The sequence below is a fragment of the Dryobates pubescens genome, chromosome 6 (assembly GCF_014839835.1).
Source record: "Dryobates pubescens isolate bDryPub1 chromosome 6, bDryPub1.pri, whole genome shotgun sequence".
Classification (NCBI taxonomy): domain Eukaryota; kingdom Metazoa; phylum Chordata; class Aves; order Piciformes; family Picidae; genus Dryobates; species Dryobates pubescens.
This window is the reverse complement of record NC_071617.1, coordinates 12,179,008-12,322,773: the sequence shown is the minus strand read 5'-3', so window position 1 is coordinate 12,322,773 and position 143,766 is coordinate 12,179,008. Positions and strand designations below refer to the sequence as shown.

Genomic DNA, 143,766 nt, shown 5'->3' with positions numbered 1-143,766 from the left:
AACTTCTCAATGTTTTGCAACTTTGTGCATCCTCCAGGCAGCTTCACCCTCCTGTTTGGAGTGTGCATAACGATGCGTGGAGTTGCCATCTAAGTTGGGAATCCTTTGAATGAAAACATTTCTTAAACTGAAAGTACAAAGAACATCAGGTGAAAACTCTGCATGAGTGACTCATACTGACAAACTCTTTGATGCTTCAGGACTGAAGCTTTTGAAAACAATGCATTTGTATGAAGCAGCACCTAAGTGTTGATGTTAGAAAAGTTCTAATGTCTTTGAACACCAGAACGTTTTGCCAAAAGCCTCTGTGGTGATTCTACTGAGAACTCTTTACCTTATTATTCTGCAGCACCTTATTTGCTGTTTGACTGCTGCTTCCCATCCTGATGCTGGATGCAGCATTTAAATGGGATGGAGATCCTGGGAAGCACTTTGAAATAGCATTAGTACATGTGTAATCCTACTGACTGACTTCATCCTTGCACTCAAGTTTATCCCCCAGAAGTAGCAATACTAAGGTAAACAGCTGGTACCCTTGTGAAAGTGGTACCAGAGTACAGTCACACTGCTAGTTCTCACAGATTCATGTGCAGCTCTGAACTAAGTCTCTTGCATGAATAAGAGAGGTCCAGCAGATAGATGTACTGTAACAGCATGGATGAGGGGAACAGGAGTCTGTAACTCCCCCACTGGCAATTCCCAAGGGTACATGAAAGGATTACATGCAAATTCCATCCCCACTAAGGCTGCCCCCACCCTGTGCGGAAAAGTGGACAAAGTGGCTCACCACAACAATCTCCATACCAGAAGACTGTCCTGCTGGGACCCTCCCTTTCCCTTCCCCTACCTCAGAAGGTAAAGGCAGGAGAACAGGACTAACCACCTGGTCCAGGGGTGTAAAAAAAATCAACACAGACATTTTGAATGGGAAAATGCAATTCAAAGTACAATGAAGCACAGACCCCTTTTCTCGCAGTACCTGGCACCTCACAGGTTTGCCCTGTATTATACAAACAGACGGAGAATGGTCTTGCACTGCCGCCTGACATATTTTCCATGCAAAGAAAATGGACAATTTCAGTCTTAAGTGTTGGGAGCAATAACCTAGAACAATAAGAAGCTCTTGTGACCTGATGTGTTCCTTCTGTTTTTCAGGTAAAGGAGCCCCACAGCAAAGGAGACTCGCTGCTGAAGGCTGAACCCAGGCCCCTCTGGGGTGGTGAAGAGGCAGGTAAGGACAGAGTGCAGCAGGGTGGGCAGTGGGGCTGAGGCAGCACAGGGGTTGAGTGGGCAGAGCTCTCCGCTTCCAATGAGCCTTTATTCAGCAAGGAAGTGTTTTATCCTCAAGTCAAGCTTAAGTGAAGGATGCTTTTCATGTCAAAATGACATTGGCTCTTACCCACTCAGTGTTTGCTGGACAACAACAATAGCAGCAACAACAACACACTTGCATGCAGGACAGCCGCAGTGCACAATGTGTTGCACAAAGGCTCCTAAGGAATTACACCAGGCATAATGAGAAGAAACAAATCTGTTATAGCAGATCTGTTTAATAAGCTGTCAGCCACATTTTGGCATTGATCTGCTTTGTGAGCAGAGCTCTTCTTAACTACCAGTAAGAGTCCTGTGAATATGTTTAAGAGCAAAAGTGGCACTTGGTGACCCCTGATCTGTACACAGGGCACCAAGCATGTGAGCACTATGCACATGAACAGCCTCATTAGTTTTATCACAGACAGCACAGACTGAGTGAACAGAATATGTCAAGTTCACACACATTCTTCTTACTCTGTTGCCTTTCTCTCTTGGGGTTTTGCCTTTTTGAGGGGGGATTGGAAGGTGTGTGTTTTGTGCTCTGCCTTTACTTCTTTGTTTTGTCATAAGCTTAAAACTTGTTTACAAATGAAAAGTGTATGGGACTAATCTAGACTTTTGGTGCTGTGGTTGGATGACATGTCAGAACTGCATTTAAGCCAAGAAAAATGTGGCTACACAGTGCAAATTTCCCAGTAAACATAAACTGCTCCTAGCATGACAAGTACCTGTCGGATCCTGAAGCAGATTTCCCTTTAAATGTTTGGGGATTTTCTTCCTGCTATCTTTGCCATTTTTTGCAGCTGTCTCCATGGGAAATATCCTAGAAGCCTCTGTCCCCATTAGGAGGAAATCTTCCACTTCCTCACTTTGATTTTGAATGCTTAACACTCCTGGTTAATTCCCCTGACCTATAACCAGTCTTGGCTTCTATGCCTAGAGATTAAATGCTGATCTAGATGATAAACTTTAATGAAACAAGTTTAGAAATACATTTAATTACCCAAACACTCTCACTCCTTCTTGAGATCTGTCTGTGGTCTGTCAGGTTACCCTGACTCCTAAGCAACATTTGCTATAGCCATGATACTTTTTTACTACAATATGGGAGTCCACACAGGTTACCTCCACTGGTTTGAGCATCCTGAGCTGTGCTCTCTTCTGCCTGAATTGCAACAGGCCAGCAATCTGCTTTATCCCTCTGCCAGTTTCACATGCAGTCTAAGGGCTCTCAATGTCCCTCCTACTCGTTCCTGCCCTTTCTTCACTACCAGAAGTGATTGTCCTCTCATCTTTATAGACTTGGCTACACATGAAAACATATCTGGGAAATGATACAGTTAAAAAACAGTATTCATAGACTGTTTTGGGTCAGCAGGAACCTTGAAAGGTATTTAGGAGCCATTTCTTGGCAGTGATCATGGGATGGGGTGCTGTTCTTTTTCTTACCTAGGTTGATTAGGTGTCTGGACTACTTTCAGTTAAAGCAGAAAAAGTTATCATGGTTTAATAATCCAGGATTTAGTCCCAGGGTGGTTGAAGTTTAATGGCTCTTCTGCCATGACACAATAGACTTAAAAGTCTTCCTCAGTATGAGATTGCAGCAATTAGCAGAGTAGGGACACTTAGGATAACATCTTGAATCACCTTTGATTTTCAAACGTTTTCCAGTGGGACTACCTAAGAAGCATTAAAAAAAGACTTCTTCACCACCTCAGTTAGTGGAGCTTCTTTAAAATACAATTGCTTTCCCATAACAAATTTGGTAGCCAATTCTTAGGCATGTGTAAAAAACATCATTAGAAGGCTAAAGCAGTGTTTCTTTCCATGTTTCTACAACAGCAATCAAAGGTAATCTTGTTTGGCACCTGCATAATCCCCTCAACCAGGACAAAAGTAGTAGGCTTGCATTCTAATTACATACTGGCTTTTGATACTGCTTTGAAGCTTGAACTCTTGGGTTGTTTTGGGATGCAGAGTGAGCCTTATGATTGTGTTGTGTTTGCATGACAAAATTGGGTGTCCTTGGGAATGACTGCAAAATAATCAGAGAATGAAGAGCAAGAAAAGGCCAGGTCCCCACTAAACCCTTGACCCTCAGCACCACACCTCCATGGCTTTTTAATCCCTCCAGGGAAAGGGCACTCCACCACTGCCTTGGGCTGCCCCATCTCAGGGTGCAGGGAAGTAAGAAGCAAAAACAAAAAAAAACCAAACCTGCTCCCCCACCACCACTCTGCTTCATCTTCCCAAAGCAGCCCCTGCTGCCTCTACACCATCCTCCAGTCTGCCTAAACAGCTCCTGCTCCACCACCACCATTTTGCACCCATCCCAGAGCCTGGGGTAAGACCCTCAACCAGTCAATATAACACACAGAGGAGCTCAGCCCCAGTAAGGAGGCCCAACCAGCACCCGTGGATGATATTGGAGTAGTCATCAATCTTGGCCCTAACAACCGGGGGGCCACCAGGCCCCCCGGCCTTTGTTGTCACCACCACCATCACCCAGTGATGTGCACCATGGGCACTCACCAATGATGAGAGGAGGATCCTCAGCCCAGATGGGCTCAGCTTGGGGCTTCTGCCTTTCCTGGGGGGGATTAAAAAGGGGAGTGGGTGGGGAGGGCCAAGTGGCCACACCTGGGGTGGGAGGAGAGACTCAAACATAGCCCAGGTGCTCTGGGATTTGAGAGGGGAAAAAAAAAGGAAAATGAGGCAGGGGTTGAAGGGGATGGAGAGGTGGAAATGGAAACAAAGGCCAGCAACTTACAGTTTCCCCCACTGGATAATCTGAAGTTACTGTGCATTACATGAAGCAGGGGCACAGTAAAAAAGGACATTGGCATCCATTCTTTACAGGCAGCTCTACCTTCATCAGAGGTCCATCAGCTCTTAAATCATGGAGCAGAAATGCCCTCCCTGCATCACCGCAAATGCAACAGGCAAATCATAGAAGGTAGAAAACCATCCATAGAATGCTTTGCATTTCCACACACTCACTGAGCTCAAAGACACCTTGTTAGCAAGAAGCAGCCCCTACTCTTCTACATAATTTTTCTGAAAGCATTCTTGATAATTTTGGATCTGAAGTATTTATTAAACAATGGTCAGAGAGGTGTGATAATTAATGCCTCTAATTTGCAGCATGAGGCTTATAGCAGTCTTACCCATTCTTGCAACTTGATGATTAGCCTCATGGCAATTTAAGTTTCCTTCACATATTCCTACTTTCTTGACCTAGGAGACTGAGAACAATGTTTAGATACCTAATATTTGTGGTTGAAAAGAACATGAAAGACTGTGATGCAGATGGAATCTCTGAAATTAGAGAGCAAGAAGAACAAATTTACCATTGATATTTTTTTTGTTATTTTAAAATCTTGTAACTTTGGAACAGTGTCTGAACTTGTGATTTTGAATGCTTTAGGTTTGCAACATTGTTCACATTAGCAGCCATTTAATTTTCAGTCCTCTGTTTTTGTCTACTTAATTAACTACAGCATTTCACAACTGAGCTGGCAGTGCCAGTTGCCTATCCAGGATCCTGAGTTGCCAGCTCAGGATTACTGCAACCTGGCACTGAGCACTCACTTCTGCCACGCACAGCTCACACCACTGGGAAAGCAGCTTCCTCTGGCCCAAAATACTGCAGTTCAACAGCTCAGGTCTGTGGGATTTTTTTGACCTCCATACTGAACAGTGATTAATGATATTAATCACTGATAATAAAACCTGCTGTGTTTACTCAACCAGTTATTCAAAGTTAGTTGGGAACTTTCTCAGTCACTTTGTCTGCAGGCTACAAAACACAATATAAATACAATAAAAACAATAAGCCCAGACTGCTTTCTAAATACTATTTCTCATTATTACATCTAAAGCACCCTTTCAAACCAGCATTTCCACATTAGAATTATTACCATCACTGACATTCAACATTCATGAACTAACCTGCTTGCTCTCTTCTTTGCCTTCCTCTTTACACTCAAGACGGTGAACTTTAGGCTTTAGAGTTCACTTGGACCATTTATCACCATGAGAGCTAGAAACTCACTAGACAGTCAGATGGGCAGGCAGGCAGGAGAGCTTTTTATGAGACTGAGATGTCACAGTCTTTTGCATGTATTTGTACCTGCTGGGACTGACCTTCTGATGCTTAGCCCAAAGCTCTGCAGAATGCTCCTGCTAAGATATGATATAATTGTGCGCCTACCATGGTATTCACTCTGCAGACATCAGTGGTTACTCAAGAAGCAAACCATCAGGAGTCTTTTGGGTTTCCAGGCTTAATGCATTTGATAATGTTGGTAATTTAATGCTACACTCCAAAGCTAAAAGGCCCTTGAACAGAGCGAAGAGACTGATGTAGAAGGCTGAGGTGTAACTTCCATTTTTGAGAGTTTACCTACAGAACATATCCATGGGGAGATCTGCAGTGGGAATTCATAGACTGTCTCCCTCTGCATGAAACTATACGGTACCTCAAGGGAACAGCAGCCAGAGACAGAGCTGTAATAACTGGGGCATTTGCTGGGAATTCCCCCTAGGTTCTGCACTTTGTCTTGCAGCTCCGTTTTATACACTTCTGCAGGCTGTACAGCAAGCCATGATATGCAGCAAAACTGGAAACAGTCGATACAGCCAAAGAACACGCTGTGAAAAATCCAGACAAACCAAAAATCCAACATACCAAACAAACCCCACTTCGATGTAAGCTTCTCATGTATGCTCAAAGTCCTGAAGGAACAGTAAATGCCATTCTTTCTCCTTTCTCCTCCTTGAGAAGTCAAAAATAAAACCCCAACAACAAAACCTCTATGAGATCTGTTGCTTGCTGGACTGGCATAACACTATTTCACAGTCCAGTGTAGATTTTGAACCCAAGATCAGTCTCTGAAGTATTGTTGTTTGCATATTCTTGTTTGGGAGTGCCAGAAAGCTTTACTTTGCACTTTTAGAGTTCATATTGTAGACAACTGGATGAGTGCTCCCCATCTGGGAGTATGTAGCCTAGGATTCACTGCTCATTGCTGTCTGTGAGGACTGGAAGCAGAAATGTAATTCTCAACATACACCTGTGTTCAACATGCACAAGCACAACATTATCCCCTCTGCCCCCAAGAAAGCTCCCTGAGCTGACGTTCACCAGAGTGCAAGAGAGAATTTCCCTTTTGACCCAGTCCTTCTCCTCAGCCCTGTTCATGCCCCTCTCACCACTCTGTGCTCCAGCTGTGCTTCCAGGATGGAGCAATGAAGTCAGACAGGGCCTCTCTTCAAGGAAAGCATCGGTCTGATTCAGCAGATAGTGGAAAATAAGAATTTGGGTTTAAGACTGATTATCAGGTTGGTCATTTTTTCCCCCACATCAGCTGACCATCGCACTTGGCTAATTTTGTCCTCTCAATGCAACTGTTTTTCAAATTGATCTCCAAATCAGCTTTAGTAATTTTTTTGCCAACGTGTATCTATTTGAGAAAACTAAGGCTTTATTTCTCAAAACCTAACAATCTGGTAATTTGATTTCCCACTACACAAGTTTCAAAGATTACACTTTCAAGCCCACGACATCGCTCGGATTAATGAAACATCAGCTTTTGTTCTACTTTCCCCTCATCTTGTCCAAAAAAGCTCTTTTTTTTTTCCCCTGACACTAAAGCTAACTCAATTAAAAATGTGATGAAGCTACTCTAAGGCACAGCTTGAAGTTCAGCTTTACAATTTACAGAAGATAATTATTTCACATTTTATTTTCCCTTTAATATATTCATTTATATACTACAACATGGTAGCAGATCAAAGGTCTAATAGATCTTAATTGCAGTTAATATAAACATCTCTCCCTGTGTCATACTGAACTTGCACTGAAAAATAAATATAACAGTCTGGGTGGAAGAGACATGAAGTCATTCCAGATAAACCTGAAGTACAGCCTCACACCAATGTGCAGCCAGCGGTGTCAGGCAGGAAGCTGGGCTCCATGGTGGCTCCGACGGAAGGTCCGTGGTGACTGTTCAGTCTAAAGTTTTGGTGACAAATTGCCCTCCCAGTACATTTAGGTCTGAAGAATTTTTTCCCAACTACAAAATAAAATCATAGAATCGTAGAATAGAATCATAGAATGGTCCAGGCCAGAAGAGACCTCCAAAGGTCATCCTGTCCGATCTGCCCTGCAGTCAGCAGGGGCATCCTCAACTAGATCAGGTTGCCCAGGGCCTCGTCGAGCCTCACCTTGAGTATCTCCAGGGAAGGGGCCTCAACCACCTCCCTGGGCAACCTGTTCCAGTGTTCCACCACCCTCATAGTGAAGAACTTCTTCCTGATATACAATATAAATCTGCTCTTCTCTAGTTTGAAGCCATTGCCCCTTGTCCTATCTAAACAGTCTCTCTCCATCCTTCCTGTAGGACCCCTTCAGGTACTGGAAGGCTGCTATTAGGTCTGTCCAGAGCCTCCTCTTCCCCAGGCTGAACAACCCCAGCTCCCTCAGCCTGTCTTCATAGCAGAGGTGCTCCAACCCCCTGATTAGTTTCATAGCCCTCCTCTGGACCCTCTCCATCAGGTCCATGTTCTTCCTGTATTGAGGGCTCCAAACCTGTACAGAGTACTCCGGGTGAGATCTCACCAGAGCAAAGTGGCAGAATCACCTCTCTGGATCTGCTGGCAATGCATCTTTTGATACAGCCCAGGATGTGATTTGACTTCTGGGCTGCAAGTACACACTGCCTGCTCATGTCCAGCTTCTCATTCATCAGCACCCTCAAGTCCTTTTCCACAGGGCTGCTTTCTATCACCTCATCCCCCAGTGTGTACTGATAGTAAGGATTGTTCCAGCCCTCACTATCAATACAGACTGAGGGATCTCACCTAAGACCTCTGCAAAGGGGGTGGTGGTGTCACAACTTGTCATTCTGATTTTTTGTGACAATGAATGGAAGAACAGCTTCTGTTCTTCTCAACTGCAAGAAAACTGCTCTCTGAGGAGGAGAAGAATCAGCCCCTCTTTGTGTTCTTATCTCTCCCCTGACTACGGAGGAAGGCTAACTGAGCTGGGTTTAACATCTTCACCGGAGACTAGTGGAGATTCTTCAATACCCCTCTACTTCTTTCCATCCTTGTTCCAAGCATTATGCTACTGTCTTCAGAGTCCCACTTTCTTGTACACCCCCCACACTCATAGCACAGATTAAAGTATTGGTTTGATTGATTGGTTGTTTATTTGGTTTGGGTTTGGGTTTGTTCTGTTTTGAAATAATTTGTTTCTTGCTCTGTTGAGCTATAAATATGGTGCCTAACATACCATAGAATATGGTGAAGAAGGGCAGTATCAAATCAGCCAAGCCAGTGTCCTGGTGAGCTTTCTTCCAGAGTGTGGTGGTAGATGAGACTTCTAGAGGTAATGTAGTGTGGGGAATGAAGGTAAGGGACAACAAGAGAATAGAAAAGAGGCCACCAGAGAAAACAGCAGAGTGATGGGAAGGCAACAAATCCATTGACCTTCCATGTTCCAGAAGGATATACAGATCCAGTCTTTTCTCTTGCCCTAACATTTCCTTCACCACCCTATATTTTCAAGGCAATATCCAAACTGTAGCTTTAGTCTGTTTGAGGTCCTGTTTCCAAAGCAGTGAGCCTCACCTTGGCTGTCAAGACCTCATGGAAAGCCCCTTTAGCTGGAGTCTTGCCAGTGAAAAGAACTCCAAGCCTTATAGAAGAGTGCTAATATTTTAAAAGAGCAGTACAAGGGGCATCGGCCACAACCCTTTTGTGCAGCTACGCAGCTCAGCAATAAATCACACAGCAGCCTGGGTTGTTGCATGATTAATAGATAAAAGCTGTAGGAAAATCAGGATTCTTCTGGTTGTCCATTTGGATTGCTTGGCTCCTGCCCAAGAACTACTGCTATGCATTTAGAAAAAAAAAAGAAAAGGTCACAGAAAAAGGAAAATATTTGATTACTATAATTTTCTGTATTTCTTGCTGTTGTTTCTAAAAGTCACCTGCAAATTGGGAATGTGCCCATCTTGTTATTTTACAAGACTAAAATTCTTTTCTAATGCTAGTGAAAGATATTATACTTTTCTGCAATATATTTTGCAAGAGAAATCTGTGTGACCACACATCTCCAAGAGTGAGGTTTGTCCAGGAAGGGTACCATGCAAGTGGCATTTCCAGATTCATCACACAACAGAAGTGGGTCCCATAATGGAACAGCCTGACTGAGGAGACATTTAATTATTTTCACAATGATGTAAATATCCTGAGGTAAACATGCTTTAGAAGGGAGCAGGACTAACTAAGGCTTGCAATGCATTAAAGCCCTAATTACCTTTCAAGGCCCCAGGCAGAGAGATGGCTCTACCCAGACTGATTGCCTTAGGAAAGAAAGGAAAGTTTCCTTAAAGAAACATACTACTTTCCCAGCTTCTGCACAGAAAATGAAAGGCTTCTGTTCTTATGGAGAAGAAACTATGTTTTACAGTTTTTCATGAAAAATGTGAGCAATGACCAGAGTCCACAGCTGTAGTACAGCATCAAACCCCTTCACACTTCTCAGGCACCAGAAGAGTAAGAGGTGTGATCCCAGACACTGGTATGAAAAAGGATTCATTTTAAATTATGTCAAAAATCATGATGCTCCTTGATACCCTCCATAGTCTCAAGGAGATACTTCTGTCTGCTTTGTCACTGTACATTTCAGAAGGCAATTTGTGAATATCAGCTCAGTGGCTAGGGAAATTAATTCAAAACCTTTTATTATAATCAGACTTTAATATGTTGGAATGAAATTGCTTAGTTTACCTGAGGTACACTATCATTTTCATTTAGCCTATCACATCATTCAAACAGCACTGTCTGGAGATAATTACTGGGAAGACAATCTCTTATCTACCTAAAACACAGCAGCATAAACTCATTTACTGCAAATTAAAACAGATGGGAAATTGCTGTTGCCTTTAATACAGCTGCACACACACAAACAACAACAAAAAAAGTCTGCAAGTATGTTAAAAGTGATTGTAGCAAATGCAAGATTGTGGCTTACAACATATGTCCTAAACAAAGTATTTCAAGCATCCTAGTAAAAATAAGTTTATGTATTCATCAGAAGGAAACTGTAAAAGACATAACCTCTCCAGAGAAAGCATTGCATGCCTGTGGACAGCCCCAGGGGGAAACAAAAAAAGATAGATACAAATGACACAAGTGAACAAAATTTCATCAGAATAACTTGAAGAAAAGTCATAATTATTGAGACACTAAATAATTTTTATTCTGGAATCACATTATGTGGTTACAAATCATCCCAACAAGGAGAGTACTTGCACTGGTTTGTAGACTTGAGAATATGCTTTCTAATGCAGGGTGACCTACAATGCTGTTAGCTATCCTTCCAGGACTACTTGAGAATCAAACTGTAGTTCAGGAGGAGCCTGACTGGGGGATAGACATATTTCACCATCTGAACAAACTTTTTTCCTCTTAAGCCTGTTGTTACCTGACAGATGTATCAGAACTGCAATGCAGTTTTAAGCAAAAATCACAGTTTCTGCTCTGCTGGCCACATTTGCTGGACTCTCAGCATTGCACTCTGCTTCCACATCTTCTAGTACCCACAAGAACATAGTTTTGAAAGGCAGTGAAAACTGAAAGACACTCTCTGCATGAAATACATTCAGTTTAAAGCAAGGTTTAGAGGTATTCACAAGGGCAGCCTGTTCCAGAGAGGTTGTGGAGTCTCTTTCTCTGGAGACATTCCAAACCTGTCTGGATGCGTTCCTGTGTGACCTATTCTAGGTGATCCTGCCCTGGCAGGGGGGTTCACCTGTATAATCTTTCGAGGTCCCTTCCAACCCATAATGTTCTGTGACTCTGTGATTTCATTTCTGCCAGAATAACCAGAACTGTTCTGTTGGTTTATATTATCCTTCCCTTTAAAAAAATAACAGAAAAAAAAACCAATTTAAAAATCACAGAATCAACCAGGTTTGAAGAGACCTCCAAGATCATCAAGTCCAGCTGATCACCTAACCCTAACTAATCAACTAGGCCATGGCACTAAGTGCCCTATGGGAAAGGTTGTCCCACCTCAAGGACAGACTATAGCCAGCACTGGTGCAGGTCAAGTGGCTTTGTCTGGTTGAGGCTTGGAAACATGCAGGGGCAGGGTTTCCTCCAACTCTCAAGGCTGCACTGCTGCACAAGAGCCTCTTGTTTCCTAATGTCCCAGCTGCCACTGTCCCCTCTTCCACATTCTGTTACCACCAAAAGTGTTTGGCTCTGGTGTCATTGGTGTTCCTCATCATGAAGTCAGAGGCTGCTGGTCAACTGCTTTTGGCCTCCTCTTCACCAGATTATACAAGCCCAGCTCTGCAGCCTGTCCTAAGTGGTTCTGTGCACTTGATCCCTGACCATCCTGGTAGCCCTCCACTCTAGCCTTCTCCATTTATTTGACATCCTTCTTGAAGTGGGTAGCCAAAATTGTGCAGTTTTCCAGATTCTGTTTGACTCTACACTATGAAATCAAAACATGATTCACCTGAAATAATTTTGAAGATTACTTTGAATTCTTGATGTTCCTCTGAAGGTTACAAAGCTGACGGTGTTGCTTTCAAAGTGCTGGCTTCAACTGGAAGTAGCTAAGAAGGAAGAAAGTCCTGAGGGAGAAAAGAAAGTGAAATGCAGGAACAGAAAGGAGTGGTGGAAAGGATGGAAAGAAGACAGAGGAAAAACAAGGGTGTAGAAGATGAGCAAGGAAGCAGTGCAGAAAATTATGTCCTGCCATTTTTGTTAGACAAATTATGATCTACTTAGCAAATGGGGATGGGTCATGTTTGAAATTATTTAAGCTAACAAGTTTTATTCTCTGGAAAGGGGAAAGCCGATGGCAAAAAACCCCCTTCAACTAATTGCCTTACTCAACATCTTACTGAGTATGGTGCTCAGGATTTTTACCATGACAACTCCTGAAACATAGTTTTCATTTATTTCAGTTCATTTATAACACTGCAGGAGCATTACATTCCTGTCTTGGAGGGGGAGGTCCAAAATATCCTCTGTCAGGGATTTGGTCTCAGCTTTCTGTGCTGCCCACACACACCAGCATATTGAGTCTTGCCTCTGCCTCACAGCTGACCAAAGAATGCCTGAATAAGGAAAATCAAATCTGGAATTTCAATCAGTTCTCCTGGAAATGCTATTTGAAGTCTTCCAAAACAATGGATAAATTGTCCATACAAGGACTTCCTCTAAAAATTACTTCATTGCACTGAGGGCAGTACACTACCCTCCCCACAACTCTGCAAGGATCTGACTAACAATTTGCTCAAGAGCTAATGCATAAGCAGAAATTTACACAAGAAAATCTGTCATTTTTTTTGGACTTGGCTTCTGAAGAAAACAAAAAAAAATCAGTTGTGTGACAAAACCAAAGCAGAGAACAGCCCTGACATCACAAAGATTGGCAGTGTACTCCAGATCAGCCAATGCTTACAGAAAGATGAGGACTGATGATCTTTGAGGTCTCTTCCAACCTTGGTGATTCTGTGATTCTGTGACTAAACTTCTCTCTTGTCACATCCATGAATGGTAAACAAGTGACTTGCCAGGCAGAGTCAGAAAGGGTTTTCATGGTGTTCACACCTTGCTGCCTTCTATACTTCCCTGGATTTGTTGTAACATGGATACAGGGACTTTATCTAGGAGTTTTTTGAGTCAAAAGAGAACTGTTTCTCACCAGAAGAGACAGCATGGAAAAAAGCCTTTATCTTTCTAGAAATCAGAGCATTGCTTGTGGTTCTTGCAGCCCAGAACAGCTCTACAACCCTGCAGCTTCAGCAGGATGTTGCGTTGTACGCAACCTGCCTTCAGCTGTTGTGCTGTGTTGCTATGTGCTCATTCTGACAGCTGCTGTGTTTCACTACAAATTCATGCCTGCCTTTCACACTGCAGTGAAGTGATACCTACTTGCAGGGCAAGATTCCAGTTTGCTATGGAAATATCCCCAAAACAAGTGAAAATACTACCCAAACAGATGCTTTGTACCTATTTCCTGATCAGTCACACAATACTTCCTCTTTCTATATGGAGTTCCCCACACACTCCCACATCACTTCCTTTTTGGTTTTTTCTTTTCCTTTTTTCCTGTTTTTTTTTCTTTTCTTTTTTTTTTTTTCTCTAGCAGTCTAAACATTTTGTGTTATGAAAAGAATTCAGCAGTTCCACATTTCTTGTAAGCTGGCCTCACAGAAATGTTGGCAATGCTGAGCCATGCTCATGAATGATGGCATACAGCCTGGAAGCCTGTTTTTCTTCCTCCAGAGCCAAATGGAAGTAAAAAGTGACTTTGAAATCTATTTAAGGAGCATCTGGGAAAAATGATAAGGACTGATGAAAGAGGACTTTTTACAAGTTAATAGCTGTAATATATTGATAAAATAAGTTTTAATCAGTTTAGCATTCTTAAATTGCTTTAGGAGCCTTCGAGTTGATACTTTGGTCCAACTAAAGATCTACATGCCCTAGGATCTCATCTCCAGTAATGGTGTCAGACACTTCACAGAGATGGTGTGGCAGTTCTAGTAGTCCACTAAATGTCAGCCAATAATCTGAAAAATAGTCACAATTTTTTCCCCCAGGTGATCAATCAAGCAAAAGAAACAGAAATAAGAGTAATTATATTCTCAACAACTATTGCAAGAGGGATATGGACATGCTGGAATGTGTCCAGAGAAGGGCCACGAGGATGATCAGAGGGCTGGAGCACCTCTCCTATGAGGACAGACTGAAAGAGTTGGGGCTGTTCAGTCTGGAGAAAAGAAGGCTCCGAGGTGACCTAATTGTGGCCTTCCAGTATCTGAAGGGGGCCTACAAGAAGGCTGGGGAGGGACTTCTCAGGATATCAGGTAGTGATAGGACTAGGGGGAATGGAATGAAGCTGGAGGTGGGGAGATTCAGGCTGGACGTGAGGAGGAAGTTCTTCACCGTGAGAGTGGCGAAGCCCTGGAATGGGTTGTCCAGGGAGGTGGTTGAGGCCCTGTCACTGGAGGTGTTTAAGACAAGGCTGGGTAAGGCTCTGGCTGGCCTGATCTAGTGTGAGGTGTCCCTGCCCATGACAGGGGGGTTGGAACTACATGATCCTTGTGGTCCCTTCCAACCCTGACTGACTCTATGATTCTAATGCAATCTTGAAAAAGGCAAGTAAGTGAACACTCAAAACAGCTTCACTATATTTGCTTGTGAACTTTAACCTTATAACTGGGTTGTACAAGGTGGTCCATGGAGAAGTTTTCCAAAAATCTGAGTAATCTCTGAACTAATAGGATTTGAGAAATGCTGTTTAATGGGAAGGAAGGCACAAGACACTAAAAAATGCTCAAAGACCTTTATTTCCTATGCTCCCAGCCACAAACAGGCTTATACAACAAAGCAGGACTTCATGTCTCAGGCTCATAATATTCTTCACTATTTAAAACCACCACATCTGAGAGTAACAATGTGTATAAATTACAAACGCTCATTACACTAATGAATTAATGTTGGTTCTCACAGTTTCTAACATCACAACAGCCTCCTTCCACAAGAACAAGTCACATTTTCCTATTAAGCTGTCTTTAACAAATGTGTTCACTAGTGTTCACAGACTGAAAGACTCACAGAACAGCTTGGAAGGGACCTTAAAGGTCATCTAGTGCCAACCCCTCCATCATGGACAGCAACAGATCCCACTGGACCAGGTTGCTCAAAGACTCATCCAGTCTGGTCTTAAACACTTCCAAGGATGAAGTGTTCACAGCTTCTCCAGGCAACTCATTCCAGTGTCCACCTTCAGAGTAAAGAATTTGACATGTAATTATGTTCCAGCAAGCACAAATGCATACACAGAAGTCCTTTTCTATTGTTCTATGACTCATCTCACACAGGCAGAGTTTACTAGTTGTGCTTGCAGCACCTAAAGACAAATACACTTGAAACAGCCAGGGTGAGTGCTTGAGCTTCAATGATGACAAGCCATTAGTGTGACCTGAGACTAAATGAAAGAGTTTTAAGTTCTGTGTATGCTGCTCAAATTAGAAAAGTTAAACAAAACAGAATGGAAAAGATATATTAAATGAAGAAGCATGATCACAGTGATGAATATATATGTGTAATACTAGATGAGAAAAACATGGTCTGTAAATATACTCGAGTGCCACCTCCAAAGCTGAGTGTACTTCATTACCACATCACTATCCATTCTGAAACAGGTATAGTGAGATCAAAAAAGGATATGGATACAGAGTTACTACTCAGCTGACTGGCACATGCAGCTCACTGTGTACTGTATACTTTCATGTCTCAAACTTTGGTGCACACAGATTTCTTCCTTCCTGAGAAATCCCCTTCATTTCTCAGCTCCTTGTCTGCCTATACGTCACTTCTGTAAAGAGCACTAAGAATCTCAACATTGCAGAACAGGTCAAAACTAGAGGGTTACTTGCAAACTTCATGGAACTTGGGAGAAGACAGCGGTAGATTTTGATTGAGAGTCCAACAGCTGTGATTTAAACCACTGTTTTGAGCTAGTCAGTCTGGGTCAGTCACTAAATGAGCCTTGTGAGAAGTAGTCTCTGTGGCCAATGAGTTGAGCATGGAAGTGAAAGCCATGAGCCCTACAAAATGTTTATTCTATTTCAGGCTTATCATATGACAATGACCCAAGTCATCCAACTTCCCCATATTTTCATTGTTTAAAATGTCACTGTTCAGATTCTCCACTGTGAGGGTTTATAGAGCTCTGGATAGAAATACATAGAAGTGAAAATCATCACTAAGTGAAAATCATGAATAACAGCAACACAATTCCCTATAACTGCAGAGAAGTTCCCAGTGCTTTGCAAGTGACTAAAGCTGCCATTGTCAGCTACGTTGTGCCTTTCTGTATGTAAACTCTGTATTTACCTTCAGTGGTTCATTTGTCTGCACAAGTGGTACAACACCAAGGCCAAAAGTCTTGTTTTCAATCATCTGTCTCACTGGGCAGTACTCTGCTTAACCTCTTTACACTTCAGTTTCTTCACCTGGAACTTTACCTGTATTGCTAAAGAACTCCACTGTCAACAAAGCCCCAAACTGCTTAGTAATGTTTCCTATATTGCAGCAGGCTGAGACATATTTGCAACATGTCAAAAGATCAATGCATCATATTCAGCTAGGCAAAGAGGTGTTGCATTCATCTCACTGCAGCTATAGAAATTAGTGTCAAGCTGAGAACTATGTATCAGTCACACTACATTTGACAGCAATTCAATATGCTAGATTTGCTCTTCCCACTCCTGTTTGCAAATATTTTCTGAAAGAAACCACAGTGTTACAAGGTGCTGCAGGGATGTGTTACAGAAATATCAGCAACTACTTGGAGCAAGGCACACTTCCAAAGCTCTATTCTCTTTTTTGGGAGGCTAAACGACTATGCAGCCAATGTGTGTACTATACTTACTGTTCTAAGTGGGCTGGAATACATCTGCCTCCTGATTCAGCTGTGCCAGATGAAGAGGCTGTGTCCAGGTGCTCATCACCTGGCTAACTAATGTGAGTTAGTGGGAGCTCCCACATGGAGATCTGCCAGCTGCTCCAAGGGTTGGCAACACCCACCATGTGGGTGCTGATGAGCAGCTGCAGATGCACTGAGGTGAGGAAGCTGTTGCAGAAGGCTGGAAAGGTCATATACTCACAATCTGTGGTCTGTTACACGATTCTGCATGGGTAGGTGTCTGTGCTTGTCAAAACCTCCTGATTCTTATCCTTGAATGAAAGTGTTGAGATAGTCAAGCTTGAGTTAAGAGGAAGAGACAAGAAACATAAGAGCTGAAGTCATTGGACCTGATAGGCACAGCAGCAAATGCAAGCCTGTGTTAGGCAGATGGGCAGGCTAGATGTTCTAGCAGCTCCTTTTGGTCCTGAAGTGTAGTAAATTTATGGCCAAAACATTTGAGTTTGGCTACCCAAAGTTAAGCTCTTCTTTGTGGAATCACATAAAGGATTTACAAAAAATGTAAAGTAAATGAAACCCATATTAAAGGTTGCCAATTCACTTCAGGGCTTAAGATGTTAAAAACTTCAGATTAATTTGAATACTACAAAGATTCACAGTGCAGTGAATGACTGAGCAGGCTTGAAAATGGCATCTGGAAGTGAAAAAAAATAATAAATTAATGCTGCAGACATTTGTGGATTTTTCTTTCTGTGTCTGCCTGTGAAACAGCTGTGGGACTTTTTTTGCCTTACAGTAATATTATTTGTGGTGATTGGATGGTGGCAGGCTGGATGCTACCAGCTGCCAGTTCAGTGTGGATAGCTGTATTTCCTTCCCTTCTTAACAAATCTGGATTTAGGCCCTTTCTTGAGTCACAACCTTTTAGATGCCAGTGTTCCCATGTCCCACATTTTTCACTGATTGGTAGCTCCTGCTGGGAAGGGAACGAGGACTGTAGTGATTTCAGATACCTACACAGGATTCCACCAAGGTACAGCAGATGCCTGCAATGCCTGCTCTGACTCTTGCCATCCTGTGTGTTTACAACACATGTAATTATGTGAGTGAAGCTAGGAAATATGCAATACATACTGCGGTACACTAATCTTAATCCAGTTATTAGAATGAGAGAAATTTAACTTTGCATTTAATTTTTGGTCCTGCTAGAGACTTCCCTCAGATGAGACACATTGTCTGTCCTGTGGTTTAATTCCCACTTTCAGAAAATGGAACAAATCATAGAATCGTAGAATCAATAAGGTTGGAGAAGACCTCAAAGGTCATGTCCAAACCATGGCTTCAAGTGCCACATCCAATCCCTTTTTGAACACCTTCAGGGATGGTGACTCCACCACCTCCCTGGGCAGCCCATTCCAATGGCTAACAACTCTCTCAGTGAAGAACTTTCTTCTCATCTCGAGCCTAAACTTCCCCTGGTGCAGCTTGAGACTGTGTCCTCTTGTTCTGGTGCTGGTTGCATGGGAGAAGAGACCAACCCCCTCCTGGCTACAACTTCCCTTCAGGTAGTTGTAGAGAGCATTCATATACATTCATATCTCTCCAAGATGATATCAGGCATAGTGAAAGGCAGGGTAACATCAGCTAATTTCAAGAAAGCTGGCATATCTTGTCTACACAACACAATACAGACCCACACAGGGCTACCAGCTGGAAGCCAAGATATATAATTCATCCTTGAGGAGTGCTATGGAGCATTATATCAAGTCTTCTTCCAGGTCCATAGCTAGACTAGACTGAGTCAGGTCAGGAATATCTGCTTGTCATGTATGGTACTTAAACTTGCCTTGAAACTTTATCTTTTTCTATGGGTTTTGGATCCAAATTTCTTCAGCTAAACAGCAGACACTGACTGACTTAGGCTACGGATGCACTGAGTGGGTGCTTATTTGTCTCTTCTGATCAAGGAAGTTGCCTTTAGTGACTATATGCCTAACTCAAATGACAAAACTTAAGGAAAAATACCTCCATTTTGGATGAGTTAAGTAGGGCAAGATTAACACTTCTTCTCTCAGTCTCTCACCTACACTTGTCTACCATTAGAAATACTGTAATAACCCCATTGAAAGCAATGGACCTACATAACTGTGACAAATATATCCTAAAATCACAGGTCATTGGAGAGAAATCCCTACAGAAAAAGCCCTGTTTATTATGCATGTTTTGCATCCTTTTTCCCAGGAAGGTTCTTACACTTCCTGAAAGAAAATCCCCCACTCTACCAGGCCTTTATTTTCATATCTAATCCATTTCCAAGAATCCAAGTTGCTTCTTTGAGTTAGCAGCCAGATGAGCCTCTCTCTAGCAAAAATTCCTCTTTGACTAATTTGCTCACTATTTACAGCATTTAGTGCCTTAACTCCAAGGTTGCTGGAGGGCTTACAGGCTTAAAGAGATCTTTCTTTTAAGATAATGAACAAGAATGGTGATGATGGGGGGTTTGTATATACATAAAAGGCATTGAGATAGCATGGTAGCAAACACCTCGTAGAACACTAGATGAAGAGATAAGGGAAGCAGAGAGATGATCTGGTAGCTAGGTTAGATCAGCTATTGTATTTTAGCACTTATGTTAAACAAGAAACTTGTTCAGATTGTGTCCTTGATAGAAAATGCCTCAATCCCTCTCTGCTATTATCTTTCAAAAGCTGCAGTTTTGGAAGGAAAATCTGAGTGTCAGAGTCAGTGGACACCACATGCTACCAGTATTCATTCTGGAGCACATACCAGCTCCCCTCATTAGGCTGCCTTGTGACCAAAGCAGACCAACGGGCCAAATTCATAGTATCACTAAGAATCCTTCATTTTTCTCGCAAGTTCTTTTTTTGTAATTGCTTTTCCATCTTAGGTTTTCACCTCCCTTACTATAGTAGCATTATTTAGCTCTGATAAAACCCAACTCTGTGCAGTCACAGCACATTCGATTCACGACAACAATGAATTCAAGTATCTGGCTCCATGAGTACTCTAAACTAGAAAGGCTACACAACATTGCAAGGATTTATACCAGTTGGGGGGTGGGGGAGAAGAGACACCCTCAGAGTAAGGCATACAAATGTGCTGCTTCTGCAGTCACCCCTCTGCTACAGGCTGAAACACCTGCAACATTTGCTCCTAGCATTGCAGTGACAACAGCTCCATTAGAGTCAAATCACTGTGCTAGAATTAAAATGGAAGTTAGAGCATCATTTATCAGCTATTTTAACCAGAGGTCAGTACCTCTAAAGGATGCTGTAATTTTCCACTGTTTTCTACAAGGACAGGAATTACTTTTTTCTCAGTACATCCCTGCACCACTCTGTGATCCTGTGAGTGTAATCCCTTGGCACTAAAGCCTCTTATTGACAATGCAGTAAACCTGCTCTGTAAGCATCAGAAAAGGGAAATAAAAGATGTTCCAAATTAGTGTTTGGCAAAATATGACACTCGAATCAATTAAGATGTTTCCAAACCAACAGGGACTTCAGTCAATAAACCTCCTGTCAGAACAACGTCTAGCAGACCTGATAACAGCATTCAAAAGCTCCTGATTTGAAATCCCTGTTGGGATTGTTATTAAAGCTGTTATTCAGTTCCTTATCTATTTGCTGCTACTTGTAGACATCACTTGTGAGGGCAGTCTGAAGGTTTTGACTGGAAGTTTTGGCTTTTACGCATAAAACTTAATCACAAGGTCAGAGCTAAGAATTTGTTTGTTGGGGATTTATAGGGGGGAAATAACAGACTTTTGAGACTCTGCTTCAGAAGACAGATGCTGCTAGAAGTGCCAATGCCTTTTGCATCTGGGGGGCTATGTCAATCTTGCAGTCCAAGGCTTGAATTCCATCTTTGTTTAATTAACCCAAAGTCAAATATTGCTGAAAATACTTGCAGAAGTTGGGGAAGCTTCTTTCCAGAGTCAGTCAAGTAATTCTAGAAACAGTTCAATCTGCTGCATCCTAAGGTCTTGAATCACCAAGATAAGTAAGCAGGGATTAATTCATTCAGCAATGAATTAATTGCCAAACTGAAGTTTGGAAGCAGAGAATGTAATTCCTGAAGGATGGAGGCACTGAATTACATTCATAAATCTTCCTCCACAGTGGACACTGAGGACCAAGACAGAATTAGAGGAAAAGAGCTCACAAATTCTGGTTACTATGTGGACTGGGGTGTGTGTGTGTTTTGCAGGGGGTGGTACCCATACTGAGAAGCCAGAATGTCATGCCTACTCTGTCCTAGATCACCCACTGTTCCAGATGAACCCGTGTGTTTGCATCTCTGTCAGCAGGGCCCTGTTTTGGGTGCTGGCACGGTGAAACCCTTGATGAGCATCTGTTTACTTTGTGCTGCTATAGCACAGAACACAGTCATCTGACAGAGTCAAGTAATTAACATCAGGCTACAAATCAAATCAGTTCTTTTTCTTCTTGTCAGTAAACAGCAGATTCTGGGGTTTTGTGAGCTGCTTAAACTGTGTGACTAAAAACTCATTAAGTGCAATATGAGACTATCAGAAAGAAGGTACGGGCCCAAGGTCCATGTAGGTCTCACTGGGTTACCAGCCACACCTGGTAAGGTGTGGTTAAGGGAAAGGGCAAGAACAGGTAATTATTCAGTGATTTGCCCCCAAAACAACCCTCCCAGGAATTTGTGGTCCAGGAACATTCCAAATCAGACACACCACCTTTGTAGTCAAGTGGTTTTTTTGTTGTTGGGTTTTTGTTTGGTTTGGGGTTTTTTTGTTTGGTTTGGGGTTTGTTTTGTTTGTTTTGTTTAGTTTTTCTTTTGCTTTGCTTTTCTTTTTTTCCTATTACTTTGCCTAGCCATTCTTGAACCCCACCATAGATTAGGTGTGCACACATCTTGGGACAAGGAGTTCTAAAACGTTTAATACAGTTTATGTGCCCCATTCATTTTTATTTTCAGTAGCCACCTTCTACTTTATTTTTATTCATTTTCAGTGCTAGTTTTTTGATTCTTCTTCTGGGTTTACCTTTTAGATGTACACTCTTAGCCCACAGACTATACAAATTTGTGATGGAAATCCTTGCAGTTTATTGAGATTTTCACAATGTCTGATACTTTTCTGCAAGAATTGGCTTTCAAATAAGGGGATCTTTGCTTTGGGTGCCTTCTCCTTTTTCATGTTCTCTCACCTGTTGAGGTGTTCACTTCTATCATTGTGGAGAAAAGTTGTAAATCATAGAACCATTGAATAATTTGGATTGGAAGGGACCTTTAAAGGTCTAGTCCAGGTTGCTCAAGGCGCCATCCAACCTGACCTGGAATGTTTCTGGGGATGGAGCTTCAACTACTTCTCTGGACAGTGTTTCACCAGCCTCATTGTAAAAATATTTCTTCATCTAGTCCAAACCTACCTTCTTTTGCAGAGTCTTAAAATAGTTTAGGCTGGAAAAGATAACTTTAAGATCATTGAGTTAAAAACCATTACTTCTTGTCCTGCCATAGCACGCCTTGCAAAAAACTGCCCCCATCTTTCTTAAGTACTGAAAAGCCACTCTGAGGTCTCCCCGGAGCTCTCTCTTCTCCGTGTTTAACAACCCCAACTCTCTTTCTTCAAAGGAGAGGTGCTCCAGCTTCCATCAGTTTTGTAGTCTTCCTCTGGACTCATTCCAACTGCTTTAGGACACGCAGGCATTTAAGGCAAACCTCGGACTTTTGAGAAGACAGTTCATGAGTTTAAAGCGCCGCATGAGTTATAACCCATCCAATGGAAGGAATTGCCTTCCGCATGAGAAACGTCCGTACCGCGAAGCGCCCGCCGCCGGGCCCGAAGACGACACCTCCGGCACGGAGGCGGCCACGGGAGCCGGCAGGTGGATGCCGGAGGGAGGACAGGAGGGACAGTGGCCGCCCGCAGCGGGGCGCGGCCGGGGGTGTGCGGCGCCGGGCCGGGCCGTGGCGGGCGGCGGGGTAGCGGAGCAGTGCGGGTGGGGGCGCCGCCGGGGCGCTGCCGGCGGAAGGCAGTGGGTGCCAGGTCGGAGCGGCGTGCCGGTCCCACCCCGGCGCTATCCGGCCGGCGTTGAAGCCCGGCCGGTAGCCGCAGCCTTCCGACCCCCGCGGGTAGAGGCAACCCGGCAGCCCCCCCAGCCCCCGCCCCGTCTGTGCCCGGCCCGTCCTAGAGCCTTTTGAGAAGGGGTGTGCTGAACCCGCGCCGTGGGTGCGCGGCCGCTTGCACTGTGCCCTTGCGGGGCGGGGGGAGCGTGGGCAGGTCCTTCCGTGGGGCAGGGTTAGCTGCTGCCGGCAGGTCGATTAGGTCCTGAGTGGCCCCCCTCCCTCCCCCCACCCCTCCCCCCGCCGTTTTCCGCGTGTGTGTGCGTGCTGATTACAGTAATTTTGAGGGCGATGTTGCAACGGGGCAGAGTGTGCGGGGCGGCCCGTGTTGAACTTTATAACGCCGCTGCATGTCAGCCGTCCTCGACACTACGTCCATAAACGGGTCAGCGGGAGCGGCGGCCGCCCTCGCCGCCTCCCTCCTGCCTGCGGGCTGCCCGGCCAGGAAGGGGAGTTATTTGGGATTACGGCGACGGCCGGCAGCTCAGTTACACCCTCATCGCCGCGGCGCTGAGCCCGCGGCCTCGGCAGGGAGCGAGATGAGGGGCAAAGAGGAGAAGTCGTCGCTGAAAGGTGGGTTCAGCAATCTGCTGGCGGGAGACCCTGTTGCTGCCAGAAAAAAAAACGCCCCGCGGGGAAGGAGCCCCTCCAACAGCGTGGCTGTAGCGCCGCAGGGCACTGGCGGATGCGAGGGGCTGCATGCGGGTTACAGCAGGGCCCGTTTGGCACAGAAAAGGGCCAGGTGACTTTGGAAGAGCAGCGGAACCCTTGCCAGAAGACCACTGTAAAGCGGGGGCGAGGGCTAGGGCGATGGTGTCGCCGGTCAGCGTAGGGGAATCGGCAGGCAACGGTGGAGCCACGCTCGGGCTGCGCCGTGGGCGCTTGCAGGCTGCGTGGGGGCTCGCGGCAGGAGGAGGAGGAGGGAGGTGGGTTGCAGCCCGTGGCAGGTTGTGCAGAAACAGCGGGGGAGACTCTGCAGGAGCTTGCCTGGGGGCTGGGAGATGCTTGCCTGTACCCACAGCTACTAGGAGCGTGTCAGAACGGCAGCGCCGCCAGCCCGGCGGCGGGCGCCGCATCCTGGAACCCGGAGCGAGATGTCTGGGGAGCAGCGAGCAGGGGACGGGATCCCCGGTTGCCCTCAAAACTGCGTGCCTCGAGTAGTTTTTAACAGCAGCATTCTGAAAGCAGTTCAGAGAAGGCAGATGAGACTTGCTAGTCCTATTTCAATCCAATTTTTTTAAACATTTATTTTTGGGGGGTCGTTTATTACGGTTTGGGGTTTTTTTTGGTGTCGTTTTCAATTTATTAAGGAGGCAGTTTTGCTTTGCAACAGTGAGGAAAGTAGTAACCGGGAGAAACTAGAGCCCTGCCAAGCGCAGCCAGCTTTTCCCTCGCTGCTCCCGCCGCCCTTTCCTTTCCTGGCGCCGGCTCCCTTTCACTCCCCCCGCACTGTGGCGGCGGGGCCGAGCAGGGTTCCCCGCCGCTCCGGGAAGGACACAGGCTGCTCGGTGCAGACACGAGTGGAGCCTGCAAGCATCCCTCTTTGCTCGATCGCTGTAAAGCCTTTGCTTTGCAGCGCTTTTTAAAACCTGTGCCAATCTCGTGGAGCCTCCATTCGGGTCATCCGTCTCGCTGCTCAGGGTGAGCTGCAGGCTTTGACGGCTGCTGTGCGGGGCGTTTGCCATCACCTCCCACCCCCAGGCAGACGGAGCAGGCAGCTGCCAAGGCATGCCGCCCAGCGGCCCCCTGTGGTGGCGGAGGGAGGCAGCAGCTGCAAGTGCAGAGAGGGATGAGGGAGGGAAAAATGTAAAAAAGGCTGCGGGCTGGGGGAGGACGGGGGCACGTTGCAGCTGGTGTGGTTGGCCACAGCCCAGCGCCCTGCGCTCCGGCAGCGAGCCGAAATGCTTGCCTGAGTGACGCCCCGTCGGGTGGAAAGTTCCACCGGCGTGCAGGAGCCCGGCAGTCCGTGGCCGCGCCTTCCCCTGCGAGGGCTGCAACGGCGGAGAACGAAAAGGAAGGAGGCCGTCATACCTTTGACTGTGCCTGCCAGCGCCCCATGGGAGGGGGTTCTCTGCATCTTTTCACCTTGTGTGTCGTGCCTGCACCGGCGCTCCGCTGGCGCGGCCGCACGGAAGCAGCTGAGCCATTAAGTCCCGGGTACACGGTGTCCCAAATGACCGTGCATAGTGGAATCAAAAACTGAGGAGCAGGCTGGTTTTGCGCTCTCCTCCAGCTTTAGGGGACTTGGATTTCTCCCCCCGCCCCCGGTTTCAAGTTTGCTCATTAAAAGGACTTCCCCCCCTCCCCCCCCCCCTTCCCTTTGTGTACTGTCCCGGCCAAGACCAGGGCAGTGCACAGAAGGGAAATTTATTTGTTATATTGAAAAACGGGCAGGAAATCTTGTTCTCCTGAGTCACTGCGGCTCCTTCAAGGAAACGCCAGCGTCCCTTATCACCGCTCATCCGGGGCGGCGGGGCCCGGCAGCGGACGCGGGCTGCGGTGGGGAAAGGAGGGGCAGTTTAGGAAGAGGTGCTCGTCCAGGACAGAGAGAGATTTCAGTTTTATATGACCACACAAAAATATGAAGGGCCAGAATAGAAGAGGGACAGCGAGAAACAGGGCTGTGGAAGGTTGATGTGGAGAAAAACGAGAGAACAAAAGTCTGATGGATTTGTTAGTGGATGCCCTGCACGATAGGGATGCTTGCGGGGTGGGGGTGGGGGGAGGCGGGGGTGTTCTCCCGGGATTCTGCCTGGAGGTACGGCAACGGCAACGACCAAGCCTTGCTCGTCCTGTCCCCTCCCGACGCCTTCGTAGGCGGCCACCCGCCCAGGCCGTCGGGGAGGGGGGTCGAGTGTTAGCGCCCCGCCCCGGTCCCGCCCATCATAGCCGCCACTTAAGCTCCGTCGGATGCTTCGCAGAGGCAGAGCGTTTCTGTGAGGCGGTGGTGGTGCAGGCTCTTTATTTATTACCAACTTCGCTCGAAAATGACCGTGAAAGCAGCTGAGGCGTCTGGTTCTACCTTGACTTATTCAAAGATGAGGGGAATGGTGGCTATCCTTATCGGTGAGCGACAGAGGGGCTTCTTCGATGATGCTCGGGAGGCTGTGATTTTTCTGGCAGTATGGCTTAATGATTTTATATCTCCTTTCCCTGTCTTTTTACGTTATAGCTTTCATGAAGCAGAGAAGAATGGGACTGAACGACTTTATTCAGAAGATAGCCACCAACTCGTATGCATGCAAGCAGTAAGTATCAGAAATTATGCCCACATCTCAGTTACAATTAGAAAAAAGGCAAAACAAACAAACCAAAAAACAGTGAGGTTTGTTTACTGCAATGCCTCTGGCGTGACTGTTACGGAAGAGTTAATTGATCTTCTTGAGGTATTACTCATTTGGCAACAGTTCCTGTGAGGTGGGTTTGGGAGAAATGAGTCAGTTGGGATTTCTAGGCACCCATCCCTATTTTGAACTGTACTTGCAGCATAAGTACATTTCTTTGCATTACAACATTTACTTTATCTGTATTAATTTACTCCTTAAGTCGAATAGATTGTTTCATTTGCCTTCTGGAACAGCCCAAACTAAAACTCATCTTCTGTGTTACGTGCGTGCCCTCTGGTGGAAAGATCTGCCTGATGCATCTGGTAGCTCTTCTAATCGTGCATATTCTTATCCTTGCAGCCCTGAAGTTCAGTCTATCTTGAAAATCTCCCAGCCTCAAGAGCCTGAACTTATGAATGCTAATCCTTCTCCACCGGTAAGTAGATTTTCCTCACTGAAGAATTTTTAGAACAGGCAGTAATAGATGTGGAGCAAAATTGGAATGATGAGTGTTACTTCAGTTCAGCTTGTAGCATGCTGATGTAACTGGGAAAAAAAGAGTAATCCAGTTAGAGTGGAACTTTTTCTTTTGCTGACATCGAGAAGTTAAAAAAAGATCAATCACTAAAACTTTATTAGCTGTTACTTTCTTAGGGGATGTGGCTAAGACCTCAACCAGAACTTTTGAGTAAGCTATGACTGTTACATCCTTCTTAGGCAGTACATAAGCATTTAAGCTATGTGGTAGAGATGAATATTAAATTTTTAGTCTTGAGTGCTAATCTCCCTTTTTTCAGGGTCATTTTATTTATATGTGTATTTTTTTAAAGACATTGTTGAGATTCTTGTTACCAAACTTTTAATAATCGCATTTTGTGTCTATTTTTCTAGCCCAGTCCTTCGCAGCAGATCAATCTTGGTCCATCATCCAACCCACATGCCAAACCATCTGACTTCCATTTCTTAAAAGTGATTGGAAAAGGCAGTTTTGGGAAGGTAAACTTAATTTTTTGTTTCTTGTTGTAATTTATTTGTTCTTCAGTTCTTGTATGTCATGTCCAAGAGTCAGGTTAGTATTGGCTTTGGTAAATGGTGGCAATTTAAATGGACCACAGCACCTCCTGCTGCCCAGTGCCAGGCTTCCTGCGTAGTTGTGGGGTGAGGGAGCAGGGTGCTGTGTTTGAAAGAGCCAGGGAGTCTGGTACATTGGTGCTGGGAAGAACATATGCTTTGGTTTTGGAAGAGAAACGTAAAAACTTCAGGCTAGATCAATCTGCAGGAGTGGTAATAACAGCACTGGGCTTGCACATTGAGCCAGAGGGATGTAGTTAACAGAAAGTTATCTCAGCAGCCAACATAAAGGCTTGTTTTCACTTGTGTTTACAAGTTGTTCTGTATTTCACTATTGCTCAGCTTTGGGATTTTACTCTATTTCAGGTTCTTCTGGCACGGCATAAGGCAGAAGAGCAGTTCTATGCTGTTAAAGTTCTGCAGAAAAAAGCAATCTTGAAGAAGAAAGAGGTAAGCTGCTTCTTCACAATGCCATTGTCACATCCATCAAATGTATTTTTACTACTGTGCAAGTGTACTAAACATTGATTTCTTATGTTTTCAGGAGAAGCACATTATGTCAGAGCGCAATGTCCTACTGAAGAATGTGAAACACCCCTTCCTGGTTGGGCTTCACTTTTCCTTCCAAACTGCAGACAAATTGTATTTTGTTCTAGACTACATCAATGGTGGAGAGGTAAGCAGCAAGAAAATGAAATAGTATTTCCTATCATGTGCGTGGCGGTAGGGTAGACATTTTTCACCCTTCCTTTTAAATATAAAAGAATTATAAGGGGGAAAGTCAGGGGGGAAGAGTTAGTAGATTGGATGTTTACAGCCTGCCAAGTTTTGAAGTACCAAAGGTTCATTAGGCCATTTCCTGCTATTGTTCTCCCTGGCTATATATGTTGAGTCTAATTAAGTGCATTGTTAACGGGCTTTGGCGCCATGTACACAACTTTGTTCTCTGTTCTCTCTGTCTCCTGTAGTTGTTCTACCATCTCCAGAGGGAGCGTTGCTTCCTGGAGCCGAGAGCCCGGTTTTACGCTGCTGAAATTGCCAGTGCGCTGGGCTACTTGCACTCCCTGAACATTGTCTATCGGTAAGCAGCCTCCTTCAGTTTGTCAGACCAAACAAACCACATGCTTTGTTTGAATAGACATTGAAAAATTGATCTCATTTGGAGCTCGGCATTGCTTGTAATTGGGTTTGTTTTGGTAACTTAGTGAAGTTCTGCAAACATCTGCATCTACACTGTTCTCATTGTAGCTCCTCTAATGACATCTTGTCTTCTTTCATCTCCTCCTACAGTGACTTGAAGCCAGAGAATATCCTGCTTGATTCGCAGGGCCACATTGTCTTGACTGACTTCGGACTCTGCAAAGAAAACATAGAGCACAATGGCACAACCTCCACCTTCTGCGGCACACCAGAGGTACGACCAGTCAGCCTACCTCTCACAGAGCAGCAGCAAGTGCTGACCTGTCAGTGAAAACCAGCATCTCCTGTGTATATTTTATGTCTGGTTAGAAAAGCAGGGAAGGGGGCATTATGGATCCTGGAATACCAGGCTGCCAGTGAGGACATGTAGAACACATAGAGCGTGAGAGTACATCTCTCGAGCCTTCTCCTTCTGTAAACAGCTTGTAGCTTTCTGGTAGCTTAGATATTGCTAGAATTCAGTAAGGTGCTCAAAAATCGGGAGGCTTTCCTGATTATAATGATCACTTTGGCTAAAAAGGTTCTGTTCCTTCTCTTACACAGTATCTTGCTCCTGAAGTTCTTCACAAGCAGCCCTATGACCGGACTGTGGACTGGTGGTGCCTTGGAGCAGTCCTGTATGAGATGCTGTATGGCCTGGTAAGCAACAAATCCTTCATGACAGATCAAACTAGCTTGTGCATCCTTTCCCCACAAGAAACCCCATCCCTGCCTGCCAGTCCCATTAACCTGGGTCTGCTCTTCCCACAGCCACCCTTCTACAGCAGGAACACAGCTGAAATGTACGACAACATCTTGAACAAACCTTTACAGCTGAAGCCAAATATTACCAACTCGGCTAGACATCTCCTGGAAGGCCTTTTGCAGAAGGACAGGACAAAGAGGCTTGGTGCCAAGGAGGACTTTGTAAGTGCAAATCATCCAGTGCCTGTAGGCAGCACAGGAGGATGACTAAGCCATACTGTTTACATTAGCTTGGGTCTGAATTAATCGATTTTTCTCTCTGTAACAGATGGAGATTAAGAATCACATCTTCTTCTCCCCAATTAACTGGGATGATCTCATTAATAAGAAGATTACACCCCCTTTTAACCCAAATGTGGTATGTATCTCTTCTAATTATAGAATGTCTCTTGTCTCTGTGGGGTGCCCAGGAGCTGAGGAAACCTGGCTGGATGGCTGTGTTTGGGGAACACATCTTTTCCTTCCCCAGTGGTTGTCCAGGCAAGGTTAAAAATAAGCTGTAGCTGAATTTTTGCTGATGAACAATCTAAATTTAACTGGGTTTTTTTTTTTGCATCTTACAGGCTTTGTTTGCCTGGCTATTTAAAAATAATCCCCATTATCCCCCTTTTATGAAAGGGGAAGGTAATGTTTAGAAAGCAAGTAGCTTCCCAAGTGTGGCTTATTGGATACTAACATCTGAAGGGAAGGATCTGGTCGTAGAGGTTGTTCTCTTTCACTTTCTGAGCATTTTCTAAGCTAAATTTAATAACCAGGCCAGAGATCAAAGTCCCCCTCTCCCCCTGCAAATTGCTGCATGGCAGAGTGGTGGTGTGTTTGGTTTCTGTTCCATGAGCTTAGTTGGAGGGTAATGTATTAAATTGAATCATCTTGCTTTTAGTGAGATCATATGCACCAGAATGCACAAGAAGGTCAAACTAAAAGACATTGATGCTCAGCACAAGGCTGCTTGTCCCCATTTTGAATTGAAACTTTGTACTCATAAAACATTTTGGTCTAAGAGTTGCATCTTTTCTTCTCTTTCTGCAGAGTGGCCCCAGTGACCTGCGACACTTCGATCCAGAGTTTACCGATGAGCCAGTCCCCAACTCCATCGGACAGTCCCCAGACAGCATTCTCATCACCGCCAGCGTCAAAGAAGCCGCTGAGGCTTTCTTGGGCTTCTCCTATGCCCCACCCGTGGACTCTTTCCTGTGAACGTTTTTCTTTATCTTTTTAAATAATAATAACAGCAACAACTATTGTTTTTATTTTTGTTTGGCCTTCTGGTGGAACTGCCAGTTGACCGGTCATCTTGAAAGAAAATTTGCACATTTCCACCATGGCAGCTTTGCAGCCTTAATTTCAACTACACTGTTTGCTGGAAGCTATTTTTGAAGAGCACATCAATCTCTAAATGAGCTTTACAGGCTTTTCATTTCATTTGTTCTTCCCCCAAAGTGGTGCTGTCTCCTTGGGAAAGCAAAACAAGAGGGACCGCTGCCACAGAGCTGCTGTGGCAAGATCGTAGGAGTAAGAACAAGCCGGTTTGAAATCGTGCTCCGAAAAGCCTTGCCTGAAGATCTGTCTGAACGTGATAAGGATATTATGAAATGTGCCTTTTTTCTGATGAGGTCTTGTGAGCGCCAAAGCTTTCCTTGTTGCAGATTGTGTTTCTCAGTTCATTTATGTGGGTTTACTATGTGAACAAATGGTATGCGTGTGGTCTGCGTACTACAGATGGACTTAGTTGAAAGCATCAGTGTGACACTTGCAGGATACCACAATGTGGGGCATTGTTTGTTTCTTCCATATTTGGAAGATAAATTAAGTGTAATTTTGAAATTTCTTTTGTAAATCTATACAGTCAACTGAAATTATTGAAATGGGCTCACAATTACTTGTATCCAAATGCTTGAAGAAAGCATTGCTGCTATGAAAAAGATTTCTATTTTTAGAAAGAGGTTTTTATGGACCAAAATGCCCCAGCTGCAGTCAGTCAAAGCTGTTGGTTTATTTTTTTTTTTCCTCTTCTTTTTGTTTTCTTTCCTTTTTCTCCATTTTTTTTTTTTTCAGTTTAAAAGATGTCATCTGTAAAATGGGCATTATTTATGGGTTTGGGGTTTGTGGATTTTTTTTTTCATTCCCGATTGTATGTATTGTAAAGAAGATCTGTACATTGAGTTGTAACTCTAGATGTATATTTAAACTTACAGACTTACTTGTAATGTATACCATCATTGTAATGTAATATAATTAACATGGTTACATGTATCATATTATTTTTGTGACCAAACCCAGTGGTTTGCAGTAAAATCCTGAAAAATACTTCCATAAACTCGTCTTTTTTTTTTTTTTTTAATTTTTATTTCAAAACAAAGATTTTTCTCTCTGAAAAATTGTAGCCAGCTTTGAGAAACAAAAGTTTAGGCTGATTGACAGCTCAGATTTTTTTTCTTCAGTTACCTGTGTAATTTTGCTGAGATGTGTGATGATTATTCTGTCAAACTGCAGCTTGGCAAAACACTTGGTCTTCCAACTGTGGGTGTTGGAGTGGGTGTGCGTTAACGTGAGTGCTCTGATGCATAAATGTTCACACTTCTCAAAACGAGTGAAGGCGCTGCTCTCTAGTGTGGACAAAGCATAACTACAGTTAAGCTGTTCTAAGGCTATGCTGCAGGCATATGCTAAAAGCAGGTTTTCTAGCAGTGGTGGAAGCTCCCTACACAAGGCAGTCCATCCTGGCGCATCAAATGTTGATGCTATGACCTGGGGGAGTTTAATGTACCCTGAGTCTACCACTGTGCTAAAATCTGTACTGGGGAGGTGCATGTCACTAACTGGATGAGGTAATCCTGACTATTCATCTAAAACACAGCTTTTGGATACGGATTTTTATTACTAAGTACTAGTGGGTGGCCTGCAAGAATGCCAAGAATGAAGAATTAACCACTTCTGGAGTGACCCCATGCAATTTCTAAACAGTGATGAATGGGTTCATTTTAGGAGGGGCTAGGAGTCTGCACCTTATTTACAGCTCTCAGCCACTGGTTACTGTAGTTGGTGGAATCATTTGAGCAGTTGCTGAGAACAGCCTGGGCACTGTGGTTGTCCAGGCCACTGTGATAACAGCAGCACAAGCACAGTGCTCATAAGGTTGATAGTTCTGTTTCCAACATAAAAGCATGCAAGTAACTGCATCTTTTATTACCCATTGGATGCAGGAATTAAATAACAATAAAAAGCTGCATGGCTTCAGCTATCAACTGGGAGACTACACTCAGAACTGAAAATGCTAATGTATGCCAAGAAACCTCCTTCCTTTTAGATCATGTTAGTATAATGAGAGAGAGGCAGTCACTTCCCCCTCAAACTCCTAACAGTCTCAAATTCATGTTCAGTAACTCTTTGAATACTGTACTGACGGGCCTTGCAAACTCTTCCAGTGTTACAACGTGCCTGAAACACCTTTTGTGTTGATCACTTGTAGGCTACAGATGTTGAACTATATAGTACTAACTTGCTGCTATAGAAAATGGAACTGCACTTGCTAAGCACCCAAGTTTTATCTTTGCCCCACATTTCCCAGGCGTTAGCAAGGTGCTATGTGCAGATATGTGAGCAGAGAGCTGCAGCCCTAGGGTGACAAAACATTAAATACTATCTATCGTTTGGGGAAAAACCAAAAACGCCCCAATGCAATCATACGAAGTATGGAACTTCAGTGACGCAGAAGTGTACATTTGGTGCCTTTCGTCTTTGCTACATGTAGGTTACTACTGTGGTTTACTTTTAAAAGACAATGCCTGATTGTAATTTTAACTGTTCTACCATGCATAGGCTCATTATGCGGCTGCTGCTTTGTGCAGAAGTCTGCAACTGCTAGCAATGAATATTCAACACATGCTGCCTCAGTCTTTTAGTGGAGAAAAGGTGAAAAGTGTCCATGTTTTTAGTCTCCCTTAATTTGATACCCTGAAGTCATGTCTGAAAGGAGGGCGCCCACAGCAGTCAGCTGGGTTTTTTTCAGTTTGCTTGCTTGTTGGTTTTTTAAAACAGAATTCCTTGTCTTGAATTTCCTTAAGAGAAAATTCTCTGAACTAAGAAGCCAAGGGCTAGGACTTCTGAATACATAGAATACATAGAATAAACAAACCAGGTTGGAAGAGACCTTCAAGATCATCGCGTCCAACCCATCAACCAATCCAACACCACCCAAACAACTAACCCACGGCACCAAGCACCCCATCAAGTCTTCTCCTGAAAACCTCCAATGATGGCGACTCCACCACCTCCCCAGGCAGCCCATTCCAATGTGCAATCACTCTTTCTGTATAGAACTTTTTCCTAACATCTAGCCTGAACCTCCCCTGGCGCAGCCTGAGACTGTGTCCTCTTGTTCTGGTACTGGCCGCCTGGGAGAAGAGACCAACATCCGTCTGTCTACAACCTCCCTTCAGGTAGTTGTAGAGAGTAATAAGGTCACCCCTGAGTCTCCTTTTCTCCAGGCTAAACAACCTCAGCTCCCTCAGCCTCTCCTCATAGGGCTTATGTTCCAAACCCCTCACCAACTTTGTTGCTCTTCTCTGGACTCGTTCCAGCAAGTCAACCTCCTTCCTAAACTGAGGGGCCCAGAACTGGACACAGTACTCGAGGTGCGGCCTAACCTGTGCAGTGTACAGGGGCAGAATGGCCTCCCTGCTCCTGCTGGAAATCCCCATTGACACAGGTGTTATCTGTTATTTTGACTGAGAGTTAAACCACTGGTTTCATTTCACCCCTTTATAGAATGGAAGCAATCATCCAAAATTTCTGTTGGTGGTAGTGTTGTAACTGCCATCAGTTTGGCTAGCTTTACTTATCAGAATGGTTGACCCAATGATATTTAAAAGAGGCATGATATTTTATAAGGTGAGTATCCCTGGGCTCTCATATGCCCCTTGGATGGTGTGTGTTGATGACACACACACACACAAACATTCAAATACATAAATTCAGACATCTCATGTAGTTTAGTTTGTGTTGCTTATCTCTGCATGCCATGAGACACACACCATTTCATGAACCTTATGAAGAGAAGTTAAGCTTGTTAGTGACAGTATTTTTGTTGTGCTCCTTCTGTAGTCAGCAGGCAGTTACTTCTGGAGGGCGGCCTGGATCTGAAGTAGTGATCAGGAGACTTGAAGGGGTGCTTGGTGCCATGGCTTAGTCATTTAGGTGGGTTGGATTGGTTGAGGGGTTGGATACAATGATCTTGAAGGTTTCTTCCAACCTGGTTGTTTGATTATTATTATTATTATTATTATTATTATTATTATTATTATTATTATTATTATTAATTATTGAGGGAGATGACTGTTTCTTCTCTGAAAGGTTTGAAAAAGCAATGTGTCTTCTGTACACTTCTCATAAACTGTCTGTAAAAAATAATGAAGAAAAGCAAGACTCTTCTACAGCCTTGCACCCCCACTGAGAAGTTTCTATAGACAGGGGGGGGGGGGGGGGGAGGGGGAAGGAAGGAGATTTGTCAGAAAAAAACTTTGGGTGGTGGTCCTAATTGGACATTTTACTTGGGGTATCTAAAGTTAGGATAGATGAAGCCTGGCCCACCTGGACTCGTCTAAGGGGAACGGAATATTCCACATCATTATTCTCCTATCAGCTCTGCAGATGTTTATGTGATACCATGTGGCCGTAGTTAGCCCAGTAGAGCTACTAAGATGGATTGTAGCAAAGAAGATTTCTGGGACTCCTCATATTTACAGCTTCTTATATAAAGACCAACATACAAAGATGATGGGGATAAAAATTTCCATGATGGTTGGAACTGTCTATGGAAAGTTTCTGCAGAAATGCTTCCAAAAACACTTTCCAAAAAAATGAGGGCTAAAAAAAAATAGTTTACTGTTTGAAAATGTTGAAGAATTAATACAGATATGAATTGCATTTCTGTTTTAAATTAGAGACAATTTGGCCAGTGTCAGGTAAAGTTTTCAAAGATCATTCTCTTTGAAAGACTGAACATCAGTAGTTCGTGGGTTTCCAGTACAGGTATGGGCACTGCATGTATGTAATCACACGTTTCTCTTGGGTCACTTGTGGTTGCCTGAGTGAGTTTTCCAACTCTGGATGTTTGCAAACCCTGGAAAGAGCAGGGAGACTGCTCCATCTGTTGGAATAACAGAAAAGAATGATCTGCGTGGCGACAGAGCAGGTAAAGCATGGAGAGCCTGGCCTGTGCTGCGCTGGCCTCGGGCCTTTGCCCTGACGTTAAAGAGCTGGAGAAGGTCCCAGAAGATGTTACCATCGCGCCTGGGTGGTGTCAGCCTGGACCAAGGGTGACACCCTGTGGCCACCACCGTGAAGCACCGATCTCCCAGCTCCAGCTTCTCCTTGCAGGCGTCACCTCCCGGTGGCAGCGGCGTCTTCTTTCCTTAAGCTGTGCAGGCCTTGGTAAGCCCACGCAAACCCTTCCTGACAGGTGCAAGCTCCTCTGTAACACCCCTCTCTGGATCCACCTGCCTTTGAGATGCACCCAGTTAATGTGACAACTTTCTTCCTGTCAGTTTTTCGATGCACAGATTGTTGACTGCTACAAAAAAGCAATGTTCACTTGCTGCGCCACTCTGTCCTCTGACAAGCAGGAATAAGCAGCACTGGATAAGCAGTAGCAGGCAAGAGCCACTTTGCACCATGTCCTTGAACTCCTTCAGTAGTGCTGTATTTGGGAAGATTGAGCTGTTTAGTAAATGGTCCTCTGTTTATTTTGGCCTGTTTATTCAGTAAGGTCCTGCAGGAGGAGGTGAGGAACTTGGTACTCTATGAATGATCTCTCACATGTGGATGAAAAGAAGATATCCCACAGTTCAGGCTATCTTTCATGAATGCAGTATGTGAAGCACACAAATAAGTGGTTTATGGGATAAGGTCTAAGCCTACTCATAAACATCCTTCCTTCTGCACTTTATACTTCCCAGTGTTGTCTAGTGGTTTGATACAGAGATTTTCTTTGGTGGTATAGGAAATATCTGTATCTTTATTTATGTAAGGATGCAATCTTCATTATAGTATGCCAGACAGTGGAGTAGAGATCTAGTGCAGAGTCCTGTGTGTATTAAAAACTGTAAGTCAACCAGTCACCATTTTTGCTCTTCTGGGGGAAATCAACTCATTAGAGCAGATAAATGCACACTACTACAATACAGCTGTGCAGTTAATGTCTGCACAGATCAAAAGTATATGCCTTGAAGAGAAGTTTCCTGCTAAGCACTGTGATGTGTCAGTTCAGTTATACACGTTAAAACCCACCTTTGTATGGATTTGAACAGAAGTGATACATGCCATATGACTGCAGTTAGTGCCTGACTGACTATTCCACTTGCTTCTTATAAGTGATGACCAGACAGCAAGTTATGGGACATGCTTTACTGAAGAAAGTTGAAGAGAGTCTCAGCTATGACATACATTTCCAGATTTGAGTCTGAAGTTTCTCTGTGCTCCAGTTCACTCAGCCTGGGAGATCGGATCACAGGCACAGCCCTAACTAGACAACATCCTTAAACTCAAGAAACATAGGTTGGTGGTGTGGGTACAAGCAATTCCAGCCATCATGTTTCTTGTAAGTTATAATTTACTGTGCTGTTTTGCATGATAAATATGAAGACTTGGACTAAACCTTGTAAGAACCATTTCTGCTTAGCAATTATCCAAGTACTATTTTATTCAACAATTTTATTAATCAATAAAATTCTTTTCAACTACTTTATTCCTCAATTATAAATGTGGAATATCACCAATGTATGTCGATCCACACTTCAGTAAACAATCTATGGCTAAGTTAATGAAATTGTATTGCTTTACATATATGGGTCAGCCCAGAGTCAGCCACCCAGTCTCCCTTTGCAGTGACTTTACTGTTTACGGAGAGAAACAGGTACCCAGGGAGATGAACTGATCTCACTGTGTCTTTAGCAGAGATGGTGGTTCCTCTTGAAGGGATGATCTCTTTCCATTGTCTATAAAGGGAGTTTTCACTGATTATTAAATACAGTTGGTTCAAGGAGATTCATACACACCCCCAAGTGATCATTCAGCATGTGCATAAGTTTGCTTAACGCAGATGTGTATTTAGCAGAACACATTACAGGCACATGGGATTGACATCAAAAGGATGTAGAACTAACTACAAACCATGCAGCTCACTCAGGAGTTGAAGTATTTTACCTTTGCAGATGCTGATAAGGCCTGCAGGCAATTAAAAACATTTAGCAAAGAAAATCTGTATTTATTTAAAACATCACTGCAAGCCAGTAGAAGGCTTATCAGATGTGATGACTAACATACTGCCAAAGCATGGATTCTAAAAGCATGGTTTACAGATGACTAGTGGTGCACTGCTCCTTATTTTGTGGTTGATGAAAAGAAGCAAGCAGCCTATAAAATGAAAAGAAAAAATAAAAAGAAGATACTTTGCTTTATTATTGCCAAAGCACCTATCACTTTGGCTATCTTACCCTGAAATATGTATTACCAGCGTGACATTGTATCTCTTGGCATGTTGCCATCATGAAAAATATTGTGACAGGTAATGGCAAAAGGCTGCAAATACATAAGATACTGGGACACTCCATTAGAAAATAATTTCCAGAAGACTAGTTCTAGTGTGAAACAGTGCCAAAATCTACAGAGACTTACATTAAATCACATAAACCTGTAAATAACTTTTTCATACAACATGAGAGCATCGTTAGCAGAGCCATTCAGCTAGCATGATTAAAACCAAACATTTGATGAAAGCCTGTTACCATCTGGGTAAAAAATAATTCACCAACTGTTCATGCTAAAATACTGTGGTTAGTCACTCTGAGCCAGATTATAGAACCCTCCAACACACAACACTCACAAATGTATTCACTCCAGTTTTCCCCCGGCTTCAGTGGGATTATTTACATGAATAAAAGTTAACACCAGTGAGTACCTTCTCTGCCATTCTGTGTGTTCTAGCTCTTGTTGTTGCATTCAGAGGAGCATTGTTGTGTGTCTGATTTACTGTTTTCCTTCACTCTACTGCAACTAGGAATTTCTGTTGCAATGGACAGGCTAATTGTACAACGTCTGTTGGTTTCCATGTCACCTTGATTGGAGCAGCTCATTAAGGAAGCCTGGTAACAAAGCTATCAAGTTCCTTTGCCTTAAAAAGCAATTGCCAGAGCCTGAAAATTAAAACTTACAGGGTTAAGCTACCTAAGAATTGATCTACTTCATAGCTGGGCTAGACCAACAGTTCTGATATGTTTCACAGAATATTGGGCCAAACTAGCAGTTCATTTAACCAAAACAAGAGATTTCCATAATCCCCCTGCTTGCTGTCCTGCACTGGGGCTATCACAGAACAAGCATCTGGCACAGAGATGGGGACAGGAAGCTGTGAGGGGGAGCAGGACCCCATCACTTTGGCAAAAGTGAAACTTCAGCTTAGCTTAACAATATCAAGAACGTATGAGCCACTGATGGTTGCCCAGCTGGGCTATTGAAAAATCAATCCCTCTGAGTTGTTGAATTGTAACTGAAGTTTATAGGTGGTGACTTGAGGCTTCAGGTAGGTTGCTAGCTGTGGGCAGCAAGACCTTCAGTGTTGTTTTGCTTGTGTATAACCCAGGTATCAGGGCTCAGGGTTACAGAGAACAGCTATGTTCCAGCACACACTGGAATGAAGTATGCACCATTTCTAAAAGGTTCCTATATTTCAACTGTAGCATCCACATGAAGGCTGTGAGAGAAGCAGTGTCATCCTCCAGATAAGCATAAACTGAATCCAGGTAATATTCTCTTATGTATGTTCACACATCTAGATTTTTCTTCTTCCCATTAGGTAGTCAGGACTCCAATCACTTTGGACATTCAGAAGCACACAACCTAAGTGTCTGAATACAGTTCATGCATTTTAGCTTGATAAATTTGAGAAATATAATTTACTAAACCTGTATTGGGAAGACCACTCCTTGTGAAGTAAGAAAAAACAGAGTGAGCTTGTTTTTGCCTCTCTGTGTTCAGTTGATACTGGCAGAGCAAGGTTGCCACGACTGAAATTAGTCTCAGCTTCTGTCATGGAGTTGAAAAAAAAAAAGAACCCCACAACTATTTAAAAATTACAAGCAGATTTTTATAGTGAAATTAAATTGTTTACAATATATTATTACCTTTTCAACCTGGGGATAGTTTCATATGACATTTCTAAATGAGACAAATCCCAAATATCTACAAAGTGGGAGAAACGGCATGAGATTTAACACATCTAAGTGCCAGGCTCTACACATTGGTCACAACAACCCCATGCAGTGCTACAGCCTGGGGTCAGAGGGGCTGGAGAGCGGCCAGGCAGAGAGGGACCTGGGGGTACTGGTTGATTGTAGGTTGAACATGAACCAGCAGTGTGCCCAGGTGGCCAAGAAGGCCAATGGCATCCTGGCCTGTATCAGGAACAGTGTGGCAAACAGGAGCAGGGAAGTCATTCTGCCCCTGTACTCAGCACTGGTTAGGCCACACCTTGAGTCCTGTGTCCAGTTCTGGGCCCCTCAGTTTAGGAAAGATGTTGACTTGCTGGAACATGTCCAGAGAAAGGCAACAAAGCTGGTGAGGGGTTTGGAGCTCAAGCCCTATGAGGAGAGGCTGAGGGTTGCTTAGCCTGGAGTGGAAGAGGCTCAGGGCAGACCTTATTGCTGTCTACAACTACCTGAAGAGAGTTTGTAGCCAGGTGGGGGTTGGTGTCTTCTCCCAAGCAACCAGCACCAGAACAAGAGCACACAGTCTCAAGCTGCACCAGGGGAGGTTTAGGCTGGATGTTAGGAAGAAGTTCTTCACAGGAAGAGTGATTGGCCATTGGGATGGGCTGCCCAGGGAGGTGGTGGAGTCACTGTCACTGTAGGTGTTTAGGAAGAGACCTGATGGGGCGCTTGGTGCCATGGTTTAGTTGATTAGATAGTGTTGGGTGATAGGTTGGACTTGATGATCTTGAAGGTCTCTTCCAACCTGGTTAATTCTATTCTATTCTATTCTATTCTATTCTATTCTATTCTATTCTATTCGATTCGATTCGATTCGATTCGATTCGATTCGATTGCAAACAGGTTATTTGCATCTATCCTCTGGCATTTTATGGTTGCATATGAACCAAGCAGGGATTACTTTCCCCATGTGTAGCCAACTATATGCCCTCTATTTAGTGCTTCCATTTTGACTAAGCTTTTTCATCTGTTGCAGAAAAAACATCATTATATGATTAGGCCATCCTGTAAGTCCTCTTCAAGTAAAAAATTTAAAATGACACATGGATCCCAGAATTGCTTTTTGAGGAGACCATTTAAAAATAGAAATTAGTACCTTTCCCTGGATGAGCATGCTAGAACTCAATTTTCAGTGCTCTTGTACTCCTGGCACAGTGCTCATTGCTGATAAATGACACTTAGGTATACTTTATTAGTTGTACAGGCACATGCAGTACCCAAACTCATTACACATGGAGATAAAACACACAATGCTTACAGTTTAAAATCCAGCAGCTATCTATGTAATCACATATTAAAAATAGGGTCTATTTTAGTTCTCTGTTTATCCATCACTGAGTGGCAAATTGTGATTGCAATTTGGTTTCACAAAGAGGGCAGCTGAAAACCAGTCACCGCAGCTGCCTGTGACTCTCTGTTTGCCTGGCCTTTGTCATACCCTTGTCTCTGTGTGTCTGTCAAATTCAGAAAAGGATAACTTCTTTGTGACCAGGAAACCTCACATCTTCTCTTTTCCCACCATAGACCATGCTTAGTTTCCTATATAAGATACTGATGTGCACCTTTGACAGCTTCCTTCCCAAGTCTTTTTAGTTTCTGCCCTATTTATGACACAGCAAGCCCCAACAGTACAATCCTTTTGAAAAGATATGTAATTCATTTATTTATTAATTTTAGACATCTCTAACAAAGCACCATCAGATCTGAAAAGTAAGGACTCATTGTCCTGAAGGGTCAAACCCCCAAACATGTCCTAGCCCAGACAATAGGCTAAGCACCTGCAAATGTGCTAACCTGGACAGTTCCTGGGGTCCAGATGGTCAAGATAAATGTGTAGCACATGATTAACATTGTAAGCACCTGTGATTGTGCAAACCTGGACATTTCCTGGGGTCCAGATAAACATGTACCACATGTAATTAACTTTGTAACACAGCTGTGAACTGTATGTACCCCTGGCCATGTCTGGATATGCCCCATCCCATAGGTCCAGTTATCAGGGTTCTGGGTTACCAAAGGGCATTAATTATCTTGGGACAGTATTGAAACCAGCCAAGAAGTCAGGCAACTTGCCTTATTCTCACCCAGACAGCAACAAGAGCCAAATGCTGCCTGAGTAGCAGCTGAGGGCCTGCTTACCACAAAGACAAAAAAGAGCCAAATGCTGCCTGAGTAGAATCATAGAATTGTTAGAGTTGGAAGGGACCTCAAGGGTCATCTAATTCCAACCCCTCTGCCATGGGCAGGGACACCTCACACTAGATCAGGTTGCTCAGAGCCACATCCAGCCTGGCCTTGAAAACCTCCAGGGATGAGGCTCCTACCACCTCCCTGGGCAACCTGTTCCAGTGTCTGACCACCCTCATGGTGGCTTTCTAACATCCAACCTGAATCTACCCAGTTCTAGTTTTTTTTTCCATTGCCCCTATTCCCATCATTACCTGACGCCCTAAAAAGTTCCTCCCCAGCCTTCTTGTAGGCCCCTTTAAAATACTGGAAGGTCACAATAAGATCTCCTTGGAGCCTTCTCTTCTCCAGTCTGAACAGCCCCAACTCCCTCAGTCTGTCCTCATAGGAGAGGTGCTCCAGCCCTCTAATCATCCTTGTGGCCCTTCTCTGGACATGCTCCAGCATGTCCAGATCCTTCTTGTAATAGAGGCTCCAGAACTGGACACAGTACTCCACATGGGGTCTCACCAGAGCAGGGTAGAGGGGGAGAATCACCTCCCTCTACCTGCTGGCTATACTTCTCTTGATGCAGCCCAGGATGCAATTGGCTTTCTGGGCTGCAAGCGCAGACTGCTGGCTCATGGTGAACCAGCAGCCCTAAGACATTTTCTTCAGGGCTGCTCTCAAGCTAGTCACTGCCCAGACTGTATCAGCTGAAGCAGCTGAAGAACCTGCTCTAGCAGACCAGCAACTTCACCCAGGCCTTGCTCCTGGACTAAGGCAGAAAGGGGAAAAAGGTCAAAGGAAACTGAATCCCAGAAGAGGCTGCAACCCAGCGATAGAGCACACAAGAGAGGACCCCTAGCCATCTCCAAGCCAAGGGCAAGCTCCAGACCGTGAACTGGGCATGACAAGAGAGAGAGGCTCTTAGTCCTCTCTGAGCCAAGGACCGATTGAATCACAGCCACAGCATCTGGGAAGATACCAGACAGAGGAGCAGGTTGTGAGTAGCCAGCCAATCTGCCATGAAATCCCATTTGTGGGAAAACCACAGATCACAACACCTGTATTTCCTATTTGAATTGCTGTATTGGAAGTGTTAGATCTGTGCTTCAATCATTTAACTGTCTTTATATGTGGAATGTAATACCCACAACCAAATAACAGAACCTGTGAATAGGTTTTGTAAATAAGTTACAGTGGTGTTTGAGTATACCACCACCAGGAAATATTAATTATGAAATACATTAAAATATACATGTTTATTACACTCATTCATCTCAGATTTTCCTGCATCTATCATCCCCTTTCTACTTCCAAGAAAGCTTTAATCCTACCTGAGATTTTTAATTCAGGGACTAACAAGATACTTGTTTAGGAAGAATTAGGTTCTGTATTAGTTCTGGAGGCTCTAAATCCAAACAGGAATTTATTGCTATTTGAAAGACTGTCATTTTTATTTCAGCCCTTTTTATACTGGCCACTTTTCAAAAAGGGAAATATTCAACATAATAAATAAATGTGTGTGTGGGGAAATATCTATTGTTATTTATGTCAATGTAAAGAGTCATACAAGTTTTCTTAGTTAAAACTGAAACCTAAATTTCACCATCACGGTTATTAATACTAAATAGGTGAGTCCAGCGAAAGAACAGAAGAGCCTGGCAGTAATCTGTTCCCACAATGCTATCCATTTTCTTTTTTAGCTTTAAGTACAATGCTTTTCATTACCCTTCCTAAATTTAGACTGTCTGTCTTTACAAGCTTACATTCTCCTCTCACATTCACCACAAATTGGGAGTCTTTTGCAACAGCTCTAAATAAGGTGAAGCACTAATGCCAAATTACTTGCTGGCTAAGGATGAAAATACACTGATTACTCTATCCGGATATATAAAGGCTGTTAAGAAGCTTGTGAGTTCAAATGTGGTACCTCCAGGAAGCTTAGTTCTCTATAAATGTGCCTTCCTTATTTATTTATTTATTTATTCTTGGAATCTGCACTCTGAAAAGGCAACTGGAAAAGGCATCTGAGGGCTGGGTGTCAAGAGGGAAGGGACAGACTCTTCTCAGTTGCACCCTGTGATAGGACAAGGGGTAATGGATATAAACTACAGCACAAGAGGTTCCATCTCAACATGAGGAGGAATTTGTTCCCTGTGAGGGTCACAGAGCGCTGGAACAGGCTCTCCAGAGAGGTTATGGAGTCTCCTCTGGAGACTTTCCAGACCCATCTGGATGTGTTCCTGTGTGACCTGTGCTAGATTCTATGGTCCTGCTCTGGCCACGAGGTTTGGACTCGATGATCTTTGGAGGTCCATTTCAACCCCTAACATCCTGTGATCCTGTGAAAAGTGCTGTTACTAAAATGAAGAGTCATTTCAGAAGCTAGCTGATTACATCAAATGCAAACCCTACTCCACTCCCTCCTTTGAATACAGTGTCAGCTTGCCTATATATTCCAGAGCTAGGATTATAGATATTTTGTTGTATGAATTCTTCAGAGAAGTGTTTTAATTCAATTTGTTTAAAATATTCTGTACTGATTTTCCCCAAATAAGCTAATTACTAACCTCTCCTTAATTCCTTGAATGACAAGTTAATTTACACTCTGAATATAACAAAAGAGAATTTGTAGACACACAGACCCAGACACCCAGATTAGCAGATGTATATTCTCTACATCATATACTCCTTCTATCTCCAGCCTTTTTACATCATCATCATCAAGAGCACAATAGGATATGTTTCTAGTAGCACAAGAAGCTCTTTCCATTCAGATTAATCCAAAACCACACAACAAAAGTACCAGTTCACCACACTTACTCAGAAGTAAGGAAAAAACCATAGTTTGAACCTGACCCTGTGTGGTAGTTTTAGGCTGTGTCTTGAAAATTTTCCACAGATCTTGAACAGAAAGATGTAGAGTGTAAATAAATTACTATTGGATGCAAAGAGGAAAATAATGATAAGTTCTAAATCATCCCATTGGACAGATGGGATAAATTAGCTGTATATACTGACTTTCTCTTGTCAGCTTCCTCGCTCTAGCAGATACTAGCTCTGGCTTCTGCTGGCTTTGCTGACCTCGGCTGCATTGCTTTGTTGTGGCAGAGTATTAACAAACAACTCTGCTCTTTCTCTTGTCCCATGTGTACAGTGGGGTAGGGAAGGGAGCAGGGAGGGGGGAAGCTATTAGTATCCCCCTGATTTGTCCAGGGGGAGTTCTTGTGCTGTTTGTAAATTGTACATGTATGTAAATATTGCATATTGTATGTTTTCTACATATTCATTGCATTTCATTTCTAGATTGTAGTTTTGCTTGTAAATACAGCTTCATGTGCTTCCACTGAGCTGGTCTGGCAATTTTTTTGCTGGGGGTGGTGGTGGTAATTTCAACCCCCCACACCCTGGGAGCATGTACACACTGCACCCAGAGTGTGCCTGCATGAACGCACAGGCATCCCTGAAGACAGAGGTGCCTGCAGGCTGCTCTCCCAGAGGAGCCAACGTGACCATCCCCAGCTGTGCACACGGCAGCTGCTATCAGGGTGCTTGACTGGTCAAACACATACTGTGTTTCTTAGCTGGGCAATCTGCACTTTATTCCTCAGAAGGAATGTTGTCAGCTTGATAGATGCTTGTCTTAACTCTGACAGCAACAGTGAGCAAGATGTGTCAGCTGGGCTTTCTGTCTAGGCTCAGCAGTCTCAACAGGGGACTCACGGTGCTCACTTTAGCAGTAAGACTGTGCAGAAACAATGTTTTTCCTATAGCTTGTATTCAAACTCGCCAGATGAAGTTCCACCCAAGTTTCAACCAGCCTGTCCTGTCATCCACCTTCTGGGGGCAATAGACTTCCCACCTTTCCTGATATGCAAGAGAAAAGTGTCAGGTTGTATGACACAGGTCACATCTTGCCTGTTACTTTCTGCTGTGGGACTACAGGGCAGCAGAGGTGCTTGACTATGGCCACAGACTCTCTTTTCTCCCATATGGAACCCACTATTTATAAAACAGGGGTTGAAAACTAATGATTTAGTGAAAGATCAATTTTATTCCATCCCAGAGTCTTACTTAAGCTATGCACACTTTTTCTGACCCTGAATAAGAAAGAACAAAAGTGATGTTGGCAAGGACTGAGAGGAGAACTGTAGAAGCATTATGCAGACTTTATTGTAGTGAAATGCTGGGAGGTGCTAGCTGCCATGGATTAAAGGCAACTGATGCTTGTCAAGTGTTGTGAGGAATAAAATTGTTGGCATATTGAGTGGTTTAGCTGCTCCTTTCAAAATCATAGTAGAGCACTGGAAAGAGTCTTCTTCAGTTCTTACTCCAGCCATCCCAAATGTGAGTGGCCCAGCTAAGCAGGTGGGGCGTGTTGCTGTCTCTGCAGCAACTCTAAACTGCTACTTGCTGCCAGAGTTATTTCAAACTTTTTGCAGGAAGGTGGATGAGTCCAAAAGTGGACAGAAGAACAAGAATATAACTGGGGTAAGGCTTTGCAAAGAGTTGCAGGCAGAATATGGAAGAGGAAAATCTCTGCTAAGGTACATACGACCTTATTAAATGATTTATGTAAGCCATATGTTTAGCAGCTACATTTGCCATTGAGATCAGGTGATTCATGACTAATGTACAACTTTCTGGGAAGAGACTCTTTTTGTTTCCTGTTGCATGGGCCCTGAACTGGTTGCCAGCAAAGGTGAAGTTCCTGGTGGTGTGCTAGGGGCTGTGCACTGTGACTCTCGGCTATTGTGTACCCTTATCTCCTGGACCAGCAGGATGTGTGATGGCCATCCTCTTCTCTGGAAAAGCACACTGAGGCCTGCAATTCATGGAAAAATACAACTTTCCAGCAACTGAACTCATGTACGTAGGCTGTGTCTCTGCTCCACAACCCTGACCCTTTCATAGGATGTGTCAGTGCAGGGCCATGTTAAGACCTGGGGATAATAGGTTAGATAAGACTTCAATCTGACACTGCTGCAATGACATGGAGAGACATGACTAGGGAAATAAAAGTGGGCTGCTGCATTGCTGTGGGGAAACAAGAAGGGAATTCTGAGAAGCCTCAAATTGCTACAGCAGAAAGGCAGTGTTGGTGCTCCCTTTGGGATACTCCTGTTGCTAGATGTGTGAGAGACATGGGGGTGATTTAGAACTGCTGCTGCCACCCCTGGCTCTGGCATCTGTATGTTGCATGGCATGTCACAGCAAATTTTGTATTAGCCGGCTGCAATATTGTTTGCAGCTGTAACAACCACTTGCTGAGCACAGCCTCCAAGCTGCAGTGGAAGAGGTGGGGTGACTAAGTGCACAGTGCACAGCAAAAGCATTACCTGGCTGAGTATGTCCCTAATGAGTTAAGTTGCCACTGTGACCATGGGCTAGATCCCTACCTGGCTGCAGCCTGCCAGTGCGCTGCCAAGTGTTACAGACTTCAGAGTAGCTGTGGGGCTAGGGTAAAACATCCTTTCTGATCTTCATTTACTGAGCTGGCAACAGGAAAGAAAGAACACAGAGTCTAATTTCAAATCCTTATTTAAATTTGTTCTCTTATTAGTGAATATTCCCCTTTTTAATTGTGGCCTAGCCAGTTCAAAATAACTGCTCAGTGTACTTATTTTGGCACGATCTAACTTTTTTCAGCTATCCTTTAAGGTGATAACACAGATTACATATATATATATACACACACATACATATATACATTTTTCTTTCCCAGAAAAATGCTCAGCCCTCGAAGTAGAAATCTGTGTGAGAAGCTTTGCCTAAGTAGTTTGGTTCAAAGTGTTATTCCAGCATGATTAGGTGGCCAAATTCATGCAAGTCCCAAGAGAACCTCTTGGGACCAGCACCAGAACAAGAGGATGCAGTCTCAAGCTGCACCAGGGGAGGTTTAGACTGGATGTTAGGAAGAAGTTCTTCATAGAAAGAGTGATTTGCCATTGGAATGTGCTGCCCAGGGAGGTGGTGGAGTCACCATCACTGGAGGTGTTTAGGAAGAGACTTGGTGGGGTGCTTGGTGCCATGGTTTAGTTGATTAGATAGTGTTGGATGATAGATTGGACTTGATGATCTCAAAGGTCTATTCTATTCTATTCTATTCTATTCTATTCTATTCTATTCTATTCTGAAATTATCCTGCTCGTTTTGCAGTTTCTTTGTAAAACTGTCGTGTTGGTGACCTCTAGTGGAAGAAAAGTAGACATCTTACATTCTTTTAAAATAGCAGATTTCTTGTTCCCTAAAACAGTATTAATGTGAACCCCCCCAAAAGAGACACTTATTTTGCTTCTCTGTGCTGAAGAAACCCAAATCAACAAAGATTGTCAGAGCAATGGAGCACCTCTCCTGTGAAGCCAGGCTGAAAGAATTGTGGCTGTTCAGCCTGGGGAAGAGAACACTCTAAGGTGACCTGAGTGCTACATTTCAATGTGTTAAAGGGACCTACAGGAAGGCTGGGGAAGGACTGTTTAGAAGGGCTTGTAGAGATAGGATGAGGGGCAATGGTTTGAAACTGGCGCAGGGTAGATTTAGGTTGGGCATAAAGAGGAAGTTTTTCACAGTGAGGGTAGTGAAATACTAGAACAGGCTGCTCAGAGATGTGGTGGAGGCCTCATCCATGGAGACACTCAAGGTCAAACTTTATGGGGCCCTGAGCATCATCACCTAGCTGGAGATGTCCCTTCTCGCCGCAGGGGTTTGGACAAGATGACCGCTGCTGGTCCATTCCAACCAATACACTCTTTGATTCTGTTCTATGAAAACCTGCTTCTGTGAGGTCATAGTTTCAATATATTTGTTATGGAGAAGATGATCATATGATTGTTGATTTAAAGGAGGGATGTGACATCGGTGCAGAGCATTTAAGTGTGGAGTCGAGTGAAGGTGAAGAGCCTCTAATGTCTCGTCTGGGTCTGCTGTTGTTCCCTGTCACCTGAAGGTGGAGAACGGGATGACAGCTGGTCTCTATAGACAACCAGTACATGGCTTTAGGTGTTGATAAAGCTGCCCACTGCTATATTGGAGGTGCCTTGTTTCGAGGTGATTATCATCTCACTAACTTCAACAGATTTGGTTGAAATCAAGGTCGGGGGGGGTGGGGGGTGGGGTGGGGGGTGGGGGGTGGGGCGGGAGAGTGTAAAAGAAAAGCTGTACTGAGTATCCACTTTGTAGCTGACTACAGTCAGGGCTCCTGTCAACTAAACGTGTAGCAACTCAGTTAATATACTTAATAAAAGAATTAGAATTTGCCTTTTCCCCTCCATCCATGGATGTATGAAGCAATCTCAGTAGCTACCTGTGGCTGTAGAAAATACTACTAAAAGCACATACAACTGTGCCTTACTATTTTGAGGCATTTTGAACACTAATTCCTGGCATCTTTCCTTCAAGATGAACATTCTGTTCTGGGCTTCCTGACTGCATGACAAGGTCATTTTCATGTTTCCTGGACAGAAAGGCAGACTGGCACAGTACTTGACTTGCCCAGTCCCTCACCTTCCTTTGCCCAGACTCTGAAAACCTTGCACCAGTCACTGCTGTTGTGGCCAGTAGGTCCACTGCATTTAAGATCTGCTTACAGCAAAGCTCAGTGCAAACAACAGTCTAACTTTCGTGCTAAGAATGTATGCTTTCCTCTTCCTGCAAAAACCTGTCCAGGTTTGGCTCAATCAGTAGTTAGGACATGTGCAGGTATACTAGAGCTTAAAAGACGAAGTGTCCATTCTTCCCAGCTCCTGGTGGCCAAGAGTTTGCACCTGATTCTCTCTCCTTAGGAGGAGTCACCACAGGCAGCTCTGAACCAAGAAGTGCCTCATCCTGCAGACAGGTGAAAGCTGATCTCCAGTCTGAGCCTATGACACAGAGCTGCTGCCTGGGGACTTCATTTAGACCAGACTTTCCACAGTAGTTTGTTCATTTGCAGATGCCTTTTTTCATAAATGCTTGGAAAATACTTATGGGGGAACTCTACCTAAATAATTACTTACAATTCACCTTTAAAATGGAAAGAAATCCACTGTTGTTTCCAAAGTGGTCTGGTCTGCTTCTGCTTCACTTTTGTGCTTTCTGCTCCATCACTCATGCCATTAGTGTCTGTGCACATTAAATTTGGGGGGGGGGGGCACAAACACTCATCTTGGAGAGGAGCTGCAGGCACACTCAAGGGAAGAAGACCCACAGATCAGTGTAGTGAGTTGAAAAAATGTGGGAAATAATTCAGCAAGGAAAAACACCAAAGTCTAAATTTCAATAAGAGTAATTAATTACAAATGTAGGAAATGGGACCTGGCAGGATGGATGACAGTTCACAGGAAAGGACCTGCAGTTGTAGTACACCCCTAGCTATTCATGAGCAATAACATTGGCACTGTTGTGGAGATATGCAAGAATCACATCTGGGATGTATAGGCAGAAGAGTAACACACAGAAAGCACAGAGAAATGTTTCTGCCTTGCACAGCACCCCTGAGGCCTCTGCTTGCGTTTCGTGTTCCATTCTGGGAAGTGTTCCCCAAAGAGGGGTGTGAGCCAGTGAGGCCTCCAGGAGCCAACAGCAGATATCCAACACTTTCAAAGAGCAGAGGAATATGCTCAGACAAAGCAAGGAAAGGTGGACTACTTGTAGTACAGAGGTTTTAGTCCAAATGCCAGTCGAACAACAAGCATAATTAGGCAGTGGAAGAGAGCTGCCTCAGGAGGCAGTGAAATCTGTGGGTTTAAGGATTTTTAAGAGCATGTTAGACAGGAGCAAGCTAGCAATAGGGATATCCAGGGGAAGACAGATACCGCTGACCTTTTTTTAGCACAGGAAGATGGACTAGATGCATGACAGAGGATGCTGTCAGACTTCTATTTTCCCTTTGTATGATCTGAGATTCTTTATTTTCAGCAGTGTTCCGTACTCCTGACTGCAAATAAAGTAAATGGTAACTACCCTTATATGTACTAAGAGTTGCTGAATGCTAAATGACAAGGACAGATTCTAGGTTTCTCAGACTCACCATCCAAATTTAAGGATTTGTTTTGGAGGGGTTTTTTTTTGACTTAAAATTATCTATCCCAAATCCTCAACCCCAGTGCAGAGATAATGCTCTCCACTCAGTGGCATGTTGAGATAATGGATTCATTCAGGTTTATGAATTTTTTATATACCACAGTACCATGTAGTATTTTATATGCAAACTCTTGCCCATCTCTCCACGACAGATTGTGTCCAGTTCCAAGGTTAGGAGCATAGTCTGGAACTAACCAAACAAAATGAAAATATTGACTAACACTCTAGGTTTCAAGGGGAGCAGCAAAGGCTGTGGTTTCGCAGTCTGAGCTCCAATGTAACACAGCCCTCCAAATCATTATTAACTAAACATTATCTGCTCTGTGTACGGAACAAAAGGTGAGGGCGTGTGAAAGAAATGGCATGTAATAAAGGTATTAAACACTGTATTGTGCATATGCACAAAAGAGCTGAGTTACAGAGGCATGAGAGCTTTCTGGGATTTCCCAGCTTCTGCATAACTGCCTTTTGTAATAGTGCTTCCAGGTGCTCCTGTTCACAGAATAAACCTACGCAATACTCAAACATGAAGAACACACACATACAATAGCCGTCAAGGCAAAACTGTCTGGTTATCAGAAGACTAGATTTAAAACCAGAAGGTGTTTGCTTCCTTTCCCTGCTTTTAAGGGGGGCCTAAGGGGGAAGGACAACATAAGCTGTGATTGAGACAGCTGAACTGCTTCTCACCTTCCTCTTTCCTAGAGCAGTACAGCCAAGGCGGGAACCACATCTGCACAGACTTAGGCACGTCTGGCCTAGCGAGCTGCCCAGAAATCTCTCCTCTCTGAACTCACAGCAACCTACAGCAATCAAACATCAATTTGATTCACCACCCACTTGGAAATAAAACTTGAAGGGATGGAATGATGTGAGAAGTCTCCAAAAGCAGCCATGCCAATCTGAGAGTAAATCACTCCTGTACTGCTGTAACTGCAGCCTTTGAGGCTGTTGCAGGCTTCAGAGCCCATGCACTGGCTGCAAGCCCCTATGTTGCACCTGGCCAGTTGCAGTTACCGTGCAGAACAATGAAGTGCAGTGCAGCTCCTCTACTTCTCCAAAAAGCTCCCTCCAAACCTACTTGTTCAATGCTACCCAGAATCTGGGAAGAAGCAGGATCTGACAATGACTGAAATTTTGATGAGGAAAAGGACTCTTCTCTTGCCCAAGGTCCCAACACCTCTAAACAGACACAGGCAAGAGATCAGCTCAAGGGAATACCATTGCAGCTGTGTCCCCCATGCCTTAACTACTCTAGCTTGCCACTGGCATAGACATCACATGTCAGGGAGGATTTCAGGTGAATTAGATGTTTTCAGGATGTGCTCAGGCTCTGTCTTCTCACTGACAAATTGAACACACGATTTTTAGGGGTGTATTGCAAAGGCACTGAACATCTGAGTACCGTTGCTGTGGTCTGTGCCCACTGCTGCCCCATCCATGTCAATTGTGCAAGGGCTGATCTGTTCTAACTATCCTGTGATCATAACCCTGAAGGATTAAATCTCTTCTATGCATAAAATTGCTTTTTGTACTCAATTTGAATGTCCTGTGTGTTGAAGATGAAGATGAAAGGTTAAATGCCTCATATGCTGCTCAGAAAATGAAACTTTAAAGACAGGTTTAGAAAACATGACATTGAAAAAGTTAAGCAAAAACAAATAAATCAGAGGTATCATAGAATCATAGAATCAATAAGGTTGGAAAAGATGTCAGAGATCATCAAGTCCAACCTGTCACCCAACACCTCATGACTAACTAAACCATGACTTCAAGTGCCACCTCCAATCCCCTCTTGAACACCTCCAGGGATGGTGACTCCACCACCTCCCTGGGCAGCACATTCCAATGGCCAACAACTCTTTCTGTGAAGAACTCATTCTTGAATTTCTATGAATGAAGCTCAACTAACTCAGGCTTTCAAGTTTTTACAACTGACAGGGTAGATCATGTGGTCATTATAATTGTAAGACTCCAGGACTGAGGCACTTAAACATGTTGCCTCTGATTTCAGTGGTATGTGTCCAGGAGTTTCAGAGCTTTCCCAAAGGTATTTGTTTTTAGACTTGGCAAGGGAGCCAAACCCTACAATGATAAGTAAGGATAAATATGTCTAAAGATATCACAAAACTCCACTAAACTACAGGAGAGATGTTTCAAAGTCAGATGTCTTGCAGTGAACTGGGACGTTCTTCAGAAGGAAATAGAAGGTTTGAGTTTCCTTCCTCAGTGCTGTAGCTACTCTGCCTCCTTGGGTGGGTTGAGAGAGACATGGTCAGAGAGCTGGGAGTTAGTAAGCATGAGTATGTATGTAGTGGGGGTATGTGAAAGCATATTCACAAAGTACAGCTGAATTTCAGAGCTCTCCATCAGGAGAGGGCAAATGGCCACTGCAAAAAGCCAAGGTGCAATTCAGGAGAGTCACAGACAGAATAAGAGATTTTTCTTTGGGTGGGGAGCACATGTTGGTCACTACCTAGGAAAGAGTAAGATTTGGAGAAGAAAGTGAAGCATGAGGCAAATGTTTGGAGTTCCCTGTCTGGAGAGGAAGAAGTTGAAGGCAGTGCCAAAACTCCTCACCAGCTTCCCCAAAAGTCAGTGAGATTGGCGTGTTCTCTCTCTGATGAGGCTGTAGAAGGAAAACACTTTTCCAAAGAAGCCAGTAAGAGACTAACAAGTTCTTTTGTGCTCATAAAAGTAGGTGCTGCTCTGGAGTTTCTGGTCACTGTTTGTAGTGTGAAAACAGCCCTTAGCCAAGTCACTAACTCCTGCTTATTGACTTCACATGTGCAAAAAGCTTTCTTGTGCACTATGTCCACAGTAGGAAAACTCCTGCTTGAGAGCTAAACTTCATGGCAGATACCTACAAAACTGTTCTTTATCCACACTGCTTTGACAAGGTTTGCTGACATTAGAAGCTGTATTGGAAGGCTAAAGCATTGTGTGCACCCTGTGTGCTCTGAATTCAATCTCAGACATCCCTTCCTCGGGGACATTCTGGCTCAAAGGCAGTCTGGCAGCCCCTCAGAGCACCATGTGCCTCCTACACAGCACATGCTGTACCATTGACACCCCCTTGGCCTTTGCCAATGCTAAAGCTTTAGTGACTGGTCTGAAATAGAGAGGTTTAAGCCAAACCGAGCAGCACAGAATCTGAATCTGAATGAGGATAGAGGGAGGAGGGTGTTTACTGAATGGAGCTGCTCATAGGCTGGCAGTCTTCACCACACAGAAGCCAAATGAGTGTACCAGGACTTCTGTAATCTTTGGAGGTGTCCAAGTCTTTTTAAAAAGAGAAGTAACTCAGACAAGCAGCCATGTTGGGGTGACAGGGATCTTGGTGATGGGCAGGCCTTCCTGCATGGCCATGTTTTTCTGTGCCAGTGGTGGGGAGGGACATAGAGTCAGCCCCCAGGCCACAGTACTCAGCAGCTCCAAAATCACTGGTTTTGCTTCTACTCTGGAGATCAATAAAGAATAGAATAGAATAGAATAGAATAGAATAGAATAGAATAGAATAGAATAGAATAGAATAGAATTAACCAGGTTGGAAGAGACCTTCAAGATCATTGTGTCCAACCTATCATCCAACACCACCTAATCAACTAAACCATGCAACCAAGCACCCCATCAAGTCTCCTCCTGAACACCTCCAGTGATGGTGACTCCACCACCTCCTTGGGCAGCCCATTGCAATGGGCAATCACCCTCTCTGTGTAGAACTTCCTCCTAACCTCCAGCCTTAACCTCCCCTGGTGCAGCCTGAGACTGTGTCCTCTTGCTCTGGTGCTGGCTGTCACACCAGAGGTGATGTCTTTTAAAAATCAAACAACTTTATGCAAACAACTGAATAGTAAATGCCAGCCCCTGAACTGCAGTGGGCTGCAACCAACACCAAGTGCTATGCATGTCAGGGGGTCCACTCTGAGGCCATGACCCCACTGAGGGTTTCTTCCCTGAGGAAGTCCACAGGGGTCCCACAGGTCCACACCCAACTGAATCATGCTGGGATAACAAAGCAGCTATTGTCCACACAGGCACAGCCTGCCTTCAGGAAGTATATCAGATGGTGTGAGGGGACAGAAAGCTGGCCGCCAAATGGCCTTCACTCCCTCCTCAAAGTGACAGAAAACATAAATATGTTGGGGTTTTGTTTGTTTGTTTGTTTGTTTGTTTGTTTATTTGTTTTAAGTGGGAAGCAAACTGTTTCCTCCCGGGTCTCTCTGCCAGCAAAGTGCATACCTGCCCCACATGGCTGTCACAGTGGGGAAAGGAAACCTCACTGGTACCTCCCTGTTGGAGTGCTGCCTGAATAGTATTTCTCTTAACTGTATTTCAAAGGATGGAATTTTTGTGACTACAGAGGCAGGGAAGTATTCTGAGGCAGAAACCCTCCATTACATCCAAATATTCTCTCCTGGGTGACACCAGACCTGCCACTCCACCTGCTGAGCTTTCGGTGTCTCCTGCCGAAGGAAAATTATGGTCTCAAACTGAATTTCCTCTGACACCTCCAGATATATGCTGTCCATTGAAGACTGTCCTTGCTACCTGTTAACAAATGCAGGTGACAAATATTCTGGGGAATTAATGACTTAAAGCTTTAATTGCATGGTAGGGCTGTGTGAGGCTTATTTCTTCGTGCCCACTGGGTGAATACAAAATGGCCTGTGTGTTGGACGCTGATTTTATTCATTGCTTGCCTGCAACGATTAGAAAATTTTGATGGGCTTTGGAAAGCTTTTGCCTGACATTTGGTATTAATGAATGAATGTAAAACTGCTTTTAGGTTGCCAGATGTGGTTAAAAAACCCAGCAAGAAGTCAAAGCACAGAATTAAAGACACGTAGTTGTTTGTTTATGCAATAACAAGATCTTAAGGAGAAAACAAAATGCTTTCTCAGTGGAAATAATTAAAACCACAAAAACTGACTGCATTTCCTGTGTGACTGACATCCCATGTGGGAGAAAATGTTTCCCAGCAACACAATAATACAAATTTCAGCAGCTCATATTTTTCTTAGCTGGGGTGATGTACATCTCTTTCCTTAATTGGAACAGGCAAAGGGAATTTCAGCTTACACATTTTTAACAATTCATCACACAAGGAAGGAGCAAAACTCTTTTCCCATTGTTCAGTGGTTTAAAAGGCTTCCATTTTTGGCACCTTGTTTCTATGTATTCTATGTATTCTATGTATTCTATGAAAACCCTAAAAACTGCCTGATTTCAGGCAGTGGGCCCTGAGAAATCAGGGACACATGGTCACTGTTCCCCACTCTGCACCCACTGTCTCTCCTCCAAGTTCAGGCTGGAGTTCAGACTCTGTCAGTGAAGTAACTAGTTGAAATTACTCCAACCACACAAGCCAGGATATTCATTTTTGTAGCTGGCATGACTGTAGTGTGGTATGAATAACAGCAGCAGATTCAACTCAACCCATTGACACCAGGTATTAATAACTACATTTGAAATGTAGTTCTGATACACTTCTTACTGATTCACACTCAGTTTCCTCCAACTGTTCCAGAAAGTTATTATCACAAGTAGGGAAGACACAAATCATGCCCATAAAAAATTTAGTTTGAGTAGAGAAAGCAATTTTTCATTTACCACAAGACAATGAGCTGGATAAAATCTGTACAGGCATTTTTACTATTTTTTCACATTTTTTCATTAATTATAACCTCCTGATTGTATTTCAGATGAACTATTTTCTTTCAAATGTAGGGAGCTGCTGTATATATATATGGTCTGTTAATAGTGGGTTGTAGGTGTGGCGGTTTGGCCCTGGCCTGGAGGCCAAATGCCCACCAAAGCAGCTCTATCACTCCCCCTCTTAAGTGAACAGGGGGAGAAGGGATAAAAATATAACAGAAGCCAGGAATAGGATAGGAGCAATTTTAATAACACTAATAAGCAAACAGCAATAGACCGTGCAGAAGAAAAGAAAGCAGAGAGAGAGATGTTGGTCTCTACTTCCCATCAGCAGGACGATGGTTGGTCTCAGGAAGCAGGGCTCTCTAAGCTTGGTGGTTACTTGGGAGGATAAATGCCATGGACAAATGCCCACACTTCCTTCTTTCACTTCATTCTTATACCTGAGCTGACATCACATAGCATGGAATACCTCTTTGGCCAGTCTGAGTCAGCTGGCTCAGCTGTGTCCCCTCCCAAGATTTTGCCCACTCCTCAATGTACTCTTGGGGCAGGGAAATGTTGAAAGGACACAGCCTGGATACTGGATTCAACAGTAGCCAAAACACTGCTGTGTTATCAAATACTGCTGCAAAAAACACAGCACAAGAAAGATGCTGTGAGGAGAATTAACTCCAGCTCAGCCCAACCCAGTACAGTAGGAAATAGAATCATAGAATGGTCTGGTTTGGAAGGGACCTCCAAAGGTCATCTAGTCCAAGATATCTGAAGCCAACAGGAAAGAACAGTGTGTGATGGCAAACCACAGATGTGTTATCCAGTAACTATTACAAGTGACCCTCCAGGTTACCCAGAGGATCATTCTATTTAATTGATAGAAATGCTACAATGCCATGAAAGTGGAATCCTGATGTAAAACTGAGTTTTTACTTTGTTTTCTCAGTTCAGTTATTTTGGCATTTTACTTTCCAACCTCCAGTTTTCACCTTCAGTCAGATTTTAAGGGTTTGCCAAAACATAACTCTTCCTGACCCTGGCCACACTGCACTTTTAAAAAGCACTTTTAAAAAGATGCCAACAGAAGAGTAGCAGGAGTGAATACTTCTGCAGTGAGTCAGCAAGTGTTTTTCAGCCCCTAGAGGGAGTTGTGAAACATGATGAGCTCTGGACTGTATCTATTACTTCTATCAAAAGAGGTCAAGAACTTTTCTAAAACACTTTTAAAAAAGTCATATAAAAATGCATTGGTATCAATCACAGAATCACCAAGGTTGGAAGAGACCTCAAAGATCATCAAGTCCAACCTGTCACCACAGACCCCACCTCTCAAAAAGTAAGAACAAAACACAAAGAATGTCCTGGCAAGAAACCACAGGACTCAGAAAGAAGAAACTTGTTTTGTCAGCTCTGTCATGAATTTGCTACATAGCATCATATTACATGGCTTATTTTCTTAGTGTTATTCATTTACTTATGCATTTAGTATTAATTTGCAAAATGACACAAATGGCATAGCCTAAATATTGTGTTCATGAAATGTGTTTTACATTTATGAAAAGCATCTTTGCAAAGCTGGCTCCTAAATTTCATTTGCTGCACAACAGGAATAACAATTACCTTCTCTATATACACAGTTCCTAAAGGATGGATCATTTACCTTTCTTGAGATAGCTCTGTCTTTTTCATCTAGTTTTCATTGCTCTGTGGCTGGCATTTTGGCATATTTTCCCCCTTGTGTCTGGGTGTCAATGCATCAGTACTGAAAGGTACTTTAAGATGGGTATATCTTTTTTTCTTTTTCCTTTTTTTTAAAATTAGAATAGAATAGAATAGAACAGACCAGGTTGGAAGAGACCTTTGAGATCATCAAGTCCAACCTATCATCCAACACCATCTAATCAACTAAACCATGACACTAAGCACCCTGTTAAGTATCCTCCTAAGCACCTACAGTGATGGCGACTCCACCACGTCCCTGGGCAGCCCATTCCAACCGCAAATCACTCTCTCTATGAAGAATTTCTTCCTGAAATCCAGCCTAAACCTGCCCTGGAACAGCTTGAGACTGGGTCCTCTTGTTCTGGTGCTGGTTGACTGGGAGATGAGACCAGCCCCTGCCTGGCTACAATCTCCTTTCAGGTAGTTGTGGAGAGCAATAAGGTCACCCCTGAGCCTCCTCCTCTCCAGGCTAAGCAACCCCAGCTCCCTCAGCCTCTCCTCATAGGGCTTATGCTCCAAACCCTGGAGAAGAGAAGGATCAGAGGTGACCTCATTGCCCTCTACAACTACCTGAAAGGTGGTTGTAGACAGGAGGGGGTTGGTCTCTTCTACCAGGCAACCAGCACCAGAACAAGGGGACACCGTCTCAAGCTGTGCCAGGGGAGGTTTAGACTCAAGGTGAGGAGAAAGTTCTTCACTCAGCGAGTCATTCGTCATTGGAATGTGCTGCCCAGGGAGGTGGTGGAGTCGCCGTCCCTGGAGGTGTTCAAGGGGAGATTGGACGTGGCACTTGGTGCCATGGTCTAGTTGTGAGGTCTGTTGGAACAGGTTGGACTTGATGATCCTTGGGGTCTCTTCCAACCTTAGTTACTGTGATACTGTGATACTGTGAAACCCCTCACCAGCTTTGTTGCCCTTCTCTGGACACATTTCAGCAAGTCAACATCTTTCCTAGACTGAGGGGCCCAGAACTGGACACAGGACTCAAGGTGTGGCCTAACTCATGTGGTGTACAGGAGCAGAATGACCTCCCTGCTCCTTCTGGCCACACTGTTCCTAATACAGGCCAGGATGCCATTGGCCTTCTTGGCCACCTGGGCACACTGCTGGCTCATGTTCAGCCAGCTGTCAATCAATACCCCCAGGTCCCTTTCGGCCTGGCTGTTCTCCAGCCACTCTGACCCCAGCCTGTAGCACTGCATGGGGTTGTTTTGGCCAATGTGTAGAACTCGGCACTTGGATGTGTTAAATCTCATGCCTTTGGACTCTGCCCATCTGCCCAGCCTGTCGAGGTCCCTCTGCAGAGCTCTCCTATCCTCAAACAGATCAACACCTGCCCCCAGCTTGGTGTTGTCTGCAAATTTACTGATGATGGACTTGATGTCCTCATACAGATCATCAATAAAGATATTAAAGAGGATGGGGCCCAGCACTGATCCCTGGGGCACACCACTAGTGACTGGCTGCCAGCTGGATGTGGCACCATTCACCACCACTCTCTGGGCTTGGCCCTCCAGCCAGTTCCTAACCCAGTGCAGAGTGCTGCTGTCCAAGTCACAAGCTGACAGCTTGGCCAGGAATAAATAATTGAATAAATGGTAATTATTTCATGGTGTTTTTACTCAGCTTCTTTTTTTATTTCTGTTTCTTTCCTTCTCTCATCCTTCTAGCCCCCCTTATGTTGTCCTGTGCTGACTATCTTATGAACCTCTTCTGCAAACTGTGAACTGTAGTTCTGAGAACAGAGCTCTCAGATGCAGGAAACATAACTTCAGCTGATATGTCAAGAAAATCCTCTACATATTTTTGCTGGAATTTTGTCCCCCCCCCATATGATAGAATAAACATTGGGACAGTTCCACAGTCTTCTTTATGAAAGTCACAAATTCTACAGGGGAATAAAATAACCTTCTTTACTCCAGTTCTAATAAAAATGGCCTAAGAAAACTAATCCAGAAGTCCTTCCACTCATAATTAATTCCTATTGGCTTATAATCAACTATCTCTTCTCTCCATAGTCTCAAATTTGAGCTATTAGATCACTGGAAACACAGACACATACATATAGGCTTGGCTAATACAGCTGAAGGCTGTGAGGCCATCCAGTGAGACTTGGACAGACAGAGCTGGGCACAGAGGAACCAAATGAGGTTCAACAAGGACAAGTGCAGAGTCCTGCTTCTGGGGAGGAATAATAAACTGCACCAATACAGGCTGGGAGGTGATTTGCTGGAGAGCAGCCTTGTGGAGAGGGACCTGAGAGTCTTGGTGGATAACAAGTTATCCATGGGACAGCAATGTGCTCTGGTGGCCAAGAAGGCAAATGGGATCCTGGGGTGTATTAAGAAGAGTGTGTCCAGCAGATTGAGGAAGGTTCTCCTCCCCCTCTACTCTGCTCTGCTGAGACCTCATCTTGTGGAATGTGTTCAGTTTTGGGCTCCCCAGTTTAAGAGGGACAGGGATCTGCTGGAGAGGGTCCAGCGGAGGGCTGCAAGGATGATTGAAGGTCTCCGGAGCACTGCCTTATGAGGAGAGGCTGAAGGACCTGGGGCTTTTTAGTCTGGAAAAGAGAAGACTGAGAGGGGATTTAATAAATGTTTATAAATATCTGAGGGCTGGGTGTCAGGAGGGAGGGGACAAGCTCCTCTCACTTGCTCCCTGTAGGGAGAGGACAAGATAGCAATAGGTAGGACAAGAAGCAATGGATGTAAGCTGCAGCACAGGAGGTTCCACCTCAACACAAGGGGGAACTTCTTTACTGTAAGGGTCAAAGACCACTGGAACAGACTTCCCAGAGAGGTTGTGGAGTCTCTTCTTTCTTCTTTCAAGGCCTGTCTGGATGCATTCCTCTGTGACCTGAGCTAGATTGTATGGTCCTACTCTGGCAGGGGGGTTGGAGCCAATGATCCCTTCCAACCTCTGACATCCTGTGATCCTGTGAAATCATGACCAGAGGTTTTAGAAGAAATCCCTACCTCAACATCACAGATCTTCCAGACATTATTCAGCAATTCGATATGAATATCTTGCCTGTTTCCCCCCCTAGCTTAATCATACTGGTATGTGCAAATTGGTCAGTTTTGAAAGCAAGGAATTGAGAAAACAGCAGAAAAAATGATTTCTGGCCAACTGCAGGTGGACAAAAGCAACAGGGACCTCTCATGATGGTGTTAGACTCACACGTTTGCCTCCTGACCCTCTACTGCTTTTGGCTTTTTTATCTTTTCCACTGTTCTTTCTCCTGAACCCCAGGATCCCCTGCCCAGCCTCAAACAGCATCTTGTTGAGCTGCAGCTCATAGTCTTCAGAGCATAAGTGAGTTCTTTGCCTATCCTGGCATTTGGAATTCTTGCCTTCTGGAACATTTCTGCCTGCCGCCCTACTTTCAGCATGACTCCCTTCCCAAGCAGCAGTGAGAGGGACAGAGCAGGCACAATCCTTTCCCACCTTGCCAACCCTCTAGCAGCTCCCCTGCCCCTGCTCTGACTGACACCTCTCGCTCTCTGGCACACAGTGTGAGCCAAGTGGGTGTTTCAACAGCAAGCAGGGGCAAGGCAGTAACAGGAAAAGAGCAGAGAATTGTAAAGTAGCAAAGCATACTCTATTTTTTCTTCCTCCTTATCCCATTCATGTTTGTTGTACTGGAGCTTTGCTTGTTTGCTTGCCTGTTTACTCATGCTGGGAAGTGGAGTGGACACAGGGCTGTGGGTCCAGGACCCTGTGGCCATTATCAAGGGTTTTGCAGCTGCTGCATTTCACAAGATACCTTTGCAATCACCTTGGCTGCAGAACCAGCACAGACTGTTTGCTTTCCCTCTCTCTGCTTGCATCCATTGGCTAGAGGCATCTTTTTTCCAGTTCCTACCTTTTCTGGAATGTCACTTAATGCCAGTTAACATCAATGCCTCACTTTTCAGCTACATTTGTGAGAGGTTCTTGCACCTGCTAAGCTGCAGCTTTTCACTATCAGCTGGCTACCAATGATGCCACAGACCATCCCTCATATCAATACCATGCCAAGCAGCAGACCTCAAGATAAAATATTTGGCATTTCTACTTACTGAGAACATTTTTCCTTAATACCTTATCATCCTGATTCAGTGCTGTTGGCATGGGATGTAACTTAGGGAGCAGATCAAACCCCAGGAAGCTGCCTGATAGGTCTGTAGCACAGTTCAGCATGACAAGGGTGCACTGCCCTCTGGGCAGCCCAAACAGAATAATGGTATTTCCCTTTGTAATGGATTGGGGCAGATCCCCTCCCCACCACAGACAGAAATAACGACTCAGGCAAACGGATTGCAAAAGTGATGAAAGTTTAAATAGAAAGCGGTGAATGTTACAGAAAACCCAAAGTGCAGTGACAAAGAAAGATCCCATCCCCACCTGAGGGTGCATCCAAAACCCCCAGGGCTCCTTCTTCCCCCTCCCTCTGCTGGGCTAGTCTCAGCTGGCCAGGCCTGAGACTGCCCATCCCCCTGTGGCCTTGGGCCCAATCAGGCCCATGGCCGGGAGATCTCTCCCCCAGTTACCAAGTCTCGGAGAGGGAAGGAAAGAGGAAGTGCCAGACTCCACCACAAAATTTATGGTGGTGCAAGGGATTATGGTAGAAATACCTAACTTCCTGAGTCCACCCACTGGGATGGACTTCTGGACACAGGAAACACCCCTGTAGCAGAGGGCACCCAGCCCAAACTAGGATACCCTTCATTTTTTGTCTGTCTGTTATGGTTTGTGCTGTATAGCAGCAATCTTACCATCTGCAAAAATAAAAGCCTGCTGGGGTTACCAGAGGGGACAAAGCTAAGCCATTGGTATTGGAACTGGCAAAGATTCTGTGAAATAAAGCCAGAACTAGGCAGGAAAAATGGGTTACTTTGCCTTTATTTTCAGGAGAAGATTAGTCCACTGGATTTCTGAGTGAATATGTAGGTAAACATTTAAAAAACAGCCTAGGTTCTGGCTTCTGAGGGGAATGGATGTGAGGGAAACGGACATTTAGACTAGATATTAGGGGAAAAAAAATCACAGCAAGAGTGGTCAGGCATTGGAATGGGCTGCCCAGGGAGGTGGTTGAGTCACCAACACTGGATGTGTTTAAAGGTTGTTTGGATGTGGTGCTTGGGAATATGGTTTAGGGGTAAACTTTGTAGAGCAGGGTTATCAGGTGGACTTGGGGATCCTGAGGGTCTTTTCCAACCTGAATGTTTCTGTGATTCTGTGATTGTGAATGTAGGTAGAGCTGAACTCCAGGATTAAACAAAACTGAATGGCAGGGCAACCAGCAACAGAACAGAGTGACACAGTCTCAAGTTGTGCCAGGGGAGCTTTAGGGTGGATATTAGGAAGAAGTTCTTCACAGAGAGAGTGATTTGCCATTGGAATGGGCTGCCTGGGGAGGTGGTGGAGTTGATGTTCTTGGAGATCTTCAAGAAAAGACTGGATGAGGCACTTAGTGCCATGGTTTAGTTGATTGGATAGGGCTGGGTGGCAGGTTGGACTGGATGATCTTGGAGGTCTCTCCCAACCTGGTTGATTCTATGATTCTATGAATCACACTATTTGTCTAAAATATTTTCTTTTCTTTTTTCTTTTCTTTTCTTTTCTTTTCTTTTCTTTTCTTTTCTTTTCTTTTCTTTTCTTTTCTTTTCTTTTCTTTTCTTTTCTTTTCTTTTCTTTTCTTTTCTTTTCTTTTCTTTCCTTTTCTTTCCTTTTCTTTCCTTTTCTTTTTTTCTTTTCTTTTCTTTTATCTTCTTTTCTTTTCTTTCCTTTCCTTTCCTTTTCTTTTCTTCTTTTATTTTTTCTTTTCTATTTTTCTTTTCTTTTCTATTTTTCTTTTTTCTTTTTTCTTTTCTTTTTTTTTCTCTTCTCTTCTCTTCTCTTCTCTTCTCTTCTCTTCTCTTCTCTTCTCTTCTCTTCTCTTCTCTTCTCTTCTCTTCTCTTCTCTTCTCTTCTCTTCTCTTCTCTTCTCTTCTCTTCTCTTCTCTTCTCTTCTCTTCTCTTCTTTCATTTTTTCCAAAATATTTGAATAGTTTCTCTAAAAGTTGACATTATTTCTTGTGCATAATGCAAGAGCAAACAGCATCTCTCTAGATGTGGCAAATAATTGTTAACAGCCCTGAGAGCATCCTATATTGCCTGACAAGTGGGCATTTTACATGGAAAATAGCTTACACATGAGAGCAGAGCTAGTCTGACTCATTTAACTCCATGCCAAAGGCACTATCAAAAGGAAACTCTCCACCAGTAATTGGTGCCCCTGTGACATTCATGACACTCCAGCTCCTGAAACTGACAGCAAGGCAGATGTCAGATGGGGCAGTTAGAGTGTCTTTTGTCAAACACTAATAAAGGGTGTATTGTATCTGCTCTGCTTAAAGAAAAAAAATGTTTACTCATCAGTAAATCTGCAGATGACACCAAGCTGGGGGCAGGTGTTGTTCTGTTAGAGGATTGGAGAGCTCTGCAGAGAGCACAAGCCTTATGAGGAGAGGCTGAGGGAGCTGGGGTTGTTTAGCCTGGAGAAGAGGAGGCTCAGGGGAGACCTTATTGCTGTCTGCAACTACCTGAAGGGAGGTTGTAGCCAGGTGGGGGTTGGTCTCTTCTCCCAGGTAAGTAGCACCAGAACAGGAGGACACAGTCCCAAGATGCACCAGGGGAGGTTTAGGCTGAATGTTAGGAAGAAGTTCTATACAGAGTGATCGGCCATTGGAATGGGCTGCCCAGGGAGGTGGTGGAGTTACTGTCACCGGAGGTGTTTAAGAAGAGACTGGATGAGGCACTTGGTGCCATGGTTAGGTTGATTAGATTGTGTTGGATGATAGGTTGGACTTGATGATCTCAAAGGTCTCTTCCAACCTGGTCTATTCTATTCTATTCTATTCTATTCTATTCTATTCTATTCTATTCTATTCTATTCTATTCTATTCTATTCTATTCTACTCTTTTTAGGAATACTGCTTCTTGGATATACTGCAAAAGCCACCAATTTTCCACCTCTGACTTCCCTCTCACGCTATCCACAGGCATCAGTGTATTGAAACAAAAACAACGAAGACAAAACAGCAAGTGATGAAAGAGAAAAAGAGCACAAACAAGAAGCCTGCAGCACTGCCAAATTATACAACAGCAGTTCCCACTGGGGACAGCTTCACTAGCTTGCTTCACTGAGGCCAGCAGTTCTGCTGAGAGCACTTGGAGCCTTCCACACCAAGACTTGGATCCAGATCAGAACCAGGACAAGGACTAGGACCAGGACCAGGACCTGGACCAGAACCTGGACCAGGATTGGGCAGACATCTCCTGTGGGCAGCTTGCCTGCACTCGCTCTAACTTTCTGCACTGCCGCAGTCCAGCCTCTGGCCACTGATTCCACTGAAGCTGGTAGATATGGAGTGACTTCTAGTGGCTCTCAAAATTAAGCCTCTTAGTGTAACTGAGACAGTCACAATTTTCCCACAAATAATTGATACTGGTAAGAGGGTTGTAAAATAACACGTGTATTTATGCCATGAAAAATCTTGGCTCCTGCTGCTGCAGATTGCAATGGGCTGCCATGGATTTCCCCCCCCCCCCCCCCTTTGCTATTTCTCGCCACAACTTGCTCACAATTTACAAGAATGAAGTGTTCTCATGTGTGTGTCCTCGGTGCCCTAACTTTAGCTGACACAGCAAACACTTCAAATCCTCTCCTTCTGGTGGCTACGAACACCAGCGAGGGGAGGAAAAGCGAAAGAGAGAGAGCGAGAGAAACCCTTTAAACTTGAAGAATGTGCATCCAGGGTGGACGTCTGGTGTCTCCAACTATTTGTTAAAAGGCAAAAGCAATACTTCCGACAGACGGCCCTCCCCTCGCCTGCAATAGGCTCCCAAGAATAGCAACAGCCTGTGTCACTGCAAAGGGCAAAGCCTCTGAAATAGCAACAAAGTTGTTCACAAACCACTTTGTGGTTTGCATTCGGTTTCAGCCACCATCAGCAACTTGTTGCCATGAGGAAAACAACCTGTGCTTTCCTGGCCGGCCGGGGGACGACCGCTGCCCTGTGAAGCGCTCCAGCCCCAAAGTGCAAAGGGGGTGGCCATGGTACCCGGGCAGGGCACGGAGGACCTCGACCAGCAGAGCCAGACGATGAGAGCAGGGGAGGATGAGGAAAGCAGCCGGGGCAGCCGCCGCCGCCAGCTCCGCGGGCTCCCAGCTGCAGCAGGTAAAGCGGCCAGCGCCGAGGGCCAGCTGCCAGCCAGCGGCTGTCCATGGAGGCAGCGCTCGGCTCTGGGGGCAAACAGCCCCACCAAGCCAAAGGCTCTCGGGACACGCTGTCTCAACTTTTTAAAGTGTGAGAGGGGGCGATGTGAAGAAGGAAGGAAATGCTGGCTTGAATTTTGAATGAAGGTTTATGTGATACTTTTCCCAAAAGGCCTCGGTCCAGCTGTTAGTGCCTGTGCTGTCTATGGTATCAATCCCTTTCCTTTATGAAGTTCAGTCTCCTGAAAAAATCAGAGGAGCCACAGCCATCTAAGATAACAACGGTGCTCCAGCCCTTGCATACACAGGAGCAATTCAGCCTTTTTCACCGAAGTGTAGAGAGGCCAGGCAAGCATTACACCTCCTAATGCAGGGGGAAAGAACAGGGTAGAGGGATGAGGACTCTCATCTTTTCTCCCCTAGCATGTCAGGAAGAAACAAGGTTCTGTGCTTACACTGTAAAAAATCAGCTGTAGAATTTCTTCTGCAGAAGATTTTTGAGTGCTGAGTCTTTATTTTATAGCTCCTCACCTTTGCTGTGTCCCGTTCAGCCAGTTTTTCTAAGTTACAGCATAGTTTTGCATCTTGAATCTCTTTCACTGATGATAAGATCAAGGGGAAAATGACCCTCGGTCATGACATTTCTCACTCACAAGACAGCTGTACCCAGAGAGGAAAGCAGGTTTGTAAGCCAGAAATTACTATGTCCAAAGCAGGTTTTGTTGACTTAAAAATGAATGAACTGACTAACCTAGAAATGTTCAGATACCACAGGCACAAATGCTTTGTTGGAGTGTACTAGTGATCAGTCCAGCAACCTCTACTGATACCTGGAAAGCACAGATTAACCAAGAACAGAAATCCAGACAATGTGAGATAGTTAACATTACCTTAGGGTATGAGGGGAGCAATGCAGGTGGTAATGGGATAGCATTACAAAGGGAAGCACAGCAGATGCAATAAACAGACAGCAAAATTACTGTAGCATGAGTGTTATCATTAGAGGAGTGCATGCAAATTGCACACTTGACTTCACCCTCAGAAATTAAAGCAGTAATTCAAGGAATTTATAATTACCTAGCTAGGAATTAAAAGGACACGTTGATTCTTACTGGTTGTAACAGAACAAAATCCAAATCCCATATAATATAATGAAGAGCAGGCTGCCTGTTGATAGAATGAAAATACATGGCAGAGCACTAAGAGAGATGGGGAGATGTCCAACCTGAGTCTGTCCAGGATCTGCATTCCCAGTCTTTCCATCAGGGGCAGGGAAAATTTGTTCATGAAATGCAGATACTACTCACACAATACATTCACTGGGCTTACACTGTACAAAATATACAATGCCTCCTACCATCACTGGAATGTAGACGTGTGAAAATGTGTGATATGCTGTCTTCCTCCTGCCTTCTTTTTTAGTCCAGTTTACAAAATACTACTTTTGGTTTTGCCTTTCTCACTTGGGTGAGAGGAGTCACATTTGTCAAATGGGCATGATCCCACATGGCCCTCACACTATTTGGGGGTAAATATAGTATTTTCTGAGATTTCCCAGCTCTGCAACACTTGTTTCACCCTGTAGGATCTTGTTGGGTAACTGTTTTAAATCCCATGCCAGACTTCTAGAGATCTATCCAATCTCTAGAAGTTAGATCGGATGTATCCTAACTAACAGGAGAAATGCATCTATTAGGCAGCTACTGGATCTGAAGAAATCACAGGCATTAGAACAGAACAAGGAAATGTATATCTCTTTACAGCACACAACAGGATGAGACAGAAAAAGTAACTGTGACAGTGCAGTAAAGATCATGACAGCATGAAAATGGGAGAATTAATTCTGCCCCTGTACACTGCACTGGTTAGGCCGCACCTCGAGTACTGTGTCCAGTTCTGGGCCCCTCAGTTTAGGAAGGATGTTGACTTGCTGGAACGAGTCCAGAGAAGAGCAACAAAGTTGGTGAGGGGTTTGGAACATAAGCCCTACGAGGAGAGGCTGAGGGAGCTGGGGTTGCTTAGCCTGGAGAAGAGGAGACTCAGGGGTGACCTTATTACTCTCTACAACTACCTGAAGGGAGGTTGTAGACAGACGGATGTTGGTCTCTTCTCCCAGGCAAGCAGTACCAGAACAAGAGGACACAGTCTCAGGCTGCGCCAGGGGAGGTTCAGGCTGGATGTTAGAAAAAAGTTCTATACAGAAAGAGTGATTGCACATTGGAATGGGCTGCCTGGGGAGGTGGTGGAGTCGCCATCACTGGAGGTTTTTAGGAGAAGACTTGATGGGGTGCTTGGTGCTGTGGGTTAGTTGTTTGGGCGGTGTTGGATTGGTTGATGGGTTGGACGCGATGATCTTGAAGGTCTCTTCCAACCTGGTTTATTCTATGTATTCTATGTATTCTAATTACCCCATTTTCTCAGAAAAGAGAATGAGTTTGCATTCTCATTTTTGAGAGGCAAAATCTTGATTTAATTATGCAGCAATTCCCAACATATGCCATTAAATATTTACCTTGCAAAACCATGTGACCCACACACACTATATCTTCAAGGAAAACACTCCTCTAAAGAAAAAATATGAATTTTAAACACTATTTCCCTGTAAAAGTAATTTTTTTTTGCACATCAGACAGCACTCAAAGAAGATAGATGTTGCAATGAAAGCTTACAATTTTCACATACAGATGCTGTAGTTTTAAGATTGTGATAGATGAAAGTAGATACCTTGTTCTGTTAGAAAAGGGAGATTTCACACTGTGAATACACATCTATGCAATGCACTCAACTCCTTGTGGTTTTCTAATCTCTGCTTATTAACCAAACATTGTTAGAGCTTGATCTCACCTTTCAAATGGCTAAATAGATCAAAGAATCCCCAAGGAATTAAAGAAGATATACTTGACCTTCCAGGAAAATACTTTCCTTCCCTCCCAAATTGAGGCCTGTCTCACCTCAGATTAAATTAAAGTCCACAGAAGAAAGCACCATGTTGGAAGAGACTGTCAAGTGCCTTCCTATTAAAACAGATGTATTTGCGCAGGTCATGAAGGGCTGACCTCACCCTCCACTCCATCCCACTAGTTTTCTTTACACACACTGCATGTTCTCTTGGGAGAAAGGAAAGAACACATGCACCACAGAAATCTCAATGTTTGGACTAATGTGGAATTTAGGGCTGCCCAGGTGAGCTGGAAAGGGCTCCCAGGCACCTTTCCCATAGCTCTCCTGCACATGAAGTGGGGGAAGAGTGGCATTTCCCAGCTCAGCCTGCTTGCAGATCTTCCCTGGCACAGATCATCTATCCATAATGCTCATAAAATGCATGAACAGATCAAATAATTTGCCTTTGGAATACGTCCTAAATATGTGCTTAAATGTAAGTGAAGGGGCAGACCGTTACTACTTGGCCCCATCCAGTCTCATCAGCAGTAGACTGTGCTGTACTACAGCTGTGCTTGGTCTCCTTTTCAGGAACAAAGCATAAACATTTCTACTGAATGTTCTTAAAGATAAGTTTGTTTGCCAAGTAGTGCTGCTTTAGACCTGAGTAACAGTTGCAAGAAACCATTTTGTTTACATGGTGAAACCAGAGAATAGACTTCAAATCACTTGTCACATACCAGCCACATACTCGTTGGCCATGGTGTTTGTTGCAGGCAGGAGGAATTCCCCTGGAAGCCATCATTACAATATTTTATTCCCTTGGACTGCATACTGCCATGTATTTTGCAGGCATCTCATAAAAATAAGAGGAATATACACTTTAAGAAGCTTTTTTCTAGGAAAAGGAATGCCTAAGAACTGCCAGCAACATCATTAAAAGTGACACGTAAAAGGATTGTGAGTACAACTACTGCACCAGGCTTTATCTGGAAATGTTAAAGCAAAACACATGCTGAAGTCAGAGGCAGTTTTGTCTGGAGGAGGACCACAAAGGAAAACCAGGTGGAGATTTCAGGGTTTAACTCATCAGGTAGTTCTGAGCAAGCAAGTCTTAGGGTACACCAGTTACAACTAAACCTCAGTGGCATGAGAACATTCCTCAGCACAATAGTGTCTGTGAGGGACAAGAGACAGAGTTTGCTGCTGCTAATGCAGAAAGATGATGTGTTTCCCTCTGCATCACATCAGAACCTGCTTTTCTTTCAGGGGCCTGCTTAACACAGAGTTCTCCACTTTCCTTGTGAGTCTCTCTCACTGGGCACATAAAAAAGAATATCAGCTGACCCAGGAAAAACAAACCAAAGAAACATTAAGACATTGGTCAAGATGCCATACTTGGAGAAGCAAGAAATATATGGGCTTTAGTGCCTCTCTAGCAACTTCCCAGGGGTTCCAGCTCCACATTCAGTGTGTGCAGCCTCTTGGATTAAAAATAATCACCTTGATTGTGCTGATCTGAGGATCACAGGCTGAGGAGAGCACAGCCTGGATTGTAAAGGACAGTGTTGATGGTGGACTCTGGCAAGATATTTAACTTGGCACTGTCATTTTGAGTCAGATCCTGGAACCATACAAAACTGAGAGTTGCACATTTCAAGAATTAAATGCCATACAGGGCACAGACTTCAAAGTATTAGCAGCAGACACTGCTGTGTTTCTGCCTTAAACTCAGTTTTTGTCCCTATGTTACATAACATTTAATCTAAGTTGTCTGGAAGAAGGTAATAACAGATTATTTGTGGATGATAAAGGTGATGGGTGATCAATAAATGGGTTAGATCACTGGATGAATGCAATTCACATGGCTTGGCTTGCTGACTGTGAGTGAATGTGCAGTCTGGGGTTCCTCTCTTCTAACTTTAGACATCCGCATCTGAGCAAGCCACATAGATTCCTTTTATAGGCAATGGAGAGAAATAGGCATCTGACCTACTTCAAACATCTAGAAGTACCTTTTTTTTCCCCAAGCAGTTACAGAAGAAATCTAGAGGTGCTGTAGTAGTTCTCTCATGGTGGTGTGAGCTGAACCCATTTTATGTGTTTTAATATAAACATAAAGTGGTTTGCATTCCTAGGTAGGATGCAAGAAGGCCGGCCATAGCCAGAGGAAAGGAAGTGCCTTGGAAATAACCCAGTCAGAAAATAAGTTGGTTGTCCTGGAGAATAATCAGCAGAAGATGAGCTCCTGCACATGGCTGTGACAATTCTTAGACAAATGAAGGGGGAAATGTCCCCCAGGAGCAGGACCATTGTGTCAAGTTCCTACGTGGCACTCTACCACCACTGCAAAAGCACTGAGTCCAGCTCACAATTTCTTGAGGAAGAATTTATTGAAGAAGTTGGTAATATGGACAGAGTTCAGAGAACAAGGCTTTGAATATTTAAGGAACTGTTAAACTTGCAAAGCCTCACAGGCTAAGTAATGTATCAAGAGGACATCTGTGGGAGGAATCAATGACAGGCTATAATTTTGTACTTAGTGAACTGCAGCAAAGTGCAGGCAAATGGGGATAGGCTGGAAGGTGAAGTTGCAGAAATTAAGTCTAGAAATAATTTACAGTGAATGCAAATAACCATTGGGACAACTTACAACTTAAAGTCATTGGATTTCACCCACTAGAAAATTTGAAATAAAAGATGAATAATTTAAATGGCCTAGTTCAATTAAGATGTTATTTAAATGTGTCTGAAGGGTTATGTTTTGATGTTCACGAGTGTCAGAATGGATGACCACAATGGTCTCTTTGGGCCATAATAATATATAAATTAAGGTAAAGTCTTAGGTTAAGTCTGCATGGCTTAATGATGTAAAATACAGAGATATCCAAGAAAGCACAAGCATCAGCACTGAGCTGTAGTTGGGGCAGAGCACTGTGATCACATTAGCATTGTCATTTCTGACACCCAGGCTCCCTCATTCAGCACAACACTATATTGTTACCAGCCCTAATTTCCATGCAGGACTCACTGGAGGGATATATTTTCCAGATCTAATAATATCTAGCAACTAGGTAAGTAAAAAGTATAAAGGAGGGGGGAAATTAGGTTTTGCAATGACAAAACATATACTGCATGCACACATTGGAGGATGGAGCACATGTAGCACAAAGCAGCTTAGTTGGAGTCACTAGTACATCCACTGAAGTGCTGTTCAGTGTGTGAAGGAAATACAGCAAGACCTTGCTCTAGTCCATGTCCTAATCTCTGTTTAAAATAAGTGCAATTATGGTGGATGATGCAGCCATGAAGAAAACGCTTTAAATATATACAGACATGGGCAACAATATAAAACAGGATTGTTCCTTCGCTGGAGCATCTTGCAGATTTGCTTCTGACATTTTCTTCTATCTGTCTCACCTCCATCACAGTAAATCTACCATCCACCCCCAACTACTGAAAGTCTTCTCACAATACTCCCATTTGCCCCAGGCCTTTACAACCCATTATAACATGACCATCTCTTGTCTGTTTGTGACTTGCCACCACCCCAGCCTAGAAGCAGAGTGGGCTGAGGCATAATGGGCACACTCAGTAGCTCAGGGCTTCTTCCACTTGGCTTCTGCTTAGCTGAGATGGAAGGAACTGCGACCCAGGCAGGAGACCTACTAGGTGCAATGCTTATCTTAATAGACTTAATGAGCTTACACATCTCCCCTGATATGAAGATGAATCTTATACTCACACAGTTATACTCTGATACCCTCCAAAATAAACCAGTCTCCTGTGGATTGGTTGCAGGGCATGATGGTTGGGCCCACAGGTGAGACAAACTGCTCCCAGAGTTGTTAGCAGAGGGTAGCTTGGGGCACAGTCATGACAGGGACCATACCAGCAATTTAGTAGCACACATGGCCCATGCCAGAGTCCAGGCCTGGGCTCTTGTACTGTTTATTTCAGTAGTGCAGATGTACGGCTAGGGTTGCCCTTCTCCTCTGTCTTCACAATTTGTTTTAGAAATGCAATATCCTCTGTCAAATGGGACTGATCCTTGCCACTGTGCTCAAAAGTTACTGGCAAAGAACTCCAGGCAGTCTGTATGATCAAAGAGCCTCAATGACTTAGAAAAATATGCTAAAAATAAACAAAGTCTATGTATCGTTTTCGGTTTGACCATATATCACTTCTCCAAGTCAAGCTTTCAGAAGAATTAATTGAAATACAGACTCTGTTAGGCTGTGAAAGATGCCTTTCCTCAGACATGTCCCATATCTCCAACTAACTGGAGAATCAGAAGTCAATTTACTCTTTTCCTAGTTGTGTGGCAGCCAACATCATGATGAGAGGAAAATCATGCTGGGAGAAAGAACAAGACCAACAATAACAAATGGATATATTCCTCAAGGTTTAGGGTGCAAAAGGCTTTGCAGTTAGTAGAACACAATCAGTCAAATCTATCTTAAAACAATAAATAGTGACTCATAGTTGTATAAAATGAGTTTGTTTTTAAGGGGACACTAAAAGGCATATAATCTTCATTTGGTTTATGTTTTGCCATCTGGTTTTTATTCCTGATGTCATGACTGTCATAAACTATGCCAAATATTTGATCCTGATATTCCAAAGAATCTGAGATTAGTGATAAGCAAAGCCTAGGAAGTTCATGAATTTGTCCCTCAAAGACTGGTTTCCCTAGAACATCCCAGCTATCTGGATCAGTCTGGTGCTCAGTGGATAAGTCTCCATTTGGCAAAACAAAAACACCGGTACTAGTGGCCTTCATGGCATCCTCATGTAAAACAAAAGAATTAGTGTAATGATTTAGTACAAGGGCTAACTCTACCCATGATAACTAGTAAGTGGTGAGGAAAACTTGTTACTTATTCAAGTCAGGATTGAAGCAAATTGGCTGAAAAATTACTGCTTTCCTTTCCCATGGTACATTGGTAAGGTGGAGAAGATTTCCTCGGTTCAGTACAGGAAAAACACCAAGAATACCTCAAGGCAAAAAATGGTTTCTTACCAAAAGGTTGTACTGTCAGTGTTGCCTTTTGCAGGCAACACCATTCTGATCTGGAAGGTTTAGTTATTTAGGGCCTGACCAATCTGGTCTAGTGGAAAGTGTCCCTTTCCATGGCAGGCAGGTTGGAACTAGATGATCTTTAAGATCCCTTCCAACCTAAATGATTCTGTGTGTCTATGAAACCTGATTAACTTCTGTTCAGGAAGATAAGGAACCCCAACATATTAAAATTAAAGAAAGTTATAAATATATGATTATTCTTCTTTTCAAAAATAGCCTTTTATGTCATTACTGCTGCTGGGTTTGTATGCACCTCACTGCTTTGCCTAAATGCTACAAAAAGATTTTTCTGTCTGGTAAAAAAACTAAGTTATTATTGGTTGCCAGAATGTTGCAGAGCTCGAACTTTCAAGTCTTTGTGTTGTTTGTTTGTTTGTTTTTTGTCTTATTTCAGGCTGTGGAACATTTACATTTCTGTCTTCTGCCGTTGCTGCTGTAAGTGGACTTCTGATGGGTTATGAGTTGGGCCTTATCTCTGGAGCTCTTCTTCAGATGAGCAGCATATTAGCACTCTCCTGCAAACAGCAGGAAATCGTTGTAAGTTCCCTGCTTATTGGGGCCTTATTTGCATCCCTTAGTGGTGGATTCCTAATAGACCAATTTGGAAGGAGACTTGCTATTATTATTGCATCTTCTCTACTTGTGCTTGGGAGTCTGATTCTACTGCCCTATGAATCGTATGGGATACTTATAGTGGGGCGGATTGCCATAGGTGTTTCCATATCATTGTCATCAATCGCAACCTGTGTGTATATTGCCGAGATCGCCCCACAGCACCGGAGAGGCCTCCTTGTATCATTAAATGAACTCATGATCGTGACAGGCATTCTTTTGGCCTACATTTCCAATTATGCATTTGCCAGTGTACCTCATGGTTGGAAATACATGTTTGGCTTTGTGATTCCATTAGGTGTTTTGCAGGCTATTGCCATGTATTTCCTTCCTCCAAGCCCTCGGTTTCTTGTCATGAAAAATAATGATGAAGCGGCAAGAAAAGTACTGGAGAGGCTACGGGAAGCATCAGACGCTACTAAAGAACTTACTGTGATCAAGTCTTCCCTGAAAGAGGAACACCAGTACAGTTTCTTGGACCTGTTTCGTTCAAAAAACAACATGAGAGCCCGAATGTTGGTAGGACTCACTCTAGTCTTTTTTGTGCAAACAACTGGGCAACCCAATATTCTATTTTATGCATCAACTGTTTTGAAGTCAGTCGGGTTCCAGAGCAATGAAGCTGCCAGCTTGGCTTCTACTGGAGTTGGAGTGGTTAAAGTGGTCAGCACGGTCCCAGCCACATTTTTTGTGGATCAGGTTGGAAGTAAAACTTTTCTTTGTATTGGTTCTTCTGTTATGGCAATCTCGTTGGTCACTATGGGCTTAGTGAACCGTAACATACATGTGAATTTCACTAATGTCTGCAGAAGCCAGTCTCCTGAGGATTTCTTTCTCCAGAGACCAGGAAACCTCACTGGTGTCATCAATGGGAGTCTCAAGGACCTCTTTGCTAGTGTGGTTTCACCAGAAAGATTGTCACCTGATGCACAGAGAAGCCCAGATGTTGTCAGGAAAGGAGAACCGAACAGGACTGCCCTGGCAGGAGGCAAAAGCAAAATAGGGGATCTCATTGAAAGTGAGGAGGTTCCTGTTGTCCTGAAATGGCTCTCACTGGCCAGCCTGCTTGTATATGTTGCTGCATTTTCCATAGGTCTTGGACCAAGTAAGTGTTTCATTTTTCTGTCTCTTTACAATGATTTATTTACAAGTAGATTAAATACTGGGATGGTATGCCAGATTTGGCATCATATAGTTCCCAAGTTCGACAAAGCAGTATTTTCTGATAATGTGTGTCACATACCACCTTGTGAGCCTGGGGTGTACTTCATAGGGAGAGATTCTGCCCATTAAGGTCAATCTCTAATCTCCTTTCAGTTCAGTGAAATTAACTGCTCCTCTTCAGAGAAGAACCGCTGTGAGCTTTGTACAGCAAAATGATTTGTCCTCTGGCTATCTTTCCTCTTTCTAGTCTATTGTGTCCTTACATTAGGAAGGTTACCATGTAGGCATTTGCTGATTCTATCTCATAGACCTCTGTATGGTATTACACCATCAAATCCATGAAATGCCAGCATGCCTGGCTCCCACTTAGGATTTGATTACCTGACTATATTGTAGTCTTCAGATATAGGAACGGCATTGAAGGTGTCATAGTACATGAACAAACTGTAGTATCATCACCACTACCTGTGCTGAACAGCACAAGTGGAAGGACAAAAAGGCATGTCACTACACAACCAAGGGATGACTGCAGCTACCATCAGATCTGCATGGTTCCCACTCTCACCAGGGGAGAACAATCTGCCATTCCCAGCTACTAGCAATTAAATCCTCCCATTTAGTTTTGTTTGATTTTGTTTCAATAGCACTTGCCTATTATTGTACTTTAGAGGGGCTGATTTTTAAAGCCACACTGCAGAACCCACATGCATGGAGCCCATTATTTATTAACTGACTTCATGTGCTTTTGTGCCCTGGCTCAAACTTGCCTTGCAAACACACCGTGCTCCCGCTGCACTATTATGATAAAAAGCTTTCCGCAAGAATACAACCCAACAATTGCACTAACAGAAACTCCCCTCCAGTATTTATTTATTTTAAACATTACTTGCTGGGAGAGCAGTATGAGATAAGCATTCATTGCCAGGGCAGCAAGCTCGGCTGTGTTATTGCAGCATCATTCCCTCCCTTGTAGACCATCTTGGGGCTGCATTCTGCTTTCAATTACATAGGTTCAAGACCAGGGGCGCAGGCCTGAAAAGAAAATGTTCCTTGAGCTTTTACTTGGATGTTTTGAATGCATAGATAATGACCTTCGAGGCAGGGGCACACATTCAGGCTTGGCCTCCTGGTGAAAGCTGCTTTCCTGCGGACCTGGCTGATCCTTTGAGTTGGCCTAACATATGAAGTTAACAGTAATGACATCTACCTCTTTGAGGGCTAAAGAAACTGAGAAGTCTTTGAGACCTGTGCTTGTTTTCTGACCTCTTTCTTGACTGAGACCACAAATGCTTTCAACCAGGCACTGTCTTGGTTCCAGCATGTTGAAATCGCATAGGATAAAGCCACGGTGTGGCACTTTACACAGACAAATGCACTTGTGCAGCAAGTGAAGTCCAGGTCCAGGAGAGATACAGGTATTTTGAATCGCGGTTAAGCACTTTCAAACCATTTCTATGCCTTTAAAAGTACACAATTCAGTTAAAATTGACAATGAATATAAAGTGCAAGGGTCAGAGAATGAAGAGATTGTTGGAATTTAACAAGGATCTGTTGTGGTTAAATAGTCTGGGTTGGGATGCAAGGTTATGATTTGTGTTTCATATGTCACTTTAAACATTTGCTGCTTGGGATCCAAATCCTTTAGCATGTTTTAAAAGCCTAGCTTTTTTTATCCTAAGAGTGCCTCTCTTAATGTAAGGAAAAACCCTGAGCCCCTCTGCTTTTATAAAGTAAACATTTTTAACATGTTTATGTTATTCATCTCTAAATCTAGTCTGTGGTCTGTACCAGACCATTAATTATTGTCTACTATGCAATGGCAAGGAGGCTGCACTCGCTGGCTGCTGTGGCCAGGCAGTGCCTGGGGACAGCAGCACTGTAACCCCTGCACCACTACATTTTCAAATCTTGTACTCTAGACAATGTCTGCCTGTCCTTGCTGGCAAAGGTGAAGGTGGTGCTGTGGATATGTCTGTAACCTACAGATCAAATAATTCTTTTGTGCAAAGGGTAGAGAGGATCTTGTGCTTTTCCCTCCATCTCACAAGGCCATTTCTGGTACAAATTCACCCACTGCATAATTTTCTGTGGAGGTAAAGAAGAGTCTTGTGAAGTGCCATTAGGAAAAGGGCACACTCTTCCTGGAGAATACTAACATTTTAGGAAGCAGACATTTGAAGTCAGAGGGGTATTCTGGGGGAGAAATTATGATCATTTCAACTAATGATTTCATTATGCTTGATACTGAAAGCTCAAGACTGCTGTGATTCACTGGAAAGTAAACATCAGATTTTAGACCATGTCAAAAGTCTTAGTCTAGGGATATACACACTTTGGTGATAGGTGGTGCCAAATAGACCTTCAGTTTAGGACAAAAATATAATCCCATTTAATGCTGTACTAGTCCTTTCTCTGCTAATCCCACATAGATATGATAGTTGTCCAGGGAAGCTGCGCAGTCCTCTTCCTTTGTAAGTTCAGCACTGGAACAGGTTGCCCAGGGAGGTGGCTATGTATATTCGAAGTGAGGCTCAACAAGCCCAGGTCTAGCTGGGGATGTCCCTGCTGACTGCAGGAAGACTGGACTAGAGGACCTTTGGAGGTCCCTTCCAGCCTGGACCATTCTATCTTTGATTCTATGATTCATTGGGCAGGTCATGCAACCTGGGTTCTATCACCTTTTTATTTTGTGTACTTTGTCTTCCCACCTCCTCTCCACCACCTTCTGCTTTTTTGGGATTCTGATCAAAGAGCTAGTTACAGTCCCAATTTGTACAGCAGGTGTTTATACATGATGCATTTTTTCCACAATTTCACTTTTGTCTCCACATTACATGAAGTAGATGGATTTTTTTTTTTTATGAACTATACATATGCTAAATATATTTATTGCCATTTATCAAAGCACCCAGGCAATACAGTGGTGAGCACTCAAAGAGACACCAAGAGATAAAAGCCAGATTTGCATGATGAAAGAATTCAGAGACTAGCAAGCACCTGCTTAGTCTGTTGGGGGTTTTTTGTTTGTTTTTAGTTTGTTTTGCTTCTGGGGTGCTTTGTATTTATGTCACCAATACTTAGGCAAGAAGAAAGGAGTATTTCTGCTGCTTTGTTTTGGATTAATTACGTTTGATGATTTGCAATTCAGCTGCTTGTTCACACTCAATTTCACACAGTTATGAGGATGTTTTGTAGGTGCAACAAATCAGTGTTGCATCATGTCACAGAACAGCACATGCTGTCTCTGCAGAGATGTTTGCAGAGGCATTTCAAGGCAGCTATTAGCTAAGGGGATTTACTTGACATGCATCTTTGTCTTGAGTTACCTTTGTATATCAGAAAGGTCAAATGAGGATCAGCTGTTCTCACCACGGAAAGATGCCTGCAGAGCCTGAAGGAAACCTTTCTCTGGCTGCCATGTGAAGTGAACAGAGTCTGAGAGGGGCTTTGCAATGTTTTCAGCACATGTTTGCAAGGAGAGGCATTCGAACCTGTATCCTGGTTTAAGGACGGACAGATCCACTATTGCCCCGAGAGGGACAAAAGAATGACACTCGCACAAATGGATTGGAGAGTGATGGAAAGTTTAAATGGAAAAGCAATTGGTGCTTTTCAGAAATCTACAAAGCATAGTGACAAAAATATCCCAAAGGGTACAGAGTCCCTTACAGCACACCCAACACTCCCTTCTCCCACCTGAGACCCAAAACCCCCAGAGCTCGCTCTTCCCCCCCCACTGCTAGGCTAGTCTCAGGCTGGCCAGGTCTGAGACTGCCCCCTCCAGCCCCTTCCCCCCTGGCATTAGGCCCAGACAGGCCTAAGAGGCCTTGAGATACTCCTTCACCATTACCCTGTAGGGAGCATCTCCCACAGGAGCAGAGAGGGAAGAAAGAGGAAGAGAATGACTCTGCAGATGGATTTATAGGGCCCAGGATTTATGGATATGAAATATTCCATTTACTGTGTCCACCTACTGGGTTGGACACTCAGGACACTGGAGGTGTAACTTATGTGGCAATAACAGGAGGGACTCAGCCTAAAATGCCACAACCTGCCATATGTGGAGGGGGGGCAGGAGGAACCTGAGCCTTGCAGAAATGCTGTTATTCCTTGCACAGGGGGAAGTGAGTGCAGGTTAATGAGTGGAATGTGGAGGAAGATCACTGATTCATTAACCAAGCTAAAAGTTCATTGTGACCCTGGAAATTAATTCAACACAAAGGACACACAGAGAAATCCTAGTCAGGACTACAACCACACATGACCACTTACTAAATGACACAAAGTTAACTGAAATAGCTGCAGAGCATCTCATTTGCCATATGCTCTGTGCAAACCACTTGAGGGGCAAAATATAGTGGTCCTTTCTTATAAAGAGGTGGCACCTCCTTCACTCATCACTGTTGTGTTATGCTACATGTTGAGATGCAGGAAGCAGGAAAGACAAACTCCTGGAATATCAGACTGTAAATATGTGGCTCTTGGGATTGGATGGAACATTTTCAAGAGAGTTCTCTTGCTTAACAACTGTAGGGTAGCTATAGCCTTTCTGAAAGAGAATGGGTGCCCAGAACACTGCCATTTTCCTCAAGGACCTGATGAACATAATTCACATTTAGGTGTCAGATGGTATCTGTTACCAAAGCTCTGCTTCTCTGCTGATCATTTCATTTGCACCGCTCAAAGAGGTGGTGGAAGCCCCATCCCTGGACATTTTTAAGGCCAAGCTGGATGTGGCTCTAGGCAACCTGATCTAGTGGAAAGTGTCCCTGCCCATGGCAGAGGGGTTGCAACTAGATGATCCTTGAGGTCTCTTCCAACCCTGACAATTCTGTGATTTAGGATCAAAGACTAAACAGGGACAACTTCCCTTGATATTTTGGTATATATTCCTTGAGCAAGGATCATTGGGTGATCTCACCAACAGTAGCACAATACACACTAATACAGGGAGGCAGTGTGGTCTGGAGGCAATCTTTTTGCTGAAGAAAAATCAGAGGGGCTCCAACCAAGCCCTAGACTGAGAAGCAAGTAATGCAAGCTCATTATGGACCAGCAAAGCATCTGTTTTCCCGGTCTGAATTTGTTCTAGCAAATAAAAAGCAAGTGAGAAAAAAAAAGCAGGACTTGGGCAGTATCTCTTTTCAAATTGTGAGAGCACAGGTCAATGGGATCTATGCATGTTACTGAGATTTTTTGCTGTGGAGTGGGGAACACTGAGAGAGGGATGTTGGATGCATGCATTTGGACTGAATGTATGGTATTGGTGCCTTGCACAAAAGAGCAAGCACAGGACCTGCGAAATGAGGGGCACTCTGGGGACAGTAGCTCCCCCCCATGGTGTCTCCCCAGTGGACTCAGATGCTGACTCACAGGTTCCTCCTGCATTTAGGGACCCCTAATGTCTCCCTGCTCAGTGTGTGTGGGAGTAGAGGCACATACAACCGCCTGGCTGATGTTAGCAGGCATGTTCAGAGCTGTTTGACCTGGCACATGAGAGAGACAGACAAATCCTCACCTGTGTGAACACAGGTTAACAAACTAGTAGTTTATGGTCACTACAGCCACTTTTTTCATGAGAAAACCCAGTCTCACAGCCAAGGCTCAGAAGAGCTTCTCTTATGAGTTTCCTGTTGCTAAGGACTATTATTTGTGTGTGTGTGTGTCTCTGCTTTCCATACAAGTTTAAATTGAATGCTTGGGCTGCAAGTCTGAGCACCTATATGATCCTAGGCCATGGAAGGATGGCAGCCCACCAAGCCACCCTTGGGTTACTAGTTTCACATTGATGAAATTCCTCCCACATGAGGGACCTGGGATTACAGCTTTGTGTTCCTCAGGCTTTACCCTCCAAGAGTGGGCAGTGACTATACTCTTCAGCAAGCCTTTCTGTGATGCACCATATTGCTGCAGTGGGAGCTTTCAATGTACTCTTATGCCCTGTGAAGAGAAAAACTCATCCAGGGAAGTCATTGAAGGTAAGTCTCTAGTGAGGGCAAATCTTAAGGCCAAATTTTTACTGGTGAAAGACTAACTGAGATGTCCATTTCTAGTTTAAACCTCATAAGGTTTGCCATATTGAATATATTAAATTTTTATCAGCTTGAATGAATGCTTTAAAACTTAGCTAATTTATACCTAAAATGGAACAGATGTTTCAACATGTTTGGAAATTTAACTGATGTGGGAGCCAAATCTCTCAGATAATCAACAAAGGGAAATAGTCTCCCCATCTAAGAGGGGCTTTCAGACACCTGCTCTCTGACCTCTCCTTTGGTGCAGCCCTCCTTTCTTCACTGTATGTTTAGGGAATTTAGGAGGATCAAGAAGGTAAATCAGTCTGCATGATAACATTCCATACATAACAGGCTTTAACTTCTGGTCAGCCCTGGTCAGGCAGTTGAACTGGGTTATTATTGTAGGTTCCTTTCAATCTCCTCTCCTCTCCTCTCCTCTCCTCTCCTCTCCTCTCCTCTCCTCTCCTCTCCTCTCCTCTCCTCTCCTCTCCTCTCCTCTCCTCTCCTCTCCTCTCCTCTCCTCGCCTCTCCTCGCCTCGCCTCGCCTCGCCTCGCCTCACCTCTCCCCTCCACTCCTCGAGTCTCCTCTCCTCTCGTCTCCTCTCGTCTCCTCAAGTCTCCCCTCCCCTTCCCTCCCCTTGCCTCCAGTCTCCTCTTATATTCCCATGTACAAATGCACTTGTTTTCTCTATATGTGATTGTGTATTGATGAAGGAGTTTAAATTTACTTTTAAACCAGCATCTGGGCTGTGGGGGAGATGGAAGAAGGATCAGACAATAACAGTCAAGGAAGGTGGAAGAAAACTCAAAGATTCACAAGAAAAGTAAAAAACATGGAGGTGTGGAAGGAAATAAGTCCCTCTTCTAATCCATCACTGTCCTTCTTTTGCAGTCTTATGTAGTCTGTGGGCACCTTTCTTTATGTATTTTACTGGATTAAGCAAGCCAAAATTCAGAGCTAGAACATTCCCCTAACCCCATAGAATTATACTGGAGACAAATTTAGTCCCCTTGACTTTGCTCCTGGGATTCTTAGATAAACTGGCTACCTGAGTTAAAACATGATTAATTAGCCCAGTTAAATGCAAAATCTTTTCAGTGTCTTTCACCTCAGTCACTAAATATGGGAAATGGACGTGCTGGAAGGTGTCCAGAGAAGGGCCACGAGGATGAGCAGAGGGCTGGAGCACCTCTCCTATGAGGACAGACTGAAAGAGTTGGGCTTGTTCAGTCTGGAGAAGAGAAGGCTCTGAGGTGACCTAACTGTGGCCTTCCAGTATCTGAAAGGGGCCTACAAGAAGGCTGGGGAGGGACTTCTCAGGATGTCAGGTAGTGATAGGACTAGGGGGAATGGAATGAAGCTGGAGGTGGGGAGATTCAGGCTGGACGTGAGGAGGAAGTTCTTCTCCATGAGAGTGGTGAAGCCATGGAATGGGTTGTCCAGGGAGCTGGTTGGGGAGCCGTCCCTAGAGGTGTTTAAGACCAGGCTGGATGAGGCTCTGGCCAGCCTGATCTAGTGTGGGGTGTCCCTGCCCATGGCAGTGGGGTTGGAAGTAGATGATCCTTGTGGTCCCTTCCAACCCTGACTGATACTATGATACTAAATGGATCCATAACAAATCCCAAAACAACTGCTTTCACATATGACATGGAAGAGCCCAGGGACTTCATTACAGAGGTCATATCTCTTACCACTGTTAGGATCCTGATTGCACAGGGATGCTTTTCCTCTGCTCCAAAATACTCTTTGACTTAATGTTAACCACCAAATAGTCTACCAGAAAGTGGAAAATCTTATGTCAGTGTGGAAATTCTGACCTTTCATGGATTTTGTTGGTTGTTCCTGAGGTTTGAATTACTGTAAGCTGTATAGCCTTGCACTAGCTTGGCCTGGCCTTACATCTCAGATAAATGAGCAGCATCAATTTTACATTGTTTTGTGGTTTAGTCTGGAATAAGACATAGGTTTTGGGATTAAATCAAGCACTTGAAAGTAAGCAAGTGCTTAAATGCTCTGTTGGATCTGAACCAGGATAATAAACGTTGGAAATGTGCGTGTTTCACTGCAGATCAGGACTGAAAGTCCTATTTTAGCTAATTAAAATTTGTCTTGGGTTCTTTATTTTATAACAAGGTTCCTAGCACTGTTCATTGTACTGGATCATCTTTTGATGCATGTCTCCATGTGGTTTGAAGATGACACTCCTAGTATTTATCAAGTTCATTATTCCTGTGTAAATCAAATGGTGAAAGGTAAAAATGTGCAACCATGTAACTTACTGGCACTGCACATGCTGAGAGCAAGGCCTCATGGTAAATCAGTAGACAGAGTCAGGAGACTGTGAGTGTGGTTGTCACATTGAGTTCCAGGAAGAAAGCCTGGAAGATTTTCTCAAAGGGGAAGGGGATACAGTAGGGCATCCAGCTTCTGTTGCCTTTGAAAATCAACCCAAAGTGCATAAAACTCTTCTAAAAGGAGGAGAACTAACCAGCATTTCATAGTGAGCATAACCAGAGTCTTCACAGCTTCCTCCTGGCTGACTGTCTCCAGGAGAAACCAAAGCCAAGCATGAGCAGCAGTGACCAGAAAGGGACTTTAAAAAGTAGATTACTGCAAGCTTCCCACTAAGTCACTGTTGTAAAAGGTTTCTTATCCTCTCCACTGGGAGTTTTGTAAAGCATATAAACAAACATCTATTTTGCAATAGCAAAGGTTTACATTGCCCTCAGTTGCTGTGTTGCAACAGCTCTTTTCTGTTATGCACCCCCTCAAGGACCAACATTAGCCTTTGCATACAGTAAAACCAGGTTCATTTACCCCACCTATCTGGGTAATCTCTCCTTTCCTTACTGTCTACAAGTAAAATATGTGATAATCTAATTCATGCACAACTTCCTCACGAATTAGCGCCTCTGGCTTCTAAAGTCATTCCTCTGCAAATGCCTTAGAAGATTATCCTGGATTCAATATTCTGAACAAATAAACACTTACAAACAGGAGTACACATTTCAAGTTTTAATTAAAAGACTCTTTAGTTTAGTTTAGTTTAGTTTTGTTTGATAGCAATATGTGATTTATTATAATAAGCACATTCTCCCTTGAAAGTTTAGGTGGGGAGGGTTGGTTGATTTTTTACCCCTTTTCTCTCTCTTTCTGCTTGCCCCGCAAGTTGTTCTGTCTTGATGGTACAGTTTCAGTGTCTACATAAAAAAGGATGAGCAAGAGAGACAATGGCTGTGAAATCAGCTGCAAACAGCATTGTCATCTCATTTATCTGTTCAAATCAACTTCTGCTAGGGGATCTGAAAAGCAGTGAAGATTATGACATACCTGCCTACAGTAAAGCTATGATACGACCTACTGATATATTTGCTGCTGAGCACTGTTATTCAGCAAGATGGACCATAAATCACATTAACTAAGACAATTCTACCATTATTTGATTTATATCTATCACTTCCTGCCCAGTAATCTTTCAGATGGGAATCAGTCTTTATAAGAAAGTTCTTCTTTCAAACTGAAAATGGACAGTAATTGAAGATCACTAACAATAAATTTAAGGATATACTGAACAACTTGCATGAAAAAGGAAAATCCATACCAGGCATTACATTTTTGTCACATTCATGGAGATGGAAATTCCAAAAGTAAGAAAACAAACCAAAAAAAAAAAAAAAAAAAAAAAGAGAGAGAGAGAAAAATTGTTAAAATGCAGGATCAGAATAGTGAGAAGATTAAGGAGGAAAGATGGCTGGGAAAAATCTACGGTGAAGTACATTTCACTGCTCTCCTTCTCAAGTGGCCCAGAAAACAGGGGAAGGAGGTAATTCATTGGTTTCACAAGTCTCTTCCCACAAAGCCCTCCTGCTGCTCTAAAGTAAACTGGAGGAGGCATGAGTGAAGTGTGATTTCCATGGAGGAGGCATGAGCTAAGTGTGATTTCCATGGTGTGCTGCAAGCTTCTTTAAAAAAGCACATGTGAGTGTTCAGCCTGTCTACTAGATAGTGATGCAAATGGTAGAAGAATTTTTATACACTCTGATACATTATCAGAGATAAAAAGATTACATCCCAGTTGTCCTAACATATGTTACTTCAAGGAGTCAGCCTGAAGAATTAACCACTAGAAACAGACATGCAGTGTAACAGAACAAAAAGAATAGAAGATTTGCCACACCACATCAACTCCTTTTAGATCAACAAAGGTATTGGGTAGCTCACAACCAGTAGCCAGAAAGAACTGCTTTGGAAGCTGCAGAAGGAGCTGCATTGCCTTCCCTCACACTGATTAGGGTGCACAGGCAGATTAGCTGAGGCTTCTCCTGACTCCCTGTGGCTCAGGAATAGAGCAATTCCATTCCTTCTAATGCGCATACACAGGGTTCGATTTGACCCTTGGCAGGTTGGCATTCTGCTGGCAGTTTACACACTCTCCAAAGCAATACAGATGCTCATTTGCTCTGTACTTGCCAGTTATTGATTTTGAGCAGCCACTTCAGCCTCAGAGCCAGAGAAATAAATGGCTTTCATTAGGCAGAGGCATTGATTTTAACATCAGTGACAATCATCTGCTTCGGCCTCCTGCACAAACCCATGGGCAGAATTTCAGTCCACTTTTAATGCACCCTAACTCTGTTGCTTGCTTTGGAAAAGGACAAATTCACTCTCTCTTTCCAAACTGAGCATCCTTCACTTCTGCCAGACTCCCAGCTGGGGAGTCTGCTTTACTGGAGCTGCTACAAAACCTTTGCATGAGTTACATTGTGTGGGTGCTGGGAGCAGCGCTGCAAACAGTGCTGGTGCGCTACAGCACTTTGTTGCCCCAAATCCCAGCTCTGCCCCAGTGCTACATGCCCTCACAGGTACACACCTCACCAACAAGCACACCACAAAGGCTTGTGTCATCCCCTGCAATGTGCCTCTTGAAATCAAGGCAAACCAGAACTGAAACTAGCCTTTAATAAGAAGTAGCTGGCCATCTGGATACTTGTGTTAATCACAGAATCATAAAATAGTCCCGGCTGGAAGGGTCACCTAGTCTGATGTCCCCGCAGCCAGCAAGGACATCCCCAGCAGAACTGGAAATCAGGCAAATGAAATAACTGTGTGTTTTCATAAGCATGGAAAAAAATCTGGTCTTGGCAAAGCCATGTCTTTTGACTTCCTTCCTCTCATGGCAGTTTCACAGTGCCTGCATCCTTCCCCACCACTGAAAATTTGTTACACATTTTTAGATGGTCTGACTGCATTACTGGTGGGATAATCCCATCCTTATCTTCCTTTGGACCTCATGTTCTTAACAATCCAGTCCTCTCTTTAAAAGTCTTACATACTTCTGATTGCTTCCCTCCTAAGCTGTAAATCCATTTAATCTCTTTCCAGAGTTCATACCTCAGAAACTTGAATTCTTTTAAGTATTGCAATGGCTGCTTTCTAAATCTCACCATAAAGAACTTGATCTCACACAATACAGGTATAGGAAAGTGGGGGGGGGGGGAAAGCTAAGCAGCAAATGAATACCAAGGGAATCTAATATTTCATTAATGAGACCTGCTGAGCAGTTTCCAATTTGCTTCTGCCTCCTGGCTGGCAGGAATAAGGTCAAAGCAAGGATATTTTTCATTCATATACCTCACTTGAATATTGAGTACCCCCAAGCTCACAGTATTTCCCAGATAATCTCAGATTTTTCTGCTTCTCTGATGTCTGCTGCTTTTTAAAACTTATTTTTTATTTGCTGCCCATCTGTAAAGTAAGGGGGATAAAAACAACGTAAAAGTTTGAGACATCACAGTATCACAGTATCACCAAGGTTGGAAGAGACCTCAAAGATCAGCAAGTCCAACCTGTCACCACAGACCTCATGACTAGACCATGGCACCAAGTGCCACATCCAATACCCTCTTGAACACCTCCAGGGATGGTGACTCCACCACCTCCCTGGGCAGCACATTCCACTGACGAATGACTCTCTCTGTGAAGAACTTTCTCCTCACCTTGAGCCTAAACTTCCCCTGGCGCAGCTTGAGACTGTGTCCCCTTGTTCTGGTGCTGGTTGCCTGAGACAAGAGACCAATTCCCTCCTGGCTACAACCCCCCTTCAGGTAGTTGTAGACATCTGAGGATACATGAGGAAAGGCCCACGTAACATGCAGAGTGTGTCCTTCTGCCTACCTGTAGTTCAGGGAACTTCAAGAAAAATGTTGGGGATTTATTTTTACTATCACGAACAACATTTCTTGATGGATCTTTTTCCACATAGAAAGAGATATGATGTTTTAACAATCAGCACTTAGTTGTTGTAACCCATTAATATTTCTCACACCTGAAGCATCTTGTGAAAATGAGTTCCACAGTTGAAATACACAGTCTGAAAAATCTTTTTATCTTGCCTAACTGTTGTCCCTAGTAACTTCACTTGGATTTTCTTGGTGTCTTTCAAAACACAACCAAAATGTCCTCTCTCATCATCTCCACTTCAATTATTTCTCTCCTCTGTATATCATCTAAACCAAAGAGTTCTTGCATGTTTAATTGCTCTTTCTCTGTGGCTCATCTAGTTCTGAGTTGATCCAACCTTCATGCAGCATGACAAACACAGAGGCACAACAGGCATGGTTGATGGCACATTCATTGCTTCCTTCTTAATAATTACCAAGCCTCTGTTTGCATCCGTGAGCGCTTCCTTGTGGGAACTGATGATGTCCCTGAACTGCCCATGGAGGCTTCATTATTTCTGTCCCACACAGTGCTGACATGCTGGTGTGTGTATTTTCTCCTTGCATGCTACTTTGAATGGAATTTATGGGTCTTTTTTTTCAAAGTACTCAGTACTTTGAGATCCTTTTGAAATTCTTTATGACCACTCTTCATTTTTGTTACCTTATTTTGTACCATCAGTAAGATTTGCATGTGTTCACCTTCCTTTGTGAATGCCTTCTTATCTATCCCATGGCACTTCACCACAGATCTATGTAACCAAAAAGCACAGTAGCTCATTCATTTTGATTCCCATGCTCCTTAGCTCTTTCCAAGAGATGTTTTTTCTCAGCAAAAACTAGACAATTCATCCTTGAGACACTGTACATACCCCTCCTTTCCATTTTCCAGCTGAGATTACTTAGCTTAATCCCAGTTCCATCCAGTAGCTTGGTACAGTAAGTCTACCAGGGTAACCCCTTCATGCATCCTCATTGAATGTTTTCTTCAATGCTGGTATGTCTCACCTTCTCCATCCCTGGCCTCACCCTCTTGGCCTTCAGACTCTCAAGATACCTGTCTGCCTGATGATGTCATTGAAAATCACTTTTCAGCAGTTATAGTGTGTTTTCTTTGTTTGGACACAGTTTACATGATTACAGAAGGCCTATTTCTATTTCTAACAGCTTTCTTATCCATTTTTTAATCTGTGCTGAGTTATTTATTTTTATTTGATTTTGTTGTATGTGTACTTCAAGCCTCTAATCAGGTAATTTAAATATTCTCCATAAAAGCATCAAAGCATTTACCCTAATTGTGCTTTTAATTTCTGTATAGAGCGCAGGCTTATTCTAATATTGCTCTCCTTCCCAAACAAAATGTGGTAGGCTCTTGGCTTGTTCATTTCTACAAGAATATTGATTTTGAAATGTTATAGCAAATATAACAGCATCTTTGTGACAGTTACATCTTGAACCACCTCTGCTCAGCACTGAAGTAAGATTTGATTTTTTAAATCTCATTAAGTATCAGGCAAAGTGCTAAAAGAAACCACCATCTATGGCACATAAAATGTAGTCCCAGCACTGTGCTCCATTATGCAGTTTATTCAGCCTTAATGGAAGCAGCTGAAATTGTCCATTATTATTTTGTTTTCTGCCTTTACAGCTCCTGTGACTTTGTTAAGAGGTGAATGCCACCATCCTGGTCAATGGGTTCTTTTCATACCTGAAATCTCTTGCCCTGTTTGGGCAAGGAATGTCAGGGCATTGAGTTTCTGGATACTTAATGAAACAGTTAAGCTTCTTCTGATTCAATGCAATATTTTCTTCTGCATTTGCAGAGGGTGTTCTTTTCTCCAGATTGTACCACAATGAAAGACTATTCAACTGTACATTTTTTCCTAACTGTTGTCAACATGCAACACACTGCAGGTCAGCAAAGGTGAGTTATTACCTGCAGCCACTGCAAGAATAAATCACACAGTTTTTAATCTGAGAGAGACTCATGCTGAGTCCTTGGCCTCCTCTCTTACCCACATCTGGCCTGAAGAGCATTAACTCTCTCTCTGGAACAGGCTCCCCAGAGAAGTTGTGGAGTCTCCTTTTCTGGAGACTTTCAAGACCCATCTGTGTGTGTTCCTGTGTGACCTATGCTAGATTCTATGGTCCTGCTCTGGCAGGGGGTTTGGACTCAATGACCTCCAGAGGTCCCTTTCAACCCCTAACATCCTGTGACCCTATGAACTCTTTTCCCATCCCTTCCACAAGCACCAGCCGAAGATGGCAGGAGCAGACACTTGAAATATAATTGAGTGTGTGCAACATGGTTACTACCACAGCATCCTTCTGAAATACTGTCAGATTACACAGCAGAAGGAGAGGTGAGGAAGGGGTTATTTGCACCCTCTTTTCAAGGATTTCACCTGCAAAATGCCACTGCTTAGGCTAGTGAAAGCACCACTGCTTAGGCTAGTGAAAGCAGAGTGCAGAGCTGACTTTGCAGTGACTTTGGGAGCGTGCAGGTTAAATTTCTGCAATGCTGTGTGCACACAAGGTAGCAGCAGTCATTTTGAATGGGAGCCCAAACCTAGTTACTGGCTCTCCAAGAGAAAGCCACGTCCCTGCTGTACCTACAGCAGCTGCTGCTTTTTGGCAAAGATACAAATAGTGAAAACAAGCCAGAGAGGTGCTAAAAGCAAAGAATTGATTGTTATCGCTGTTTCAGCTTGGGGAAAGGGATAAACATACTGTAATAAATATCAGATTTCTACAATTGCTCTTTCTCCATGGGGAATAAGCCTATCCACTCCTTGCCAGCTAAGCAGAGGTCAGGGCCATGCCAGAGGAAGTAGCTACCATTAACAGACATGAAGAACAGATCTGGTGTGTCAGTGGAATCTGTCTGAATAAAATAACTAGTTGAAAGAGTAGATAACCACTAGTGCAGATAATGCAAATCCTCATGTATTTCGGTTTCTGAACAGGGAAGCAGTATGTTTCAAACCTCCAGACAAATCATAGTTAGCCTGAAAGGGCCAGTCTGTCCTTGGAAAGTAGTATGGAAGCTGCTGCAGCATCACATGTTTCAGTTGTGGTATAAGCTGTTTGTTAGTGCCTGTAAGGCTGTTGAAGCTTGGCTAGCTCAGGGCTCACCCAGTCTTGCAGGACTGCTGTGTCAGTGCACAGGACTTGTTCCTCCTCTGTGTCTCTCTAGGCAGCCACTGGAAGTTGCTCAAATGCAAGAATATTCTAGAAGAAGCAAATACAGACTCAAGCACCCTTGGTATTTGGGTTATGCTTGGCAGAAACAAGGTCTGAATTCTGTTTAAGGTGACTCTGAACATCCCTTTTGTTAGCCTCTGTGTATAATCATTTTTCCAGAAGACTTCTGCTGCTGCTTGCCAAGCTACCCTGTGGGGACAAACTCCAAGGGTTTCACAAGCACAGCTCACTAGGGCTCCTTTGCATCTCACTGGCTGCTTTGGGGTTTGGCTTGTACTCCCTTTCATGACATATTTGATTGGCTGTGACTGGTTTCAACAGCCCTCATGTTGAGGAAGGGCAAAACCCTGTGCATTGCCAGGGCCTGATTTTACTCAGGTTGTAGGGCTAGCTGGCGTGGCAGGGTGTCACATTACTGGTAAGATCCTGAAGTCTGCCTCTCTTAAAGTCCAGACACTTACTGGAACTATTTAACAAAATTAACACTTGCCTCTCTTTTCCAGTGCCCCCGTAAGGACTTGCACTGACACAGGTTCAAAAAGTTAAAACAATCAAATTGCTTAACTTATTAAAGCAACAGTTACAACAGATTTGGGATTGAGGGTGATAAATGCAAGATGATTGATCTCAGGATCAATAAATCCCAGGAAACATCCAACAAAGTCAAGGAAACAAACCTTTTCAATAGCTCTAATATATAATGGTCATGCAGCAAAAGTTAAGCTGTATATTGAAGGTGCAATTCTTGCCAAGAAAGGTGTCCCTGTGTTGGGTGTAGGAAAAGGAGAACAGTCTGTCCTCATCTCTCTCTTTCCCTCCCAGCTGCTGCTGCACCTCTTGCTGCTGGCCCTTCTGCATCTCCTGCTCCTGGTGCTGGTGTCAGTGCCCTTGCACACACACTTGTTGCAGCTGCTGCCTTGAAGAGATGTTCCTCTCCTGGGTTTTAAACCCTAGCCCTAGCTGTCCCCTTCTTCTAGGTGACTTTTATCATGATTTCAGTGGAGAGATGAGTAATATAATCATGCATGCTTAGCACGTACTCATTTTAGCTCATTAGCATAGCAAGGGAGGTGAACTTTCATATTAAAATTTCAGTTAATTAGACAAAGGCCTTTACTTGGGCACTCTGGCCTTCCAAGTCTGTTTTGAAGTTAGGTGTTTATGCTATTTTAGCCTTGTTTCATCAGTTTTAGCCAAAACAGGGCTGTCTTATCTTCACAGGACTCCCTTGGTGGTTGGCAGGCCAACTTCACAGATCTTCACTTAACTCAAACTCCTGCTGATTGTAAACAACCTTGGTCCTGAAGTGTGCTAAATCAAACTTGCCTCCATGTCCCAGGGTAAAGTAGGCAGTTATCCCACACAGGGGAAAGCGTCTGCTTGAGTTGCCAGTTCTCTCTTCCTTTGCTCCCGCCTTGGGTGCAGACACCCCACAGAACACACCCAGGGCATTTCTTCAGAGCAATGTTTGTCTTGCCAGCAGTGAGTGTATTAAACTCTGCTGTGATCCAAGTCAGTTAAAAAAAAAAAAGCCTCTCTAGAGCAGCTGCTAGACGCAGCAGCAGCTGTGATAGGACTAAGTGCCACTTGACTATGTGCAACAGCGTTAGGCTGCTTTGCAGTGTGGTCTTGATTCTCTAGAATTAAAACACCACTCTGCCATGTCTTTCCCCCTGTGGGAGTGAAGAGGGTGGGACTTTTGGGTTTTTTCTCTTTGCTTTTCTTTGCTTTTCTTTGCTTTTCTTTTTTCTTCTTTTCTTTTTTCTTTTCTTCTTTTTCTCACTTTATTTTCTCTTTTCTTTCCTTTTCTTTTATTTTCTTCTTTGCTTTTATTCTCTTTTCTTTTCTTTCCTTTTCTTTCCATTTCTTTTCTTTCCTTTTCTTTTCCTTTCTTTTCTTTTTTCTTCTCTTTTCTCTTTTTTTCTTTTCTCTGTTCTTTTCTCTTTTCTTTTTTTTTTCTTTTCTCTGTTCTTTTCTCTTTTCTCTTTTCTTTTATTTTCTTTTTTCTTCTCTTTTCTCTTTTCCTTTTTTCCTCTTTTCTTTTCTTTTCTTTTCTTTTCTTTTCTTTTCTTTTCTTTTCTTTTCTTTTCTTTTCTTTTCTTTTCTTTTCTTTTCTTTTCTTTTCTTTTCTTTTCTTTTCTTTTCTTTTCTTTTCTTTTCTTTTCTTTTCTTTTTCTTTTTCTCTTTCTTTTCTTTTCCTTTCCTTTCCCCGAAAAAATATCTGGGTCGGCTCCACAAAACATCATTGAATTCCACTCTTTGGTACAAGGAAATCTAGAGTTTGCTCAAATCTGCTTCTTAACTGAAGACCCAGGGTTTTGGTGGTGGTGGTGGCTGGTTGGTTTTTGTTTGTTTTTATTATTTTGTCCCCTTTTAGTTAGTCCTTTCTAGCCTTCTTCGGCAACACTTCTTTCTTTTCTACTTTTACCAGTCCCACGGGGGTCCTACAAGTATCTGAAGGGACACTGCAGTGTCACAAACACTTTGTAGTACATAGAGGAGCCTCTTTCTAAAAGGTGACTTTAAGACTGCTCAGTGCAAGTGTCCTGAGTAAGTTCCCATCTGTCATTTTGCAGAAACAACATCTCACAGGAGCAATTCATAATGGTCATGTCCAAAGGTCTGAAGACACAGTTCATCCACATGTACCTCTCTGCTTTTGTGCTGGTCATCTGCTAACCCACAACCTCTTCACACAACCACCTCTTGCTGAAGTATCTTGTTTGAACAAAAGGAGGGTGGCGTGTTTTTTGGTTTGTTTTTGTTCGTTTGTGATTTTTAAATTATTTTCTAATAACTAGGAATCATACAGAAATGTGCTGGTTTTTTTTCCCCCTTTTAAAATGTGTTTTCTCCTGCTGTCAAAGTAGTTACACAGCCCGCTCTTCATGTCTGAATTTGTTTTTGTGGGCTAGCAACACCGGCATTTAGATCACCTGTGGCATGGTGTGATATGAAGGAGCCAAAAATCAGGTCCTCTCTCTTCATTTATACTTCAGCAATCTCAGTTATATGGAGCAGAGAGCTGGAATAGCAAATACACTTCAGAGTGGCAGGTTGATTTATAAGGTGACATAAACACACAGGGCCTCTCTGAGGCTGAAGATTACTTTGGTTTGCTGCCCTCCTTCCATTAGTGTTATGTCACTTGAGAGTTATTTAGTCAGAGCTCCCTTTCATACACAGATGTGCAGTCAGAGCTCACTTCCCCAGTTCTATGTGCTCTGGCAGATCCAGGGAAGGTATGATGTCTCCAGGCTGATGCTAACTGCTGTGCATGCTGCTTGAAGATCATGGGTGGTCCTCCAGGGTTTGGACCCCCACAAACCTAGTGTCCCTGAAAATGACTTATTCTTTCATGTGGCCTCATCTGAATTCATGGACTACCTAAATTTACAGGAAGGGAACTCATCCTTTTAAAGACTATATCTATTTTTTCAGTTATTATTTCTTTTTATTTCAGTGTCCTGGCTGGTCCTGAGTGAAATTTTCCCTGGTGGGATTAGAGGACGGGCCATGGCTTTGACGTCCAGCATGAACTGGGGTATAAATCTCCTCATCTCCTTGACATTTTTGACTGTAACTGGTAAGATTCCTCTGTTTCCTTGCAAGTTCTTAATATTCTCATAATGGATAAAATAAACCTTTCCCATACAAACAACACTGCTAAAACTGCAGCTAAGATGCCCCAGGAGCTAAATTCAGATGTCCATTTAGGTGGTGTTTGTTACTGTAACTTCACCATTTTCACCACATCTTTGGGTTTGTATAAGTTTGTGTAACTACAGTCTTAGAGTGCTGCCTATCAGAACATCTTGCACATCATCTCCATAGGCTGTGAACCTCAGCTTTAAAAGAAACACCATTGTCTTAGTAGGTTGAAAATACATAATATTTAGGATTTAGTCCTGCTCTAGATCAGACAGGATTAAAGGGCAATCCCATTGAAACAATTCCTTTCCACAGGATTGTCCTGGCTTTGAGAAAATTTCCTTTAGAAAAAGGTGACTTTGTAAGGTAAAAACCTGTCATGTTTTAATGTGACAAAGTAGACTACCATGCAAAGAGATAAACAAGGGAAAAAATCAAATGCTGATGTTGAAATTCAATGATTGGCAAATCTTTTTCTAATTACATTTAATTAAAAGTTTTGCAAACTTTATATATATATATATATATATATATTTCATTCTGAGGAAAATATCTGCTGGAAATCAAAACATATAAGGGAAGAGAAAGTCAATGGTTCCTTTAAAGTTGTATCACTTTCCATAGAGGCAGGCAATCAAAGTCATAGGATCATAAAATGTTTATGTTGGAAAAGATCTTTAAGATCATTGAGTCCAACCATTAATCTAGTACTGCCAAGTCCACCGCTAAACCATGTCACTAAGTACCACATCTATAGTTTTTAAATACCTCCAGTGATGGTGACTCAGTCACCTCCCTAGGCAGCCTGTTCCAGTGCTTTATAACCCTTTCAGAGAAGAAATTTTCCCTGGCACAACTTGAGGCCATTTCCTCTAGTCCTATTGCTAGTTAACTGGGAGAAGCAACAGACCCCCACTTTCCTCCAACCTCCTCTCAGGTAGTTGTGGAAAGCTGTAAGGTCATCTCTCAGCCTGCTTTTCACCATGCTAAATAACTCATTCCCTCAGACAATTGTTGTAAGACTTGCTCTCTAGAGTCTTCACCACCTTCCTTGCTTTCTCTGGACACACTCCAGCAACTCAACAACCTTCTTGTAGTGAGGAGCCCCAAACTGAACACAGTATTTGAGGTGTGGCTTCTCCAGTGCTGAGTACAGGGGCACGATCACTTCTCCACTCCTGCTGGCCACATTATTCCTGATACAGGCCAGGATGCTGTTGGCCTTCTTGGCCACCTTGGCACGTGACCAACACTAGACCTATTCTTATGAAAATGTCCCCAAAACTAGATAGTGCAGACCTAAGGTCCTTAGCATCAACTGTTTCACCTGAATGTCTCCTTCTCCTGTCATGCAGCATTACTTGTTCATGCACACCCAGACATTGTTCTGGTCTAAGTTTCAAAAAATGTAAAGCCACAGTAACTCTTTTAGCTTAGCTGGGTCCAATCTGCATTTATGAAAGGGTAATTACAAGCAAATATGTGCTCCTAGTTTATGGCAGACAGGCAGAATTGGAAATTTCATCTTTAAAGGAATACATGGGGATGTCATAGTGGCCAGCAACACTTGCACTTAGGTATATGATGCAGAAGATATCAGCTAAATTATCAGCTTCAGCTGCAATTTCTAGCTTGTGACACAACTATCAAAAGTCTCAACCATCTGGCTTAGTTTTAACAGGGAAAAGGGCTAAGGGGGCTGCAGCAGCCTGTTGGGTTTGTATATGCTTTACTTTCCAGGGGCCACAGAGTGCATCCTTCAGCCTAAGGATCTTCTTGTTCATGGAGTCTAGGTCAGAAAACCACTTACCCTTGGCTGTCTTGGATGTCTTTCTAGCCCAGGCCCTGTGACTTGCACTGGAAATGGACAGAGGGGAATTTAGCTGTCAACAACTGCAACAGTGAGGAAAAATGCTTAGTTTTGCTTCATGGAGGAATGTTGAGCAATACCAGACATGGGTGAAAATTCGAGGCACTTGTGATCTCCAGTGCCTCTGCACAGAGGAGTAGCAATGGCTACTCACTGTTTTCACCCAGAGTGACCACAAGCAAAACAAATCTATTGATTTGTTCATGCTAAATAGGTCAATATGGGCTCATCAATTTTCTTTCATAAGGAGTGTTAGAAAAACACAAACCCACTCTTCGTTTTCAAATTATGGCCAGGCACAAATAAGTGGGTCAAGAACAACAGGCTAACTTCTTTCTGACTTCTCCTGTGCATTTGGGACTGTATTCTATGAAAACACATCATTTGAAAAACTTACAGTATTTGAAAATTAAATAAGAGATGCTTTCTTCCTTCGTAGAGCTCATTGGCCTGTCTTGGGTGTGCTTCATTTACACGATAATGAGCCTAGTATCCCTGGCTTTTGTCATTGTGTTTATACCAGAGACCAAAGGATGCTCTTTGGAGCAAATATCCATGGAACTAGCTAAACAGTAAGTACCAAACATGTGACTGCATCCCCCAGGTGCCAGAGGGACAAAGCCTTTCAAAGCTGCATGCTAACAGAAAAGGAAACTGTGTTGATATTTTTCTGGAAAAATCAGATTCTCCCAAGGCTTGAGTATGCACCTGTTGATTTCAGTGGCAAAGAACAGATTTTTTTGGTGCTGAAGGACTGGCCCTGAAGGGATCATGGTTTCCAGTATCCCTGGGGGGAATGCCTGGAGCTAGATCTGTCTCCCCAGCACTTTTGTGTTCCCAGACAGGAGGGAAACTGTGTTCCCTCACTTGGGGCTATCTGTCTTGGCTCACATGGAGAGAAAGGGCTGCAGGAGGGGCCTATCCCAAATACTTCAAGACTCCATATGCATTTTGATAGCTCTTGTAGATAGGGCATTTTTGTGTGCATTTACTAAGTTCTGTGTCTCTGTAGACTCTGACATCGTACTAAACAAAGGTTGTTACAGCATGAGTTTTATGTCCCCAGCTCAACACACAAAAAGGGTAGAAGGGCAATGAGAGGGACAGAGAGTGCTGTTGTTATGAATGCCTGAACGCCATGTGGCTGCCCCTTTAATATGATCTATTCTGGCTGGGTTTGTGTCTTCTGACTCTCCCTGTCCTTTCTCATCCCTCAGAAATAGAGTGGCCCTTGGAATCACGTGTGTTCAACACAAGGAGCACATCAATTTGGAGAACAGCATTAAATGGTCTGCTGATACACATGCTGTTTAGTTACGATCTCTAAACACAGGTGTCATTAACCATAAATTAACTAGCATTTTTTTACTGTCAAGTTGCTACTGTCCACATTTTTTTTTTCAGTTGTTTTAGGCCATTAAAAATATAGGAAAAGAAAAAAAAACCAAACACCTAAGCAGCTAGGTTTTAAAATGCAGTACCCTCCTGATCTGTTCAAGAGCTACTTTCCAGCTGCTACTTGCATTTTCAGACTTGTCTCAGAAGCTATCAGCATAATGAATAAAATAAAGAAATGATAGGGGGAAACAGAATAATGAATAAAAGAATAAAGAAATTATGGGGGAAACAGCATAATGAATAAAAGAATAATGAAATCACAGAATCATAGAATCGACCAGGTTGGAAAACACCTCAGAGATCATCAAGTCCAACTTGTTACCTAATACCTATGACCTCCTGACAACTAAACCATGGCTTCAAGTGCCATATCCAATCCTTTTTCGAACACCTCCAGGGGCAGTGACTCCACTACCTCCCTGGGCAGCCCATTCTAATGGCCAATTACTCTTTCTGTGAAGAACTTTATCCTCACCTTGAGCCTAAACTTCCCCTGGCGCAGCTTGAGACTGTGTCCTCTTGTTCTGGTGCTGGTTGCCTGAGAGAAGAAACCAACTCCCTCCTGGCTACAACCCCCCTGCAGGTAGTTGTAGACAGCAATGAGGTCTCCCCTGAGACTCCTCTTCTCCAGGCTAAACAACCCCAGCTCCCTCAGCCTCTCCTCACAGGGCTTGTGCTCAAGGCCTCTCACCAGCCTCGTTGCCCTTCTCTGGACATGTTCCTTTCTCAATGTCCTTCTTAAACTGAGGAGCCCAGAACTGGAAACAGCATAATGAATAAAAGAATAAATAAATGATAGGGAAAATAATGTAGTGGGGCGAATTTTCACAGGGCTGATGGCCTGGAGTGAGAGTCAGGCCCTGGGCACAGCTGGTGGCATGTTGCTATAGCGGAGGCAACCTCCTTCCTGTTCCTGCACACAGTGGACAATGGAGGCTCTCTCACCCTCCCCCTGCTGACAGCCTGCCAGCAGCCTGCTGGGCAAACCAAACAGCACCCAGAGAAAGAAGGCAGAGGTGGGAATATTCAAACTGAAAATAAGACACAGAAGGATCTGGACATGCTGGAACATGTCCAGAGAAGGTCCACAAGAATGATTAGAGGGCTGGAACACCTCTCCTATGGGGACACACTGAGGGAGCTGGGGCTGTTCAGTCTGGAGAAGAGAAGGCTCCGAGGAGACCAAATTGTGGCCTTCCAGTATCTGAAGGGGGCCTACAGGAAAGCTGGGGAGGGACTTTGTAGTGTGTCAGGGAGTGACAGAACTAGGAGGAATTAAAAACAAAACAAAACAAAACAGAAATGGGTAGATTCAGATTGGATGTTAGGAAGAAGATCTTCAACGTGAGGGTGGTGAGACACTGGAACAGGTTGCTCAGGGAGGTGGTAAAAGTCCCATCCCTGGAGGTCTTTAAGGCCAGGCTGGATGTGGCTGTGAGCAACCTGATCTAGTGTGAGGTGTCCCTGCCCATGGCAGGGGGGCTGGAACTAGATGATCCCTAAGGTGCCTTCCAACCCTGACAATTCTGTGATTCTGGAGATTGAAAGTGATTAACATGTGACCAGCCTAGTGGGACAGGCCATCCTGTAGTGGGGTTTGTTGGATTATCAGAGAATACACTTTCTAAAGGGTAAAATGCAGCTCGGCCAGGCTTGAGGGAGATTGCTTATGGCCTAATTAAGAACAGTTATCCCAGTGCTGAAAGCCCAGAGCTAACTGAGCAGCCGAAGCCCCCGGGCCCTCCCTCGCAGAGGTCAGGTTCATGGGCTAAGAAACAGGCGTTTCTGGGGCAGCCTCTGCAGTTTCCCGCCGGGCACCCTTTCCGCCTTCCTTCGTAAAGCCAGGCGGAAATTCACTCGCGGGCCGCAGCGGCCCAGGGCAGAGCAGCCGGGCACGGCGCGCGGACCCTCCCCTGCGCGGGGAGCCGGGCCCAGCAGGGGGAGCCAGAGGCGCCGGGCTCAGAGTGGGGAACCGGCGGCGACGGCCGCCCCCGCGCGGTGAGGCGGGGAAGCGCCACGATCTCCGGAGCATCCCCGGGACGTACCGGTAGCTCGGCGGGGTGCGCGCAGCCTGCCCAGCCGTCCTGCTTTGATCTTAGAAGGCGTGAGCAGCAGGGAAAGCTCTCCATCGGTGTTCAGCGGTAAAACTCTGTGGGCTCTTTGTTTTTATTCTCCAGGAAATACCGGAAGAGCCCCTTGTGCTGGGTGAGCCAGCGCAGAGAGAAACTGGTGCCGGTGGAACTTGCCGAGAGAGAGAAAGAGCAACTCTACTAGATCCGAGACAATCAAAACAGCCTTCACTGGGAAAAATAAAAGAGAGAAAAAAAAAAAGTTCAGTGATGGTCATGCTCTGATGGGACACATGCTATCTTTATTGTACACAAGTTATTCTTTCTTTAATTTCTTAGTAGAGCTTTCACCAGTGGGTGTTTACAGCCAACATTAAAGATTGTTGTAGTTTATAATTTTTTTTTTTAAATCTAGGCTCTGTCTGCTTCAAACCACTATCCCACACTGCCCGTGAGGTTACTTACCTCACAGAGGTTTAGGAAGGATGTTGACTTGCTGGAACGAGTCCAGAGAAGAGCAACAAAGTTGGTGAGGGGTTTGGAACATAAGCCCTACGAGGAGAGGCTGAGGGAGCTGGGGTTGCTTAGCCTGGAGAAGAGGAGACTCAGGGGTGACCTTATTACTCTCTACAACTACCTGAAGGGAGGTTGTAGACAGACGGATGTTGGTCTCTTCTCCCAGGCAAGCAGTACCAGAACAAGAGGACACAGTCTCAGGCTGCGCCAGGGGAGATACAGGCTGGATGTTAGAAAAAAGTTCTATACAGAAAGAGTGATTGCACATTGGAATGGGCTGCCTGGGGAGGTGGTGGAGTCACCATCACTGGAGGTTTTTAGGAGAAGACTTGACGGGGTACTTGGTGCTGTGGGTTAGTTGCTTGGGCGGAGTTGGATTGGTTGATGGGTTGGACGCGATGATCTTGAAGGTCTCTTCCAACCTGGTTTATTCTATGTATTCTATGTATTCTACCTCTTATATACAGGAGGTGAATGGAAATTGTGCATAATTCCAGTTGTTAATATTCAAGAAGAGTTCAGCCTGGGAATGGTGCAAAGAACAACTGGGGTGCCAAGAAGGGATAGACTCATGGGAGCCCACCAAAGATGGGTCTGTTTAGCCAAGCTAAAAAACCAAAGGAAGGGGAGAGGGGTGACTGAAAAGGGTTTGCAGCTCTTTGTCTGTACCTTTGGGAAGACACTAGGGAGAAAATTGGACAGCTATGGAGTGTAAAGGACAGTGTTAATGCAGAACCGGTATGAACTGCTTACAAAATAATGTAGGCTTCAGTTTACTGAGACTTGAAAAAAGGATCTTGTTCATCAGAACTTAATTATTTGTAACACAGAGCATGCTAAGCTCATAAAACAAACTTTACATACGGTTTCCTTGCAAGGGTCAGAATTCAGTGACCTAGGAAATACTCAGAAAACAGCTGAATTTTTTTAATGAGGGGACATTTGCATAATCAGTTACTCTGGACTGAGGATGGTCTTACAGAAGTGGTAAGATTTCTGTGGCTTCCTAGTCCCAAGAAACTTGGAAGCTGGAGGTACCAGAGTTGATGCCAAAATAATTTTACTTCTCAACACAGGGCACACTAGACTTTGACTTTTGGATTCAGGAAGCAACAACTGTGTGGTACAGGGCAGCATAAAGAGAGTTCAGAAACCATAATCATTGCAAATCATAAATTACATTGAATTCTTGGTTATTGCTTAGCAAGTATATCCTGAAGTACTCAACAAGTCTCTACAAAGAATGATCTATATTGCTCCCATAAAAGAATATGGGTTGCCTTTTGCCTTTCTTTTTCTTTTTTTCTTAGAAGGTTAATAGATTTTGTTAGATTTATCGGGTAGATAAATATTTATTAGCAGATAAATAAATGGTTTTTTGTTTAGAGGGGAAAAAAAAAAAAGCATTCTTTGAAAGCATGCTGGCTATCTTAGCAGCCACACAGCAGCATTTCTTCCAGCATGTAACTGAGATTGACACTGTCACCTGGAGTGCAGATACTACTCACTAAGCACATGATCTCACTTTATTTGCTGTCTCATAACATTAAATCCACATGACTGTGTCCTGCATTGAAGGAGCAGTAGCTTACTGATCCAGGTAAAGTTTTACTTCTGAGCAGAGCAGATCAGTTCTGGTCAGATTGTCACAAGGTCACACTTCCAGATACTGACACTGTAAACTTATAGGAACAACACTGTAAATTTATAGAAGCAGGTCTATTTGGACAGTGAGCATGTGTTCAAACCTGAAAAGAAACTATTGAACTTCAGGACATGGTTTGCCAGAAGTCACTGGAAATTTAGCTATCTCAGGGTGGAAGTCTACCGACCAACTCTGTCCCACAACATTCCTGCATTGCAAGCTTTAAGGGAACCAGTATAAAAAATCCTGTTGGACTTTGGCTACAAAGGTCGGGTAAGTAGTTATCACAATGCAGAATGTTTAACTATGCAGATCTCGTGCCATCTATAGAGCTCTGAATTGCTAGGCTGCCGGTTAGCCAGTCAGCTTGTATCTGTCCTGTTTTTTCCGGTCCTGATCCTCACAACAACCTGTGAGACCAGGCTGAATTTAGGGCTGCTTATGGTAGGGATGCATAAGGCTCAGCAAGATGCAGTTTTTGGCATAAACAATGTACCAAAGATTAAGTAAAAACTTCTCATAAGGGATCATGTGAGTCCTCTTGACATTAAGCAGCGAGAGACCAAGCACACTCAGGACACGTGGAGAGACAGTGGAGCTGTGCACCTGAGACAAAAATGACTCACACCAATGAAGCAGTAAGCCTTTTGCCCTGTGGCAAATTGGCAGGTTCCCATCCCAAGCTAAAATTCCACGCTGTGTCACAGGTGCTTCCACAGACATGGAAACCTTTTGGTCCTTTTCTTTGAATTTTACAACAAAAATTGAAGACCTGCTTAGAATTTCCTTTGAGGTCCACAATTCCAATATTGACCAGAAGAGGCTAGAAGAGGTCCCTGTGCTGCTGCATGGGCAGAAGCCCTTGCTCCTTGTGTTTCCCTGACCTCAGCAGTTAACAGTTTACTCCATGCTACAGCAGCAGCAATTGACAAAGGTAAGAGCATTCTTGTAACTTTTGCAAACAATCAGAAAAAGAATGCAAAATGCAGTAGAGCCCAACTACATAGGAGCTGCACAGCGGTGTGAAATGGGGAGAGCTGGATTTGAAGCAGTGGGAGAGAAGATGTGGATGAGAAAGGCACACAGAGTGCAAAGGAGGTAAAGTCAGAGATTGACTCTGGAGAGGGTGGGGAAAGGGAATCAAGTTTTCAAGCCGAGATGTTTCATGCATTGAAAGTTGAATTTGTTACCTTAAATATTCACACTTGGAGGTGTGAGGAAATCAAGATGAGAACATGGCCAAACTGTCAAGATTTGGTGAGGTTTGGGGTTTATTTTTGGGGTTTGTGATTTTTGCACTTTGGGGATCTGCTCTTATTGTGATACAGAGAAGGATTTTTTTTTTTTCAATGTAGTAGGCTCAAAGAAAGAATAGTTTTGACAAACACCAATTTCTTCTTGCTAGAGAAAACAACACATTCTGTTACTGAAATGGAAATAATAGAATATAGAATACAGGGTCAGTCCCACCTGCTGCCTAATGAGTATCTGTCAAGCCTGGAAACCTGGCAAGCACTCACTGAAGAAAAGCAAAAGATCTAGAACTTCTCAAGTGCCAGCAAAGGGCTGCAGGCTGGACCTCATAGAGTAAGAACACTTGTAAAACGATCTTGTCAAAAAAAACAGCCCGAGCCCACTATTTTCTGGGTTCCTGCATGTTAGTATCTTCCTCAGTTTTTCAGCATAGCTGCCTACTGAACTCTCTCCACTTGCTTCATGTCTGGGCTGGAGGACAGTTACCAGTATCACATGTTCTGCTAATTCAGCTTCAGAGCGAGAAATACCAAGGTGACCGAGTGGTTTCCCAAACATGTTGTTAACCACATCATTCTCATACTAACAAGTGCCTGAGATTAAATCTAACAATATAATGTACTTTCAGTAGGATTATATTATAGGAAGTGCATCAACTTCCTGCTCTATGATGTTACTAGGTAGTGAATTACCTACATGCCCAATGGCATCCCCATTTGTTGGCACTATTTTCTGATAGTTGCCCCTAGATAACAGATCTTTGCAAGTGCAAGCCAAGACTGTACTGGCTTACAATGTCTATTCCATCACGTTTAGTGAAATGGACGTCTGAAAAGTCTTTCTCAGTATTGCAGTTTCCCAAACCAACCTCTGCTATAATGAATTTTGTGAGTGTTCCTACAAAAATAAATTTAATTCAGATAATACCATAGAAATTGTCTCCCCACCTTACAGGTTTTGGGTTGATTGTGACCTCTTCTAAGCTTTCCCCCATCCACATCTATTTAGTACAGAAGGAAGTAAAAGTATCTTTCTGAAGAAGCCATTGTTTCAACACTGGTTTAACTGCAGTGACCTTATTAACTTCAGATATGTCCAAAAGGTGATGCTGTAGTCAAGGGCTTTTAAAACTGTTATAGCTGTGGGTTTAATCATAGTTATACAGATTTAACCCTCTGAAGGCACCCCTAGTTGTATTGGCATTTTATAACAAAGCCTGCACATCTGATGACACACAACTGGCAGTCACAACCTCAACTGAAAATACAAGAGGAAACAAAGACATGTCTTAAGAGTCACATCCCTGGATCTCTGAAGCATTCCACAAAATAATTTGTCCCAGATTTAAAACTAATCAGCATCTTCATTAATGGTCTGGAATATGCTTATTAAATTTGCAGGCCATACTAAACTGGGAGAGACTGGGCTGGAACAGAATTCAGAGCTTTGCAAATCCATGAGAAGAGTCTGAAAAAAGCAGGATGCACTTCTGTAAGTGCACATTTTTTTGGGAACACTAATTACAAGGCAGAGAATGACACCAAAAGGAAAAAAAAAAACCAAGGAGCTAGAAACTGCAGAAAAAGACCTAGCGGCTATGACAACTCACAAGGTAGCAATGAGTCAGAGTTATCATTCTGCTGGAAAAAGGAGCCCTTAGTAGGCTGTATAAATAGAACCAACTCTTCTCTTCAAGAAACACGAACTTTTTACGGCACTGCTAGTGCCACAGCTGCGCACCGTGTAGTTTTGCATGGGAGCCACCCTTAGAATCCAGATGAACAGTGCTTTAGAAAACATGGTCACTGAAGAAGACCTCACTGATTGACCTCAAGAAGAAGACCTCACTGCAGGTGAGAGCCAGCAAGTGAGGGCATGCTGCCTGGCCTGGAGTCTATATGACTGCAGAATTTGACAGTGAAAGCCTAGATAAAGGCAGCACAGCACAGCAAAGCAACAAAGACTAACCTCTGAAGATGGGGAAGTGGGTGTTTGTATGCATGTAAAAATCATCACTAGCAGCAGGACTGAGGTGGGGACCGACTGATGCAGGGCAGTGATAGGAAACAGGAGCAATTTCCCCAAGTTTAAATGTACACTCCCAAATGCCCTTCCTCCTCAGAGGTTTTAAAGGGTATTTGTCACCAACAGTTTGAGGTTCTCTTGGAACTAGGATAGGTGAGCACACATCGCAAGGCATCTTTTATTTTCTATTATTCTCTTTTTCAATACTACCCCGCAAGTTTAGTATTGTGCTTTTTATGCTCCCTTACAGTCTGTTACAAAGGCCTCAAACTGCTAGCATGGCTCTAACCAGTATGTCAAAAGAAACAGTTCTTATTTTAATACATTGCAGCTCATTATTACCTTTCATTTTTGTTTTAACAGGCACATTTCATGCTAAGTGACAGTGCTAATGAAAAAGCAAAATGTTCCTCTTACTTCATGGATAAATTTAGGAGACATATGCTTTATAAAAGCTTGAGAATTTCACGAGTAGCACTCCAGTGCTTTGTTAATTTGATACAAAAGAAGCAAGCCTAAGATACCTATTGTAGTTGTAATGGCCAAATTCTCATTCGTTTAGGACTCTACTTTGATCCTGCAAAGCCCATTACAACTTTGTTCACTGTTCAAATACTATTGAAATTTAAGAAAGGAAAAAGCAGAAGGTAACAGGGTTCCCTAATGGTGGTCTACCCCTTGCTTTCTCTGACTTTTCACAAAATCTGAGGTCCACATTCTCTTCTATACAAACTAGAAAGCTCGCACATAAGCATCCCTTTTCTTCATCAAGACTCTTGAACTCAACTTAGTAATTTCCTGGTCGTATGTTCTCTCTTTCCTATGCTGCTTAAAAGGGCTTTTACGAATCTATCATTTCAGGCTTGCGGCAAATTGTTGCTTCTTTTTGTTCTGAGAGATTTGAACCATTACCTCAGACAGGTCAAATACATTATCACAGGCATCTGCTTCTTCAGGATGTTCTCTCACCTCTCTCTTGCAGCTATGACTTCTGCCAGAGTAACAGCTCACGATTTACTATTTTTATACTCACTAAATTCCTTGCAGCGCACAACAGAAGTGTAACATTTCTCTCCAGTGAGATAGGGAAAAAAGACATACATACATTTATACATATTTATTGTAACTTTTTAAAAGTATCATTTGCAGTTATTTTTAAGCATTCACCTCTCTTCTTGCTTCAAATGTGCACTTATTGAGAGAAACATCTACTGGCTTCCAAGTCCAAGATTAATACCAAGAATAATACATGCCACGATCAAGCTTCATTGCTTGTTGGCAGCTCCTGTCATGAAAATATTATACAGTAAGAAGAGTGTAGAAAAGGTCTGTGTTAATAGTTCAGCAATAGGCTGCGGCTGGATTAGTGTGACCACACCATCTTCTTGAGCTGAAGCACACCACCACCTTCCTGAAAACTGAAGTTTACACAGTAACTTTTTCCATTTTGCATCCAGCAGGTGGACAAGGCAGTTGGTTTTTCTACAGTAGCTTCTTCAGCTGATAAGGTCTCCTCATCGTCTACAGGAAAACACTTGCTGTACATCTTTACATCTAGAAACGTCTTCTTGTCATGTAACAGCAAGAAAATACTTGAAGTCGGGCAAGTAGTTAGGAGAACTGGGAACAAACCAAGTTTCATCTTCGGATAAACATACGTAACTACTAGAGAGTTCAATCTAACCCACACACAAAATCTTACACATACTACAAATAGAAACAGAAGTTATCAGCAAAAGACTACTCTTACATTGTTTCAAATTAATTTGCAACTATACAATTTTAACTGTAATAGAAAAAGGGAAAAGGAATATAACAGGGGATGGAGAGAAATATTTTCCAAACTTTTATTTGTGCACATTCATCAGGTGAAAAAGATAACTTTTACAGCTTCTTTGGTGCCCAATATTCAGCATACAAAAATGTAAAAGACTATTCACAAATAAAACACAAGCTCAAACTAAAAAAAAAACCAAACAAACAAAAACCAAAGAAAAAAATGTTTTAAAGGTAGTGCACATCGTGATAGCTTTGCTTATGAATACACAGAAATTACTGCAAAAATAAATAGAATGTCTTTTTTAAAGCAGCAATTTCATATCTTGTAAACTTCCATTTTTACAATACAGCACTGTTAAGAGTAAAATCCAAAAGAACTGGAGTCTACACTGTGGCCATGAGCAAGTAAAAGTCCTTAATCCTCTGCTATGATTGGTCCAGTTTTCCTTTTTTTGCTTTTAGTCCAATGTGCAGCAGTCTTTAAAGGTGCTTGGTTAGGGAACCTAACCATCAAGTGGTGAACTATAAAATTTATTTCCTGCTTTCAAACACGAATGGGTAAATCTGTTCCACGGCACTGGCAACAGCCTTTACGTTTGGCCCTGAGACACATTAAAAACAACAGAAATAGTGGGAAGAGAAAAATTAGGGAAACAGAAATTAAAACAACAGTATCTACAAAACAACGTTAACATTTTTAGGTACTTTATACTGTAAACACAAATAGTTTCTCCCCCATTTCTCCCAACTCCAAGCGTTCCTCTGATTACTGTTACTTCCAAGAAAAGACTCCGGCACGGAATCTGCAAGATGTTCTTCTACACCAGTCAATTAGACTAAAAATAATACTGTAATTTACTTTCCTAACAACTTGGGGGCTTTTTGATTTACTGGCTTAAGCAGTCAGCCCAGAAGGCAGAGGCTGAGTAGCAGAGGTAAAATAAATACTTAAGCTAATCTTCTAGGAATTTTTATTACTGAAAGCCTAGCCATTTTTGTACATCGTTTTAAAAGTCTACCAACAAAAACTACTGCTAAATAATTCCTGGTTTAACCCAACTATGTTTCAAGCCAGGCTTTTTCTTTTTTTTTTTTCCACAAGTACAGAGTCTAACTCTTTAGTCTAGATTTCGCAAATAGATTCACCATTGGTCTTAAGGTAAAACCTGCAAGTCACGGAATGGTTATTGTCTCAGGATGAAGCATCTGAAGGTTATCTAACATGATCTACAAGCGTTTGGGAAAAGAAAAAGAAGAATGAACTTACTAGAGCATTTTATGCAATGAACAATTATGATTGAAAATAAGTGAGCAGTAACATGCCAGAAATTCATCCTGGATAGAAGTTTGGTGCTGCAGATAAATGAAAATAGCAATTTCTCACATGCTTTGATGCCTGTGAACTCAGGGATTTTTTTGCCTCACCTTAATACTTCCGAAGTTTCTTCCAAGTATAGAGAACAGTTCTAAATGGTTCCCAAAAATCATAAATGAGTCATAAATTGCTTCAAGTAATTATGAGAATATTGTTTTAATTTACATGCTCAGTCAGGAAATGGAATGGAATAGGATTCTTCCTCTATTTTCTAACCTGTTGAGTTAAACACTGGCCTAAACCAAGCCTGGTGACAGATACCTGCCTTCTGTGCAGATACTGCATCTTCCTTAAATTTGACTGCTATTACAGAAATGCCAGTGTTAGAGAAAGATACAGGGTTGCAGGAATACATAAAGTGATGGGGATTTGTTTAATGTCATTTTAACAGTTACTCTACTCTCAAAAAAACCCCCAACAATCTGACTTTTTGTATCTGGAAACCTGTGGTGGACACATCACAAGCAAACACAGCCAAGGGTGGAAGACAAAAATTAAGAAAAGAGGGGAAAAACATGGCATGGCATCTCCAAGAGCCAGGACAATCAAGTCTCTCATTGCATGGGAAAAAAATCACTGATGACTAGAACCATCTGGTGGTTCTCTTTCAGTTGAGTCTTAACAGAAGAGAGCACAAATGTGAATTGCAAGTGTTAGTTAACCTCACTTATGACAAAATGCTATGCTGCACTATGAGCCAGTAAAAGAAAGACAATTCTAATATTTAAATAAACAATAAACCCCTGAATTCCCAAGTCCTATCTCACTTTCATTTTTATATAAAAAAGAGGCTATGTACATCCAGTCAAAGTAATTTTTGAACCTACCAATAAGAACACTTCCCCTCCAACTCTTCCCAAACTTGCACTCAAAAACAAAACTAAGTGCTAGCACTGGGAAAAAAAAAAAAATCTCTTCAACATATCTGTTTTAAACACCTTCCTTCCCTAAAGCTACTGGCCCTAAAGTTAAGTATTCCCAACAAGTTAAACATTTATTTTTGACATCAAAATACCTGTAACTGTGATACTGCCTGTGGAAAAAATCTGTAAGGTAGCTCGGAGAGTTTTTATTCTGTAACATACGGCAGGATGAAGTTCTGGTTCATAACTAGAAAACAAAATAAAAGGTAAAAAAGACAGATCTAGAACTGAAAAACTTAACAAGTATGCCAAGACAATAAAATCTTACTGTACCTAGCATGAGGTCTGTTATTCTTCGTGAATTCTGGCAATCTGATCTCAAAGGGCATGTTGCACACTGCTAAAACATTCACAACTTTAAAATCTGTGAAAATTACCTTTTCAAAAGAGAGGGGGAAAAAGACATCAGAAATTCAGTTTACAGCAAGGCAGAGATACGGGACACACAACAAAAAAGTTTATTAATTCTAATTATTTTGCTGATACTTCAAAATGAAAATGTGATTAATTTATTTCAAATAGGAATCTCAGCAGTACTTAACAGACTCCAACTGCTTCCTTTATCCTTCTATGGTAGAGTAACTGTGAAGTAGATACTGCACAGTTACATTATATGGTTATAGTACAGCCTAAGAGAGAAACTGCTCACATTGCTCTACTAAACACCTCCAAACAGAAAGCAAACTAAATGAAATAGCTCATGGAACACTAAAATCATCAGGGAAAAAGCATAAACTTCATTGTTACAAGACTCCTACACAATTTGAAAACTTCTTCGATGCCTTGTTGCTACATAACATTTTTATCAAAGCTAAAAATAAGAAACAGGGTGATAACTGTTTTGTTTCAAATTTCCAGTGGCCAGTACACCAAGCTGTTTTTCTGAAACCCAGCTCAAACTTCTGGCTTTCAATTATTCTTTATCACAGCTATTTCAGATGACAACAAAGCAACAAATAACAGTGCTGAGAAGTCAGTGCTGGCAATATCACTGAAGAAACTTTTGTTCATTTTCTGAGATTGCCTGAACTTAAAATGACCATTCCTCAGTCAAAACTTTTTAGAGGGATACTACCAATAGAAGCAATTTATCCTTACAAAAGGTCAACTATCAATTTAATCTTCAAAATATGTTCCACTTAAACTGTTCACTTTATAATAAAACTTTGTGCATCTACCCTGGAAGCACTGTTCACGTCACTGATACAATGTTCCATTCCAACTTCAAGTGGCTGGGTTTCATGTATATATTCCTAACAGTGTCCAACTTCTGCTTGGGTCTGACGCAGCATTACCAGGATGCCGGTCACCACTGCCTTTATTTACTACAAGCACAGCTAGCTCCTGCCTGCCAAAGGACAGGCACTGTGCCTATTTAACTACCTGTCCATAAACAGCATAAGTGAATGCCAGAAAGCTTTAGAGTACTTAAATATGTCATTTGAACTCATTCACGTTGCTGGTTTTCAGCCTTTACTATGAAATGCAATGGCAGTGTGTGCCTGGTAATGCTAACCCACAGCCAGAAAAAAGAGGGGTTTCACGTCCAAAGTGTTTTATTTGGTTTATTTCCTGCTCTGCCACCTGACAGTGCAGAAGCATTTCTGCCCCCTTTAATGACAGAAGCTCAAACTTGCACTTAACAGACATATCTGCTATTTTATCAGAAATAAGGAATATGATGTTCAAACAACAGTTAAGATTCATGCTCTTCAGCACTTCTTCCAAGTAAGTCTTTCAAGATATTGTAAATGCTGTCCAAGAAACATCTGTAGGTGGTTCGTTTATTAAACAAGTTTTGTTGTTCATTAGCCAGCAAAGAAGCACTGCTCTGAGCTGCCAAAGGAAACTCAAATCCACAAAAACAAATCAGCTCCTCTTTAACCAGCATCTGGAAAATGTATGCAGACACAAAAGGGGTATCTGAGGGAAAACGTGTTCACTGCTAAATAATTGTTATGCTCCCTCCTTTTTCCTTCTTTCTAATAAATGGACTACCAGCCTTGCTGAAGTCATTAAAGTGCTTTTTCATTAGAATTACCTGAAAACCTAGTTTCTGTAGACTACGAGCTAATCGTCTGGCACCAAATTTAGCTTCTTCTTCACTATAAAGGAGAGAAAAGAATCAATCTATCATTGACAGAAACAGACTGTATGCTTATGTGCACACATACCACAACAGCTACTCAGACTACAAAACAGTGCATAGTGCATGAACCATGATCACATGGAGAGTCCTCATTTTATCCTAATGTACACATTACAATTTAACTATCCAGATGGGTTCTTTATGCCCCATTTGAACAGTATCTTCACACTTGGCCCCAGCTGAAGTGGGAGATGTATTTTGATCACATGCGATACTTAAATACTCTGAGGAGACAAATACAATCACGCCTAGTCTGGAGTGAACATTCTGAAAATCATCTTCTATTTTGAAACAAAGACCAGGAATAGAAAGTATGCAAGTTTATTACTGTACCTTGTCCTTACTCCACAACAGACATAACTTAAAGGAACCCAGCTCTTAATAACTTAGCAAGTCTCAGATGCATCTAACCTGACAATTGCATTTGCTTCTTTCTAGTCCCTCAATACTGTATAACTCAGTTAAATTCAGGTAGGTTTTCATGAAAGAGATCTCCCTCTCAAAAAAAAAGTCATCCCTTCCCAAGTTTCAAGGTTTGGCTAAACCCAGAATTCTTAAGAGACCTGTCAAATAAAGTCTCTAGGATTATCTTCATAAAATAATTTTCACTGCTGGTCTCCCACAAGGCTGGACTGATGCTGCTTAAGATTTCAACTCACTCTGATGCAGACATTTCACATACAAAATTTCCTTCTAACCATGCAGCTTGGCAAGGATCTATGTGTAACCCAATGTGAGTGAATCTCTGCAGTGGCAATGCTGCCTCTTGCCATCTTTTGCATTGCTTTCAAATAGATAAGCATTTACAGCTAAAGAAAGAATCCTCATGAACTCACCTTGTGGCTCCTGTGCAAATAACTTTTCCTGAGGACCAAATTGTGGCCGTAATCCTAGGTTTCCTAAGCTTCATTAATACTTTCTAAAAAAAGAAAAAATAGAAATGGAAGAGCTGGGAATTAGTGGTAGTTCAATTTCATACTGGAAAATAGATAAATAAACAAACAAATCGTTAGACAAATCAACTGTTACACTAATACTTCCTTTATTTTTTATAACCCTGAACTGTCCCTTCATCTCTTTCAGTAATTAAACAAAACCAACAACAACCCACAAACTACAAAAACAACAAACAAAACCAAACCCAGCTCCTGAGAAGGGCAAAATATGCATGTAATAGCTCAGCCAGTTTCAACATTCACAAAATAGATTAAATGAAACTATTCTCCTCTGAATAAGATGCTGAAAGCCCTGAGAATTGTACTGGTTTTTTTCCTTATTACAGTGACTCCCAAACTGCTGCCTTCTCATCAGGATCTATTCTCTTGACAAAATTATCACAAGGCAGACAATACTGACCCTGAGGTATAAGAGTTTTCATCTCCTCTTATACTAAATATTCACTTCACTATTTGCAGTCTTTTGAAACACTATTTACCCACTCATCCTACTGTATGTTTAGTATATGACACACCAAATGTCCAACATAACAGAAATTCTGAAATAAAGCTGTATTTTTCCTCTATCCACCATACACAGGTATCAGACAAAAAACCCCAAAGTTTATCTTGAGGAATATTCTTAAAAACAGGTAACTGAGGTACATTAAATCTCTTACCCCAACATCACGCTTGTAAATCACATTTGCACCCTCTAGCGCGATCTTCCTCAAGTTTAAATGACATCTTGTTCTAAAAACACACACTACATTTGTGATTAAAATGTCCAATGCAACATCACTGTCCGCATCCATTGGGGTGATTTACAACTCAGTTTTCCCACCAGCTCACCATGAAGATCACATCCTGAGAAATGAAAAGTAGAGAGTTAAACACAGCAGGAGAAAATGGCCTACTAACGCCACTGTATACATCCTTCCTTTAAATGAGACAAAAAGCAGAAGTGATTACACTCTGACTCATCTAAGTTAACTGTGTGTGGGGAGGGTGGGTGTCTGTATGCTAGAAAATAGGTTACTTGTTTAAAGCCATGTTGCCAGACTTCACAGAAATGAAGTGTGCATACATATATATAATATTTAAACTTGCCAGTTAAATATGTTACAACTCTTACCAACTATATTAAGGACACAGTAAAGATTACTGAAACTTTTTCCATAGCTCCAGTGGATAATCTTTCCTCAACTCATTTGAGGATGTCATTAGACACCTCAGGAAAACGCATTTCTCTGACTGCTGAAGTTGATAATTCTGAACAGCTTGACATTTGTGTTGGAATGGATGAGCCTGCTAAGTAACTTTGAACTAACATGGGTTACACAAACTGCAGCCCTGTAGACAGCTTGCTATCACAGCTTTCCCATCTTCATCCAGCACTCTTGGCCTATCTCTCCCAGTATAATAGCACAATGCAAACTATACAAAATGTCCTGCCCAGGCAGTAAGAGCCTGGGCTGAGCTGCAGTGGCCTCTCACTCCCTTCTGTACTGCCCACAGGAACTGCACAGAATGAGCGTATTGTACATGCAGGGCAGAACCGAGTGGTTTTGAGGAAAAGGATGAGTGAATCATGAAGGCACAGGATGGCTGACCACTGTATGCACAGCACACCTAAGACACCAGGAAGTGTCCAGTCTGCCTGTGCACATTGAAGGTGACAATTCTAACACACCTCAACTGGGGAGAACGATCATGAGATGAAGAGTTTGGCTACCATTCAGCCCAGCCTGAGGCTGCTTGACATCTCAAATCTCAAGTGAAGTATTCGGTGAAAGGAGAGGAGAAAAGAGCAAGATTATACCTGGTATACAGTAAAAAGGACTTTTATCAAAATAGTTCATTCAGTATTTTTCCTTTGTAGAACAATCTAAAAATCCTGGTTTTACTCCAGGAGCAGAGGACAGAGGCAATATTTATCTTGATCCATTCAGCTAAAATTTTAGTAGCATTTCATCCAAAAGGAACACAATAGAAAAATAAAAATCAAAGAAAAATAGTCAGATATATGAAATGCTCTACAGAGTTATTGCCATGGAGGAAGCAGGAGACTATGCAAAGAGAACAGCAATATATGTAAATAGGCTGCAATGTACTTATATCACCTCGACTGTTTTGGCCTTACATGCTATATCACAAATCTTCAAGATACAAAATTAACATTACAAGTATTTTCATCTGACTATGACTTTCTAAACATCATGCCACAGTCTCTAATCAAACTCACTCAAAGTGCACTTTCGACTACAATTCACCAACAACACAGAAGTAATAAACTACAAGGCAGGTGTGCATAATGTACTTGGACAACTGCTGTGACAGTTGCTGCTTCCACTGTGCAGCTTGTTTCCAGCTGAAAGAATTATTCTGTAATTGTTGCCTTGTCCAATGTAAAAAAACCCAAGAGAGATGAAAACACAGAAGAGAGGTGAAGAAACAGCAAGAGAAAAGCAGAGAAAACAAAGGCTATGTGTAGGGCTTGGGGGGAAAGCAGGCAAAGAGGAGAACAAAGAGTAACTAATTAGTATTCCTGGATCCTTCTTTTTAAACTAAAAATTATATAAATTCCCAAAGTTAGAAATTACTTATCCCATCTGGTTTTGATGGACTACTACAGATTGGGTTAGCAATTTATGGCACTAGATCCAAAGATAGCACATGTGCAGATTTTGAATGGCATGCAGGCAGGGCCAGCACAGAGCTGGAACCCGTGGCATCCTCAGAGAGGCATTTGTGTTCCACCCTGGCTCCAACTCTTGGCTCTCACTGAGTTCACTTACTGGAACCCAGGAGTGATTGCTATATGCGAAAACAAGATGCCTCAGATCAGCAGTGTCTCCCAATTATCAGCAGGTTTCTGCTGGCACCCTCCATCTCTACACTCTGAATTAATATCAGTGCCACACATAACACCGTTGAAAGGTTGCTAACTGCTAAGCGAGCCGTAATACTGTATGACAATGTCCTCATAAAATTCTGATGGCTTGTCTTCCATCAGGGGAGAAAAGTCATGTGCTTATTCTGAACAAAGGAAAAGGTGGTTGAAAGAGAGGAAAATTAAAATTTTAAAGGAAAAGATCTCTCCTGAAACAGGGATCCACAGACAAAAAAAAAGAACATCACCATGCTGTGAAGCTAGCTGTCAGTAAGGATGTTTTCAGCAATGAGGGTGTACCTTGCTTAGAAGTAGAGTTTACTCTCACAGGTTTTAATGGGAGAAAAACTACACAATTTTACAGTAGTGTGCCCCCACTTTCATTACCATGTTCTGAAAGCTCAAGACAACAGAAATTGAATTTGAGCTCTAGCTAATATGTTTTGTGACATTCACTTCAAAAGGGACATCACTTCTCAGAGAAGCTGTAGCGGAACACAGCATAAAAATACCAAAACCTGCCTTTAATGTTACTTGAGGTAACAAAAGCATTTCATTGCTAAACCCACTTGAATATTGAACATTTCAAATACTAATTGCCAAGCTTTTCTAATCTGTATTGAGAAAACTTTTTATTTGCTGATGCTAAACACTGAACCTGTATCTAAGTGTTAATATTTTTGAATGCACCCATTCCATTTAGTATAGAAACACAATGTTAACCTCTTCCAAGGGATAGTTCAAAGGCATAGGTAAATGAGAATGTTTCTAGACTGGGATACTTCTGTTCAAGAAGTGAGTGAGCACAACCTTATTACAACTTCTGTCTTGAACATTTAATGTCTCACACTGTACAACAACAAAGAAAAAAAAAAATCAGAGAAAAGACATCCTGCTGCCTTTGTTTGGGAAGTCTCCAAGAAATACAAATTCATAGAAACCATGCGAACAGAAGCAAGCTAAACTTAAAAATAAAATCAAAATACATCCACTACAGAAAAACACACACTGAAGATCATGTTTATTAAAAAAAAAAAAAAAAGAAAAGTATAAACTTATTATATTTAAAAAGAAACCAACCAAGAAATCAACACCATATGCAGTTCTTATGCATGCCTATGGCCAGTAGCATGGCTAGCTGGAACACAGAAGTCCTGAACAATATTCTTCTCTTTCCCAGTTTTCTCTTGTCTCTGTGCTATTGCTGCACACTACTGTATCCCTGCTGCATAGCCATGATCTGGTAATTTATATCTCAAAAGATGGATTTCTGCATTTCTGTCTCCTATCTGCAAAACAGGGGGGAAATGCTCCCATGGTTTTACAAATACATTCTGAGGCATGCAACAGCTTGCCATAAGCCTGTTACTATTCCATATTTATGCATTTACACTTGCAGAACAGAGGGACTGCAGAGAAACCAAATATCTTATTCTTTTCAGTTCTGGATTTGCAAATGCCCAAGCTGATTTTATTAAGCTCAGCCTAAGTTTTGTTGATTAATTTTGCTCGAAGAGTCTCCCATCTGAACTTTAAAATTCTGGCAGCTTAAATCTCATTTCTAAAATTATCTTTTCCTAGTTAATGCTAATCTAGTAACAAGCTAAAATTGAAAAGAAAATAATTTACTTGTCTATATGTGCATTTCTTTAAACTTATGTATTGCATTCAGTATTCTCCAGCACAAGAAACTAGTCTACTTTGATTTCAACATCTTACATGAGTATAACACAATCTGCCTCAAGGATGAAAAAAAAGCTAAATACATCTTTGCAAGAGTTTGCATAATTTTATTAAGTAAATTTTTAAAGTTTGTTCTTTCTTTTCAACATAAATTTCAGGGATAGACCTGGAATATTACCTCAAGAAGAAAAAAAAAGGTAGATAAGTAAAGCATGATAATACACATAAAACCCACAAAACCTAACTCAAGGATATTTGACACTGTAATGTATTCTATACTGAAACATGAGAAACTTCCCAGAATAAGAAATACTTTGGAAGAAGGAATGAGCACTCAGGCTCTTAAACAAAGCACTACCCAGGCACCCCCAGTTAGGACACAGCCACACTATTTTAGATACTATATAAAAACACATGAAGATAATCATCCTGCACTGAAAGCTTACAATCTAAAAAAAGCCAGCACTCTCTGCCTTCAAAAGGTCCAAAACAACCACGCTATCACCATCAAAGAGAGGGGAAAGGCACTTGGGATGGAGTATATAAACAAAGTATTTTAAGCTTTTGGCTACCTTTGATCCAAGAAACTCAGAGCTATAAAGGTAGATGAGGGGTATTTAACAATGGTTACGTTAGTGTCAGAAGAGTTTAATAAACACCTTTTTTACCAGCAGTCTAAGAATAAGCAACTTCCACTGGTTATTTTTAATTTTGCTCCAAAGCAGTTCACCAACTCCACCAACAGTTCCAACAGCCCAGCTGAAGGGATATCTATCACTGCTGCACCACAGGCATTCATCAAACTAATGCTTAAAGAGCATTTTGGAAAAAAGCTAACAGGAATCTTCACAGGAGGCTTCCATATGAGAACAGAGAGTGCACAAAATAAAGTCCATCAGGAACAAGAGGCGGCGATTACATCCATCCACGGAAAGCACATTTGTAAAGATCTGTGTTCAGCCCCTCAGGAAGCAGGTCCATATGAAATGCTGGAGGTGACAAATCTCTGAAATTTGCTTGAATTCTTAGATAAGAAATGGTCAGGGTAGCAGGTGAATGCCTCCCCAGACCTGAGAGCAACACAGCTACTACTGCTCTTATAGAAAATCCTCTGGTCCAAACAACTTTCCAGTTACAGCCGATGAGCAAGCGAGACATGCTTTTAATTCTTCTTGTCTCTAGTGGCAAGTTAAATCGTCCCTATAGCAAAAGGCCATTTTGAAGTTAATAGTCTCACCTTTCAAGATTTGCACAGTCATGACAACTTCCTACAGGAGAAAATTTCCAAGTACACATAAAACCACTACCAAAGTCTGTCCACTTAGACCAATGCACAGAATGATGATACCAGCTATACGATAAGCAAGTAGGGCACAAATGCCCAATCCTGTCAAACCTCCCAGATATGCCTGCTTCACTTCCATGGACCCAGGGTCTTCCAATACAAATCCAGTGACAGGAATAAAGTCAGTTTATAGAACAAGACCAAGAAGCTTATTTTTATATCATTCATAAAGTCTTTCCTCATATCTTTCTCATCAAAAAAGGTCTATCCATATTCAAAGCAAGATTCACTTGCATCCAACTTAGTGTCATCTTTCCCTTACAACATCCTGTTACAGCCAAATAGCAAGCATTAAGAACAATCCTTCAGATCTTCATGATGCATGGAAGGCTGTCAAAAGTATGACAAAAGTATGAATCCATTGGTTAGGTGCCCATTAGAACTTGATAAAACATTGCAAAGAAATAAAAATCTGCTTTGCTGTTACAAAATATTGTAACACAACAGGTAAGCCTCTCGTCCCTCTATCAGTCAAACATCTACGATTTGCGTGCCTCGACTGAGGAAATTTAAGTACTGTTCCTATCCACACAACCTGGAATCTCACTCAAAGCGCTACATGAACCAGTGTCACAACACTCAGGTTAACAAATAACTCATTCTTTTCCCCTTTAAACCCAGCCAAAAACTTATCCGGCCACCCCTGCGAAAACAAAGCACCCGGAGAGGCGGCCTAGCCACGCCGGTCTCTGCCGCTCGGCAGCGCTGGTTTATGAAGCGCTTCGTTACCTGGAGCGGCGGCGGCAGCCGCTACAGGGGACGGGGCCGTTACAAAGCCTCCGGGGCCGCGCACGCTATTTCGGGGAGTCGGGAAAGGGGGCAACCGGTGGAAGACTCGTGGAAACCTCGCGGGCTGCCGGAGAACGGGCCGTTTCCCAGGGAGGATGCTCTGCCCCCTTCCTCTCTCCGACACGGCGGCCCCAGCCACGCACTGCCCGCCGCAGGGGGCAACGGACCGCGGCGGAACGAGCCAGCAGGGCCGCAGCGAGGCGGGGCGGGGGAGCGGGAGGAGGCCCCATGCTGCCTCCCTCACCTCAGCTGGGAAGGGACGGGTGGGAGCGGGACAGTGGGGGGTGTGCACGCGAGGACCCGACGGCCGCGTCGGCCGAGGCGGTGGGGAGGAGGAGGAGCGCGGCCCGTCGGCGGGCGGCAGCCGTTACCGTGCGGGCAGGCGGGCAGCTGGGCGGGTGGCGGCGGTCGGGGCGGGGCGGAGCGGGGTGCCGGTTGCTAGGCGCCCCGCCGCTGGCGCCCGGCGGCGTTCCGGGTCCTAGGCCGACTCCCCGCGACAATAAACATCCCCCAACGCCGTGGGCATAGACACGGCGCCGGCTAGAGCGGCCACCGGAAGTCACGACGGCGGGAGGGGAGGAAGGGGGCCGCGCTAGCAGCGTACTTCCGCTTTCGTCTGCCGCCCCCTGAGGCGCTGCTGGCTGCGAGCGCCGGCACTGCCCGGAGCGAGGAGCGTGAGCGGGCGGCTCCGGGCTGCCCCGCTGTGGCCGAATCGGGCAGTTACCGCGCCAGCCCTTTCTCCGAGGCGCTGAAGTCCGCTAGTGCCCGCCGCCTGTTGTAGTGTTGGCGCTGACTCAGCGCCCCAGTTCGGGCGCAGGGAGCCTTTCAGCTGTGCCAGGGCATCCGTCGTGAACTGCCCGCGAGCAACCGCGTTGCTTCAGAGCTCTCTCGGGAGCTGGCGAGGCCGCGCAGCAGGCGGGAAGGTTTTGGTTTGCTTTGATTTGGTTTTCTCGTGGCTTCCAGCAGGCTGGAAGCAGCTGTCTGCAGTGGGCCCGTGGTACTCTGCTTTTGCCAGCTGATCCAGGCTTTATGCCATCGCCTGCGGTAGCACCTTTGGCAGCAAACCAGCAGGAGATGTGATCCAGTTTGTGGGTCGGATGGTGTGAATACTCATGGCACATAACTGTTTATTTTCTGTGAGGCTACTTGCCCTTAGGCCACTTGATCTTGTTACACCTTGATCCCTGGCTTGGCTGCTCTGTGTGCAGTCTGAGTGAACGGAGCAGTCAGCGCTGGTCGTGACCCAGTCCAGCAGTCCTGTGTTAGGATTGCTGCTGCTGCCGCACACATGGCATGTTCCACTGTAGCAGGAACCTGGTCACTGCCTCTTCTCGCACAAAAAGCATGCTTTAAGAATTGTATATTTCAAGCAACATTGTTTGGTACTGAAGGGACAGTCCACAGCAGTAAGCTGTGGTACCTTGGTGTGTGAGCAGATTACTGAACCCAAGTGAAATAAAGGATATGAGCAGCTGACTGAGAAGCCTCAAATAGTCTGGCCTTGAGCGTTATTTTTTTAAAAATAGTTTTAATGTTAAAATGACTAAAGCAAAACTGCTGCTTTGCACTTTCCCAATATGCAAATTGTTTCATCTTTGCAAAGTGAGCACATGGTGCATTCTTTGACTGAAGAGAGAAGGTGATGTGAGGACTCAGTGAGGGTGGCTGGGATGACACTGCTTCTGTCCAGGGCAGTCTTCCAAATTGGGCGCTGCATCACCTGCCTGTAGGGTGTGGAGTCTGTGATGAACTGCCTTACAGCTATGCTTACCTGTTCTTATGGAAAACCTTTTTGTTCACTTGGGAACCCAGAAACAAATGAGTGTGACTGCAGTGTGGCCAAAGTGAAGAATTAAATAAAGTTGCCAGGTTGACTTTAGGCTTATAAAGATACATCAGACATGAAAAGTATATATGTGTGTGTATATATACATATATATATGTGTGTGTGTGTGTCTGTGGTGGAGAGTATTCATGTCTATTGACAATTTTTTGAAACTGAGGTTCAGTAATTAATGTAGTTTCTGTGTGTGAAGTATGAAAGATAGAGCGAACAGTGACATTTAAATGTTGAAGTCTTCAGAGCTGGGATGCTTCCCTCTGCAAGCTTCAATTAAATCCTCAAAATGCTTTACTGAGTTCACTTGTCAAGAGTAGTTATTTCGGATTCTCACTTCAAATCAGCTGCGCGTACGTCGGTGACAGAGCTGCTTGCTGATGCTGGGCTTGTCTCCCTGTTGCAGGCGGGCTTCACAGCAGCGAGTGGCTTCGCTGCCTCCCCGCGGCTTCTTGCAGAACAGATCTGCCGTATGTAGGTGAAAGTGGTCAAGTAAGGCGAGCTTTTGAAAAGAGGGAATCTGAATTTATAGCAACAGTTACCGAAGTTCAGTAGCTGCTCTCGAGTGCCTTAAGGCTGTTTTGTTCTGGGATTCAGCATAAAGGCTCTGAGTCATTACAATTAACGCTGCTACTGGGTGGTAGATTGTTATGATGTCTTCTTGACAGTTCTTTTGAGGTTCTGTATAGCTGTTTCACAACAGATGCTAGTGGTTGCTTTTTTTTCCCTGCCTTTTTTTTTTATCCTGAATGCTGATCACATAGGCAAGTTATGAAGAAAAGCTTTATAAACCTTGATTTTGCTTAAATTCCGACTGAGCTGCTGGGGTTTTTTTTTGTTGTTGCTGTTGGTTTTTTATCATGTTCATAAAAGTCCACATAAATTAAACACAAAATGTCTTCTAGAAAATATGCATCTATTGCCTATACACTTGCTTGCTCTTTTCAGGATATGACTTTTTTTTTTCTTCTTCTTCTTTTTTTCCCCCAGCAGGTGTTCCACAGAAAAGTGCAGTAATCACTGAACATTAAGATTTCTGTGGGGTTTTTTGTTGTTCGGTTGGGTTTTGATTGGGGGGAGGGGGAGGGTGGGTTTTTTTGTTTGTTTGTTTGGTTTGGTTTATTGATAAAGAGCTGAACCTCATCATTTCAAAGTTTTGGCTGCTCTGAAAAGCCTGAGCGTTCCCATTTTACATGTTCTGCAGATCACAGAATCACCAAGGTTGGAAGAGACCTCAAAGATCATCAAGTCCAACCTGTCACCACAGACCTCATGACTAAACCATGGCACCAAGTGCCACGTCCAATCCCCTCTTGAACACCTCCAGGGATGGTGACTCCACCACCTCCCTGGGCAGCCCATTCCCATGCCTAACAACTCTCTCAGTGAAGAACTTTCTCCTCACCTTGAGCCTAATCTTCCCCGGTGCAGCTTGAGACTGTGTCTTCTTGTTCTGGTGCTGTTTGCCTGGGAGAAGACACCAACCCCCTGCTGGCTACAACCACCCTTCAGGTAGTTGTAGACAGCAATAAGGTCTCCCCTAAGCCTCCCACACCTTTAAATACGTATTTGCAAAATACTAAAATCTGTGCAAGTATTTATGATCCCATTAACATGGAATGCAAATAAGGTGCTTGATCTCCTAGCTAATTTGACAAGGAAGTTTATCACTTGTGCCTGCCTCCACATGTGTATAGTTACAATGTTGTTCCTGTCCTTACATTCTCCTCCTCCTGCTCTCCACCACTCTGTGTATTTCTAATTTGGCTCCCTAGCTTCCTCAACTACTATGACTGAGATGTTAAGGATTTCCCACCTACAGGAACTGTGTCCTCATCAGCCTCTTGCTATTGCTTGTTCTAACTTACCAGATGCAGTTGTGATATCAAGCAGGGAAGGCACATACAGGCCACTTCTAGCACTGGTGCTTCCTTACATGTGATTTCATTTTCCTATGCCTTTCCTTTTCAATCCATTGTTTGGGGAGTGAAGAGGAGATGGAGCTGTGGGGAGGATGTTTCCTGTGCTTGGACCTTCTGCAGTGTGGTCTCCTTGGGACCATCAGCACTGTCATGGTAAAAACAAGGATAATAAAACTTTAAGACACTGCACATATTTTCATTCTGTCATTACAGCAGTAAGAGTGAACAAAGATGCATGCAGTTTCATTATGTTGTTATTACTCATCACACTGAAGCAAATGCTTGGTTATCTGTATTTTTCTATTTTTACAGGCCTAATTTTCTATCAGATAAGATCCAGTGCAAGGTAGACTGTGTGAAAGCGTAGTGGGGAGAGTAGAAAGCTGGATGCCCCCTTGAGGCATGCCACAATGAAGGCTAGATGCAGAGTTTTTTACAGCTGCATCTTAGGTACTGTGGGCTCTGTGCAGAAGACTATTGAAGTACTTGTGTTTGAAGAGTTGTGTCCTGTATCTCAGGCAGTTGATAGAAATGACATTGTGTGGAATGGTCATCAGCTATATGCATGTGATACTCCAGGTTAATTATGAGACATCTCCCAAGCTGGTGGCCAGAGATCAAGCTTAAACCTGGGGCAGGAGATCTGTCAGGGAGGGATTCCTTCATCCCAGTGCTTACTTTATCAGGTGAAACTGTAAACTCAGCTGTGACTCCACACACTTCTCTGATGATGTACAGTGTGATAGCTCGTGCCAGCGCTGTTGGACTATTACCTCCCTTTCATAAGTGGTACTTCAACCAGCTCCACAGTATTCAAACATTCTGTTACATTTTGCAATAGATCTTGTTTTATATATTTGTATTTATATAAAAATAAATATAGATATTCTGCAGTATATAATTATTTATGCCATAATTTGAGTGTAGTGTATATATATTACATTGTATATGTATATATTCTGTATTATCTATAGCTGGATATACTATTTCATATAATATAAATATATGAATAAAATGAGAGTCAGATACCCCATAGTAAAAGTCAAATGAGGTTTTACTGTAGTAAACTCTACAATAATTTAATATACATCTGTAATTTCAGCCTCTACAACTGAAAGGTAGTTACAGATTATGCCTACTGATCTTTGTTGGCAGTTAATATGGAAACATGCTGGAAGTAGAATCATAAGGCTAAGTGCAAGGGAAATCAAGAAGTTTACAGGAAGATGGTACTGCTGGCTCCCCAGCAGTCTCCCTCATGTGCTATGTGTAGCTGTAGATAAACAGTCAGGGGTGCTGGCCTTGGCTCACTTTGCCAGCCAGCTTCCTACTGCAGCAGAGAGAAGTTAGCATGTGCAAACAAAAGTACCTGCTGAGTTGTCTCAAGCCTTCCCATACACATAAGTAGGGGAATATCTCAGTTCTAGATCTTGGCATAAGTTTAACATGATGCTCTCTGACAGTGGGAAAAAAGAGATACTCTGAAGGCATATGTCAAATTTGGGTACCAGGGAACTTGTGACTTAGGTAGAAAGGGAACTGCAACGCTTAGGAGAGTTGGGCAACAATCAAACATGATTTAGGATATAATATTGTTTAAAGCTTGCATTATGTTTGTTCTTGAACTTGGCCACTAAGATTTTTTTGACCCATAAAAGAGGATAGCAGGTTGATCTAGAAAACAACTGAGAAGAGTACGAGACTAGAGTGAGACAAACGCATCAAGTACCTTTGTCGCTCTAAGTTGTAAGGCTACAGTGACACTGATAAGTAAACCAGAGCCAAGTCTTATTTTGATTAGTGCTTGGTTGTTAGCAGGGTCTTTGGCATACCTTTGCATCTGTCTGACTTAATCCTAGAAAATGTCTAGGTGTGGTTTGGGAATAGCATTTGCTGAAGAGTGATCTTGTCCTTTGGTGACAGTGGAATAAAACATGGAGGGTGGTGTATGTGGTCCCTGCCACAGCACTGGGTTTTGGAGCCAGAGAATGGTCCATAGCCTGTTTTATCTCTACTAGCAAGCACAGATGCATATATACATACTTATGTGTGTGTGTGTATATATATATACACACATACTTATGTGTGTGTGTGTATATATATACACACATATACATATATATGTATACACACATGTACACACATGTATATGTAGCTTGAGAGAGAAGATCCTTCCCCACACTCTGTCATTCCTATCCTTATACTGAATTCAAAGAGCAAAGATCCCTGGTGAATTCAACATGCCTAAGAGAACAGCTCCTAAGTTTGTGCACTAGAAGGCCTGGCACCCTAAGTCAGTACCAAACTTACATATGAACCTTCAGCCAGTCACTTGTCAGGCCTGTGCCTTTTTTTCTTCCCATCTGTGTAACGATAGCAACTTCCTACAGAAAAGCATTTGGTCATGAGCTGGTTGCAAATGCTCCAAGGTTTGCTGGCTGCTTTGACTCTGAGTTGCCAGTGATATGAAAGGCCCTATAAAAGAACAAAACAAAATGCTATTGGTGAGGAAGAACTCTTCACATTCTGGGCAGCTTGGCCATCAACAAGCATCACAAGAACAGGGTACTGAAGCAAAAGGCTGTGCAGACACTTGGATTGCTTGTCACACACCCCTGTTGGGGGAGGGAAGTGCTGCTGCAGGAGCCTGGGAAGCCATCCAGTGGAACAACTATCTGTGTGAGTGCATCCCTGGGAATGCTTGCTGCCTGTGTCTGTTCCTCCTCCCCTGCTGCTGCTGCTGCTGCACAGGATTTTGCAGATGTTCCTCCTAGAGAAGGCAGCTGCAGCTCTCAGCCTCCTGGTTTCCATCTTCCCGGTGGTCTGGCTCCACCCAGCTATGATGGAGCTGCTGATAGTTTCTCCCTTCCCTAGCTCATCCCTTCGCAAGGACCAAGCAGCAGTAGTCAGAGGACAAGGGATTGTTCTGTGCTTTTTTCTCCCGTTTCTCTTGTTGCCTGGATGTGTAGCCATACCCTTCCCTGTTTTCCATCCCAGTGTTTCTGATCCCATTTCTTAAACAGTGTGTAAACAACCAAGAGAAAATTCGGGTGTGCAGATAATCCATATTTACAGTCGGATATGGTCTTACAGTTTACATAGCAGCCTGGGATGTAAATAAGTGGTGTTTTCCTCCTTGCTTAAGAAAAATGGCCTTGTAGAATTTAAAGTGAAGGGAAGGTTTACATTGGGTTTTATTCTCATGCTTTTGTTACGATTTTCCTTTTTTTTTCTTTCTTGCAAGGAGGTTTGGATCTCTCCGTTCCCCATGCGAGGACAGTGTGGCTGTGTGCTAGCATGCACTTCATCTTGAAAACACATTTCATCTGTTTACAAGTTTCATTTTAAGGGCAAAACCCTAAGGCAAGAAAATGCGTCATCTCAGGACTGCTGTGACCCTAGGGTATGTCCACGCCGCAGTTGGGAAATGCGATGACTGCATGTCTCGGCCTACTCAAAGGTTTTTTTATACACTTAGCTCGAATACACCAGTGTCTGAAGTGAACTGAGGAAAAAGCAGTTACTTGCAGAACTTTGCTGGGTCTGCTGGCAGCAGTCCTCACGAAGGTAACATGGATTTTTTCCCCTCCATCCCACCCAGAGCATAACTCTAAGGTCAGACTTATGACATCTTCTCAGGGTTGGAGAAATTCACCAAGCCATAGCACAACAGCAGCTTTTGCAGCACCAGAGACAAAAAAAAGCAGTTTCTTGTTTTGGTTGTGCCACTTTCCATTGATACAGCATGCTGGGCTGAAGGATGTGAAGCAGTCCATGACTGAATAGTGAGCCCAAAGCTGTATTTACACTGGGGGTCTGCATTTGGCAGCAGCTTTAATATGAGAATAGTCAGCCTTGCATGGCTGGCAATGAGCAAGGACAATTCAAATCACTGGTTTGGGGAGAAATTCTGTATGGAGGTTTTTCTGAGTGTATGTATATATGGAAATTACAGAATGTAATTGTGTTTGCTGCCACAAATTTCAGTTTAATTGAAATCCAATTTCATTTCAATGTCATTAAAATTTCTTTTGAAAACTTGGCTGCTTTGGAAGACTAAATGTAATAATCTGCATTCAGATATCCAGACAGAAATTAGAAATACTTTGGAGTTTTACCCTCCCCTTGTACACTAGATATATGCAAGCTTTGATCTCTTTTAGACAGCTTGTTACTTGCAATTCGCTGACATCTTCTGCATATTTTGTTTATTTTTTTAACTGAAAATAATAATCAATGGCAATGACAACTTCATTTTGGGATAGATTACCTTCTGAAAAATAGGTATGATTCATTTACAAGGAAGCATGTTTTTCCAGGCAAGCACAACTGTGGGATTACCAATGAAAATGCTTCAAACAAACCTGTGCCTGTGATCCTGTCATTATGTCTGGGATTCAAACCAGCTTCCCTGTAGAAGAAACCACGCAGATTTTCTATGTCTGTTCATTTCTGAGGTGAGCTGGGTATTTTGACCTCAGAGGCCCTTTAAGTTATCTGGCATGTGTCCTTCTCATGCATCTTGCATCTTGGGGGCACAACCATCACTGTGGCCTCACTGCGGCCAGGACTGTGAGGCATTATGCAAGTGTCTGCAAAGTGGCTTTCCTGCTGTGCTGATGTTTCAAGCTGGCAAATTTCCATCCTAGAGAAAGGATAAGATAAGCCTAAAATGTATTTTCTGTACGGGATGGAAAAATGCTTGCCCCTGAAGACCTTACAGACTGTAAAAAACTGCTGCTGAGCAGTACAACATGGGCACAAAACCCAGAAGCCAGAGCATGGAATGAAGCTCTGAAAGTAAAGGGTAGTTTTAGTCTCTAAGCTGAACTGGAAAACAGTCATGAAGTAGTTGGGTGGGACCGGGTTTCCTCCCAAAAAAGAAAAAAGAATAATAGTACTAAAATCAGCTGAGACTAAACTATTTTTAGAGAGGTTTTATCTTAAAGCACATACTCCATAAGCAGGTTTTCTCTGAACTTGTACCCTGTGACTGATGCAGCATATGAAGCTTTATCTACAGCTGGCATTCTGCTCGATAAGCTCTCGTATCTGATCAGGGCTGAGTTCATGCTGAAACCTTTCCTTTAGTTGCAGAATTGAAAGATATTCTCTCCACTCACTGCCTATTTTCACACACACACACACAAATTTTAAAAGAATTAGAGCAATTTAGTTATCTTTGAGACCTGTCAAACTCACTTGGAATCAGGCAATGAGTTCAAACATTATTAGGAGGGAATGTATACAGACACTCATGCAGCTGCATCTACATCCATGTAGATACAAAAGATAAATCAAGTCAGCTTTGTTTCCACGTGGAGGAGGGGTACATTTCAGTAAATATTAAAATGTGTCACTTTGTACAGAAAAGCAAAAAGCAAACAAAATATTTTCTTTAAAATGGTTGACATAAATCCTTAAACCTGTTCCACTTTCCTTTACCGTATTTACAAGTTCCTCTCAAAATCATCAATTGCTGTAGTCAGACTAAACACACATCTTCTGCTTGCAAATATTTTTCTGTAAAATTGCACTCAGCAGCAGGGAAGAATGATTTCACCCATTGTTCTCCTGAGATACATGGACTCTTAATTCATCCAAGGAACTTGTGCTGTCGAAGCTAACTGCCAATATCGTCAGGGCTGTGCCCTTGCACAAGAAACAAGTAGACCAAGGGTTTCAAGCCTCATAAATGCCTCTGGAAAATATGTTCATTATCTTCAAAATGGAGATAAAGCCACTAATTGTCTTACAGTTAGAGCAAAGCTGTTTACCTTTCTGTGTAGCGCTGGTTGCTTTTCTGAACTGATTGTTGCTTTTTGTGTTTTCGTTTGTTGATGAACTGTGGCTCAGAGGCAAGAACAGAAGAAAGTGGAGGATGCTTCAGGAATTGTTTAGTCCCCAAGAAGCTTACAATCTTGACTGCTAGACAAAATGAATAGCAGCATAAGAAATAACGGAGTCTATGGCCTCCTCTTACCATTGCGCTTACATTGCAGCTTTTTGCACCTGGTTATGGTTGTGCTCCTCACATTGCATGGGGGACTATGGCTTTTCTCCATTCTATTTCTCCATGCTGTGTTTGAGGTAACAAATGAACACTGGACATGGCTGACAGAAAAGGGTAGGAAGGATGCTGAGTGCAGTTGGTAAGCATCGCAGAGCAGGGTGGCAAAGAAGTACATGTGAAAATTTCTGCGTTCTACACAGCACCTTGCTATGAGTCTCTGCTTGAGCAGACATTAGTTAAGTATGGATTTAAATTGATATTTTGAGTGATTAAATCCAATGGTTAATTTCAATCCAGTGGGTAAATTCAGTGGTTATAGGGGTATTTGTGCATTTGCGCTTAGCTTAAGGTCGGATGGCTCTATTCTGTCTCCCTTTAAGAGAAGAGCAATTCCCCCTGGATTTTCCAGGTCCTGTGGTGAAGAGATCAGCATTTTCTGCAGCACTTACTGAAGCTGCTCTCGCTTCAGCAAGAGCTGTGGCTGCACAAGGTGATGTGTTAGGCAGTAAAGTCAGTCAAGCCCTTCTGTGTCACTGTGTTTCTCAGCTGACGAGGCCCTGTTTGCAGCGGTGAAGTTGCAAATGGTTAGGCCAGGCTCGGAGTTCTGTTTTTAATTGTGCAGGATGGAGATAAAGCTGTGAAAAAGTGAAATTAAACAGCTCTCCCCTTCAAAACCATTAGGAGGATATAGCAGACCCTGGCCCTTTCCCTAACGAGGGCCAAGATGTTTGCACAGCCCTCAGCTCACAGCGAGCTGCTTTAATTAAACGTAGCCCACGCATGAACCCGACTGGTGAATTTGGGTCGCCTGGAGGACGCGCTACCTCACCCAGTTATCTCGGGGGGAAGGGAAGTATGGAAGAACATTATCTACCCCGCCGGGCTGCCCGGGGCGGCTCAGCACCCGCCTGCGGGGGGTGCCCGGGGTAGGGGCTCAGCTCCCAGGGGGGTCCGTGGGTCCCGCGCTGCCTGTGATCGCGCCCCGGGCCCCACTGCCGCCCCCTGCAACCAGTCCGGCACGGAGGGCTTAACGCTGCCCCTCCTTGGCAGTGACTGCTTTTGGCCTGAAAGTGCCCAGGTATCAAACGGAACCCGGGGACGGCATTGAAAAAACAAGTGAAGCGGAAATTTAAAGCCCCTCTGCTAATAATAACAGTATAAATAACCGAAGACGTCTTGTAAACAGTGCGGTCATAACCCTGGAACATTAAACAGCGCGGTGGGATCTGGCGCATCAGCTGCCGGCGGCCGCTGCCGGTGCAGGGGGAGCGCCCCGCAGTCCTCTTTATCTCAGACTCATCTCCCGCAGGCGCGCTGATCGATAGAGGGGAGATAAGTTTAAGTTAGAAATTCCCAGCACCAAGGACCGGGGCCAGAGAGAGGTCCTCCGTCCGACTGTGATTCGTCAATACATCACTGTTCCCGTCCCCGCGGAGCGGCGAGAGGGTCTCCCGCAGCGCCCGGGCGCCGTGCTGCGGGGCCGGGCCGTGCTCCCGTGGCGAGGACAGGTCTCGGCCACCCCTCCCCCAGAGATTTGCTCCGAATCTTTAGCTCCGGAGAAACAGCCCTCCCCTGGCTTGAGGCGTAGAGGCGGGCTCCCCGCAGCGCGCCAGGCGAGCTCGGCCGGAGGCCGGCGGAGGAGAGGTCCTGTCCCCCGCCGAGCCCGAGAGTCAGGAACGAATAGCACACCGCTCCATGGTCGGTGGAAAGGAAGGTTTATTCACAGAAATAAAGCAAAACCTGCTTGAAGAAAATATATCTATATATCTTTAGGGTGAATTACTTCATAGAGATGACTGTCAAAGTCAGTTTTTCTAGGCATCTACATATCTCACAGGTCTCAGACAAAAGATACGCGCGTGGTAGGTTTTGTTTGATCTCTGTCTCTTCTCTAGTAGCGCTTGAACCAGCAAGGCTGTTGTTGGCAGGACACTCGACTGTACACAATTTAATAAAGTTAAATAAGGTCGTGATCTCTCAGGGTGGAGTCTTTGCTAGGACACGTTTGGTCTCCTCTGCGCCGGGAGAGAGGCTCTCCTCGTCGCTCTGCCCGGGGCTCGGGACAGCGGCGGGGCCGCGGCGTGTCCTTGCCCACCTCGCCGCCCGCTCCCCGGTCGCGCCGGGACGCTGCTGGCCCGGCCGCCGGGGCTCAGGATGCCGTCGGGCCGCACAAGCGGTTTGTGTTCACCACTTCTTTCAGGTCACTCTCGGGTTTGCCGGCTACCATAAAAGGCCAAGTCTGTAGCCAGGAAAAGACACGGGTGGGAAAGGGGTTACATAGGGGAAAATGCACATTGCAGCCCTGATTTCGCCAGCGGGTCCAGCTCGGAAGCGCCTCGGGGCATCGAGCTGCCACCCGCCGCTTGCGCTCTCGTTTGGCCGCGTTCACCGGGGTTCGGGCAGCCACCGCTGGCTTCAGCCAGGGCCTTTGCCGTTAGCCGGCGGCTGATGCCGCTCCTGTTCCTAGACGAGGCAGGCTGCTTCCCGGCGTCCCCGGGGCGACGGGGCCTGCCTGAACCGCAGCGGCTCCGGCACCTATTCGTCTCCCTATCACAACCGCCGCCACCCTCCTGCCTTGACCGTGACCAACGTGGGGCCTTTGTCCCGCGGAAGCTGCCTCTCACCCCATCACGGCTACGCTCTCCGGGCACAGGAGCTGCCCGGATCCCCCGGCATCCCCTGGCCACCCTTCCTGGGCTCCCACAGCTCTGAGAGCAATTTTTGATGTGTCTCTGTGAGAGACAGGGGTTGTATTTGTTTTGGGTGTTGGCCTTGTTTAACTTTATTTCCCCCCCCCCCCATGTTTTTGTGCTGAGGAATTTGTTTTCAGCCAAAAAAGTATCTTCCAGGCCTTTATCAGCTAGCACAGCAGGCAATGTAGTTTCTCCCAGAATCGATAGCTCAAAAGGCAGAGGCAGAACACAGTGAAATATATACACGGATCCTCTGCCATTCCTTTATCCAGTGAGGTCCAAGCATGTGGGCAGTGTAAAGGTTGTCTCTTTGAAAGGAGCCCAAGAGGATCTTGCCCACCCCTACTTTATATCAGTTGCATGCTTTTTTAGAGCTGGTGGCTGGGTATGGAGATCCTGGGCTGCTGGGGAAAACTTCCTGTGGATGGTGGGAACAGCTGGAAGGATGCCATGCAGCCTAGGGAGACTTTGTGGAGTGTGGCTAGGGCAGACACCCCTTCTTGAGAGTCCACACTGGTATTCATTTTTCCTTTGCCACTTTAAAAAGATAGGAGAAATGTCCAGGACCCAGCAAACCTGAGCAACTGAGCACAGAGCCCAAGAACTCTGTCCTAAAAAAGCCAGGACTTCAGTGGACTAGTATGGTAGGAAAAGTTAAAGTAGAAAGGAGGGATAAGAATAAATCCTAGGTCCATCCTAAGACATACTTTACCAAAATTCCTATACTCATCCACTTGCAGGTAGAAAGCTGCCATCAACCTGCTGAGGTTTCCCACGCATTTTGGGGGCAGTAAAGCCTGTCCCTGCCTATCTGTGGCTTTGTGGCCCCTGCCTGTCTCCTGAAGGTAATTGCCAGAAGCGGCATACGGGGCCTGGGAGGCTCAGCTCTCAGGGCACAGGGTAAGAGGGCAACTGGAAGCCTGTCCCTTCACAGAGTACCCCTTGGAACCCCACTCGTGCCATGCTTTCTGTGAGAAGCACAGTGAAGGTTTCTTCCCGCGCCTGCCCCATCTTAGCTCCTCACCCGCCTCTCCCCATGCACACGCACACACACACACACACACAGAGAGACACACAGACACACAGAGTGCCTGGCCCTGGCAGGCTGGGACTTACCAAGTTGACTGGGTGGATGTAGCCATTTTCATACTTGTCATTGGCCAGGATCTGCCGCAGGTGAGCAATGTAGCTGGAGGCCAGTCTCAAGGTGTCCAGTTTGGAAAGCTTAGTGTCTGGGGGCACCCAGGGTAGGGTGGTCTTAAGCCTGGAGAAGGCTTTACTAAGGACCCTCATCCTTGCCCTCTCCCTGGCGTTGGCAGCATTTCTCTGGACCTGCTTTCCCTCCTGGCTGACTCCATTTAAAGGGCTCTTCTTGGGGGGAGCTTTTTTCCTCTTGCCCGAGGCCCCTCTCCCCTTCAGAGGGGATCCATTCTCGCCATTGGATCCCTCCTCGTTGCTCTCGGTGGACGCCCCAAACTCTTTGTTAGTATCCATTTTCAGGCCATCGCACTCCAGCATCTCCACCTCTTGCAGATCTTCCACATCACTGAGGGACCCAGTGGACATGGTCTGGAAGATGCCAAAGGACCAGCGGGAAGCGGGGAGGGGGAAGGAGGAAGGGCAGCTCCTCAAATCTACTTCAAGACGGCAGAGGAGAGAAGGGGTGCCAGTATTTTCTTCCCCTTCCCTCCCTCCTCCAGTGCTAAGGCGCAATACCAGTCCAGAGAGGATCCCCGCCCTCCCACCCCCCAACTCTGCCTTGCCCGTGTTTGAGGGAGGGACTGAGTGTGTGTGAGAGAGGGAGAGAGAGAGAAAGAGACGAGGAATTTACTGAGGACACTAGTAATTTATCTGGGGGATAAGAGAGGCGGATCCAGCCCAGGGGAGGGGCCCTGCCTGCTGAGCACACCACATCCCCAATCACAGACCTTTGCACAGGACAGGGAATGAGGTACCCCGGCAAGCCTTTGCTGAGAGCTCGGAACTGGGATTCAAATCTTCACAACTGGAGCAAAGCAACTCCCTCTGTCTCTCCCCCGGCTCTGTCTTTCTATCCTCCCCCTTCCTCCTCCTCCTCCTCTTCTCCTTCCCCATTTCCCTTTTCCAGCCCAGGGTTGCTCTCCCCCTTCCTGCCTCCTAGATGACCCAGGCAGCTGGTGTCATGATTCTTGATGAAAGCCAAAATGGGTCATGAGCTGAGAGTGCAGCAGATCCACCAGCCAAGCCTTCCAGGGAGCTTTGTAATGCGTGCCGTCAAAACGCTGTCCTGTAACCTAATCTGGAGGAGATTTGTGGATGATTATATTTGCAAACGCATCCTGTCCAGCTACTAGTGTATTCCAGGAAGGGAGCGCTCTGCCGCCCAGCCGGCCCTGAGGACCTTGCCATCACAGCCCAGGGGCTGGAGGCAGGAGGAGCTGATTTCTTCCAGCCTTCCTGGGTGACCTCCAACAAGTCTCAGTCCCTTCTCATTTTGAGTCCCCTCAGCTGCTGCCCAGTTTGCAGGTGTGGTGGGCAGTTGATATCCCAGTGGTTCACTGAGCCTCGCTGAGCTAAGAGAGAGCACTGCAGTGCTGGGAAGGGTCAGCGGGGCTGAGGATGAGGCAGCAAGGAAATGAAGGAAAAAAGAGAGGGTTATTGGGTGGTAGAGATCACACAGGAATCCCCCCCCTTTCTTGGCATGTGGTTGCAGTGCAGATGTTGTTCTGCTGTACTTATGGAGCATTTTGTCCACTGATTTGTGCATACTCAGAAGTCAGGGAATTTTGTCTGAATAAAGAGGCAAGATAAGGCCCCTTCTGTGGGAGAGGTAGGAGTGAGGGCATTAGGTCATACTCTGCAACCACTGAAGCCAAACATCCACAATCATTTTACCACTGCTGTGAATGAGCAGGTTGCTGTGTAGTTTGAATGACCAGACTTAAAATATGTAGCTGCAGTTACAATTTATATGCACAAGTCTATTCAGTCTCCTCAGAGCAGGCTTTTAAGAGCAGTCAGTCTTGGCCTAGTTCCTCTTCCCTTTCAGGTGAAATCTTTTCCTAAATCTGCATGTGGACCCCAAAGAGCCTGGTGAAGGATGAACTTGCCTCCCATAGTTCCTTTACTCCTCTCATGCTTCCTGAAACCTCACAGGTCCTCTGGCAGCCTGGGTTTTCAACACAAGAAACTAGAGCTGAGCACAAGCTGCACACAGGACTTTTCTGGACTCAGTGTCTGATCTGCTGCAGGAGCTACTGCACTTACTGAGCTGCTTACCTGAGGGCAAAAATGTACAGATTGAGCAGTGGCTTCAGAGTTAATCCAAGGTCACTGGAGCCACAGGAAAGCCTCTTACTGACCTGCATGGGCATCACATTGGGTTTTCTGCATACATGAAACAGAAAACAAACAAACAATCATAAACTGTGGAGGGCCAAAGTGATATGTTTGCCAAGCACAATGTACTGTCTGCAGATGAATGTTTCAGTAGGAGGCAGAATGTCATCTTTCATAATGAAGTCCTTCCTGCCTCTCGATCCGTCTTGGTTCCTTGACTCACATTAGCCAGAAGAAAAAGGGCAGGTCTAAACTTTACACCACCTTTTCACTGTTTGTCTGGAAGATAACACCTTCCCACTCACAACAGGATAAGTACATTAAGATATCCTATCTCCAACCCTAGGCTCTTGGGAATTCACTAACTTCTAATGTGCTGTGTTAACTGTGCCCTGTTTGTGTTTTCTCTGTGTATAAACTAAACAGATTGTCAGCATATCGGTCCTAATTAATGCATTAACGCTTTCTTTCTTTCTTTTCTTTCTTTCTTTCTTTTTCTTTCTTTCTTTCTTTCTTTCTTTCTTTCTTTCTTTCTTTCTTTCTTTCTTTCTTTCTTTCTTTCTTTTTCTCTTTCTTTCTTCTTTCTTTTTCTTTCTTTCTTTCTTCTTTTTCTTTCTTTCTTTCTTTCTTTTTCTTTCTTTCTTTCTTTCTTCTTTCTTTCTTTCTTTCTTTTCTCTTCTTCTTTCTTCTTTCTTTCTTTCTTTCTTTCTCTTCCTTCCTTCCTTCCTTCCTTCCTTCCTTCTTCTTCCTTCCTTTCCTTCCTTCCTTCCTTCCTTCCTTCCTTCTTTCTTTCTTTCCTCTTTGCTTCTTTCCTTCTTTCTTTCTCTTTCTTCTTTTCTTCTTTCTTTCTTTCTTTCTTTCTTTCTTCTTTCTTCTTTCTTTCTTTCTTTCTTTCTTCTTTCTTTCTTTCTTTCTTTCTTTCTCTTTCTTTCTTTCTTTCTTTCTTTCTTTCTTTCTTTCTTTCTTTCTTTCTTTCTTTCTTTCTTTCTTTCTTTCTTTCTTTTTCTTTCTTTCTCTCTGTCTCTCTTTTCTTTCTTTTTTTCTTTCTCTCTAACATCCTTGTTGCAGATCCAGAATATTACTAATCACTGGTGTGGAGATTTATGAGCGTTCTTATTTTCTAGGACTGATTGTTGTTTGTGCAGGTGGAGATTTAAATGGCCATATCCATTGCAGAGATTTATAGTCCAAGTGATTGATGTTAGAAATGAGCTACAAGAATCTTACTGGAGCAAGGATGACAGAAAACCTAGTTGAAGTTACTTGTGTCTCTGAGCAAGAATGACCAGAGATCAAAATATCCCATATAGACTCTCATCCTTTCTATCACTTGTTTTTTGTCTTTACTTGAGTAATTTCTAAATATTTGCTCTAAACCCAAATGATCTGGCTGCTACATGTGCATTCTGAAAATCAGGGTGTGCATACCTGTGTGTTATGAGCCTTTAGAATTGCTACACATTTGCAGCTTTTACTGACTCACAGAGCCAGTCAAACTGATCTAATACAGACCATGCACTTTTGTGGAGATACAAGTCACATTTTTGTGTCCATTTTGTGGAGATGATTGTGTGTGTGTGATGTATACTCACATCTCATATGATGTACTTTAAGTCCTTTTGCACATGGACTATTACACTCTCTTTTTAACAACATAACTGCTATTTTTTCCCCTTCCAAAGGGGCCAGCATGGACAGACTTAAAAACTGTGTCCTCTCATCTCCAGGTAACTCCTGGTTCCTTACTTGTTTGTTACATGAGTTGAATGCCTGCTTTTCAACATTTCTGCTCCTATGTCACTCCTGGCAAAGCCAGGGCTTGTACCCCTGCTCTGGCATACTTGGAATCCCTCTAATCTCAAATACCCTGCCCAGTCCTCCTGACTCTCATTCCAAGTGGCAATTACAGTTTGAGGTATAGAATGATGTGGGTGAAGACCAGCTCAGTCCTGTGGGAAGGGTCAAGCTGGCATGACTGCAGCCATCACAGAGATGGTATGGCCACTTACTTCTCCACTTAAATGACTGGGGCAACAGATCAACCACCAGGTTAATAACTGGCTGGGAAAGACAGATGGAGCTAAAGTCCTTTTGTCCTTTCTAGTATTTTCACATCTTCATTCATGTTTTAAAAAGGAAGTTGACATACTGGCATGGAGAACATCAGTACAAATCTGTGAGTTTTCCCTGTAGGTGACTTTCTCCTCTGCTTTGCTCTGGCTACACAGGGAAGTGCATTTCTTTTTCACTTCTAATTAAGACCCACTATGCCATAAGATCGTGTAGGACATGCCAGGGGTGCTGGGAGCAGATTCAGGATGCCTAGCCTGACGGGTGTGAGATGGGGGACATGCCACACAAAGGCTTATGCTGATCTAAGAAAGGTTACAGATTTCCCCCTGGAAAAAAACCAACATCCCAACACTTTTTATGCCTCCAACCTTTCCTCCCCTGAGCTGGGATAACACAGTAATTTGAGAATGGCTTTGGAACTTGAGGCCAAGATTTCTGCAAGTGTCTTGTGATTTTGTGTGGCATGGCTTGGGGTTTTTTGTTTGTTTTGGGGGATTTTATTTAATGTTCTGTGTCATTTATCAAGGTACTGTATTTTCACCATGCATTGAACAGTCACCCAAGAAGAATTTCGGATCACCCACAGCCAAGGAAAACACAATCAGTAGCTGGTTTTAAAGCTCTTCACCCAAATGTAATGCAGGTGTTTTCCTATATTTGAGAATAACTAAAGAAATCACCCACAGCCAGCCAGCTGATCATGAATCACGTTCAGTCAGGTTTGAGAACAGTCAAGAAGTACAACTAGATTAGTGTTTTCAAGTTGCTAGTTGCTTGTGCTGAGAGTGATTTCTCCTGCTCACTATTGGTCTTCCCTGGAAACTAAGTAAAATGGTGGAGGGATTTCAGGAGCATATCTTTACATATCTTGAGTGAAATAATACTAATAATATAGTATTATATTTGAATAATAGTAACAGTAACTGATACTACTAATAGAATACTAATACTACTATTAATATAATAATCCTGTGCTAATTTTGTGATAGGATTCTGTCCTGTCCATTGTGGAGGATGGACAGTGCTGAGGAAAATGGTGAAAGTTAGAATCATAGAATCAACCAGGTTAGAAAAGACCTTAGAGATCATCAAGTCCAACCTAATACCTAAAACCTCATGACAGCTAAACCATGGCTTCAAGTGCCACATCCAATCCTTTTTGAACACCACCATGGATGGTGACTCCACCACCTCCCTGGGCAGCACATTCCACTGGCCAATTATTCTTTCTGTGGAGAACTTTCTCCTCACCTCAAGCCTAAACTTCCTCTGGCACAGCTTCTTTAGACTGTGTTATCTTGTTCTGGCACTGGTTGCCTAGGAGAAGAGACCAAAAGTTGTTTGTTAACAGTGAAGTAGATTTTTGTAAGGACCAAGGCATGGAAACCCTCCCTTGGCTCCTTTTCAGTGCTGTGTATCTGTTTCTGGTCACAGTTGTGGTTTCAAAGGTAAGAGAAATTGTGGTACATAACATAAAGCAATATAGAAAGTGAAAAAAAATAATGCCATTACTAAGATACTGCTAAGATGTTGCTAAGACAAGGCTGTCCTGAAGAACTGGCTCAAGAGGCACAGATTTGTATGTGATACCAGCTTCACTATCTTTCCCCTGTGTCTTGCTTTAAAGTCCTGCAAAATTGGAGTTTTTTGAGAAACTGTTTTCTAGGATAGTTTATTGGGGAAAAAAACAACCACAAACAAACAAACAAATGCAAAGCATACAAAACCAACCCCCCCCCCCCCCCCAAAATATTTCTTTCTGCTCTCATTTAGAAATATCCAAAAGTTTTGCTCATACCAAGAATGGAAAAATTGCAGCCTTACTGATTACAGATTAGAAAACTCAAAAGGAAATAAACTGCAGTTTCAAGAAAATTTATGTAGAAATGTATGCAGTAGCTGTAATTCCACTTTGTGTGACGTTTTAGACCTTGCAATGTTACAGACCCCAAAACATTGAAATTCTGGGAAATGGAGTGCCAAAAATTTCTTTAGTGGATATTGAAAACATATTTTATGAAACTCAAAATATTTAATTCCAGACTTTATATTTCAGTCCTTTCTGTCACACTGATGACAAAATCTGTGACATATATAAGTAGTGCTCGTTTCTACTGCAGAAAGTACCTGACATGTAATTACTGGATGATTTCTATCACCCTGACTTACGCCATCTGGTACCTTTTCCTTTGAGTAGCTTCATAAAAATCATCAGGAGGAAAAGGGACTGTATGAAGAAGGATGGCAAAAGCTGTCTTTGTAGAAACAAAGTTGTGGTTAAATATTCTATTGCCTAAAAGTGATATTGGCGAGAAGGCCAGCATCCTAATCATGAAAGATGAATTAAATACCAATATGACTCACTTCCCCCCTCCTATGCCAGGTCTCTGGTGAGGGTTTCTGGTGTTGCTGATTTGTTAAGCAATGTCTTGCAAAGGATCTGTCAGCTAGAAGCTGAGTGTAGCAGAAACAAGAAACATGTAAGCTGTAGAAGTTACTGAAACAGAAATGAGACAGATACTTCTCGACATGAGCACTGAGCACAAAATTTTAATTAACTTTTCACAAACACACAAGTGAATCTTCTTTTGCTGGATGCATGCAGGAAGCAAGCCTAAGTGGCTGAGTCATGCTTGTTTTATAATGCACATTTATTCCCATGAAAAAGGAGGCTCAGAGACAGTGAAGGGAGGTATCCATTTCCATCTCTACTGCAGAGACTATTACTAGGAGGGTGGTGAAACGCTGGAACAGGTTGCCCAGGGAGGTGACTGGCGCCCCATCCCTGGAGATATTCAGAGTGGCGCTTGACAAGGCTCTGGAAAGCCTGATCTAGTTGAGGATGCCCCTGCTTATTGCAGAGCGGGTTGGACTAGATGACCTTCAGAGGTCCCTCCAACCCAGACCATTTCTATGGTTCTGTGATTCTCCTGACTACTTCCAGGATGCATCTCTGAAACATTACTAGACAACTGTAAACTGCTGACTTTTTCATGAAATATGCAAAAAAGCCAACATATCTTATGCAAAATTATCACTGAGGATTAAAGTGCAGACACAACTGTTTTATTTTGAATACCTCTTTCTGTGCTGTTTCTTTGTTGGCTAATCCTTTGCGGTTTTGTGGCTTTAAGACCTGATGAAATCTGTCGATAAGAAGTAAGTTCTCTTTTGCCTTCCAATACTTAGCACATGGGATAAAGTTTTGGAAAATAAAACCAGATTTTTGCTTCACAGGGAAATGTGGAAAAGAAGAAACACTTTGTGGGGCAGTGGCAGGAAGAATGTCAAGTATTGTGGTGAGCATTTATTACTTGTATGGTTTATGGCATGCTATGCATGCATATAGACACAGAGTTTCTGAAATTCCTGTTCATTTAAAATGCTCATGGCTTCTGAAAGTCAAGTTCTCACAGCATCCATCATTGAATGTAGTAGGTCAGCCTATGTTCTCTGCTCCCATCCAAATGAAACATCACATGCTGGGACTCAGACTCTTTGTGGGCTACTTTACACTATGACATATTGAGTTGGACACAGTTTGTGGCATTGAACTCCCTGCACTCCATTTGTCATGGGAGATTTGCATTTTACCAGTTCCACAAGGTGATCACATTAAATACAGATGGCTAACTAACTGAGGGAGCTGAAGTTGTTCAACCTGGAGAAGAAAAGGCTCTGAGGAGACCTAACAGCAACATTCCAGTATCTGAAGGGGGCCTACAGGAAGGATGGAGAAAGACTGTTTACAAAGGCCTGTAGTGATAGAACTTCAAACTAGAGAAGAGTAGATTTAGATTGGATGTTAGGAACAAGTTTTTTACCATGAGGGTGGTGGAACATTGGAATGGGTTGGCCAGGGAGATGGTTGTAGCCCCATCCCTGGAGATACTCCAGGTGAGGCTTGACAGTGCTCTGGGCAACCTGAAGTTGAGGATGTCCATGCTTACTGTGGAGGGGGTTGAACTAGATGACTGTTAGAGGTCCCTTCCAACTCAAATCATTCTGTGATTCTGGAATTCTATGACATACAAAGGAGTTGCTGCACCTAGCTGGAAAAATATTTGGGTGCAAAATACTGATACAATAAAACAGTAAATTGTCAGTATTCAGATGCCCACATGTGCAACTACACACAGGGATTCCCCCAACACAGTAATTAGCTGCAGATGTGTTATAGATGAGTCTTAAATAGGAATGCTAACCGGCAAGGGAAAGGAGAAAGCAGATTACACATCCTACTCAAGTGACATAGAAAGACCACAGTCACTGTGCATTTCTGCTAACTGACAGGTCTTACACATACCTCACAAACTGTGACTCTCAGAGCTCCTGGAACACGCCCAAAGTGGGGTTATGGCCCTTTGCCACAGTGCAAGCTTCTGGTTTTATGGTGCATGTTGTAGTTCATAATACATACAGAAAACGGTGTTGGTTTAGAAAGTGGCATTGCAAAAGCACATCATAAAAGTCTATTTAAGTAATTTGGAGGAAATAAAAAGGTTTGAAAATGAAACAGAGGACAAGCAGACTGTAAATGTCTTACTCTCTTTCCCATCCCTGCTCCTCTGTTTTCCTTTGTGTATACAGAACTGGGATGATGCTCAGACTGCCCAGTATTCGCTTCTTAGCCAGGAGTGTGACGGACTCAGAAGAAGGGTTGGTTAAAAGAGGACAACAGAGAGATGAGACATCAGACCTGCTTATCAGGACTCTTAGGCCTTGTATGTCCATTTAGTTCAGTGAGAGGAAATAGAAAACACCTAATGACTCCTCTGAATTCATCCAAATCTGAAAGACTAAGTTTTAAAACCTGCTGGCAACATAATGCCCTTGTTCCAAGGAACCATCCATTAAAGCAGCCTGGGCTTAGAAAGAATAGTGTGGGACTCAAGTGTGTATCTGCTTATGTTTTAAGATTGAATGGGATGATGTCTGAGAGTGATGTGAAGAGAGGTAAGTTATCCAGAACCTCCTGATTTAAAACAGTAAGGAAGGATTTTGTGGCTAATGGAAAGCTTTTTGATTTGATGCCTTATTTCAATCTCCAGTCATTTCAGCTTGTTCTACCCCGTTCAATAGACCTCTGTTACCTGAATTTTGCACTAAAATAAGGTAGGTCTGTCTTTGCATATGGGCCATTTGGATTACATAGCCAAATTTCCAGGCATTGTATAGCATACCATTTACCTTATCCCAAGACTTGATGGCAAAAATATCTTGCTGTGTACTCTGTAAGGACTGAATAAAGATGTACATGCAATCACTGTGACTGGTATTGACTAAAATTTGTGGAGTAGAAAAGATGACATACATATATGACATAACATCCCCAAGTTTTCTCTCAACACTGTGAGTGAATTCCTCAGAAAGGCTTTCCGTGTACAGAAAATCCTCACTGAGGAGCTGCTTACCCAATCTGTTCAAGCATGGGGGCTTTAAGAGGAGTCACAATGCAAACTTAGATGGAGTAGTAATGCACACTGTATGTCTGGGGCCAGCTTGGGCTTCCCATAACAAGAACTGTATTCTGTCCTGAAGACCAAGAAATTCCAGGGAAAGCCTCTGTGAATTGTCTAGTGCAGCACCCATAGCAATACACCATGTCATCTTTTCTTTTCACCTGACATCACGCCCTGGCTCACTGTGGTCTTTTGCCTCTCCTTGGCAGCGTATAGACAGAGCCCTTTTTGGGATGCAAGCTCTGTGTTGTTTCTGTATTTCTGAGTATCATAGGAGTTAGTTTCATAGCTAATCGCTCAGTTCTATGTGCAGCACAGCCTTGCTTTGACAATTTATGGTGCAAACCAATGAAGTGCAAACCAGGCTAACACAAAAGAGACAAACTCTTCTTTGATTAAGGTGCTAGCCTGGGATATATAGGTTGATTTTCTGCTCTGTCATGGGCTTTCTAGGTGGCGATAAATGTAGGATTCTTTCTGTTCCAGTTTCTTAGTGGTAAAAAAAAAGGGATGAAAACATTTCCCTGCCCTACAGAAACATTATGAGTGACTTAGGCACTGTGGTAATGGATAGCGAGGGTAGCTAAGATAAATAACCTGATAGTTAGTTGCAAGA

General features: G+C 43.5%; 4 protein-coding genes across 5 annotated transcripts; 2 read left to right on the top strand and 2 right to left on the bottom strand.

Annotated features, from left to right (window-relative positions):
• Positions 1-23,183: 23,183 nt before the first annotated feature.
• On the top strand, positions 23,184-31,548 carry SGK1 (serum/glucocorticoid regulated kinase 1). 2 transcript variants are annotated; one of them, XM_009907989.2, is made up of 12 exons: positions 23,184-23,473; positions 26,073-26,148; positions 26,587-26,662; positions 27,118-27,222; positions 27,664-27,747; positions 27,842-27,973; positions 28,266-28,378; positions 28,588-28,711; positions 29,041-29,136; positions 29,248-29,403; positions 29,510-29,599; positions 30,271-31,548. In XM_009907989.2, exons 1-12 carry the CDS (start codon positions 23,251-23,253, stop codon positions 30,436-30,438), a joined length of 1,443 nt encoding a protein of 480 aa, XP_009906291.2. In that variant the 5' UTR covers positions 23,184-23,250; the 3' UTR covers positions 30,439-31,548. The 2 variants fall into 2 exon arrangements, with proteins under 2 accessions (XP_009906291.2, XP_009906290.1); XM_009907988.2 differs by lacking the exon at positions 23,184-23,473 and adding an exon at positions 25,700-25,966.
• A 34,493-nt stretch (positions 31,549-66,041) lies between these two features.
• SLC2A12 (solute carrier family 2 member 12) lies at positions 66,042-100,826 on the top strand. The gene is made up of 5 exons (XM_009907985.2): positions 66,042-66,316; positions 74,712-76,034; positions 94,997-95,119; positions 97,494-97,626; positions 100,630-100,826. Exons 1-5 carry the CDS (start codon positions 66,193-66,195, stop codon positions 100,724-100,726), a joined length of 1,800 nt encoding a protein of 599 aa, XP_009906287.2. The 5' UTR covers positions 66,042-66,192; the 3' UTR covers positions 100,727-100,826.
• Positions 100,827-106,993: 6,167 nt separating this feature from the next.
• On the bottom strand, positions 106,994-120,383 carry TBPL1 (TATA-box binding protein like 1). The gene is made up of 7 exons (XM_054162613.1): positions 120,204-120,383; positions 113,803-113,989; positions 113,024-113,106; positions 112,080-112,143; positions 110,312-110,415; positions 110,131-110,225; positions 106,994-108,342 (listed from the first exon to the last, which is right to left on the bottom strand). Exons 2-7 carry the CDS (start codon positions 113,935-113,937, stop codon positions 108,272-108,274), a joined length of 552 nt encoding a protein of 183 aa, XP_054018588.1. The 5' UTR covers positions 113,938-113,989; positions 120,204-120,383; the 3' UTR covers positions 106,994-108,271.
• Positions 120,384-131,753: 11,370 nt separating this feature from the next.
• TCF21 (transcription factor 21) lies at positions 131,754-133,935 on the bottom strand. The gene is made up of 2 exons (XM_009907983.2): positions 133,414-133,935; positions 131,754-131,843 (listed from the first exon to the last, which is right to left on the bottom strand). Exons 1-2 carry the CDS (start codon positions 133,861-133,863, stop codon positions 131,754-131,756), a joined length of 540 nt encoding a protein of 179 aa, XP_009906285.1. The 5' UTR covers positions 133,864-133,935.
• Between the last annotated feature and the right edge of the window lie 9,831 nt (positions 133,936-143,766).

Coding starts and splice junctions, on each gene's coding strand:
- SGK1 (XM_009907989.2), top strand. CDS start 23,251: ATGTCAGCCGTCCTCGACACTACGTCCATAAACGGGTCAGCGGGAGCG. Junction 26,663..27,117: donor ATGCTAATCCTTCTCCACCG/GTAAGTAGATTT, acceptor CTATTTTTCTAG/CCCAGTCCTTCGCAGCAGAT. Junction 29,404..29,509: donor TTGGTGCCAAGGAGGACTTT/GTAAGTGCAAAT, acceptor TCTCTGTAACAG/ATGGAGATTAAGAATCACAT.
- SLC2A12 (XM_009907985.2), top strand. CDS start 66,193: ATGGTACCCGGGCAGGGCACGGAGGACCTCGACCAGCAGAGCCAGACG. Junction 95,120..97,493: donor GACATTTTTGACTGTAACTG/GTAAGATTCCTC, acceptor CTTCCTTCGTAG/AGCTCATTGGCCTGTCTTGG. Junction 97,627..100,629: donor TCCATGGAACTAGCTAAACA/GTAAGTACCAAA, acceptor TTTATTCTCCAG/GAAATACCGGAAGAGCCCCT.
- TBPL1 (XM_054162613.1), bottom strand. CDS start 113,937: ATGGATGCGGACAGTGATGTTGCATTGGACATTTTAATCACAAATGTA. Junction 112,144..113,023: donor ATTTGCACAGGAGCCACAAG/GTGAGTTCATGA, acceptor TCTCCTTTATAG/TGAAGAAGAAGCTAAATTTG. Junction 108,343..110,130: donor AGGCAGTATCACAGTTACAG/GTATTTTGATGT, acceptor AATGTGTCTCAG/GGCCAAACGTAAAGGCTGTT.
- TCF21 (XM_009907983.2), bottom strand. CDS start 133,863: ATGTCCACTGGGTCCCTCAGTGATGTGGAAGATCTGCAAGAGGTGGAG. Junction 131,844..133,413: donor ACATCCACCCAGTCAACTTG/GTAAGTCCCAGC, acceptor TCCTGGCTACAG/ACTTGGCCTTTTATGGTAGC.